The 144,179-nt window shown below is 44.0% G+C and overlaps 1 protein-coding gene across 1 annotated transcript; it reads left to right on the plus strand.

Moving 5' to 3' along the window:
- Nucleotides 1-61,173: 61,173 nt before the first annotated feature.
- Nucleotides 61,174-90,293, plus strand: MSN (moesin; the record flags this gene model as incomplete). The annotated part of the gene is made up of 15 exons (XM_079728013.1): nucleotides 61,174-61,369; nucleotides 61,501-61,651; nucleotides 61,874-62,057; nucleotides 67,248-67,331; nucleotides 76,376-76,471; nucleotides 77,617-77,891; nucleotides 79,239-79,322; nucleotides 80,002-80,148; nucleotides 81,459-81,555; nucleotides 83,304-83,467; nucleotides 85,925-86,055; nucleotides 86,316-86,476; nucleotides 87,715-87,807; nucleotides 89,079-89,303; nucleotides 90,129-90,293. The coding sequence occupies 15 exons, from the start codon at nucleotides 61,174-61,176 to the stop codon at nucleotides 90,291-90,293; spliced, it is 2,253 nt and encodes a 750-aa protein (XP_079584139.1).
- Between the last annotated feature and the right edge of the window lie 53,886 nt (nucleotides 90,294-144,179).

Here is a 144,179-nt window from a genome sequence, read left to right on the forward strand (position 1 = left end):
TTGATTGTTGAAAGGCTGGAGTAGTCTGTATGTTTAGTGAGTACTCCAAACTATTTTTGAAAAGATTGTATTCCTTGTCATGAATGGTCTCTGAAGTCTCTATTCCTTTAGCTCACGTTTGGCTAGTGTTTTGATAGAGATTTCCCTGAATGCCAGGAGCTAAAAACAAAATCAAATAACAACAATAAAAGAAAAGCACCCTCCCTCAGAAAAACCTGAAACACCTCTCCCAGTCTTTACAGACTGGTTCTGTGCTGGGGCAATCTAACACTTAGTCAGGTTTGCACTGAGCTGGGGTGAAAGTTAGTGTGGTCTGAATTCTAAGTTAGGCAAAGTAGAGACAAGTTCCTTGCATTAGTCCTTCAAGTAGACCTCATGAAACTTAGAACAAACATATACAGTACTTTGCAAATAAGGTCTTCTCTGCTCCCTCTGGAACCAGGAACCAGGGTCCCACACTGGAAGCATGGGCTTTTACCACATTAAGACTGCTACCATACTGAGGAAGGGGTGGAGCAAGGGCATGCAAATGCACCACAAATCTCTCCTACCATTTCCGGTTGCCTTTTTCTTGATTTAGTGTTCACTTGATTGCTAGAAACATTTGACTGCTTTTCAGAGTTCTAACAAAGTTGGTTCTAACAGTTTCTGCTTATTTGTTGATGTCTCTGTGGAGAAATGAGAGCTTGGAATTTCCTACTTTGCTATTTTGCTACATGATCTATAATTTTTTAAACAATAGCTTTATTGAGATATAATTCATATATCATAAACTTTACCTTTTAAAGTGTACAATTCAGTGGGCTTTAGTAATCACAGAGTTTTGCAAACATCACCATTATCTTAATTTTGAATATTCTCATCACCATAAAAAGTGACTTTATCATCAGTCACTTCCCATTTTACCCCTCCTCCAGCTCTAGGCAAGCACTAGTCCAATTTCTGTCTCTAGGGATTTGTCTTTTCTTAATATTTCATATAAATAGAACGATGCATTATGTGGTCTCTTGTTACTGACTTCTTTCACTTAGTATAATTTTTACATAGTTCATCCATGTCATGACATGTATCAGTACTCTATTCCTTTTTTAAAAATTAACTCTTAATTTTGAGATAGTAGTAGGTTCACATGCAGTTGTAGGAACTAAGACAGGGAGATCCTCTGCAGTTTTTTTTTTTTTTTTCAGTTACCAACAACTATAGTACAATATCACAACCAGGATGTTGACATTGAAACAGTCAAAATACAGAACATTTCCATTACTACAAGGATCCCTCATGTTTTCCTATTATAGCCACATTCACCACTCTCCTACCTCCACCCTCTTCTTTATCCCTGGCAGTCTCTTATCTGTTTTCCATATATATATTTTTTGTCATTTCAGGAATGTTAAGTGACTATAATTTTACAATATGTAGCTTTGGGAATTGACTTTTTTCACTCAGCATAATCCTTTGGGGTCCATACATATTGTATGTTTTAATTGTTTATTCCCTTTTTACTGCTGAGTGTTATTCCATGTTATGGATGTACCATGTTATGAATGTTTGTTCAAACATTCACCCACTGAAGGACATTTAGGTAGTTTCCGATTTGGGGCTATTATGAATAAAGCTGTTATGAACTTTCATGTGCAGGTTTTTGTGTGAACAGAAATTCTCACCTATCTGGAATAAATGCCCAAGAGTGCAATTGCTGGGTCATATGGTAGTTACATTTTTAGTTTTATAAGAAACTGCCAGAAATTGGGTCATCTGTAGAGACGTGGATGGACCTAGAGACTGTCATACAGAGTGAAGTAAGTCAGAAAGAGAAAAACAAATATCATGTATTAATGCATATATGTGGAATCTAGAAAAATGGTACAGATGAACTGGTTTGCAAGGCAGAAATAGAGACACAGATGTAGAGAATAAATATATGGACACCAACGGGGGAAAGTAGTGGTGGGTGGGATGAATTGGGAGATTGGGATTGACATATATATACTAATATGTAGGAAATAGATAACTAATAAGAACCTGCTGTATAAAAAATAAATAAAATAAAATTCAAAAATAAAAAAAAAAGAAAAAGAAACTGCCAGGACTCCCCTGGTGGTGCAGTGGTTAAGAATCTGCCTGCCAATGCAGGGGACATGGGTTCGATCCCTGGTCCAGGAAGATCCCACATGCCGTGGAGCAACTAAGCCTGTGTGCCACAACTACTGACCCTGAGCTCTAGAGCCCACAAGCCACAACTACTGAGCCCATGTGCCACAACTACTGAAGCCCACATGCCTGGAGCCCATGCTCCACAACAAAGAGAAGCCACCACAATGAGAAACCCGTGCACCACAATGAAGAACAGCCCCTATTCACCACAACTACAGAAAGCCCGCATGCAGCAATGAAGACCCAATGCAGCCAAAAATAAATAAATACACTAATTAATTAATTAAAAAACGAAAAGAAACTGCCAAACTGTATTTCAGAGCTACACCATTTTGCATTCCCAGCAGCAAGTGTATGAGTGAATCAGTTTCTTCATATCATTATCAGCATTTGGTGTTGTCACTGTATTTTTTTATTTTAGACATTTTGATGGGTTTATAGTGATATCTCATTGTATGACCTGAGCTATTTTATAGTGTCCACCTCAATGGGGTTCATGTGTGTTAAGTGTCTGGCATAGCTAGGTAAATGCTAGCTATAATTATTATTACAAAAATGTCAATGATATAGTCCCCACCTTCAATATAGTCATTATATTATGGAAGAAAATGACATGGACACAAATAATGTCAACCCAGATTGCTAAATGGAGGAAGCACGAACCAGAAATTAAGAGATCCCAGACTGGGGATGGAAGATGGTTGGGCAAGATTTCCTAGGAAAGGTGATTTTTAGCTAAGCTTTGAAGAACAAGTTAGTTTAGCTAAGCAAAGGGAGGAGTGACATGGATGCATTTCAGGCAGAGAGTACATATAGGGGATGGTGGCCAGAAGTTTAAAATGGCTGTGTGACAGGGAGATTGGGGTGGAGAAAAGCCTCCCCAACCAAAAGGTTGGGGAGGAGACAGTGAGGGATCGAGCAGGGACTTACTACAAAATGGAGTTTAGAATTAACCTCATAGGTACTGGGGAGCCATGGAATCTCCAGGAGTGACATTTGGCCAGGTTGGAGACTTTTATGGTGCCCCTTATCTCCTGAGGCTTCTTTCTCAGACTCCTGATGTCAAGGAGCTGGCTACTTTCTGGGTCTCCGATGGGCTGGCCATGCTCCTTTTTCAATGGTTTGTTATAAAAAGCTCTCTACATATTAGACATATTTATAATTCCTCCCTAACCCATCACCAAACAAAGCCCAAACATGGCCATAGACATGTAATTAATCACATCTCAGTTCTTATTAAGACAATAAACTCCGATTTCCATTTTTTAACCCCCTGCTCCTGTTTCCCCTGTTTTCCCCCAGGCCTCTTTCAGGCTTTCTTGCTTTCTCTTCCTGTTCCTGCCCTAGTGAAATTCAGAGAGCCTGGGTTGCCTCATTTTTACCAGGAAGTGTGTTTGCTTTAATGGTCTGACATTCCTTAAAGCTATTTGTAATAATAGGAACTCTTCTCACACTTGTAGTTTCTAATAGCTTATTCTCTTGTTAACCTCATGAGAACTCTGGCAAGATAGGTATTCTGTTTTATTAAAAAGGAGGCTGAATTTCAGAAGGATGAAGTCACATGCCCAAGTTTACAGTGTTTCTGAGGCAGAGTTGGGCCTTAAACCTATGTGGTCCAATGCCTTAATAGATTAGACACCGCTTCTTCACCTTCTTGGCCAAATCTCTTTGCTTTCTCCCCACTGGTCCTTACAGCCCCCAAAGGACAGGTTTTGGCTTGAAAGTTTCTACTTCTTATCCAAGGACTCTGACAAAATGACTGAGAAGGGGCAGTCAGAGAGGTATCCAAACAGGTCCAGAAGGGAAGCACATCCTTTCATCACTGTACACTAACACCCAGAGCCATGGTGGCACATCAGGTGAAAACCTTTAAAGGTCCCAGATGATGAACAGATTGTGGTGGCCCTGCCAATATGTAATTCAAAATAAAAAAAAAATAAGCCATTGAAATCAGTGTAAAGAAGTTCATTAATATTCTGATATCTCATGATAACTAATTTGAAGTGTTTTTAAATATCAAATAGGAAAATGTTCTCACTTTAGAGGTCATTTTTTTGTGCACTGGCTTTGAGGGTGACTATTTATTGGCCCATCTGCAGTACATGGTGGGTGTGAGTGCCTGATGAGGGCTGCTTGTGCTGACGGCCATGCTTGCCTTGGTCTCTCTGTCTGTCATGGTCTCTGGGGGGCCCTCTCAGCTCCCACCCCTGAGGAACTGGGTTTTGTAGGGACTGCCTCAAGGGCTCAGTTCAGGCCTCTAGCTACAAGTTGTTGGCTTGATGAAGGAGTTTAGGACAGGACAAGGAACTGAGGCTCCCTCTTTTCTCTGGCTCCCACTCTCCCTTTTTCTCTGCCTGTCTCTGACTATATATATCTTTTTCCCTCTTTCTCTTTGCTTTTTTCTTGCCCTCTCTATTCAGTTATATCTCTGAGTCTTTCTCTTTCTTTGCCCTAGTCTCTCAGACTCAGTTTCTCCTTTATTTTATCCTTTCTATTTCTCTCCTTGTCATTCTGTCTTTCCTTCCCTATTTTCCTCATATTCCAGTGTTTCTTCCTTTGCTTCTTGACCTCTGTGGATGTGTGTCTTGGTCTCATCATCTCCCTATCTTTGTCTTATTTTCTTTCCCATCACAGAGCCCACAGGGACTTTTAAAGAGGTTAAGTTGCTATACCCTGGGCTTTTTCTCCAGAGGAGTTGGGATGGAGACTTAAGGCTAAATTTGAACTTTTCAGGCTTGGGTGGGGCCCTCCAAGGAGAAAACTAAAGCAGGAGGGAAAACTGGCTTACTCAGTAATAGGATGGAGGCTGGGGTGGGAACTTGGCAAAAACTGTGAGTTCCAGTGTTCAGTCAGTGTCCTGGCCCTGTGCTCTCTAACTGAGGCCTTGAGGCTATTTTTGGAAGCTTTCAAAATATCCCAGAAGACTCCTACCCCCTCCATTCAGCCTGGGTTGTCAGAGGATTCATTGATGATAGAAGAACTAAGGCCTGCCTTCTGTCCTTCCTGAGCTCTCACCGGGCCTGAGAAAACAATAGTAACACTGCCCCAGAGTGGAGTGTCATGGAGAGAGAGGGGAGTAGTCGCAACACATGAGACACTCAGGGAGCACAATGGAGGTGAATAAAGCACCTCAAACCCCAAGATGCCAAAGTATCCTATCTGGAAGGTATCCTAGAAGTCAGCTGGTCTTGCTCCCTCAATATATATATATGGGGAAGACTGGAGAGGGCACTATTGATATTTCTCAAAAAGGAAGGGAGAAAAAATCTCTTAGATCCATTTCCATCACCTGTGCCCTAGTTTACTATATCTGTCATGGATTGTTGCAATAGCTTGTTTTTGTGGCTTCTAGACTCTCTCTCTGGGCAATCTAGCCTCCATACTGGCCAGAGAAACCTATCGTAATTTGGGGTTGGGGTGGGATTGCAGGAGTGTGTCACACCTGCTTAAAGCCTTCACTAGCTCCCCAGTACCTATTGGATAAAATCCAAAATCCATTAGTTTGACATGTAAGCCTAAGCCTGTTTGTTAGTCCCCACTTACCTTTCTAAATTATTCTCTTACTTGCCATGTTTCCCTTTGGAATGTTCAAACTCCCTGCCACTCTCCATATTCTCACAACCTGACATTCTCTCTTTCCCCTCTCCCAACATCTGTCCCCCCCTCAAAAAAAAAAAACATTAACACATGCCTACAGGTAGAAATTAAAACAGCTTATTGAGCATCTACTATCTGTCAGGTACTGTGCTGGGTGCTGGGAGTGTACAGTGAATGAGACCAGAGGGGGAGGACACAGAGGGCAAACAGGCGATAAACATAAAGAACACATGGTAGTCTTCTCATTTTATGGATGCGGAAACTGGGTCTCAGAGAGAGAATATGATTTGGCCACAACATACAGCTAGTGCTGAGATCCCAAATGCAGATTTGTCTAACTTTAAACTTGGTATTATTTCCACTATTTCCACTACATACCTCCCTGAACCTGCTGCCTTCAAATCATCTCCTTCACCTACCTGTCTTAGTTCTCAAAATTACTCCATTAGAATGGTATTTTTGTGGGGTAGCACTTGCTTCCAAGAATTCCCTATCAACATGTTAGGACAGTATACCTGGGAGCCTGAGAACACATAGGTGGCTATTAGCATTTCTCAGTTTACTAGGTTTAATCTCTAGCAGGAAGCAAAGGAAAGCAGGTGCCAGATGCTGAGTTCTGATGGAAGGCAGAAGAACGGTATAGTAGTCAGAATGAGGGCTTAAATGTATTGGAAGTAAATATGGATTAATATTTTTATAAACTTGGCAGGACAAGACAGAAATAACAAAACAAGTATTGATAAGGTTGACAACAGAAAAAAAAATTGCATTGTGAAAAATTAAAGTCAAAAGACAAAGGAAAAACTGATGACATATTTGAAAGATATTTGACATATAAGGGGGTGATATCCTTAATTATAAGGAAATTTTCTAAATCAATGATAAAAAGAGAACACCTCAGGAAAAATTGAACAAAGGATATGAGTCAATTCACAAAATAAGAAATATATGACTAACTTAACATGAAAAGATGCTCAACCTCACTAGTAATTATATAAATGAAGATAAAGATGAAGGAATTTTCTTTTTGCCTAGCATATTGGCAAAGATTAAAATGATTGATACCCAGTGTTGGTGGGCATGTGGGGATAAAAGTACTTGCATGCACTGCTCATGGAAATGAAAGTTAGAACAACCTCTCTGAAGATTATTTGGCAACATGTATCAAAATTTAAAATTTGCTTACCTTTTGACTCACTGAGAAATAAATGTGGACCAGTGTGTAGAGATATATGCATAAGTTTATTCATTACAATGTTGTTTGATAATACAAAATTAAAAATAACCCAAGTGTCCTTAGATAGCAGAATGCTTAAATAAACTATGGTACATCCATGCAATGAAACACTATGCAGCCACTTAAAATAGTGAAATAGATTTATATTAGTTGACATAAAAGGATGCCCATGAAATACTTTTGAGTGAAAAAAAGCAAATTATAAATCATCATGTAGAGAGTGTAAATTATAGTTGGGGTGTGTGTGTGCGTGTGTGTGTACACACACACGCACACACACACATATTAGCTTTAAAAGTAGTTTATTTCCTTCTTCAGAAACACATGAGCCTTCTGACCATTGTGCAAGGCAACACAAATATATATATATATCCTGGACTATATTAAGAGAAATATCATTTCTAGAAGAAGTTCAGCTACACCTTGGGCAGAGTCCTCCAGGCTCCAGCTTTGGGCATGGTTTGTTAACAGGCACACAGACAAATGACAAATGACAAATTGAGGTCTATCCAGAGGGAAGTAAGTAGGTTATAAGGGACCCAACTCAGGGAAATAAGTGAAGGTGCTGGAGCCAGAGAGGATAAAAATTCCAGGGAAACTGATTCTGGCTTAAATAAAAGAAACTTTTTAAATGCTCTAATTCTCTTGTGATTGAGTAGGCTGTCCAGCTAGGTATGGGAAGTGAGCTTCTCACCACTGGAGGTAAGTAAGAAGAGGGTCAGGGAGTCAGTTAGATGGTTTCCAAGTCAGTTCCCCTCTAGTTTTTGAGTCTCACACTTGACAAATGTGGACCTGCATTGCCTGCCTGAGACGGATGGGTAAGGCAAGGGCAGGAGCCCCTGGGAATAAAGACTGGTGGGACCTGCGTTGAGTTAGAGCAAAGACCACAGTCAGCCTGGCTTCCCACCCCCAGTCCCTTGGAGAGATCTCCCCTTACCTCTCCTGGTCTCTCTTCCCCATTAGCCCTTTCCTTCTCCTACAGCATCTGACCTGTGGAGACTACAGGGCTTCCAGCAAGGAGATTGGAACTCCTACAGCCCTTCCCTCCTTCTGGGTCAGAGAGTTTAAATTGGTTCCATTGTTAGGCTGAATAGGTAGGCGGTTACCTAGGTGGTGTGATTCCAAGGGCACTAGGCGGATCCCCTTGTTTTAAGAGACCTCCCCAATGTCTGATTTTTCACCATAGTGCTTTGTCCTTTGAATCTTGAATGCTTTCCAAAGTTCCTTTGCAAAAATGCCAATAATTCCGGGAAGGGGATCACCTTAAGCTGCCAGGAAAAGGGGAGGGGTAGGGAAGGGCTTCTGCATTCTGCAGAAAGCCTCTTCTGAGAGTATCTAGAGAAGTTTTGTATGCTGGGAAGCTAAGTAAGGCAGAAGAGGGGAGGAGGCCTTTGGGGAGGAATTTTTCTATCCAGGGGCCCAATCTACAGTGCAGTTAAAGCTTAGAACAGCTAGACTCAGTAGCTTCTAGGCCTGGCTGCAAGTTAGAATCACCCAGAGAGTTTTTAAAAATACTGATGCCCAGATTTCACTCAAGCCAGAAGATTCTGATTTAATTGGTCTAGGGTGGGGTTCAAACATAGTTATTTTTGCAAGTCTTCCCAAGTGATTCTAATGTGCAGCCAGGGCTGTGAACCAAGTTAAGAGAAGCCCAGTCAGATATAATCTAGTTTGGGGGAGAACAGACAGGGCTAGATCAGCCTTCTGGTTCTCAGTAGTGCAGAATCATGTGGAAGGGACAGTACTACCCCTCTGCCCGCCAGCTACAGCCCCTTGCCTCAAGGGTGATTAAAGGCAGGAGGGCTAGTTACTTGTGTAGATGACCAAACTTTCTGGTTTTCCTGGGACTTTTCTGATTTTAAAACTTTTCTGATTTCCCACATCCCCAGCAAATCAGAAAGGGTGGCCACCACAGTGTGACTGCAAGTATTTAAACCTTCAGTCATTTATTTGAGCACAGATTGGGACAACCACTTCTTTTTCTCCCTCAGTTTTCTGTTCTGTGAATCAGGAATAGTCTTTGAATGTTTATGCTGACTCTCTCACTGGCTACTATAAAATGGAATAACATTAGTGAAAGGGCTCAGTGATCTGTAAAGCACTGCATACAGTACTGGATGGAATGTTATAAATAATAAGCACTACCTGCCAGGCCGTAAAGGTCATAGGATTCTTGCCAGTCAAATCTGTAATGTCCATTGTGGTGATTGGCTGGCTCTCATTTATCCTTTTCTTCTCTCCCATGGTTTTCTTAACCTCTTCTTTCAACATTTAAAAAATTCTAGGATATCAGAGGTGGAAAGGACCACTGACACCTTTCAGTCCTATCCCACCATTAAACAGATGGAGAGACAGAGGCCTAGGGGGTAAAGTAACTGTTGATCAAGATCATACAGCTTATTAATGCCAGAGCTGGAATTCAAACTCAGCACATCTTGATGCCCAGCCCCTTCATTCCAGAGTTACATAACATTTTCCAACCACCTCCCTGGCTCTCATAAGCCCATATGTCCTTTATGAGGGCACTGTATTTAATTTTTCCCATAAACATTGTCTGAGTACAAAGAGAAAAGGAAGCTCAAGGGACTATAGGAGTTCAAGGCAGGGGAACCAAATTCAGCTTGGGGAAGTGGCTATGGTCAGGAAGGGCCTCTCAGATGAGATGAGCTGAGAATTGAAGAAAAGTAATAGTTCTTCAGGTAAACAGGGGTGTGTGTGTGGGGGGGGGATGCCAGCAGGGAAGGGGCATTTTAGGCAGTGGGAAAAGCAGACCCAATGGCCCAGAAGATTCAGAAAACATGGTTCTTCAGTCCAGTCCAATGGTGGGTGTGACTAGAAAGCAAGGTGATTGGTAGCTGGACAGATGAGGCTGGTCATATAAATTCCTACTAAGAAGTTTGAACTTTAGCCTGTAGATGTCAGAACACCATTGAAGGGTTTTACGCTTGTGTCAGATATTTAACTCTCTTTAACCACTTTTAACTCCAGGGCAAATAGAGAGGGATTAACAAAAACAATGTGAGAGTTAGTGTTATCCTCAATCTCAGAACAAGACACTCACTTTCCTGGCCCAAGTTGCTGAGTAATGGAATGACACCTAGCCCTGACTCATCCCTGGGATACTGGACTGGGAGGAGGCCCAGCTCCTGTGTGGAGGTTCAGCCTCACCCTCCCCTGTGTGGGCTGAGTCTAGGCTGAGCCAGATAGACTCTGGGCCCAAGCTGGCTGGCCTTCAGGCTGTCTCTCAAAGAGTGTGCTTCCTAGGTTGCTCCAGGACAAGGGGCCCAGGGGCCCTGGGCCTCTCTACCCCTGGCAGTTCTGTTCCCTGGAAATGCATCCCCCAAGATCTCTGCTCTGGTTCTTGTTCCAATCTGCACTGGGGGAGTGTTCCCCATCTGTATTCTGGGCTTCATGTAATGATCCCTTCAATTCCGTTCCCTATAGCACAAGGTTCTCTTTCTTTCTCCCCCATGGAGTTTTCCTGAAGCATGTTCATTCACTGACAGTCTAATGAGGAAGGCAGACAAAAGTAATTATAGGACAGTGGGAGAGCTGGGTGTCCAAAGCATAGTGGTAACACAGAGAAGGAAGGCAGTACCTGTGGTGGGGGTGGGCAGCTTCCCAGGGAAAATGACATATGGCTTGAGATGTAAAGGTTGATAGGGGTTGGTCAGGGGGAGAAAGATTATAAAACTGAGGGAACAATAGGCTCGAAGGAACAGAGCTTTGAACTGACCTAGGGATGATTAGGTGCGGCTCCAGCATAGAGGAAATGCATGGTGGGGTTATAGGGAGGACAGAGAATGCGGGAGGAAACATTGAGATAAGGCTGCTCAGCTTCCTCCTGGGCCTCTCCACTTGATGGTTCATGGATACCTCAAATTCACCGTGTCCAAAAACTTCATCTTCTTGCCCCACAAATTGGTCCTCTTCTAGAGCTTCTAATCACTGAGTCCTAGTAATTCTACCTCTTTAATTTCTCTGTAATGTATCCTCTTCTCTCTGTTCCTAAAACTACCATCCTAGTCCAGTACTGAAAAATGAATATGACTTTTCCCATTCTACAAAGAAAATTATGTGACTGATCATGTCTCCCTTTTCATATGGAGTACAGGATGCTCAGAGCCAAATTCACAGCTCAACTGTGTCAGCCTTAGTGGCTTCCATATCTGTCCTCTATTCTTACTAATTTATCCTCCTCTCTCACGATCAACAAGGTTCCTCAATTTTGTCTTCTGTTTCTAATGTCTGTCATCCTGATTTAAAAATTGTATTTATTTATTTTATAATTCTATTGCATTTCTGTGGTGAGTTACCTCAGATCATTTATGGAACAAATTGAGAACTGGATGAGTTGACAGATGGTTGGCCCACAGGAGATAAAATATTTCAGATCCTCATTATTTTCACCTGAACTATTACAATAGCTTCCAAACTGAGTTCTATATCTCACACCCCTATCTCATCCCCTCCAATCTGTCTTCCTCTGGCCTGTAACATTATTCTTTCTAAAAACAAATCCTGATCAAGTCATCCCCCTGCTTTAAAACCATCAGCAGTTCCTCATTGCCCTGAGGATAACATTAAAGACCCTTAGCGTGTGTTGCAAGCCCCTTTGGAAACTTACCACCTTTCATTTATTTGTACTTATTGAGTACCAATTATACTATGTGCTAAATACTGTTCTAGGCACTGGCATTCAATAGTGATCAAAAATATGTACTGTTCTTGCCCTCATGGAACTTACAGTCTATTTGTGGAGACAGACATTAATCAACTCAAGACTCAAATGAATGTATACTTACAAACTGTGGTCAGTTCTCTGGACGAAGGGTGGCTAGCTCTCTGAGGACATATGGCAGGGGGCCTAAGTTTTAGAAAGTTCCACAAGAAGTGGTATTTGGTCTAAAAGAAGGAATAGGTTGGTGTTAACTAGGTAAATTGTGAGTGTGGGGAAGTATGTGACCCCTGCAGAACAAATAGTATGCAAAGGTCTTTGTAGAGGATAGACTGGAGGAAGCATGATACATTTTAGAAACAGAAAGAGAACTCCACTGTAACTGGGATGCAAATAGCAAGAGAGAGAGTTGGTTGAGAGGCTGTAGAGGCAGGCAGGAGCCAGACCATAAAGGGCTTTTAAAGGCCATGACAAAGATTCTGTTCTTCATCATAAGAGCTGAGGGAAGAAGCCACTGAAGGTTTTTAAACTAGAGAGTGACAGGATCCTATTTGCATATTGAAAAGTTTCCTCTGACTGCTTTGTGGAGAATAGATTGGAGCAGAGCCAGAAAGGATGTGGGGAGATCAGTTAGGAACCTGCTACAGTTGTCCATTTGACTCAGCTGGAACCAGGGTAGTAACAGTAGAGATGGGGAGAAGTGGACAGATTTGAGAGCTATTTATGAGGCCCATTGATAGGACTTGGCAATGGACTGAAATGGTAGGGGTGAAGAAGAAAGAGATGTTAAGAATGACTCTTAGGTTTCTGAAGGAAGACAGGTTTGAGAGGGAAGATAAGAGGAATCCAACTTTTGGAAGTGTTGAGTTAGAGGAATCTGTAATGTGGAGCCTCTTGACACATGACCTAGTGCTCCAGCCTTATCAATCTGCTTGCAGGTTTCTAAATTTCTGTGATCTCTCTTGCTTTCTTCACTTTATAGATCTTGTTCCTTCTGTCTGATGCACTACTTTCATTACTCCCCCACCCCATCCCCACTTTCCAGGAGGAAGGAGTAGCTAGAAGAATGTCTCTAAGGTGTGAATGTACAGGGTGTGTATGTGTGTGTGAATATAGAATAACCAAGTGAGTGCAGTAGTTAAAAGTGTGTGTCCTGCGTCAGAGCATCTGGGCTTATATCCTCTCATCTTCAGGTGCCAATGACCTTGGGCAACTTACTTAAACCTCTCTCAGCTTCAGCTTCCTCATGTATAACACAAAGATAATAATATTAATGATTTGAGGTGGTTGTGAGGACTAAATGAGATAATAATGCATATCTAGTACTTAGCAAGGTATCTGATACATAATAAACACTCAATTTAGATTGTATTTACTGTTGTTGGGCATTTGTGTGTGTGTGTGTGTGTGTGCGTGTGTGTGTGTGTAGTGGGGGTTGGGGTGGGCATGGGCAAAGAAGACACCAGCCTGATAGAGAAATCCAGCTGCATTTAAAGGGGGAGAGATGAGTCTGGAAATGAAAGGTATAGGGCCTGGCTGTGGACAGAGAGAAAGTGCCAAAAATCACACTGTTCATAAGTCACCAAAGGAGCACTCACACCTAGGCCAGGATGCCAAATCCTATGACCTTTCTACTTAACTTAACTCTTTTCTTTCACTAGAGGGAAAATGAAGAAAAAGTGCTTGCTAAAAGGCAGGGTGTATCACTTCAGCAGGGAGATGGTGGAATGTTCAGGATGTAGTCTAAGGGAAGAAATGAGGTAGGTCCAGCATATGGGATATTGTGTACAAAGGAATGGTGGAGGTAGGCAGTAGTTAAAAAAATAAAATTATTACCGGGTCTAGTGTCTGGTGAGCTGGACTCTAGTTTCAGCTCTTATACTCTGGCTGTGTGGTTTTGGGCAGGGCTCATACCTTCTCTGAGCCTTTTCATAGTAGGGCTGGGAATCTCTACCTTGTCAAAACAAGGAATAAATGAGATAATAAGATTAACATGTGGGAAAACAGACTATAACCACCACCATCCACAAATAACATATGAGCATCATTGCTAACATTGCACATAGCAGATAGCAGGAGCTCCAGAAAAGGTTCTTGGATGAAAATCAGCATCTGTGTATAAGAAAGTGTGAAAAAGAACATCTGTACATTCCTGTGTGGATAGACAGGTGGCTGATATAAAGTTCACAGGCTTCCTTTTCTGAGAAATAAAAGATGTAAGTGTTTCCAGGCTTCTAGCTTCTTTCTCCTACCAAACACTGGCTGGGAAGTTATTGGCCTCTCTTTGGGCTCAGCCCCTTGAAGAGAAGGACACCCCACACTGAGGGGCATTATGGAGGGAGGGTTTGTAGGGCATAAGGCATGCCCAGGCTCCATTCATTATCAAAACCAACCAATATTAATTGAGATCCTACTCTGTGCCAGACACTATACTGCATGCTGGGGCTACGATGGTAAGCAGAACCTAGTTCCTGCCCTCATCAAAATTATGGTCTAACGGGGAGTTTAATAGTTTTCTATGGCTACTATAACAAATTAGTACAAACTTAAAGACTTAAAGCAACACTAGCTTATTCTCTTACAGTCTGGAGGTCAGAAATCTAAAATGGGTCAGCAGGGTCACATTCTTTTCTGAGACTCTGGAGGAGAATCCGTTTTCTTGTCTTTTCCAGTTTCTTGAGACTGTCTGCATTCCTTGACTTGTGATCCCTTCCTCCATCTTCAAAGTCAGCAATGGCAGGTTGAATCCTCATCACATCACTCTGACATCTTTTCGTGCCTTCCTCTTCTGCTCTTCCACTTATAAGGACCCTTGTGATGACATTGGGCTCACCTGGATAATCCAGGATAATCTCCCCATCTCAATGTCAGCTGATTAGCAGCCTTAATTCTATCTGCAACCTTAATTCATCTTTGTCATAAAATATAACATATTCACAGGTTCTGGTGATTAGGATGTGGACATCTTTGGGGGGGCATTATTCTGTTATTCTGCCTGCTGCAGAGAGGTAGACATTAAATAAGTAAATACATAGTTAAAGTACATTATTGCAAACTATAGTAAGTGCTGAGGAAACAAATCTCTGAGAATAAAGGGTTTTGGTGGGGAGGTGGGGACAGAAGGCATTCTACTTTAGAAAGGATGGACAAAGAAAGGAATTATATTTAAGCTGAGACCTAAAGGAAAGGTAGGAGCCAGCTATGCAGATAGCTAGAGGAAGAGTGTTCCAGGAAGAGTGTATCAGGCAGAAGGAAAGGCATCTGCAAAGACCCCAAAGTTGAAAAAGTATGACACTGAATGGTAAGTGGAAGTAGCCCAAGTCCAACCTTTCCTAAAGAATGGGAGAGCTCAAGTAGGAGCAGAATACCTCACAGAAGTAAATCAAATAAATGCGATCAGGTGAAGGGGTTTCATTACCTCCACCTCCATTCTCCATGTAGTCTATGAGGTCAGAGCCATAAGGATGAGAAGCAGCCCCCCTAGACCAGCAGGCAACCCCATGAGCCCTGCAGTGTACTATGCTGATTCAACTCCCTAGAAGGTGGGGACAATCAGAATGTGGAGCACCAAAGGGCTGGTGTACTTGCAGCTCAAGGACACATCCAGCCAGTGGGTAGATCCAGACAGAGGCTTTTGCCCAGGAAGCCAGGATGATCTCATCTCAATGGCAAGCATCATCAATCAGGCGGCCTGGAGTTGGACAAGCTTCTGGGAGATGAGGAGAGAATGCAAGCCACAATCCTTGACGTCAGGAGCTTTGGCTGGAGATCTGGAATTCATGTCACAGGAGGAATAAGACCTACTCAGTTTCCAGATCAGCTGCTAGACAAGAGAGCCCACATTTTTCCTGGGTGTCAGATACTCCGCTGAGCCATGGTAGGTAATTTGTCCAGGTTTGTTCTCGGCAGGGAGACTCACCAGCATGCTTCTGTACCTTTATTCCCCTCCCCAAGAACCACTCAGCTTCTATTTCCAGGAGATATCCCCAAAGCAACAGTACTAACTTGCTTGATCCTTATTGCTCTTGAGTTCGGAGATCCAGCAGAAAGAGCACTGGCCTGGGACTCAGGAGAACTAAGTTTTTCCCTGAGCAAGTTCATTTGCTTCTCTTTGTCTTTATGTCCTCACATATAAAATGGGGGCATGTACCCTAGATGACGTTAAAGGTGTGATATTTCAGGATTCTGATTTCTGTTTTCATCCTTTCACAAGGATGTGAGAAAGGTGGGATTAGGAAGTGATGAAGGACCGGGCCAGTTCTAAGATTCAGCGTTTCTATGAGTTAAACACAGGGCTCTCTCTTTTCTCCCAAACATTCTGACACTCAGAATAATTGACCAGAGGTCTTGGGACATCTGGCAGTACATTTGAGGCTTTGTTGATCTGAGGAAAGTAGAGTCAGACTTCTCAAGCCCCCAATTCCAAAGCCTTGGAGAAGGGGAGGCTGAAAGCATTGAGGAGTGGTATTTGTGTGAGGGGAAGTGGAGAACAGCTCCTCTTTTTCCCCTGAGGCATTACATCCACCAGCAGCACATCATCTAGAGCCACTGGGGAGGTTCAGGAGCACATGATGTGTCTGGTTCTGAAAGGCATGTCCAACCCAGGGGAAGGCCCTGCATTTTCCCCATTGAGAAACATCCACATATGAGCTCTCATCTGCATGTATACACATGGCTGGGTTGAACATACCCAGTGCATTGGGGGGGCGGTGGGAAGAAGGGGAAGGGCTCTCAAAATATAGTTAGGGATGTTTGAGACCTACATTTCTCAGGTAAAAGAATGTTAGAATGTTTTCTGGTCTGAGACTAGGGATTAAGGAAAGTAAAAGTATTTCAGGAGGATGAACCTACATGTCACTGACTTGGAAATACACACACATACATGCAAATGCATAAACAGGCAAGTATGGGAGCATATAGACAATACACATATGACCAGAGGCACATCTGGACCCAGGAAAACCCTGGAACATGCATTTCTACCCCAAATAAACACAGCTATGATCATCCTTTGTCCACTGCAAGTACCTCATGGTTTGCAAAATACTCCTCATGTTCAACCTTATATATCTTCTTGACAACAATACTGGAAGGTATCAATTATTATTACCTCAATTTTTACAGATGAGGAAACTGAGGCTTGGGGTTAATCAATTGATTTGCTTAAATTTATCGAACTAGTAAATGGCAAAACTGAGGCTAAGATCTGGTCTTCTGGCTTCAAATTCAGTGCTCTTTTATACTATCTCAGGCTGCATTCTAAGTGGCACTTTCTTTCTCTCTCCCATACACATACAAAAATTCATGCTGCTATCTTGCTGCATATATGCCTATCTCTATATGCTACAAATATGCATTCACATTTTCTGAATGAATAAAATGGATGGATGAATAATAACGTCAAATGGCTTAATACATATATAGATGCATAAAGCCACCAGCAGAAGGTGCTGAGCAGCACTTTTATGGAGGCCTCAGTAATGAGGGGAAGAGTCTGTTCAAACCCACGAGTTATCCTTCCTTCTGTTCCTTTTCCACTCACCTATGGGCTCCTTTTACAGAGCATGGGAGCTTTCCATGACGGGCCAATGATTTCAATTGGCCCTGCTGAGATGAAACCTTTGATCCCCATACCTCAACACTTAGGATGTGGGGAGTAGTGGAAAGAACACACTATTTCTATGTTTCTTCTCTGTCTCTCCCACCGGGCAATGAGCTCTGTGAGAGTGGGGATTTCTTCCATCTTTTCATGTCTATATCCCTGGGGCTTAGTACAGTGCCTTGCGTATAGTAAGCACACACACACACACACCCACACACACACATTTTCTGAATGAATTTAAAAAATGGATGGATGAATAATAAAGTCAAATGGCTTAATTTCAAGTCCTTACTTGTACTGTGATCATGGCCAAGTGCCCTAACTTTTTTGAATTTCAGTTACCTTACCTGTCAAATAAGGATTGATACCTACTTTGTCTACCTAAGTCTACCTAAGTTTTTCTTAGGAGTAAATGAAATAATGATTTGAAAATAGCCCTGTTTTCACTTGAAGGTTTTTAACATGCTGGTTTCATAGACTCTCAGAGTATAGTAATCTCCTCTTCAACCACCTACAGTGTGTAGTCATCCAACCTTTGCTCACACACTTCCAATTATCACTTCAGTATTCACTGAGTGGCCATTTCCAGTTTTAGACAGATATGACCATAAGGACCTTCTTCCTTGCATCCATCATAGCTTTCTCTGAGCTCTGCCCTTTGGGGTTATATGGAGCCCGTCTGTTCCTTCTTTCTTAAGGTGGACATTTAGCAGTCCAAAGACATAGACAACATCCCCTTGAATCTTCCCAAGGTCAAGCAACCTCAGATCCTCCAACTATTCATGTGTCCTGGGCCCAGCTCCCTCCCCAGCTAGCTCACATGGACATATACCCCAGTGTGTGTGTCTCCCCCTTAAAGAGGGGTGCACAGCAGGATACAGTCATCAGATGGGCTCAGACCAGGCAAGCAAAAGGCAGGACTGTCCCCTTCCCCCTAAAAATTAGCCTTCTGAGTTTGAATTAACTCTCCTGGCAGCCACAGCTCACTGCTAACGTTCACATAGTTTATTAACAAGTAAAACCTCAGAGGTCTTTTTAGCCATACTGCTGCTAAGTCACAGCTTTCCCATCTTTTCCTCACAAGGTTGATTATTTGGACCCAAGCACAACCTTTACATCTGTTATCCTTTTAAGCTTTAACCATCATTTGGGTTTGTCATAAACTTTTTGGATCCTGACTCTGTTGCCCAACCTATCCACATTCCCTCCCAGATTTTTTTCTTCCTTCTCTTCTTCCTCCTCCTACTCACCTTTCTTTCTTTCTTTCTTTCTTTCTTTCTTTCTTTCTTTCTTTCAGGCTCACTGAAAAAATCAAATAGTATAGAAATGTATATATTAAGAAGGAAAAATTCTCACTTTACTCTCCTCTAAAATCCCAGTCCCCGTTCCAGAGGTAACAACTAGTATCAATTTCATGTGCATCTTTCCCCTTTTCTGGGGACTTACAAACATATTTATAAAAACATAGATATTTTAATTCATAAATGGTATCATACTATTCACACTGTTCTGTGATTTCAGAGTAGATTTTAAAAGAAGTCTTTTCATAGTAGTTCATACTTTTAAAAGGCTGAATAACATCCTGTTGTATGGCTATACCATGTATATAATCAGTCCCATAGTGATGAACATTTAGGTTGTTTCTTTTTATTATTATAGTATTGTAGTAAATGTCCATGTAGATGCCTCTTTGTGAACAATAGAGTGTTTCCCTAAGATAGACTGGTAGTAGAGCTGGCACATGCACACCCCCCCCCCACCAACCCACCCACCCAAATAGAGCTGTGAATGGGGGGAGGAGTAATGAGATAGGAATAGAAGGCTCTATTCATTGGTCTTGTCTCCTAACAGGAGAATTTGAGGCAGTGTAAGGGGGAACTTGGGCCTTCAGAGAATCTGGACATAATACCAGTTGATAGGCCTCTAGGGTCGGACATGAGAATAGTAGATCCCTCTCTTTAGTTGAGCAATCTATCTTGAGCTCTAAAGATATGCCTGGAAGTGTGCTGTGCTCCTTCTGCATGGAACACAAAGTGTGATCCCTTCTGGGGGACAACTACAGCCCAGCCTGGAATGGAGGAAAAGAAAAAAAAAAGCAGCAGCTGACAAGAGAAAGCAGAATGTGGGCGGGAGGCCAGATGAGCACTGCAGACCTGGGCACTACAGGAGCTGAGGGGAGGCAGAGAGCACAAGGAGGGCAGGAGAGATCAAGGGAAGGCTTTGTGCAGAGACAAGAGCGAGCACACCGGGCTGTTTGCATGCGGTGAGAGTAGCCTGGCTCGAGCGGAAAGGCTGTGCTGAGGAGCTGTGGGAGCAAGAGAAGCCTGCAAAGGTTAAGTGTGTGTGTGTTGGGTGGAGGGGGTCATCTGACATGTTTGAGCACAGGTGAAGGCTGCATTTCTGAAGATCACCATGGTGACCATGTGGAGGATGGCCTGGGTGGGGCAGCCTGGAGTCAGGGAGACCAGGGAGAGCCGTTGAGGGCTGACCTAGGGCACTGGCAGCAGAGATGGGAGGGAGAGAAGCTGTGAAGGACAGACAGACAGAGAGCAGGGCCTGGTGATCCGATGGTAGGGGGGAAGGCAGAGGAGAGAAAGATGATGACATCGTGCATACAAAGGACGGTGCTAACAGCAAAACCACCAACAAACACAGAGCGGTTGGGAAGGAGAGCTCCTAGGGAGGAAGAGGGTGAGTACCCCTCGCAGAGCCTCGCATAGAACCGGGCACCCAGCAGGCACCTGGTCACTGCTGGAGGCATGGGTAGGATGGACAGATGGATAGTTTCCTTCTAAGTGTATCGAGTTTGAATTGTGGGTTGTTCACAGAAGGAAGGGCCGTGTGCTCAGCGGGCTGTTTTCTCTCTGGGCCCCATAGGCAGACAGGACACATAGTTGTGGTTGCTGGTCACTGGCTGCTGGGGGTAGGGCTGGGAGCTAGTGACTCCACTGGGAGACCCTCTCTGCAGGGCTAATTTCACATTCCAAGATGGCACTGGATCAAACTGAATTGATAATGGCTGGCTGGGGGAAGCTCTCAAAAAGCTTCCAGCCTTACTACTAAGAGGAAAAGCCAGAGAGAAACTCTCTTCCCTCTCACTGTGGTCCATTTGTATGATTAATAATAAATATTCCCAGGCACTTTATATTGGCAAGATGCCATATTACCACTGTTTATTATTACACACCCACTCTCTCAAGCTGTCTAGTCTGACCACTGAGGTGCAGGGGTGGTATGAATCTTAAAATCCATCTCCTTCCTCGGGTTTGCCTGGTCACAGCTGGGGACTGAGAAGGTTACAGGTCAGGCTGGTGGAAAGAAGGTGGACCTTGGACTCACAGGACCGGGGCCCAAATCCCAGTCCCACCATCAACAAATTGTGTGACTTCTAGATAACTCCTTAGACCCTAAATTTCCTCATTTCTACCCTTAAAAGTTCTTGTTAGGTATTGAAATGTCCTCGCCACTGCTCAGCACATGATAAGTGCCTCATTAATGTTATCTTCTCTTCTTTAAACCAAAGCCTAGCTTTTGTTTCCAAGAAGTAGGTAGAAGATTGAGGATGGTTAAAAGCAAGTCTTCTCTCTGCTGCAGTTTCTACTTTCAGCCATATTATACCAAGAGGACCTCTTCCCTTTGGGGAGACAAGAGTATATTCTTCTGTTTATTTTCTTGTTTGTGTAAAGAACACAGCTAGCCTAGTGCTTGGGCTGCTGATCCAGGGGAATTAAGAGAGAGAGAGAGAAGGACTCTGAGTGCATAGCCTTAAGCTTATGTTTGTCCTCACCTCTCTGTTACATTTCTCTTCTATGAATGAAGGAGAAGAGCAACTTAGAGGCTTAGTTAATTCCTTACCCAAGCATCAGCCAAGAGCAATTGTGTGGAGTGAAGCAGAAGAGATCTAATTTAGATGTAAAGAAGGATTTTCTAACAATGATGAAAATGAAAAGCAGCCCTCAGAAAGTTCTGAGTGAAGGGGAACTTTTAACTGTTACCATCCAATGGATTGGGGAGGAATGCTTCTTTAGTCAAAGTAGTCTTGGGATTCAGGACTGCGCCCTACCCAGTTCCTCTCTGATAATTGCCTCTCCTGCACTATTGTGTCCTCTGAAAGAGGAATACCATTTAGAATGCAGAAGCTTCTTTACTGCAGTGAGCTTATATCTTGAGTGGGAAGTGATTACAAGTCCAATCTCATTTCTCTTTTGAGCTTGGCATAAGCTTTCACATAAATCAGCCTTACTCAGTTCCTGCTTGCCATTTCCTTGACTCTGACATCCAGATGTGGGGCAGCTCTGGAACAGTCCCAGCCTCCGAGGAATCCTGAGCCTTTCCACTTGACCCCATGTATGGCCATAAAGCACAGGTCAGATTTCTCCTTTTGTATCTCCTACCCCCTGATTCAGATCCCTCCCTCCACCCCAGCTTCTTTGGACTCCAGCTTCAGAATGTCCTTGTACTGCCCCTCACCTAGCTCTACTGCTTGAAAAATAGTTGCCTGTTCCTCCTTGAACTTTGAATTCAGCTCTTCTAAAAACCCAAGTATCTGGGCTTCACTGGTGGCGCAGTGGTTGAGAATCTGCCTGCTAATGCAGGGGAATGGGTTTGAGCCCTGGTCTGGGAGGATCCCACATGCCGCGGAGCAACTAGGCCCGTGAGCCACAACTACTGAGCCTGCGTGTCTGGAGCCTGTGCTCCGCAACAAGAGAGGCCACGATAGTGAGAGGCCCGCGCACCGCGATGAAGAGTGGCCCCTGCTTGCCACAACTAGAGAAAGCCCTCGCACAGAAATGAAGACCCAACACAGCAAAAATAAATAAATAAAATTAATAAAAGGCAGAATAGGTGATAGTGTGCCCCGAGTACACTATTAAAAAAAAAACAAAAACAAAAACAAAAAAAAGCAAGTATCTTCATACCTCTTACTTCCCTCACCCGGCCAACATATGTGGGGATGTTTAGCCCTTACTCCCATGTCTTCTCTCTACAAACACTGGCATAAGCCTCATCATATCTAAAGCTAAGTATCGGGATTACTCTGGCCCCAAGAAGATTGAGCTAACTCAATTCACATGGGATCATGGTAGGGTGTGGGGTGGGTGGGGGAGATTAGTTCTGGCCATATAGGCATGAAGTGTTTTACAAAGAGGTGAAAACAAAGGTGTGTTTCCCTGGCCATCTTGAAGAACAAGAGAGCACCTCAGCTGCCTCTGCTCTGCTTTGGAGACATGGAGATATCAAATATGGGTCCCTCCTAGCCAGGAGGTTTCAAGTCTAAGCTTCAAGCAATGTCCAGCTGCTTGACTATAATCACCATAACAAACTTCTGTCTGGTGAAGTGGCGGCAGCACTACTCCTCTGATTCTAGCCTTCAAAAATTCTTGCTTGTATTACAGAAACAGCTTAACTGAGCTCTTTGTCTTCTTTATTACCCCTGAATCCATTCTCCACACTAGTTGCCTGATCTTGAGTAATTTCTTTCCTCTTTTGGATCCTCAGTTCCCTTGACCTGAATGGGGGCTAGACTAAACAGCCTCCTCCCATTTCCCCACCCTTCTCCCCAGGGGGCTAACCACCTCCTCTCTCAGCCTCTCTTTCCATCAACCTCCTTGCTTCCCTACCCTTTGACTTCCCTTCCCTCACTTGAACTCCTGTGTCTCTTTTCCCTTTTAATACTGTGTTCAGATGCTTGACACTCCCTAATCAGGTCTCTTATGTGTGTGTGTTTGGAGCAGGGGGTGTGTTGGCATGGGATGTGGGGAATGACACACAGGGGGTTTCCACTTTCCAGGATGGACAATGAAATTTGGAGTTTCCAATCAATTTCTCCTCCCGCTTTAGGCACTTAGCCTAGTTCCAGGCCCCTGTGAGCTCTAGAATATGAATGAGGGAATCAGTGAGTTCCTTGAACTCCTGGGAGAAAAGGGCCATGACAATGTCAAGGAATGTGATTGATGCCATTGCTACCCATGCTGCTGAGGCTTTCTGGGGAGTGCTGCTCTTCCTTGGGTCAACTGCTCAGCTCCAGAAAATGGTTTGGGCAGGGGACTTTGTTTTCCCTAGCACATATCAATGGATTTTGACAGCAGTGAGAGAAGCTGAGGCACATTGATGCATGGACCCTGTTGAGCTGGGAAAGCAGAGTACAGAATAGGACTGCTGATTCCTGAGAGCAAATGCAAGGCCAGTCTTTATGCAACCCTGCTAGACTCATCTATTGTCCTAGGAAGTCTACTTCCTTTGTTATCCTTTTATAATGTCAGAGTGGGAAAGGACCTTGGAAGCCCAGCAGTTCAGCCCTTTCTTGTTACAGAAAGGGAGACTCAAGCCCAGAGAGGGGAAGGGACTTACCCAAGGCTACACAGTGATCAGAGAGTGAGTTAATGGCAAAGCTATGACTAAAATCCAGGTGTCCCGACCATCCCTCTCAAATATCCTTTTCACTGCCCCAAGCTGGCTCATTATCCCTGAGGTATGTGTTACCCTACCTCACAAAGAATACTCAGACCATGCCTCCGCACAATTACCAGTGGATAGTAGAAAAAAGAACTATGGACCGTCACTTTCAAACTAAAGCTCAGACTTAACTAGATGATCGTTACAGTCTAGAACACCTCTATCCTGGGATTCTGTGAACTTAACAAGAAGCAGAAAGGGTTCTGGCAGACATATCTCAAAGGAGTGGACTGGGGATGCATCTAACCTGGGGGAATTATCAGACAGTGAATCAGGTATCAGTGAATGTGTTGTGGGGGCTATAGAATCAGGATTTGAAGAAGTTGGAGACTGGGATTTGTAGGAAGGAAAGTGAATAGAGACAGATATGGGAAAAAGGAGCCCAATTCTGATAAAAATGAGGGTTGAGCAAGGATGGGGATGAAAAATGATGGGAAAAGCGATATAGAATCCTACAGAAGAGAATCAATGAAGTGTTGGAGAAGCTGAGGCAGTTTAGCCAAGAGAAAAGAAGTTTCAGGGGGATATGGGATCTTCAGACTTCTGAGGAGTTAGGGACAGCAGGGGATTTGTGTTGTCTCAGGGAGCAGAGCTGAGATCCATAGGCGGAGCCACAGAGGAGTTCAAATACACACGGGAAGAACTTTCTGAGAGTCAGAGCCGTCTTGAGTAGGAACGGAGAGTTTTGACAGGTAGTGAGCTCCCCATTAGTGGAAAGTTGCAGTCAGGGCTGTAAGCCTCTTTCCAGGGTGCGGCCTAGGGCCCAGCCCTACTTGGGGGTGGGGCCGAATGGCCCGGATGCTGAGGGCCAGAGGCCGTGAAGGGGGTGGGAGAGGGGCAGGCAGGCCCAGATGAGGGGTGGGAGCCCCCACTGGGGCGCCCAGGCCCAGCCTGGCCGCCCCCGAGTAGCTGGTGTGGCCAGGCAGGGCAGGGCTGGGCTGGGCGGGGCGAGGCCGGCGGCCGGCTAGAAGGCGGGCGCGAGGGCGGGGAGCGGTGCGGAAGCCGGGCCACATAAAGGAGCGGGCGGTGCGACGGGGGCGGCTCTTTCCTGGGTGGGGTTTGTGAAGTCGTGGCCCGTTAGCAGGAAGCGGAGCAGTCGCCCCGACGCTGGCGAGAGACCCAGTCCGAACCCCCAGTCCCCGGAGTCCGAGCCTTGTGTACTGCGTTCTCAGCGCCGTCCGACAGCTCCCAGCCAAACTTCACCAACTCCGCCGCCTTTTCCGCCACCATGCCCAAGACGGTGAGTGCCGGGGATGGGCGCTTCCGACCCCGGGGGCTCTTGCGGACCCTCATAGCCCCTCGCCGATGGCCGGGGGCTTGGGCAGCCGCGCGTCCGCTCGCGATGCCGCGCCTTCCGCCGAGGCCAGGCGTGGGGAGGGGCGGCAGTGGAGTCCGGGTCTGGCGCGCCCTCGCGGGTAAAGGGGTCCAGGGATAGAAGTGTGGGCCGGGCGGGCCGGTTTCTTTCGCAGATTCTAGTTCCGTGTGTTTGGATTGCCACAGTAGGGAAGGCTTCCTTGGGGGCCCAAGGTCTCCTTTTACCCCTGACGGGCCCTGGGCGCAGGGGAGAGGACTCTGGTTCGGAGGAGGACACTTACCCCAGTCCAGGAATTGGCGCTTTTATGGGGCGAGGATGCCACTGACCAGGAGGGGCCATGGGAACCAAGAAGCAAGGAGGAGGGTGGGAGCTGCTCAGGGCGGATCCCGTACCCCCACTCACCTTTCCCACAGCCTCCCCCGGCGGCTTCAGCTGTTTCCCACTAGGAGGGGAGGAGAGAGTTGTGGACAGACTCATCGAGGCCGCTTGCTCTTAACCGGGAGCGCTAACACTTCACTAGGCACCAGTCTGAAGGGAGGCAAGAAGACTTTGCGGGCGGGGCGGGCTGGACGCGCGCGGTGGGGGGGCGGGTCGGGGAGAAGAAGACTGGTGTCTTCCTCCTCTCCACTCGCCAAATCCCTGCCTTTCCCATTACTTACTGGCTCTCTATTTCCTCCTATCCACTCCGTACTATTCTGTGAGGTGTGGACTCTCCTGTGGGGCCACACCTTTCTAGGGTGGTGGTAGCTTCTAAGGATTTGGTCTCCACCCTACTGGCTGTTTTGAGAAGAGAAGAAGCCTCCTGGGAGTGGGGCCTAGGGGGGGCCGGATGCCCAGGAGGGAGGGGGGAGGGGTGTGCCTGAATAATGAGCCCTGCTTGCTTTTGTGCAAGTCATGCCAAATGGCTGCTGAGGCTCTTCCCTTGCTCAGGAAAGCTGGGTGACCACCCTGGCTTGAGTCCCTTAGGCCAGGCAACTTGTTGCACTGGCTTAGGCTATGCAGTTATCCCAGATTCCTCTCCCTAGGACTGCCTGAGCCTTGTAGAGCTGAGATGGTGACTAGTAGCCTTGAGAAGGACTGAGGGTCCCTGAAAGAGAGGAGTGGGGGGCCCAGTTCTTTTGGTGTGTGCTGAGCTTTAGTTGCCACGTTGCTGTGTTCCAGCCTTACTGCAAAGTCATTGTTGCCTTTCCAGAACCTGTCCTTCAAAAACACCAAGTTTTCAACAAGTGTGTACTTCTACCATCTCTTTCTTTTCAGTTGCTAATGGTTTTATGACATGGGGCTTTTCCACACACACCCCCCCACCCCACATACACACAAAGTGAGACAGAATGGTTTTGAAAAGGGGGAGGACAGTCTCTGCTATCACAGAGGATTATAAACATCCTTCCAGGAGCCCCTCTGGTTTTATCTCTCTGTGGTTTACTCTTTGACTCCTCTTCAGATGTGGCTTTGCCTAAATAGGTGGGTGGATCTCTGGGAATAGACTGTGCCCCACAACCGCTTTTCTTTAGTGACATGTCTCATGTTCAATCCTGAGATATCTCTCATTTATGTGCAACTTAGTGGGCCTGGACATTATTTCAAAGTTATCTAAACCATCCTATCTCAGTCAAAGGTGACAAAGAAGACAGCATGGTGATCTTTTTCCTGCTGTGGAGAGATTGGAGTATGAGCTGTTTGAGGTCAGGCCTAGGGTACTGAAAGTACCTGAATACTGAAAGTAGTTTTATGCAGATTGACTGAAACTTGAATCATGTTGGAAGGAGAGGACTGAATTTTGATAGACTGGCAGATTTGGAGAATTTCCTATGCTGTTTGGCTCGAGGAATTGTGGTGCTCCAAGGACAATGGTGCTTCAAGGACAAAGGACGACCCTGCCTGAAAACGTTTCAGCGTTACACCCCCTACCCGACTCTTAATCGCCCTCCCCACCATGTTGCGATGGTTACGAAATTCCTGAGCCCACCTGGGCGACGCCCACCTGGGCAATGGGACCTGTCCCAAGTAAGGAATGGTCAACTTTTAGGAGAAAAAACTATATCATGCCTGTTAAGACCATAGAATCTTAACCTGAAAGGGATCTCAGACACTATCTAGTATCTCTCTCTCTCTCTCAACTAATGAGGATATTTAAGCCTAACAGGAAAGAACTTACCACCTAAGGGCACATGGTGACAGAAGCAAGATCGGGGTCCGTGCTTTTTTCTTTTTTTTTTTCTTTTTGCGGTATGCGGACCTCTCACTGTTGTGGCCTCTCCCGTTGTGGAGCACAGGCTCCGGACGCGCAGGCTCAGCGGCCATGGCTCACGGGCCCAGCCTCTCCGCGGCATGTGGGATCTTCCCGGACCGGGGCACGAACCCGTGTCCCCTGCATCGGCAGGCGGACTCTCAACCACTGCGCCACCAGGGAAGCCCGGGGTCCGTGCTTTTTGATGCTCATCCCATTGACCCTCTATTCTCGCTCTGTGAAGGATTTTTGAAGTTGAGCCCCCTCTCTTGCTCAAAGCAAATTGCCCCCTATTCTCAGGACTTTCTGGTCCTCAGATAAAAGGAAGTGGATGATTTGGGCAAAGTAACCAAGGTTGGCATTTGTGTGGTCTCCTGGTGAGAGTTCGAGGTATCACAAAGTGCCTCATGTTACTTTTCTCATTCCTTATCCCAATGCTGAGGCATCCAGGGGCACACTAGTTCACTGCATACCAGCTAGTAACTTTAATGAAGAGAAAAAATTCCTTATTCTCTATTCCTTCTTCACTAGTGTGCTTTAGGCTATTTCTGGAGTATGACAGATAGGGAAGGTAGTGGAAACATCAAATCCATTCATTCATGTGAACGATGTCTACAGACTGTCTAGGGTTAGTTTCACTTTTACAGCCAATTTTCTCCCTTAGTCACCCAGCTACCTTTAAATCTGTTAAAACATGCCCCTCTACACTCCCGTCCCCCCAACCAATTCTTGGGTTCTGTGCTTCGTCTTGCCAGTTTCCTGAGTCTGCTTTAGTAGCCAGAATGAAGAAGTTTATTAACTACCGTCTATACTTTGTGGTGATGATAAGACAGTTGTAAAAAAAAAAAGGGTTTTTTTTTCCCTCCCTACCCTCTTTAACTTTTTTAGATCACAAAGTCTTTGGGATTCTTGGATTCCCTAAAAAGTGATTGTTTTGAATTTTCAAGGTGTTCTTGAATTTTTGGTTTACTAGAGTCGAAAAGGCTCTTCACAATTGTCAAGTCCAATTGTTCTCATTGTATAGATGGCGAAACTGAGACCCACAGATAGGAGGGACTGACCTAGAATGATGCAGCAAGTCAGTAGTGAAGCTAGGATTTGAATCTGGGACTTAGTTAGAGGATCAGTCTTGGTAAAACCTCTTCAGTTTGCTGAGTTTTTAGCTCTAGCTCAACAGGTCAGGGGAAAGGTAATCAAATGGTCATTGATGGGACCATCCATGTGAGCAGATGTAAGGAGTCCAGCTCCTTGAAGTATTTGAAGGCTTCTGGGTCTGCATTCAGCTAAACTTTAACAGGGGCTGTGTGGACTGTTTATTCTCTCTGCCATTCCTAGCATTACTTGAGGCACTCGAGTGGCACTAAAGTGGTACTTGCTGAATAGGAGGCAGAATATCAGTCTCTTAACCCTTCCCTGCCTGTAGACTTCAGGGGTGGACAAAGGATCAGGAATGGAGGTTATGTGAGAGAGACTGACTCTTTGGATCCTGCATTTGTCCACTTCGTCGGTTCTCCAGTTCACTTGGCCCTCTGTGAAAGTTTAGATGATAGAGCAGGAACCATCTTGGGGATTTCCTTTAGGCTTCTTCTTGAATAGCTCTCTGGTCCGAGAGGGGCTAGTGTGGCAAGAGAGCCTTTATGGGACCCTCAAAGGTACCAACTAATCTATATTCTCTCATGGTAGGCTTGGAGAAGGGAAGGTTGCTGTATGAGTGGGTGACAGAGATGGTATTGATCACAAGTCTGCTAACTCTTCATTATTATCTAGCTGCCTGTAATAATAGCTTGTTTTAAGGGTGTTCTTTTTTATTTTAAACTTTTTAAAAAATTTTATTTAGTTTTGGCTGCGTTGGGTCTTCGTTGCTGCATGCAGGCTTTCTCTAGTTGTGGCGAGCAGGGGCTATTCTTCGTTGCCGTGTGCAGGCTTCTCATTGTGGGGTCTTCTCTTGTTGCAGAACACGGGCTCTAGGCTCACGGGCTTTAGTAGTTGTGGTGCGTGGGCCCAGTAGTTGTGGCTCACGGGCTCTAGAGCGCAGGCTCAGTAGTTGTGGCCCATGGACTTAGTTGCTCCGCGGCATGTGGGATCTTCCCGGACCAGGGATGGAACCCGTGTCCCCAGCATTGGCAGGTGGACTACCAAGCACTGTGCCACCAGGCAAGCCCTTGAGGGTGTTCTTCTTTTCTCTTTTTTCCTTCTCTCAGGAGATTGCTTTACTGAATGGTGGAGCTGGAAGGGACATTTAGAGGTCATCTGGTATATTTCCCTGACTCCAATTCCAATTCTGTCTAGAGGGATGAGATGAGTTGACAGCTACATTTATTCTGAAATATTTTCTAACAGTGTTACTTGGCAACAGGATATCTAGGTCCCTTTGTATCTTCCTGGGAATCCCCGTCACTGGAATTTCAAAACTCAAGGTCCCCAGAAGGGAGAATATCTGGCTACCAACACTACTAGGATTGGGTCTTTCATGGCTAGAGTTGCTGAAAATTGGCATTATTACAGGTTGGGAACAGTCTGTTTCTGATCTTTCAAAGATAGAACTGAGTTTATCATGTATATCTTCCCTAACTCATGATATTTTCTCCCTGCTACCTCACTCTACTCTTCTTCCCCCAAAGAAAAAACAGTACAAAGGTGATCTCTTTTGGGGCAGTCTGTTGGTCAAGTGAAGGAGGTGGTCTTGTTATGATTGACTGGTCTTGCTGTTCATCCCTCCTCCTATTTAATGCTTGATAGAGCTGAAAAACTTTTCAATTCCAGGTTCTGATTTGTGGTGCAGGAGCAGTCACTTGGAGGGTTAGCTCAGGACTCCATTGATTTGGTAGGTGGGTGTTGGGAAATGGCAGGTAACACTGACCTGATAATTTTTCTTCTTCTCTTTCCATGTAAGAAGAACATCTTCCCTGTCCTCAGTAAAGTGATCCAAATGAAGTGGGCCTTTAGGCAAGGTCTTTCTTCAGGCCCTCAGTCTCTCCAGCTTGTCATGAGAGAACTGTACTAGTAATAGATATATTCTAGGGACCCTTCCAGTACTGATGTTCTTGAAAGCCTTGATGGTACAGCCTCAAGCCTCCCATTGGTACATCTGTTCCTTCAGACATCCTTTCCTTAACATTTGAGTGCCTTCTTTGTACCAGGCAGTGTGCTAGGCTATGCTGAGAATACAAAGTTTAACAGCACTTGCTAAAATATATCTTCTTGTCCCCCTACACCTCTGGAGTGCTGTTTCTTCCTGGGTACTGGGTTCAGAATAGAGAGTTTCTAGCTTGGGAATTGGTTTGTCTCATTAGTAGCTCTGACACGAACCCTGGCATGAGTGTTCTTGGCTGTTTCCTCTTGAGGCTACGGACTATGGCCTATGTCTATGGGCTATGTCTGAGGAACAAGAAAGAAACCAACTGAGACTATATTGTGAAGGCTGTGGGTTGACTGAAGAGCCTCAGACAAACACTCAGAAAACCTTATGGGTTTCCCTCCATTTCTTCTCCTTGCCTGTCACTGAGAGGCCAAGAAGCTACTGAGTTATGTTTCAAGTTTACTTTTAACCTGTTGAGTGTGGTAGTTACATATACTGGTAGACAGTGAGGAGCTGGTGGGCATAAACCGACCTCCTAAGGTATCTATCACCAATGAGCTGAAGGCTGGCTGTTGTGGGGTGCAGCATTTCAAATGCATCTGTATTTACGATGACCAAGAGCTTCCTTAGCCTTAAGCTTCCCTTTTAGCTGATTGTTCTAAGTGGTCTGGGTTTCTCACAGGAGTGTTTTGAATCACAGAGCAAAGGAGCTGGCCTTAAACTTTGTAGTTTAAGTTTAGTTTATATTTTAGATGGGGTTACCAAAGCCCAAGAAACAGAAGTGATTTGAATGAACTGGTAATAAGGCTATGACTAAAATCCAACTTGCCTGGTCCCAGATTAGGGGAGGAATTTTGAATGTCTGCCTTTTAAATGGCACTTGATGCAGTGTGCTCAGTGTTTTCTCCCTTTGTGCTGTGGGTGACTTGACCATAGTGTTAAAATGGTCCTGGGAAGAGCAGTGGTTCTGAGTATGTAGAGCTCATCTCAAAGGTTACTTTGTATGGAGATAATTGAGATGGTTCAGGCTCTGACCTTGCTTTTGGGATTCTTTGTAGCACTTCCCAGGAAGGTAAGTGTTTTGCTTTGGCTGTAAAGTGTGGTGAAAAGTAGATATGTGCACTGAAGGGAGGTAAGGAGAGGAGACTAGCTATGTTTTCCTGCTTGAGGCTAGACTTCACAGTTTTAAGAATCTTTATTTAAAAAATATATATATATATATTTATTTATTTATTTATTGGCTGCGTCGGCTCTTAGTTGCGGCATGCGGGATCTTTTGTTGCGGCATGCGGGATCTTTTGTTGCAGCGCATGAGCTCCTCGTTGCAGAGTGTGGGCTTCTCTCTAGTTTTGGCACACGGACTCCAGAGCGCTCGGGCTCAGTAGTTGCGGTGTGGGGGCTTAGTTGCCCTGCAACATGTGGCATCTTAATTCCCCGACCAGGGATCAAACACACGTTCCCTGCATTGGAAGGCGGATTCGTAACCACTGGACCACCAGGGAAGCCCCAGTAAGAGTCTTTATTGAGAAGAGTTATTTCTTTTCCATATTCATACCTGGAAAGGTTAGCCAGCTTGTTCAGGATCACATGAAGTTGGTAACAGTTTTTTTTTATGATAGCTATGATTATCCTTACCAATTAATTAATTAATTAATTAATTTATGGCTGTGTTGGGTCTTTATTGCTGCATGCGGGCTTTCTCTAGTTGCGGCGAGCGGGGACTACTCTTCATTGCGGTGCACGGGCTTCTCATTGCCGTGGCTTCTCTTGTTGTGGAGCACGGGCTCTAGGCACGTGGGCTTCGTTAGTTGTGGCACACGTGCTCAGTAGTTGTGGCTCGTGGGCTCTAGAGCGCAGGCTCAGTAGTTGTGGTGCACGGGCTTAGTTGCTCCATGGCATGTGGGATCTTCCAGGACCAGGGCTCGAAGCCGTGTGCCCTGCATTGGCAGGTGGATTCTTAACCACTGCACCACAAGGGAAGTCCCTTGGTAACAGTTTTGAAAGGAGAACTTGGCTTTGCTGATTCCCAAGTTAGTGGTCTCTCACTGGACTTGCCTGACTTGGAAGGATGACTCTTTCACCCATGGGACACAGATGTCCAGAGAATTGGCTCTGTGGTGATTACACTAACAATATGGCCACAGTGGAGTTCCCCTAAATAGCTTCTGCTGTAGGAAGTTTCAGTCAGTGGGTGACTCACTTCTTCTGGGGCCTCAAAATGACTTTTTTCTCTTCCTGCCTGCCCCTCACCCAAGTTCCCCACTTTCTCTTTGCCATTTAAAATTTTGAGCTCTGACCTCTTTGTGTTCTGACTCAGTGCTCCAGCTTGTCTTGTTCCTTGAGTTAGGTGAATATTATGGTACTTTCTTCCACTTTGGCGACAGTATTTTCTGCTTTGAAACCGTTTGAATACAGACTGGAGTGTCCTGGCCTCAACCCTCACTACTCACCTTTAGGTTTTGTAGGCCAAGGCTGATGAAGGTAGCTAGCCAAAGAAAGGACTTTTTAGGCCTTTATAGAAAGGGAACATAGAGTACTGGTGAAAAGCACAAACTCTAGAGCCAGACTGCTTGGATTCAAATACTAGCTCTGTGATCAGCTAGTTTTGTAGCCTTGGGCAAGTTACTTAACTTATGTGCTTCATTTTCCTCAACTGTAAAGTGAAGATAATGGTAGTAGTATCTCATAGGGTTGTTGTAAGGATTAAACAGGGCAGTTCCTATAAAGTGCTTAGAACTGTGCCTAGCATCTATCTAATCAGTGCTATGCAAAAGTTAGTTATTATTATTTATGGAACTACTATATGCCCAACCCTGTGCTAGGTAGGATGGTAAGAATGAAGGCAGGCAGCTGCATTCTCACTGTTATTTGAGTGGTTACTAGGTACTATTTACTATAAGGGATACAAATAAATGAATGGAGGATACAATTGCTGCCTTCATAGATCTCCTATTTAACTGGAGATTTAGGGCTAACTCACTTAAAAACGGTTTGACAAAAGTGTGTACATATTTCCTATAGATTTTGAGAAGAAGGGAGTTTATTGGGACATGAACAGGGCCTTAGAGGATGTGTACACTTGGGGGCAGTGGCTTTTATGGGTGGGACAGTGATGTAGTTTTGGTATGTGGGTGTAAACCAAGTGGCCCTAGGCCAGTGTTCTCTTGAAAATGAGTTTGTCTGAAATGAAGGAAGGCTTGATGTGCTGATTGTTTGAAGGGATTGTGGATTGTACAAGCCACAGAGTACATGTCAGCATAGACCAAGTTGCTTTTTATAGGGTCAGTTGGAGCCAACAGTCCTGTCTCAACTGGCAAACCCCTTCTGAAGGGATCTGTTGGGGGAGACTCTACCTTGGGTTTTCCAGAATCTGGTGAATTAACTAAAACAAATTTTGTTGTCTTTGTTGCCCAAGTGGGTATGTGAGCAGCTCCTTCCTTCATGTTTCCATGTGAGCTAAACCAAGGAATAGGGCTTAGTGATTACTCTCTTTAGGTCAGCAGCCTAAAACCAGCTTTTAGTTCTCTCTCAGTGGCTTTGCTATGAGTTAGGTATTTGAGAAAGGATGGACATGAGGGGAGGATTTCTTCGTGTGTGATTGTGATAGGTTGAAGAGTGTGGCATTTTCTGGCCAGGACCCAGCTGGAGCATCTGGGCCTTAAACTTGAAGAAAGAACTTTTGGGTAACTTTCAAAGCACAGCTCTTTGGCTGTGCCTGATGACAGAACCAGATTTGGTGCTCCTTTCAGTGGGCTCGTTGTGGCATAAGGTAAGTGTTGAGTTAGCTCCTAGGCCACTGGTATGGTGACCTACCACTGTGTTTGCTTAGTAGTAATGCTTTGCCAGGTAGCTCCTGTGATAGGTGACTTCAAAGGTTGAAGTTTCTTCCTGCCCCTGGTGACCCTTCTGTGTGGGAATTTGGTAGATATTTTGTGTGGCCAGGGTATCAATCCGGGTCTAATGAGAGAAAAGTTGAGATGTGGGCATTTGGTCATACGTAACAAAGTATAATCCTGAGAAATCCTTTCCTGGATATTTATTTGGCAGATAAGAGGGGGAATAAGGCATACCTATCGGGCTTGGTCAGCATTTCCTTCCCTATCTTTAGTCCTGGCCTCCCTTAAATACCTGGGAAAGGTCAAGGCTCGTTTTTCTCCACTGAAGTATATTTGGTTCCTGATCTTACTGTCTTGGTCTAATCTGCCCCTCACCCCTCCCACACCCCTGTCCTTTTTCAGAAATCTCAGCCTGAAGGTTAGATGAAGTATACCAAGAGTATATCTGTATACCTGTTGTATACCTGTTGTAATCTTTAACTGGGGTTGACTAATCTGTGGTATGCAGTTGGAGGGTGGGGGTCAAGGTAATAGCCAATTTGGTTGTCTTTAGTTAAGGTGTACAAATCTTTGCTATCTTCAGGGGTTTTAAGTGAGCGAAACCTCTCTCCAGTTATCCTTGCAGATATTCCTGGGAGATTGACTAACCCATAGAAGTTCCCTTGTTGAGAGCAAAAGTCACTTAACATTTTATGTTTGAATTTTTCTTTTCTCTAACTTGAAAATATCAACAATATCAGAAATATATAACTGGAGTAGAGCCCTTTTCCTCAGGTTCCTTACTCTTCTTGGCACCTGGGCCTTGGCCGATCTAGCATATGCTTGGTGAGGACATCTGCCACTTTGCTTCAGGGTTATACTATACCTCTCTGCTGGTACTTGGAGAGGTGCTCCAGCAGGACCTGAAGAGGGCCTGGGGAAAATTTAGCCTTAGTTGCCTTTCTTTCTACCATAGCCTGGGCATTTTCCTAAGGTTGGGAATTTGCCGCCTGGCCTTAGGCCAGTTGCCAGAGGAAACCAGTGACTAAAGGCTTCCTCCCTGCGACGTCAGCTTCTGGAACCTTTCCTGATGATTCCTTACCAGTCAAGTATGCCTTATTTGGCTACATTTTCCCCCCTCAAATGCCTTTGCCACCTCAACTAGTGCCTTGTTCTTCTTTGGTACAGGGAACACCTTCCTCATGTTTATATAGTGCCATCTGCAAACTTTTATTTTCTCCTTTTTTAGGGCTTGTTTGGAGCAGGAGGTGAGGCTCTTTGTTGGGGCCAGGGTGGGGGCCAGTGAGAAAGGAGAGAGGAAGATGAGAGAGCTTTGGAATGACTGTGATTTCTCCACCCTGCTTTCTTATCTCTCATTGCCCTCCTTGCCCTGCCTGGTCACCTCCCTCTAGCTTCTTACTTAGATCTCTGATAGCCTAAGAGTAGTTTTGCTCGGCCTGGAAAGGCTCAGAGAGTGGGGGTGGGGTGGGGCGCGGTTGGGCTCTCAGCATCTGAAACTACTCCTTTGGAGTAAGTAAAGCCTTCCAGTTGCTGAGTTCTTTACGTGTGCCTTTCGTATGCCTAGGCTTCTCACTTGACTTTCCTGAGCGGGCTGCGTCCAGCATTCTTCTGCCTCTTATCTCCAGTCCTGAGCTGTCTAGCCCTAGCTTCGAAGAGCTCAGCTTTTGATACAGCTCAGCTTGGAACACTTGTCTGGAATTTTTTTTTAAAATGCTTTTGAGTAGAAATGGTACAACAAAAAGAATAACAGACCGAATCAGGATATTTGGTTTTTAGTCTCTGCCTGTGTGACCTTGGGCAGGTCACTTTTATGGGCCTTAGTTTTCATATCTGTAAAATGAGAACATTGGCTTTTTCTGACATTCTGATTATTTGTGCCTAGTCTTTTTTTTTTTTTTTGCGGTATGCAGGCCTCTCACTGTTGTGGCCTCTCCCGTTGCGGAGCACAGGCTCCGGTTGTGCAGGCCCAGCGGCCATGGCTCACGGGCCCAGTCACTCCGCGGTATTTGGGGTCCTCCCGGACCGGGGCACAAACCCGCGTCCCCCGCATCGGCAGGTGGACTCCCAACCACTGCGCCACCAGGGAAGCCCTGTGCCTAGTCTTTAAGAAGATAGTAAGAGGTTCTTGGAAAGAGTGTAACAGAACAGAGAACAGTGACTATTTGGAGAAGTTGCTCTTTCCTCTTTAGAATGGTATTGGGAGTGTCATTTCCCCCCCAGCTATCAATGTGTAAGTAGCCCTCTCTATTTCAGTGAGTTCTCCTTAGGCGTATTAGATCCACCTACCACGGAGCTTGCCATGAGTATCCTGGCTTGGAGAGACAACTGTTAACTGAGTGCCTTGGGGGTGGGGCCTTGGAGTTCAGCCTGCAGAGTACAGTTGCTGGCTATTTTGGGTCATTGGTGACTCCAGGAAGAATAGAAGACCCTTGAATTGGTCATTGTTCCAGTAGGAAAGGAGAAGACCAAGAAACAAACCAAAACTGAAATGCAAATGAGATTTGACTTCCTCTACTCCCTTCCCCCACAACATCCCTCTCCTTAGGGTTATGAAATTGCTTTTGGCTGAGTCTTAAATTGCTAAGCTCCCCTTCCCCTTCTTCTGTTGGAGTCACCGGTGCCTTTGTTGCCCCTGGATCGGGAGAGCTAGGTGATGTGGTCTTGGGTGGAGTGGAGGGGAGAAATTTCTAGTGAGGGAGATTGACATAGGCCTAGTGTTCAGCCTTCAACTTATCCTGCATTTTGTGAATATGGCTTCCTGTGGTGATAGACCTGTAGATGAAAGGGGAGGGATTTCTGAATTTCCCATGAGGGAGTGATAGGCTGATGAGGCATAAGCTAGTTCCTGGAGATGGTGTGCCCTTGGCTGGATCTGTTTTCACCCTTCTTCCTCCTCCTCACTGACATTTTGTACAGTGCTTGCTTGTAAATCAAGAATCCCAGGCTGTATATCAGCCACCTAGCAGTTGGCCATGAACATGATCTTCACCTGCCCTGAGCCTCCTGGAGTGAGGGCAAGATAGAAGTCTTCTTGGCGTCTGTCTTCTTTCCTTTGGGAATAAGTTTCTAGGGCAGTTTAATCAGAGAAGACTTAGTTGGGTAAAGCTGGACAGTGCTTTTGGGTGGAAGATTCTTCTCCAGCATTGAGCTGGAACGGCCTCTGGAGCATGCAGGAGCTTGCTGCTTGGAGTAGCCACCTTGCTGTTAGCCTTTCCTTCCTAGGGGCCTCACATGTGTTGTTAAGGATTCCAGTCACAGTTGGTAGATTAGAAATGCTGTTGGTGAGGGAGAGTAGGGAAACCGGTAGAGGAGAGAGAAGGGGAGAAGGAAAGAGGAGTCAAATAGAAGAAGAGGGGTTATTTTTATACTTCTCCTTTTTATAAAACCCAACATGGCATATGACAGAGTTTAGCAAATAGAGGGAGACACGTTCCATAAGTCCACCATTTTAACATAGCAGTTATTGTTTATGTGTATTTCTCATCACATCTCATATATATACCTTAGTTTTCCATGGTATAATCATATTGTACATAAAAAAAATCTTACTTCTTTATCCCTATTTAACATATCACTAAAAACTTAGGTAAATGCTATTTAGTTTTTAAAAATGAACATTTTAATGCCTTTACAAAATTGCATCCAATGACTATGTCATAATTTACTAACCATTCCCCTTTTGCCGGTCATTTAGATTACTCCCAGCATTTGCCAGTATTTATAACACTGAGGTGAATGTGAACAAGAGAAAATCTAAACCTCTTAGCATGCTATATATGGAGAGCCCTTTGATACCTGGCTCCATCCTAGCTCTCTCTCCAGACTCAGGTCCCACTTGGCCCCACATGTACGCTATGCTGTAGCTTTGTGGGATTAAGTTCCCCCAAGTAAGTCATACCTCTTATATCTTTCACCTTTAGCATATGTTTTTTCTTTCAACTTGAAATGTCAAGTGTCTCTTCCTCACCTCGCCCCACTCCATGACACCTCCACTGGATACTTTCTTTAATACTCCCAGGTAGTATTAGTTGTACTATCTTCCGTGTGCCCACTGTACCTTGTAAGAATTTCTGTTATGATACTTACCATGTGGTATTGAAGCCACCTGGGCTCCCATGCTTTCTCCTTTAGTAAACTTGTGGATTTGAAAGTTTCTAACTCCTCCTGCCTCAAGAAGGGACTGTTGTTCAGGTGGAGATGGTTAGGGATGGGCAGGCCTTTGAAGAATGCATAGTCAGTGACAGACATGGAGAAGGGGAAGCAGCAGTAATGTATGCAAGGGATCCAACAGTTTTGGATGAGCACCTGGTAGGACATACTAGGTACTGATAATAGAGAAAATACACGTTGGAGAAGGGAAGATGCATTAGCACCTATAGGGTGGAGAGCCCTGAGAGAGAGTCTTGCTGGCCTTGACACACCAGAGTAGACTTCTCAAACCATTCCAGATCTCGATTTCCCATCTGTAAAATGGAAAGAGTAATAGCACCCTACTTCTTAGGGTTATGATGAAGATTCGGGCACTAATGCACCTGGAAGTGCTCTGTGAGGTGTGGGGCACAGGGGAGGGAGGGTAGGTCCATGACACCCCGTAAGTTTTGTTCCAGTTGGCCTTTTAAAGTTCTGTTCTATGTGTGTTGCTCATCAAGCTTCTGAGCCCATAACGTCAGATGCTAGAGTTTCCCCGAGCAAGCATTCCCATAGGTGCCCCACAACCTGATGCTTTTAATGGGAGATATGCAGGGAAGTCCCTATCTCCCCACTTACCTGGGCAACATGGCTCCAACTGGCCCCAGCACAGCCCTACTAAAAAATGGCCACAAGTGGCCGGGGAGGGAGGTACCACCTTCTCTTCAGCTCTTTAGCAACAAATGAGTGGTACTAGAGTAGAGGGTTTCCTAACATCTCTTCAGCTGGAGGTGGAAGTATTTATAGAAGCTTCAGTGAAACTGGGTACCTTTCAGGCCTTCTGGCCTCAAACCAGCCATGTACTGTTAGAAGGACAGGACTCTGTGTCTGTCACCGACTATATGCTCTTCAAAGGCCTGCCCATCCCACCTGTCTTGGGCAAATAGCTCATGGGGAACATTCAAGGTTTTGGATAGAGATTCTCCTCCATCTAGTGTGACTTTTATTTTCTCCACATACTACCCATGGCTTCTTGCTGCTGTCCTGGCCATTTGAAAACCCCAAATCCACCCCAGAATTTTATGTTTTATAAAGGAAGCAAATTACCTGAATCTATGGAAGATCTGTTTGTCAACTATAAAACACAACAAGGGGAAGAGACTTGCTCAAGGTCATGTAGAGAGTCAGGGGCAGAAGCAAGTCTCTAAGCCAAGACTCTCAGGAGTGTGTTGTTTTCATTCTATCAGCTTAGCCCACTGAGAATGTAAGCTTCTTGAGAACAGGGACAGTTTCCCATTTTATCCCCAGTACCTAGCACAGTGCTTGGCATGGAGGAGGTGCTTGACAAATATTTGTTGAATAAATACATTAATAGCTACTATTGTCAAGTTGGAATTGTCTTGCACAGACTCCTTTGGTTAGGTCTACTAGAAAGCCAAACAACAATTTCAGGGACCCACTGGAAATTACCTAATGTGGACCCAGCTGGGCCCTGGCAGAGTGGAGCTAAGTAGTGCCAAGAAATGGGGAGGAGTTTTCCCTCTTGTGCACCTTGAAGAACCTGTTTACCTGTGTGTGAGTGACCAGCTTGTTCATAGCTAATTTCCATTCCCTTTTCCCATGTCTTCACACAATGCAGTAGTGTTCACACCAAGGGAGAATATTCAAATCAAAGTTTTTAGTGGATTTTAACAGGTAGCCGTGCAAGCATTTCTATCTGCGTTTGTGAAGCAACCCAGAGTTTGGCCCTAGAGTACATATTTGAAGCATTACCCAGCTTTTAAATTTTTTTACTTTTTTGTATGTGTGCTGCTCATTGTGGCATGGCCAGCATTGCAGGACTGCATTGTGTAATCTAATCCTGAGAGGTTTGTACTCCCAAAGTTTAAGGATTGAGTTGGCTCCTCTGCTTAGAGATGGGTAGGGCCAGACACAGATCAGGAAGGACAGCAGGGAAATGCTGTAGATCATCATGTTGGGGGAGCCAGCAGCCATGTTCTGCTGTTGCTGCTGTTGTCACCACCACTGCCACCACCATCACCCAGGCTGCCTTAGGTCCCAGACTGCATATCTTTGCAGATTTCAGCCTGTTTTAGTCAAGGTAGGCTAATTTGGGGAGCAATAGGAGGTATTCTTCCTCCCACACATTCCCTTGAGAGAGGGGTATGGCCAGCATTTGAGAGGTGTAGGTTTAGGCTTACTAGATAGGGTTGGGTGGCCTAAAATAGCAAGAGCCTCTGAAGGTTATCTAGTCTTTAAAGGACTTTTTCCATCTGTTCTTATAGTGCTGAGCTAGACACCGTACGAACAATAGAAACCGACATAGTCTGTGCTTTTTGGTAGGGCAGACTTAAATAAAACCAGACTTTATTTATTTTACAATTTTTGATTTGTGTTTTTTCATTGTGCAACTAATACGTATTTGCTGTGAGAAATAAAACAACACTGAAAAATACAAAATCCCCTGTTTTCTGCCCTGACTCTATTCTCCAGAGAGAACCAACATTTATGTGACCTAGTTAGTTATATGAACTTAGACTCCTTTTTAAATGCATTTATACACATATAACTTTAAATACACACATAATACAAATCCATACTGTTCTGCGACTTGTTTTTTTAAACTTACTATGTGGTGGCCATCTTTTCATATCAAATCAGATTTTAACATCTGTATGGGCTCATTAATAATCAAATTATCAAGTGGGTGGAACACTTAAAAGCACTTAAAAGCGTTTCACAAATGAAAAGGGCTCATATTCTTCATTGAATGGAAAAGAAAGAGAACATTGTAAGGGCTGCCTGCCTGAGAGAGAAGGCTTTCTGGAGGAGGGAGTTGTGGACCCTTCTGTTGGGATGAAGGATAGGGTGATGAAAGCTGTTCCCCTTTTCAAGCTCAGTAGGCCCCACTTTTAGAGATTGCTGTGATTTCACCCATGCCTAAGTGATCTGAGTGGAGTGATTGGTGGTAGGGTAAACCACTTTTCTGTGCTTAACGTGACCCTCTCCCTCTTCTGTGGTTTTGCCAGTTTGGGGTAGTTTGATTCCAAACAGTACCTGACTGAGAACCCTGTTCCTCAGAAGACCTCTGGCTGCTATAGCTATCTGAGGTTGAGGAAAGAAGCTGTGTGTGTATGTGTGTTTTGTTGGTGTGCACATGCCTTTCCAGTCTTCCCCAGAGAAGAGCAGTGAAGCTGGATTAGAATCCCCTCACCCTGTACTTACCAGGGATCTTGTCCAAGTGGCAGAAAAGTGGAATTTTGCAGAGTGCTCAGCAGTAGCTGAGACATCCAGTTGAAGAGCTGAGATAGATAGTGATTTTTGAAATGCAAATAAATACAGTTGACCCTTGAACAATAGGGAGGTCATAGGCTCCCCCCCACCACCGTGTTCTGCCAGTCGAAATTGCATATAATTTTACAGTTGGCCTTCCATATCCCTGGTTCTACATCCGCATATTCAACCAACCAACCACAGATTCAGCCAACTGCAGATTGTGTGGTACTGTGGTACGTTTTTATTGAAAAATACTCGCTTATGAGTGGACCAGCACAGTTGAAAGCCATGTTGTTCAAGGGTCAGCTGTACACAGTCTATTAAAAAAAATCTAGCCCAGTGGCCACTCCTACTCCTAGAAGCTTTCTAGCTTGAGGGTACTGATCGAAGCCAGGCCAGGCAAGGAGAAGCAGGATTACCAGAAATGCAGGCTCTCTTCTGCTCACTCATGGCATGCCCCACCCTTCTCTTGTCTTCTTAGTTCCCAGACTTTCACAGTGGGTGGAGCAGAGCTTATGCTGGCCCAGCCTTTAATCCTAGAGCCTCTGCCACCAGAGGTTGACCTTGATTAGGCCAGGCCTACTACAGGCCACTGCAGGCATTATTCCTTCCCCTTTAGACAAACAGGAAGCTGCCTGCAAATTGGGTGATTGGAGCTTTCTGAATCCTTGTGGGGCAGGGAGAGCAAGGCTCTGAGGTCAGACTCTAAAAAGGGAAAGGGAATGACATTTTAAAGAATTTCTTGCGCTACTTGAGAAGGCTTGGATCCAAAGTATCTTCAGGAATTTACTGTAGGTCAGGCTTGTAGGAAGATATGGGTTTCAACACTTATTAGCTGTGTGACCTTTTGGAAGTCCCTTAACCTCCCATTCTTCATCGGTAAAGTGGGGATGATAATCCTCAGTGTTGGTGGGAAACTTGGATAAGAATACATTAAAAAGCCCTCGAATGTTAGTTCTATAGAAAATCAAGCATATAGGATTCAGGTGCTCAGAGAAGCGTAAGTCATATTTTCACACCCTCTGTTGACAAAAAGCAGTAAAATGTGTTCAGTGGATGAAAGACTTTCACCTCACCATTAAGAATGGTTATGATCCTTAAAAGGGTAAGCCTCAGTTATCAGGAAAAGTTCACTTCTGTGGAACAGGTCATTTATAGACCATTTGGGACGAATGATGCATCGAAATATAATCGGCTCTCAGCTATCCATAACAAAACGTTCTTCTCCTAGCTATGTGTGGACTGCCTGTCCTAAGCCATATGAGCCCAGGGAATGCAAACTCCCTTGGCTCTTCTGATAGTCCAAACAAGACATAGTTAGTTACATAAATGTTTCCAAAAAAAACTCGAAGTAAAGTGGTTAGATTGCTACTGCTGAGTTATCCACAGGGTATTATTCTTACGTTGATGTGGATGACTGACCTTAACCAAAAGAATAATGGTGAACTTTGGCTTCTGGAGCAAGGAGAGTGATGGGCTTCTACTTCGCAGATCATTTATGCCCTCTGTGACCATCCCTCCAGCCTATGAACTCAGGTAGGTGTGACAAATTTATAAGACTGGGATTGGGAGAGAGGCAACCATTCAAAGGATGGAGCTAGGAAAGACCATGTGTGAGATTGCCCTATATGGACTGTTATTCCAGGGAGGATTGGAACAGTTCTCAACCCCGCCCCCCCGCTGGGATCTAGCCTTTGTCAGAAAGAGGCAAGACTGAAGAAATCTTGAAAGAACTACTAGAGACCTCTCTGGGCAAGTTCCGCTGGAACCTCTAGCTGTTGAGCAGCCCAGAAAAGGGAAGTTTTTGGTTAGGAATCTGGGAGGGAATTACAAGTTTAGGGGGTAGCTGCCTGTTGTCCAAGTAGTTCCCTGTTTAAAATGGCCCTGTCAGATGTGAATTGAAGGAATCCCTTTATAGGTTGGCTGGCACTGCCCTGCAATTATTTTCCAGTGTTCCTAGCTGTACTCACCCCATGTCTGGACCAAAAAGAAAGTCCCCAACACAAATGCTGATAATCTTTACATTTGCGATATGCATTGTAGTTGTCAAAATCCTTTTTACCACTATTATTATTATGTCATTTGATATTCGTTAACTCTCTCCAGTTGGCAGGTTAGGAATTATTAACCCCGCTTTTTCATATGGGGAAACTGAGGCTCAGAGAGGTTAAGTGACTGCAGAAATCACTCAGCTGATGAATAAGGAACACAAGAGTTCAGTGGCAAACATTAGGCTTTAGTTTTAGACTTTGCATGGGGTAGGGGGGTGTAGAAAGGGGAGATGAGTGTTGTTTCATAAAGGCCTGGACTTAAGCTCTAGTCATGATTAGGCCAGAGTTTTGAGACTAGAAAAGAAGTTTCAGCTTTAAACATCAGGTCCTTCCCCTGTTCTAATAGTTGCTCAACCTCCCTTTAGTCTCTCCTAAAATATCATGAGTGAAGAATAAAGTTTAGAGAGAATTGTAGTAGTTGGGATCTGTGTGTGGATGTCCACCTGTCATGTTTGTGTTCTGCCTGCTTGGGGCCTGGCCTGACACTTGTTTTGTAGCTGGCTTCGTATGTTACCCTTCTTGCTAATGTCAGACCACTGCCTTCAAGGCTGGTTGAGCTTTCCACCTGGTTGGGCCAATAACTTACTTGGCTTTACCTTGCTCTTGGACACATAGATGCTGCTTGTTAAGAAGTGAGAATTGTTTGGGGATTGCGTCGGCCTAGCTAATGTAGTCTTGTTTGGACCTTGGCGGGAGCGTTAGTGGAAGAGGTACTGGGGAATTGTGGAAAGAGCACTCTTCTGGAGTTGAAGAGCTGGAGGTTAGTCTGAGCTCTGCTGCCAGCTTCCCAGGGCAATCTTGACCAGGCCCTTGCCCCTTTTGGGACCACAGTCTGTTCTATGAGGAGTTGGTTTGGCTAATCTCTGAGCACCATTCCTGCTCCTCAAGTCTGTGATTTATTCAGAGATGTTACATTCCCTCAACAATGGAGGCTGGTCTGCCCCACCTTGGGTAGGGGGATTGTGGCACACATCTCAGAAATGTTCTCATTCTGTGGGATACTGGGCCAAATGGCAACTCTACCAGCTCTGAGAGGTTGGGAGTGATCAGCTACACCTGGCCTTAGAGGTGAACCCTTCATAGAAAGGCCTTGGGAATGTTATGGAGCATAATTCGGTAGACGGTTGGGCAGGCAAGGGTGGCAAGAGTCAGACCTGGCCTGATCTAGGTAAGGAAGGAAGAGGTGCTCTGGAAAGGTAGTACTTGGGCAGCCCCCCAGAAACAGGCAATAAGATGACATCATGAGGTGTAGACAGTTTAGTGTAGTCTCTGGCCAGATGGTTCCTGGTCACAAGTAGTTGGTAAGCCCTCAGGAATGTGACACTGTCACTAAGCAATGTGTCACTAGAGCAGTCAAAGGCTGTGGAAGCCGGAGGAACAGCTCTCCCTTGTCACCATTCCCGTTGTGTAGAGTGTGAGGTCCTTAAAGTTGGGCCATGGAGACCAGATGTGGCAATGGAGAAACCCAGTTTCTAATGGCAGATAGGCCTGGTCTTTTAGAAGAAGGAAAAATCATAATGCTTGCTTAATGTCAAAGCATGTGAGGTTGAATTTACTAGTGCTGATGCATTTGAATTCTTTTCTTGTGGATTTGAAGCAAGGTTGGGAGAAGGGGGAAATTTGAACTCATGACCCTAGTGGCCCTAAGAGCTAGAATGAAGGTGGAGTTTAACTGTTAGGGCTGCCCTTATAGTAGGGTGTTGAGTTCTGCATGGGAACAGCCTTCTGATCCATTGGGGAAGTCCAGCTTGCCTATACAGTTAGTTGGTCTTGGCCAGCTTGTGGAAGCATGTTGTAGACTCTGATTCATGTTTTGGCTTAGGGCTTTGGGCATCAGTATTTTTTAAGAGCTCCCGTAGGATATTCTAATTTGGGGCCAGGGTTGATAACTACATCCCTAACTGAAGCCTCTCCATGTTACATCTGAGAAAACTGAGCCTAAGAAATGGAGCCCATGTCCATGCCAACACAGCATGAATATAGCTAAGCTGAGCTGAGACTTTGTCTAGGGCTGTTTCCACTCCATTCATAGCTGGAAGTAAAGGTGGCCCAGACAGCTCAATTGGGCATCCTCTAAACTTGGTTATTGGGCCTGGATGAGATGGGAGTTATGCACCACTCCCCACCTCAAGTACTAGAGGAAGGGGTGAGGTTCACAGAAACTAACTGGACCCCAGGGAGGTAAGCAGCTCTTTTTAGAGCTCGAGTTCACTGGCTAGGCATGTGCATACCAGTGGTGGTGGGAGAGAAAGGATAGGACAGGATGGAAAGTGAGTAATTCTGTGGACACCAAGACATTCAGTTAGTGGGAACATTACAGGGAGTTGGTGAGTAAGAGCCCAAGGACCTGGTGACTTCATTCCTCAGTTCCATATAGAAGTGCTGGGCTGGGACCCTGCCTTGTTTCCAAGGCAAGGTGCTTTGGAACTGAAGACTGCTGATTCTCCACTTCCTGCTTCAGCTGATTGGCCTTTACATCTGACCAGGTCCCAGCCCTTGCTGCTCCTATACTTTCAGAGTACACCAAGCTCTCTCATAAGCCCTGGCACCATATCACAGTGTGGTCTTTTATTATTTCTCACTGTTTTGTGTGTGGCACCCCAATTAGAGAATAAATTCCTTTTATGATTGGAAAGAAGGCTTTGCTCCCAGTCTTCCCAGGAGCACAAGAAGGTGCTTAGTTTGGAGAACCAGGCAGTGCTAAGAGGGTATCTTGGTTTCTTTTCTCCTACCAGCCTCCAAAGGAAATTTTTATTTGAAGAGAAAGGTGACTGGGAGCTTCAGGGTGGATATAGCACACACTACATTCTTTGGGATCCAATAATTACATCTTTTCACTACTAGATGGGGAACCCTTTGAAGTAGGGGCTTGTCATAATCTCTGTATTCTCAGTGCCCAGCACCCTGCCCCACACTTTGCAGGTGCTCAATAGCTGCTGAATTGATTTGAAGGCATCTCTTCTCCTGTTCCCTCCCTTGAGTCAGGCTAGGTTCCCTAGAAGCCTTCTGTCTCCTGGGGGAAGAATCTGGAAGCTAGGGAGGAGGAAAGGGCTGCATCTGAGCATTAGCTGTTGGTGTATCCCTTGTATCCAGAAGCCCACAGTTCTTAGCAGTAGTTGACTTTTAGAATACACATACTTTCACACATATGTTTTTGTTTTTATTTTTTTTTCTACAGGAGGGGCAAGTATGAGGAGCCAGGGCATGAAGTGGGAGGTTAGAAGGTGGGCACTCCTGAATGGTTGTTTCTTTTCACCACTTCCTTGTGAGATAAGTGCTAACTGGACCCTGAAGATCCTAGACCTCGTCCAGAGGAGAAAGGCTTGTGTGCAGTGTTGGCCACTAATGGAGGTCTTTAGCCTTGGAGCTTTGTGGTTGGCATTAGTTTCATTCTTAGCTGTCCCTCCCGATGAGTTTGGCCGTTCCAACTTGATTTTCTTTTGTTTTCCAAATGTTTTCTAAGGGGATAGGGAGGGAAACAAGCCACATATGTCCCTTTGTTTCTTTAGCCCTTAATAGGCCAGCTAGGAAGGTCCCCTTCTTCTTTCTTCTTCATGCATGCCTCTTGCTCTTCAAGGCCAGGGGTTGGAGCCAGAGGCCTAGGGGCCCGGCAATCCTTGATTCAGCCTTTGGTCTGGGGCCTGCTATTGAGGGGGGTCAGCTTGGCCCAGGGCCTTTCTGGTATCTGAATGAGCCTTTGGGGAATAGATGGTTAGTGGTCTAAGCTTATTACCCTTTTTTCCCCCCACTGCCTTTACTTAGGAAGGGAATAGACTACTGTGTATGATGGTCTGGTCCAGTTTTCTTTGGTTAACTTTCAGATAAGACTCTTGCTGCCCATCTTCTGTGGAAAGTAGAATGTGAAGAGTGCTATTGGTCCAGGTTTGAGACCTTGCAGATAGTGAATGGAGTTACTAGCCTAGTCTAGCAATTAGCAAACTTGCCCGTGAGGCCTGATTTTGTATGTAATGTAAGAATAGGTTTCATATTTTAAAAGCATTGGTAAAAAGAAAAAAAAGAAGAATATGCAACAGAGACCATATGTGGCCCATAGAAACAGTTTGCCAACCCCTGGTAATCTATGCTTTACACTACCAAGTTATTATATACCAATTTCTATTTTTTTTAAGATTCCAAAATCCTTTATTTATTTATTTATTTATTTATTTATTTATTTATTTATTTGGCTGTGTTGGGTCTTAGTTTATGCATGCGGGATCTTTCATTGTAGCATGCGGGCTCTTCGTTGCGGCACGCGGGCTTCTCTAGTTGTGGCACATGGGCTCTTGAGCGCGCAGGCTTAGTTGCCCTGCGGCATGTGGGATCTTAGTTCCCTGACCAGGGATCAAACCCACGTCCCCTACATTGGAAGGTGGATTCTTAACCACTGGACCACCAGGAAAGTCCCTATTATATACCAATTTCTTATAAACTCATGGTTCCTCTTTCCTGAGCCAGGCACATGGTAGGCCTTTGACTCCTGATTTATGATTGGGATGTGTGTAGCTAGTCCCTTCTGTGTTGGTTACTAACTAACCAAACCACTTTGTCTCCTTCTGGTGTATACTTGGTGTCATAGTCACTGGGGGTTAGAATTAGAATTGTATCCTTGGAGGGGAAAGAACCCGATAGATGATGCTCTCCTCCAGCTCACTGTTCCTGTGTAAGACTTAGCTTTTCATCTCAGATGGCCCCAAATCTGATAAGTAAGCAGCTCCTGTTGATGGTAATTAGGGAGATTTGAAAACAAAATCACAGAAGTCCAAAGCTGTGTTCAACAGGGGATTCTGGAGCAGGGGCTGACTCTTCCTGCTCCTCCCCGCACACTTCATCCCTGGCTTTGATGAGCCTCCTAAAATCAATCCTGGCTTTTTGAGAAGGTGCCTCCTTTGTGCTCTTTCCAGACTATGCTTGAACAGAAGGAATCCTGGGTACTTTTGGAGTAAGATACTGAGGCCGTTTGTTGTAGGGGTGATATTAGAGCCTAGCTTTTACCCAGACAGGGAGGCATTCCCAGCTCTATCTGGAGCCCTTACATCCAGTGTTCTGGAGGTTTGCATTTTGTTAACTGTTGTGTGTTTATGTGGGTATATGCCTATTTGGTCACCCATGCCCATTCTTGCCGAGTTCCTGGGAATCCTGTAATGGAGAGAGTATGGTGCCAAGGCTGAGTCATTCTCCTGGAAAAGCCAGGATTATAAGAGGTGTTGTACCAGATCTGCTTTGGAATGCTTTCTCTTTTCTCCTCTGCTGTCCCCACCCTTCCCCAAACACACCTAGGATTGTAGACACCCACCCAACTCTAGGCTACTAGGCCTGGGAGACTCAACCACTGAGCTTCCTGAGGGGTGACCAGGGCTGCTCCTCCTCTCCCCTTCCTTTCTGTCCCCAAAGCCCTATACCTCTACGCCCAACAGTATAGAAGACTTGTGGAATGTGTAGAGGTGTTCCTACCCTTAGGGACTGAAGCATGTTTGTGAATAGTCTGTGAGCTAGCTTAAATGGTTTTAAGGCGACAATTAATGGTGAGCATTGCAAGTAGAGTTGCCTCAGGTTTTTCTCCTGACTTCTTTGGGCCAGTGTCTGGTCGGCATTGTTCAAGGTGACTTGAGAGAAAGGAAGATGGTAGCCATAAGATAAATTAAGTGGGCCAATTATGTAAAATTATTTTCTTTTTTTAAAAAAATATTTATTTTTGGCTGCGTTGGGTCTTCGTTGCTGCACGTGGGCTTTCTCTAGTTGTGGCGAGCGGGGGTTACTCTTTGTTGTAGTGCGTGGGCTTCTCATTGCAGTGACTTCTCTTGTTGCGGAGCACAGGCTCTAGGCGCGTGGGCTTCAGTAGTTGTGGCACACGAGCTCAGTAGTTGTGGCATGCAGGCTCAGTAGTTGTGGCTCGTGGGCTCTAGAGTGCAGGCTCAGTAGTTGTGGCGCACAGGCTTAGTTGCTCCGCGGCATGTGGGATCTTCCTGGACCAGGGCTTGAGCCTGTGTCCCCTGTGTTGGCAGGCGGATTCTTAACCACTGTGACACCAGGGAAGCCCCTGTAGAATTATTTTCAACCATTATTTATAGCTGCATGACCTTGGGTAAGGTATTTAACCTTCTGAATCTTAGTTTTCCATCTTTAAAATAGAGATTAAAAATGACACCCACTTCCTTGGAATTTATGAGAGAGAAAAGAGCGCATGAACATGAAAGTATACCTAGAAGGGTGCCTGGCATATTGAAGATGCTTGATAAAAGCCCCTTTTCTCTTAATTTCTTTCATTGTATTTTGCCGTCTTTAAGTATTTGAGATCAAAGAATTTTAGGACCCTAGTTAGGCTTTTCCTCTAATTTGTAAATGGGCTCCCTGCACTGCACTACCTTCCACTGCAGCCCGTTGAGGGGAAACAGTCCAAGAATTTGTGTGGGTGAATCTGTTGCTCTGTGAAGGAGAACCCCAGCTCGGGAGAGCCTTGAAAGTCCCAAGATGAGGGAGTTGGGTATTATGAGACCCAGGTTAGACAGGATGGTTTTGGGATGGGAAGAAGAGAGAGTGTGCAGAGGAGACAATGGTTAGAGGAACCCTTACTCAAGAAAGCAAAACAGTTTGTGAAATCATTGGGTCCCCACCCCTTTGCAGAAGCTAGACAGCCATAGCTGAGGCCCACCCCAAGCCCTTGCTGTGCTGGTAGCTTTCACTTCCTGTGTGTGTGTGTGTGTGTGTGTGTGTGTGTGTGTGTGTGTGTGTGGTAGGATAGGGTGCAGGGGGATCTTAATCTGGTCATCCTTCCAGGTCTATCTGTGGGTAGACAGGTTTTCCATATGGACTGAAAGTGGGTTGTAGTAGGATCTCTCAAGATCTGGAGAGTGGTTCCCCCAAGGTTTGTGGAAGCTAGGGTAGGGAGTGCTCATTAAGCTAAGCTGGTACCTCAGTGAGGCTGTGTGGAATAGAACCAGCTTCCTACCTATATCTTGTATACTAGGCCACCTTGTCTGGCTTTGTCTTCAGGGATTTCTGTCTCTGCCTGTGGCTTGCCTCTCCCCCACATCTGATGAGCTGGTGTTTAATACTGTGGTGGTGGAAAGCTCTCTAATGTATTTTCTTCTGATAGTTTCTGGCAAGAGGGTCAGAGAGCTGGGAAAGCAGGACTTGATACTTAACTTTGTACTTTTGGGAGGGATTTCACATATTGTATATTTTCCTGTGGCATTTGAAGGGCCTACACTCTGTGTCCTTGTACAGGCTATTTGTCTACCTGGAATACCATGAGCTTCCCTTTCCCTTTAACATCTTTTTCCTGTGAAAATCTTATTTGTCATTCAGGACAGGTCTGCTCTTTCTCTAGAAACCTGGCCTCGTGCCTTCTCCATTATGGCCTGGGTGCCCCTTTATGTTTCCACAATTCCCTCTGATTATCTCTATCACTGCTCTTGCTGTACAGCACGGTAATTCCCCATGAACTTGCAACCCCTCCCCAACAAAAACACTCTCACACGCTTGCTCACTCACTTTCACAATGCACATTTGCAAGCATTAGAATCATCTCAAGGCCTGGTCCATAGTGGTGTGTGAAGCAAGCATGTGTATATATGTGACTGTGTCAGGGGTAGAGGTCCTTTCTGAAACACCTGAGGTAGGTAAGAGGTGGCCCTGTTTGCTTTTCTAGGTCTTATTAGAATTGTAGGTACAATTTTAGGACTCACTTTGGATTGTGGAACAATATCTATTGCCTGGGCCATAAGAGAGGCTGCCGGGTAATTTCTATAGAGATTCTGGTGGGCCTCTTTCCTGCTGCTATGGAAAGAAACTAAACCAGAGTTAGGGTGTGGGTGCTTCTTACCCTACCCGAAGAACTCTGATGTGTGTATGTGTTGGGAGTGAGTGGTTTCATGCATGCTCAACCTTACCATTAGGGGATACAAAGATTGTAAGTTTCTGGTGGTAGGGGTGCTAAAAACCCTGGTATTGTTGGTTGGGTAGGTTAAACAGTTTTTACCGGTCTCAGTAAATTAGTATCTGAGCTTGTGGTTTGGAGGGCAAGATGTGGCTTTATCAACTCAGAAAATACAGAGCCAGCATTTAAAGAAGTTATGTTAATCTACATAGGGACCAAAATTAATAAGCTGGATGTCATGTCCCTGTTCTCTTACTGACTGCCCCCTCACCCTGCCCTAGGACTTTTCCAAAACAATCATAGATCCACAGAGCTCAAGGGCATTATTTGGGCTCTCTATACCTCTGCTTCCAGGAAGGTTACCATGACAAAAATGAAGACTGTGGCTACAAACAGAGATACCTAGGGCAGGTGTGATGCCAGACGCCACTCTTCAGCCTTCAGCACATCCACTGGAGGCAGGTGCTAAGAGTTGGTATTTTCTTAAGGCCTATATGACAAACCCTGTTCCTTGATGGGGGCAAGAGTTAGATTGGGCTGCAAGATTAGGTGTCGGAGAGCAGTAGGCTGGTTGGGACTGGGGACGACTTGTTTAGGGGCAGTCAGTCAAGGTCTCCCATATAAATCTAGCCTGGGATTATGCTGCACTGAAGGTCTGCACTTAGTGAGGCAGTGCTGTGGAATGGCATCTGCCTTCTGATTTCTCACCCTGGATGAATGAGGAGGCCCTCCCTGAATATTCAGATGGAATGTTCAACCGCATTCTTTGCTACTTATAGTCTGGGAAGGGAAGACAAGGGGGGATCCAGGGCGTCAGCTGGTCAGAGAGGAGTGAAGGGAAATTGAACAATGAGTGGGCTCAGACTGTGGTACCCCCTCATCATCCCTTCCTCTGATCTTGTTGGGGGAGCTGTTCCTATTGGTCTGAAGTCATTTTCTTTTATCCAGTGGCCAAAGCCACTCTAGGCCCATTAAGACCCTGTGCAAATCATGTTGCTTTAGCAGAAATGCTGATACTGGCATCTAAAACCCATGTGTAGTGAGACTTCAGTGATGTTTGGGAGCCTTTAAAAAAAATATGTTTACTGTATTTTTGCATCTCATGGTTCATTAATCAAGGAAGAGCATTGGCATGTTTTCTTTCAGTTTCCAAATATAGAAGTTGCCAATTTGTGTTTTCTCAGAAAATTCGTTTTTCCAGAAGTACTTTGGACCATCACCATCTTTCTCTAGGCATGGGTCCTCCAGTGTGGAAGGTGCTCCCGTGGTTAGCTGGTCACCCTTCCTGTCCCTGTCTGTGAAACTGGGAGATTACTGCAGATTTTTCAGCTTGATCAACCAGGTTACTCCAGCTCCCTCCCCAGTCAACGAAAGCCTCCTCTAGGGAGGGGAAGTGTGGTAATGACATTATCTTTCCCCAGGCAGCCACGTGTTCTCTGAGAACAGGATGTGGGGAGGGCTGGGGCCCAGTCACAAGGTATGGGGGAGGGCGCGGGAAAGTGGGCTGGTAGCGTGGCCATGCGGGTTGGTGCCTGCCTCCTTGGCTTTGAGAGGCGTGAAGAGCCCCTCTATATCTCGAGTGTTAACTCGTGTACACCCACCCACCCATGGCATGTCTGTGTTCTTACTCTAAGAAAGAACTGTAAACACCTGTGAAAGAGACCCAACTCTTCAGGTTGGAGAAACTCAGTGGCAAGGAGTGGGTGGGCCCAGGCTGCCCGCTGTATCAGCCCATGCCTTGTGACTCCTGCAGCCATAGGCCATTTTGGCAAGGTTTTGTCCGGGGAGCTGTACCCCAGTAGAGAATGGGGTTGTTTTGTTGCTTTACCCCCAGGCCCCAGTCACTCCCCTCTGAACAGATGGCTGCCTAGAACACTAAGGTGATTTGCATGTTCAGTTTCCTTTCAGGCCCCATACTCTTCTTTTCCCCGCCCCCACTACTTCTTCTGGGGACCTTTGGAGATGTGCTGCCTGGGGTGGGGAAAAGAGGATGTAGCTAGCTTCCTGTGCAAGGGAGGGTGGGGCGCCCGCCTTCCTGCCTGTCTGCCCACCCGCCCAGCTGCCAGCGCTTGAGGAACTGACTGTAGAGTTAAGTTCAGAGTCATCAGAGTCAGAGGGGCTTTCTGGGCGTAGGGATGAGGCTTTGCTCTTGTTGGTCTCTCATCACAGTTCTCCACCACGGGGATTGCTGGGCTCCCTTTTCCTAGAATCACAAGGCAAAAAAGGGCTTTTAGAGACTAACTGGTCCAATCACCTCATACCATAGATGGGTAAACTGAGCCCCAGGGAGTCTTTAAGTCCTCTAAGGAATCAGCAGAGTTAAGATGAGTAGAATTTTACAAGGTTAGAACTGGGGCTCCCTCCCTTCCCCCAAGCTGCTAGTCCAGTGGTTTGCAAACTGTATTTGGCCAAGCTGTCTGGGGAGCTGTAGCCATCCTCCTACCAGAACAATTCTACTTTTATGTACTTTATATCCTGAAATTTCATGAGATTTTCTGTTTGGGAGAATGAAGAGGCAGGAAGCTGCTAATAAAAGTAATAAAACTGAAAACCACTGATCAAGACCTACCCAGTACAGTTAGGGACACTCCAACCTAGAGGGGGAAGGGACTATCTCAAGGTTACTGGTCCACTGTTTTTGGCTGGTTGCTTCCAACTAATGGTGTGGCTCCCTCCACTACAAGAAAGACTGTTCCCATCCTGTGCTACCTTGATCTTCTCCCATCCCAAGGAGAACCCCTCTCGTAGCACCCTGAGACAGAGCTAGAGGCCAGAGGCCACTAGATTTCTTGGATGAAATAAATGATAGCAAGTAAGCCTTTGGAAGGACTCTCTTGCAACCTTAAATAAGAGAAACTTGGAAGGGCAAAGAACAGTGTGCTTGCTAGTAGTTGAGGAGACCTGGGTTCTAGTCCTGTCTCCTTCACACTTGAGCAAATTGGCCGTTTACCTCACTGAGCTTCCATTTTTCCTGTCTATAAAATGGTGCTCATCTCTGCTCTGCCTTTCATACAGAGTTGAGTTCAGTGAGAGAATGCATGTGGACAGTGTCTTTTAAAGTGTAAAGCACTGTGCACATGGGGTTAGGATTTTTATTGTATAAGGGTGAGCCAGAGGTCCTGGATTGGATAATGAGGTTGCAGGAGAAAGGAACTAAAATGTATCAAACATCTAATATATGCTAGGTGCCAAGCCAGGTCCTTTCCTATGAGTAAAGGAGATAATGCTGTCCTCACAACAATCTGTGAGGTAGGCATTGTTACTCCCATTTTACTTTCAGGAAAACTGATGCTTCAAGAGATCTAGGGACTTGCAGCGCCCCCAGGGCTTCCTTCCAGGACCCACACTCTCCGTCATGTATTTGTAAAGAGACCTTAAGAAAGTGCTGTGGTTTCCTTTGGGGATTTCCAACCCATTCCCTGCTCCACTCCAGCCTCTCTCCTCTGGTGGGGATGAAACTGTCTCTTGTTGCCTTCATGTCTCAGTCCTGGGCTCTTTACCTCTTGGTAGTACACCAGGTGCACTTAGGTGCCCTTTGGCTGTTAGTTGATGGAGGAGCCCTTGGGTCAGCTCCCTTTTTTTTTTTTTTTTGCGGTACACGGGCCTCTCACTGTTGTGGCCTCTCCTGTTGCGGAGCACAGGCTCCGGACACGCAGGCCCAGTATCCATGGCTCACGGGCCCAGCCGCTCCGTGGCATGTGGGATCTTCCCAGACCGGGGCACGAATCCGTGTCCCCTGCATCGGCAGGCAGACTCTCAACCACTGCGCCACCAGGGAAGCCCGGTCAGCTCCCTTTTTGTTGACAAGGGCTTCCTACTGCCCTGGGGTGCTGGTAGGAAGAGCCTGGGATTTGTTGCTAGTTGGACAGACCTGGCTCTTGGCCAAGATCATGCAACTAAAAGATGGCAGTTGCTTCCCTTCATTGAGATCAGTTTCCTCGTTTGTAAAATGGGCCTAAAGGTGGCTTACTTCACGTGTGTTTCATGTGCTGGTGAATGTTTCACAAACTCTCTGGTGAAGCCATGATTTGAACTGTTTACTAATCCCTGTGGTGGAAATACTCTCACCATTGCCAATTTCAAACTACCAATATAAGGTCTTTGAAGGAGGAGTTGTACAGAGTGGCCCATGATCAGCTCTAGTACGAGCTGGTTCCAGTGCACTGTTATTCATCACACCTATCTTAGAGTCCCAGGCTCACTCCCACCCTCAGTCTATTCACATCTATATGCAAATGCAAGACCCTCTCACCATGTCTTTTCTGTTCCCCAAGTTCCCAGGGCATCCAGGAAAGAGAGAGTATCATTTAAGGTCTGCTCCTTGCCTGAAAGTTCTCCCAAGAGAAAGTGCTTAAGGGGCAGAGAACTTGACAAGATTTTGATTGGGGCCCTAATTAGAGTTTTTTTTTTTTTTTTGTGGTACGCGGGCCTCTCACTGTTTTGGCCTCTCCCGTTGCGGAGCACAGGCTCCGGACGCACAGGCTCAGTGGCCATGGCTCACGGGCCTAGCCGCTCCGTGGCATGTGGGATCTTCCCGGACCGGGGCACGAACCCGTATCCCCTGCATTGGCAGGTGGACTCTCAACCACTGCGCCGCCAGGGAAGCCCCTAATTAGAGTTTTTGATCAATGTGTTTTGGCTGCTGAGGTATTTACACCAGTTGTTTCCTCCCACTGGCTAATTCTTAACTAGATGGGAAGATAATGGAAGGCTCTGGACAGTGACCTGAGGGTATGAGGGTATGGTCATTCCAGAAAGCACTTAGCTGTCTTCCTTTTTTTTTTTTTTTTTTTTTTTGGCTGCGCTGGGTCTTCGAAGTGGGCTTTTCTGTAGTTGCAGCCTGCAGGTTTAGTTGCCCGGGGGCATGTGGGATGTTAGTTCCCCGACCAGGAATGGAATCCCACATCCCCTGCATTGGAAGGCGGATTCTTAACCACTGGACCACCAGGGAAGTCCTGCACTTAGCTTTCTGATTGGAATTCCAAAGCTTTCTCCTCCCTCTTCTGCCTGCAGAGCATCCTCTGCTGGGTTCTAACCTAAAGGTTCCTGCTATGAGGATCTCTGGGCCAGGAAGCATTTTGGAGGACCCAAGCTCTGGTCTGACCTCTCATTTTATCTCAACAGCATCTGTGTCAGGTGATGTTTCTTTAAATTTCCCGGAGGGTAAGAATCACTTGGGACAAAGCTACTACTTCCCAAGCTCCTCCTCTGGAGAGTCTGTTTCAGTAAGCTTGGAGTGGAGTCCAGGAATCTGGGTTTTTAAACTAGTGCCCCAAATGATTCCCAACAGTTAAGTTTGGGAAACACCACATTACCACTGCACAACCGTCTGCCAGGTGGATGTCATTATGCCCATTTTACAGATAGGATGATTGAGAGATCATGGCTTGTTATTGGCAGAGCTGGATGCTGCCCTCAGGTTTTTAGAGTACAAAGCTATGTTCCTTCTACAAGAGAGAAATTGCTTTAGTACATAATAGTGTCTGTGGTGGTGGGAAGTGATGATACTAGGTAGGGAGGGGCAAGGATAATTCCTGCCCTACTTTACAAATAAAGAGACCAGGTTGCAGAGGGCTTTGGGGGCAGTAGCAGGACTGACTGCATTCCTGATCTTTTGTGGAGGTGAGCTGCATTCAACTCTGGAGAGCCACTCACTAGGCTCACCGGCCTAGATGTCCCTGTAGTTACTGCTCTCTACTTGGCTTTGTTTCCCTTCCATCAAGCATCCCTCTGGCCGTATTAATACCAGCACATGAGAGGCTGTATTCCATGCCAGAGGTTCCCAAACCTGGCTGGCCTTGGAATCACCTGAAGCTCTTAACTTCTAATGCCCAGGCCCTGCTTCTTACATAATAATAAATCATGATCTCTGTGGGTGAAGCCAGGGAATCTGTATTTTTAAAAGTTTGTGATTTTTCTGGATAACAGCTGAAGGACTTTGGACGTCTTAGTGTGTTGTGTTGAAGGGTTGGGAACTTGTATATATTGATGGGACATGTTTGGAGAAAATGGCAAGGCAGAGCCTAGAACGAGGAAAGAAGATGAGGCAGCCTTTAAAAGGACAAGGTAGCATAGGCACTCTGTTGTATTCTGACTCCCCTCAGGGCTCTGCTTCTTGGGGGAAATCCCCATCCCTCCCAAGAGAGAAAACATTTAAAATAATTGAAGGATGTGTGTGTGTCTACCTGATGTGCATGGCTTCAAACTGTCTAGCCAAGTAGAAATCTAATCACATTTTTAGAGTTTGCCCCCACAGTCAAAGAGTCCTTTATGCTCAAAGGGCTCTCTGGAGGTCTCCTTGGGCAATCCACAGCCCTTAGGTGCAGTCGAACAGGTTTTTGTTTTAAATGATTTCAGAGAGGTAGTAGAATATTTGTAATAATATGGCTAAAAAAGGAGGGGTTAGTAATCATCACATTCTACTTATGATATACCAAGTACTTTCATGTCTGTTATTTTAACTTAAATCTCCCAGTAACCCTGTTGTGAGGTTGATGTTATTAGACCCATTTTATAGATTAGAAAACTGAGTTTCAGAAAGAGGAAGGTCAGAGAGACTCCAAAGCCTCTTTCTGCTATACCATGATTTGTTCCTCAAAGAACTGAGCCCATTATTTCTGGGACGAGGGCTGCAATTTTGTGAGTTCCTCAGATACCAGGTTTGGCTGTTGGCTTACCAGCAACGTTGGCAGGAAGCTGACCTTAGCTTAGCTCTGGGGTTGAAAACAGAGCTGCTTTTTTTTTTTTTTTTCAATTTTTATTGGAGTATAGTTGAGTTACAATGTTATGTTAGTTTCAGGTGTACAGCAAAGTGAATCAGTCATACATATACATATATCCACTCTTTTTTAGATTCTTTTCCCATATAGGTCACTATAGAGTATTGAGTAGAGTTCCCTGTGCTATACAGTAGGGCCTTATTCGTTATCTATTTTATATATAGTAGTGTATATATGCCAATCCCAATCTCCCAATTTATCCCTTCCTCCCTTTCCCCGCTGGTAACCATAAGTTTAGAAAACGGCTTTTTGATTTACTCTGGAAGCCTCCCCTTGCTCCTGCATAGTTGACTGATCCTGGCTTCAGCAATTTTAATACTGAGGAGCACAGTACAGGGCAGTAATCCCATGAGTAATGGATGGAACTCAAGCTGAGGCTTAGATCGGCTCCAGTGCCTTTCAGAGCTGGGATGCTGGAGGTCGCTGTGATGTGTTCTTGAGCACAGAAAGTAGAGCCCTCTTCTGGTGCTCTGGGCAGAACTGGTGTCTCCAGGCAGCTGCAAACGGTCTGTGTTTCCAGTCTATAAATACTTCCTGTGAAACTTGTAGGCAGGAAGCTGGGTCAAGCAGGAAACTGAATCTAGAGACTGAAGCCTAGTTGGGTGGGGCCCCAGAGAGGGGCTTAACCCATTTGAGAGACTTATTTTATTAATGATGGGCCCTCTTTCCTTTTATTTCGGCAGCTTCAAAGTTTTATGAGAATTGAAGAATCTGTTGTTCTTGGCTATCTAGATATAAATCTGTTCCTCAAATTCCCTGCCTCTTTCCCTGCTGTGTCGTCTCCACCCTCTCTGTACCTCCCCACCCTGTCCCAACCTCCAGCTTGGGTCTTGGCTGTGACTGCTGCCAGGGACCTTCCCAATCAGTTGCTATCCAAGTTTTTGCAAAAAAAACTGTCCTAGAAACAAGGGATCTTTGAGTTTCCTTCCATGCTGTTATAAAAGGTTTAGTCTCCCTAGAATGGGTGATGGTGAATGTATCAGAGCCTGAAAGTTAGGCTTGCCCTCTGTCATAAACTAGACTTCCATTCGGTGTCAGCTTGGAGTTTTTCATGGAAGCAAGCTGGTCCTGCCTCCTCCACATAGTCTTTCCAGCTCAACAGGCTGACGTGTCTACTGTTTTCCAAGTGCTAGGATGTTTCTATTGCTTATTATGGCCAGTGGTTCAAGAGCCAGATTTTTTTTTTGTTAGAGTATAATTGCTTTACAATGGTGTGTTAGTTTCTGCTTTATAACAAAGTGAATCAGTTATACATACACATATGTTCCCATATCTCTTCCCTCTTGCATCTCCCTCCCTCCCACCCTCCCTATCCCACCCCTCTAGGCGGTCACAAAGCACCGAGCTGATCTCCCTGTGCTATGCGGCTGCTTCCCACTAGCTATCTACCTTACATTTGGTAGTGTAAATATGTCCATGCATCTCTCTCTCTTTGTCACAGCTTACCCTTCCCCCTCCCCATATCCTCAAGTCCATTCTCTAGTAGGTCTGTGTCTTTATTCCTGTCTTACCCCTAGGTTCTTCATGACATTTTTTTTCTTAAATTCCATATATATGTGTTAGCATATGGTATTTGTCTTTCTCATCAAGAGCCAGATTTTTAATCCTTGCTCTCACACTGTCCAGCAGCTGTGTGACCCTGGGCCAGTGCTTCCCCTTCCTTGGACCTCAGTTTCCCGAGCTGTATATTGCAGAGTTTGAATCAAGTGATCTCTAAGGTTCCTTTCAGGTCTGATAGTTGGGGATTCTGGATTATTTATTCTTTTGGAAAATAGGGATGAGAAGTTCAGAAGGGTTTATTCTGGAGGTGCCAGATGAGATTCTAGGATGAGTGGATTGAAATCTTGAGGAATTTGAAGAGGAGGAATGGCTATGCTAAGGAGCTTGTGGGGCAGCCCCCTGTGCCTTGGAAGGAGAGATGTGCTGGGGTGGGGGGTAGGCGAGTGGGTGGTGTTTGCTCCTGGGATATGGTTTGGCTGAGCTGATTTTGAAAATAAGACCTGGAGTTAGGTATAAATGGTGAGAAGCTAGTTTCCTTCCTGACCTTCATGTGTTGAGAAGAAGAGGGGGACTCGACCTCAGTCTGAGTTTGAGCAAAAGGCTGTGCAATTAAGGCTGGATTAATGGGGAAGCTGTAGCTTACTAAGGTAACCTCACTGTTTCTGACCTTTGACCTTTTCAGCTTTGTTCTCTGTCCTGAGCTCTCCTCCTATAGTGACAATGTAGTTATATTCTCATTGCTATGAGGGGTTAGTTTTGTTTGGGGTTACTCCTCTAAGTATATGATAACTGGAGGAGTAACACCCAGTGTCCAGTATGCCCTTGTCTCCCAGTTGAAATGCTTCTCAGGGAGCTTTTGGAAGGCAGGACTGGGCCAAAGCAAGTGAAAGGGGACCCTCGTCTCCCGTGCCTTTTGCAGCAGTTGGAGTGATTAAAGAATTACTGCTGACCCATTAAAGGTATGGGTGTGCATGGGGTTGGGTGTGGTCTCCTTTCTAGAACCTACTGGAAAAAAGCACAGGCATAGGAAGGGTTAACCCTAGGCAGGTCTTGCCAGCTGTATTAAGGGTCTGGAAATGGGCAGGAAGAGGTCAAAACAGATAACTGTACCAGGTACCACTTCCAAGTCCACAGGGAAGAGACTGAGTTGCCGGGAAGTGAGTGAGTCAGTGCAGGAGGAGGAGGGGAGGGGGGAGGGGGAGAATGCCTCCTAGGCTAGAGATTCAAAGCAACCCTTGTTTTACCCCTTATGGAAAACAGCTGCTTGAGGCAGTGCTGTCATCCCAAGAGGCAAGACAGACCAGGCCCTGCCCTGCCCTGCCCTGCCCTGGCCCCAGTTCTGGAAGCAGGAAGTGGTGGGCGCTAGAGCCTAAATAATGGGGGTAGGCAGTTTGAGTGACACTGTGGTGACTGCTGTCTGTCCAGGGAAGATACTGAAGTTCTGGGGTTACCCTGGTAGGGCTTGTCCTGCCTCTGGCCACCCTCCTACACTTACCTTTGCCTTCTCCATAGCAGCAGGGACACTGAAAGCCCAGAGGAGTTGGGCCTTTGAAGAGGATGGCGAGGTGGCAGGTGAGGGGTGATGTCATTGAGCTCAGCCCCAACTGGGCTGACTCATAAGCTCTGCCCTGGCAAGGGGGCCTTCCCAAGCAGTGCTTCCCAGATGTGCCCAGGCTTCCTATGCTAAAGTGTTTGGGCCTTAGCCAAAATAGTTGCCAAGGCGGTGTCTGAAGTCAGCAGTGAAATCAGTGTTACTGGAGAGGTAGGTGGAGACAAGGATGGTGCTCTGGGAATGTCCAGAAAACTTGTCTTCACCACTCGCTGGCTGAGTAAATGTGGTTTCAGTGATGTTAAGTGAGACTGTGAGTGAAGGGGCTTGGCACATAGTTGCTATACGGTAAGTGTTCATTTCCATCCTTCTGTTACCTGCCTCTGTGCTCGTCAGTTTCCTTATCCATGGCGTGGGGCTGGTAATGCCATTTGCCTTCTGTGTACAGGTCAGTGCTTCAGGCAAGCCACTTGTGATTATTCGACTCTCTCTGCTTTGTCCTCTATCTCCCCCAAATTCCCTTCCAGGAAAGAGCCATCTTATAGTTCAGTGACATGGGTGAGTAAGAGGAAACTTTGCCCTGATCTCCTCACTGTGGCCCAGGTACTGTTCATCTGGGTGCTCCTGGCCCTAGGGAAAGAGAGGGTCCCTTATTTGAAGCTAGCCAGGTTCAGAGAGCAAAGTACCCCAGCTGTTGCAGCCAAGGCAGAGGTAGCATGTGGCCTGGTTATTTTGTTTCTTAGGCCAGCCAACTGGGGACACAGGAGAGATCCCAGTTTGTTGAGGGCTTTGGATGACTGTCCACTGACATGGGCTTGTTAGTGTCCAATGAAAGGCTTGGTGTGGGAAGTGTCTGTGTTCAATTGTTCAATAAATAACAGTGGATTTATTGTTCTTGGGCTAGGGGTGGGAGGGCTAGGGTGTATGAGAGGGTGTCACCCCCCCACCACCACACCCAGACTTTTTTTGTTCCTTAAACTCTAAATGTTCTCCAGAGACACCGTTTTCAAGGACAGGCTTAGACAGGGCGTTAGTTCTCTGTTGGGGACCACATCTTGAAATGCTACTCCACCCAGGCCAGCTCCTCCACTCCTGCTGAGCTGAGGGGCTGCCTGGGAACTTTCTGCTGACTTTGGAGGCTTTATTTTCAAGTTCTTGCCTCTCAAACTAGACTGCCCTCTTCTCCTCATTGAGATTGAAGAGGCCAGACCCAAAAGGAAGGCAGTGGGTGCCCACTAGGATGAGCATCCAGTGGGCCCCGTGTGGCAGCGTGGCAGTGGATCTGGGCCTGAAGCTCCTTGTACACATTTGGGTCTCAGATTCCTCTTAAGGAAAACAAGGGATATTCTTTGATCAACACTCCTGCCCTATACCTATCACCTTCAGCCCCAGTCATGCTATTACCCTTACTACCCGCTACCCCTGACACACAGAAGAAAAGGAGAACGCAGACCCATGACCCTGTCTTCATGACTCACATTTTCTTCTGAGTTAAGTGATGGCAAGAAGAGAAGTCTCTTTGTGTTTGCTTTTCTTTCTAATTTTTTTAAACCTAAGAATATTTGACTCCACAGTGAAGTTCAGGAAACCACAGGCTGCTTTCCCTCGAGAAGCAGCCACAGTGGAATGACAGAAACTCGCAGCGGAGATTCTAGAGAAGTAGGTTCCAGTTTGGTTTCAGCTGGACAGCTTCAGATTTGAAGAGAGCCCTTGTTCTGGGGCGATGCTCTATTAGGAGGGAGGAAGCTGTACAGTACTAGCCTCTCTGACATGCTTATTCCTAACCCAGGCTGAGTTCTTTTCTACCAGTTGATTTATTTAAGAAACATTTATTTACCAAATCTTTAAGTTAAATATTTGGACTTGTGGGCCAGCGCCTGAAGATGATAGATTGGTATGACCTGTGATTGACATGATCTGTAAGAGACACTGAATTTCCTTTGAAAATTCTTCCCAATAGTGTGAATTCAAGGGAACTCCTGGGACTTCCTTGGTGGTCCAGTGGTAAAGAATCCGCCTTCCAATGCAGGGCACACGGGTTCGATCCCTGCTCAAGGAACTAAGATCCCACATGCCGCGGGGTAACTGAGCCCATGTGCCACAACTACTGAGCTCCCTCACCTCAACTAGAGAGACTGTGTGCCGCAAACTACAGAGCTCATGCACTCTGGAACCCACACGCCACAACTACAGAGCCCACATGCCGTGGAGCCCTGCGCGCCACAACTAGGGATAGAAAATCCACATGCCACAACTGGAGAAAAGCCCGTGCACCACAATGAAAGACCCCGCATGCCCCAACGAAGATCCCGTGTGCCGCAACTAGGACCCAACACAGCCAAAAATAAATAAATAAATAAATAAATAAATAAATAAATAATCTTATAAATAAAGGGAACTCCTAGCTGTGGAATGTTCCCTAGAGCCCCACCCCTTTCCTTGGTGTCCTCCTTGGGTGCTTTCTTCTAAAACGCCCTGTTCTGATTCTGCCCCACCCTGCTTAGAACCTTCAGGGTGGCTGGCCACTCTCAACAGGATTAAGGCCCAGCTTTCTAGCATATTCTTCAAGGCCTTCTACCTACCTTCCTGGTCTCTCTGCCCACTCTTCACCTTGCAGACCTCATTTACCCTGGAGGAGACCTGCATGCTTTTTTTTTTTTTTTAATTACAAATGTGTTTTTTTTAAATTCAAACAGAAAGTCACAAAAATTATAATCATCCTCATCAGTTCACTCAGTCCCATGTAATTAATTTTTTTTATCTTGATCCTTTGTTAGCACTTTTATGAATTAATCAGTTTTCCATTAGAGTTCTGAAAATGCTTATTCATTCAGTTCAGCAGTATAGACCTGCAGGCTTTTACCTCTGTCTCCTTTTAGGCCGTTGCACATATTTCTTTCTCTACCTAGGGCATTTGTGTGCTCTTCCCCCCAATTCCCACACTCTCCCCTTTTCAAAATCCAGGTTATCCTTAGAGACCAGTGCAAATACCACTTTGAACTGTGGTTCCATATTTCCACAAAAGGTTTCTTCTGTTCTGGTATGGCACTTCTCAGGGTTTCCCTTGTATATTATAATTTTCCTGTTATTCAGTAAGTACCTTGGGGTCAGGGACAGGTCCTATAGCTCTACTGCAACCATAGTTCTTTAAACATACTATTCCATTAATATTGGGTAAACTGAAATAAATTTATAGGAAGCTCCTTAACCTGGAGTCCTTGAGCCTCCTTGAAGTCCATGGGTATAATTTGAAGTGGGAAGGATCTATGAAGTTGGATGGAGGAAAATTACATATTTGTTTTCACTAACCTCTCACTGAAATTTAGCCCCTCTTTCAATTATGAATGTAGGCCAAAAAAAAAGTACCTATGACTTTGTCACCAGTGGAAATCTAAGATACTTTTGTATCACAATTTACTTATTATAGATTTCTCAAAATATCATTTCCCGAAGACAAAGTTGAAATTACAGTAGTAATAATTAATAAGACCCAGTGTTAGGTAAATATATAATATAATATAATAAAGAAGTACATATTAAACTTTGGTAACTATTTCAATATAATTGGTCTCTTTGTATCTACTTTATTTCATGCATTTACAAATATTCTGAGAAGGAGGTCCATAGACTGCACTAAACTGCTTGGAAAGGTCCATGGCACAAAAATGTCAAGATGTAAGATGTTCCTACCTCTGATTCTGTATACTGTGTTATATCTACCTCTTATATCCCCTTGCTTAGTACTGTTCATTTAGCCAATATCTTGTGAGTACCCACTGAGTCTTGGATACTGGAGAGGTAACTCTAATTAAGACAGAAACCTTGAGGTGAGAATGAAATTTCTCAGTGCACTAAAAGGGCCACTGTCCCTTTTCTCCTCTTTCCTATCCCTATCAAGTCATTGGTGTTTTGAGGGCTCCCCTGACTCAGCTCAAGGGTGATTTAAGGCTAGATGTTGAGGCCAAATTCCAGCCCTTTGGGCCTCATTCTCCCTACCTTATGAGGGCCTATTCTATGGAGGTCACTGTATTGGCAGGAAGCCTAGGTAACACTGAGTCAAAGTGGCTAACCCTGCCCGTTGTCTCCCACTGGGGTACTTGCCTTACTTGTTCCTGCCTTCATGGCCTTTCCTGTCCCATTGTCAATCCTGAAATAGATTTCCTCCTTGGCTCCCTGGTGAGATTTATTTACAAAATTGTTCCCCAGGCCTGGTCCTCATCAGAATTGTTTAGCTGGCAAAATTGCTGTCTGGCCCTCTCTTCCCTGCTAGCTGACCCCTGTGCTCAGGAAGGGCCCATAGGTGTCAAAGACTGATAAGGCCTAATGTCTTACCCACTCCGTGGGGATTTGCATCTTTGACAATTCTATTTTTAGTTCCCTCCCAATAGGATAAGTAATATGTGAGCATCTTAGAAAATGTAAATCAGTTTTTTTTTAATTTAAAGAATGGAGAATGCACTCATAAGATCACTACCCAGAAACCAGGACTGACTAACACTTGGGTATGGTTCCAATAACCTCTGTATGCATACTTTTTACAAAGTTGAGCTCATGAAATCTTGTTGCTTAGTCTTCCTTACTTAATATTACTGAAGTATTTGCCTTGGGCATGAAATAGTCTTTATGAATATTTTATATGACCATGTAACAAGCCATCTTGTAGCTATACCATATAGGTTACTTAAGCAAAATGTCCAACAACAAAAGAAAACACTTAATCTTTGATTTCTTTTAATGGAGACATTTTACACTTCGGTGTAAGAAGAGTTTGGCGTATTGGCTTAAATTGTGAGGCTTGGACTTAGATCTGAATTCAAACCCTGTCTTCCCCACTTACTAGTGATGTGACTTTAGGCAAATATCTAAGTCTTCATCCCCACTGTGGAGATAATACTCTAGTTCACAGGGTGATTGTTGATATTAAATGGGGTAGTGCATATAAAGTGCCTAGTGAGTAATAAGTCTGGATACATGAAAGCTGCTGCTTATTATTGCTATTAATACTATTACCACCACCACCAAGCTTTCAGCCAAAGGAACATATCTCTATTGATGAAATTTCAGCTATCATTGACTTTGGCTAGGGGATCTCTTCTTAAAGGTAGAGGGTACTTTTTCTAGTGCCTGTGAAATACTGTGTGTTTCCATCTGGGCCTGTCCCTGTTCCTTTTCTCTCTGCTGACTTGGCTTTGGGAAGTCAAGCACCTCTGTGCTGCCCACACCTATCTCTGTTGAGGCCCCTTTCCTCTCTTGAGCCTGGGGAGACCAGTGAGACATAAATACAGGAAGTGTTAACAATGTAAGTCAGTATATAGAACCATAGACGTCAGCACTGAAATGGTTGTTGGAGATTGCCTAGTGTAATTGACAACCTCCACCCCCTGCACTCCTGCCCTTGCACATATGAGGGTAACTAAGGCCCAGGAAGGGGATAAGACTTATCCAAGGTTGTAGAGTGAACAAGTTATGATGCTAGGCTTAGAATGCAGTGTTCTTTATCCTGCCCTTAACTTGCCTCTGCAAAGATCAGTGCTGTAGATAATCCAGGCTATAGATCAGAGGTGGGGAGAGAACACTGTGGGCTTGGAGCTGGCTGGTGTAGGTGGAAGAAGTACAGTCAACACTTGTTTCCTCTTGATAGTAGGTTGATTTGCATTCATTTGTTTGCCCCTTGGTAAGCATTGCCCTGTAGCTATGGGGTTTTTTGTCTTCAGTAAACTGGTTGGGAGCAGGGGCTAGGTTATTGTTTGTTTCAATAGTCTCCCTTCCTTCACACCAGTATCTAAATGTCTTAGGTTCTTGCATCTTAGTTCCCTCTCCTGTGGTTGAACAGAGACTTGTCCCAGGCTCTGCTGAGCATAGAGCCAGACAACTAACTTGCCTCCTTTGATCTCACCCTAGATCAATGTGCGTGTGACCACCATGGACGCAGAGCTGGAATTTGCCATTCAGCCCAACACCACTGGCAAGCAGCTGTTTGACCAGGTAAGGGAGGGACTTGTTGCTCCTTAGCCCCCCACTTCTCCCAATAGCTTCCACCATAATACCCACTTTTGGGGAATCTCTTCTAATCACTCCTCCAGGATAGGTCAAAACAAAGGCTGGCCTCAGCCTTAATAAGGAAGGAGGCAAAGTTTAACTTTGGCAGCCTACGCCTTGATGGCCCCGATTAATCCTATCCTTGGTGCTGAACATGGGAGAAAAGAGAAGCAAGTGGGATATGACTGTGTTAGATACTTTTAAAATGTCAGCATGCAGAGCCTTTCTCTCAACTCTGAAAGATGTAAGTGATCTCTATTTTGATGATGACTCTCAGAAATTAAATAACTTAATTGCACTCAGCTGGTATCTAGCTGGTATTTGAACCCCATGTTCTTGTCACTACAACATGGCCTCTGTCACATTGTTTTTTCTTCCTAGTAGAAGGAAACCAACACATTCTCCCTGAAGTAGTGTGCTCTATGTACATTTCCCTCAAGGAATATTGGGACTTAGGATACCACTGGGGGTGGTGAATGCAATAGGAGGATACCTCAGCTCCTGTAATCATGCCATGGAGATAATTCTGAAGTGGTCATTCCCATCTCCAATCCAAGGGTTGTTCCTTTGCTGTGAATCACCATTGTCAAAAGGGATGTGCTATATAATAGGCAGGTGGGGGCCACACAATCTGTTAGCATTCAAAGACCCTCCAGGGGCCAAAGGAGTGTGCCATCTGTGACCAGACTTCTAGGAGTAAAAATGGGATTCCCATTTCCAGAGACTGGAATCCCTCCAGGTGGGCCATTATCCTATTTCCACACCCGCCTCTGGTGAGGTGGGAATCTAACATTGTCCTGGATGTTGGGACCGCATGTCCCCTTAATGGATTTTCCAGGCCCTCTTGCTTCCCTTTCTCCTTTGCTCTCTGAGTACCTCTGCTGTCTGAGAGCTTACTCAGAGTTGGGAAGGGAAAGAAAGAAGGAGATTATATTCAAATGAGATCATTCTGTTACTATGAATACTCCTGACTGGTGAGGGGAGAGGATGGAGATGGGGATGGTGCAAGGCTGTTTTCCATTCAGATCTCTACGTAAAAGGAAGGAAAATATGCCTAGAAATGTGAGGACAGTTTGGGCATGTCTCCTGAGTCCCTGATGTCATGTGATAGAGTGGAAAAATTGTTGTCTATGGCTATTACAGATGAAAGTTAACATTTGTCCAGGGCTTACAGTGTGTCAGGTACTGTGACAGACATTTTGTGTACCATATCATTTGACTATCACAAGGCCCAATGAATGCAGGAATTAGTACTGGCCCCATTTTACAGATGGGGAAATAAAATCTTCATATTCATAGCTAGGCCTTGGAAAAATTATTGAACCTTTCTGGGTTGGTAGTCTCATTCCTCTCCTGGCCCTGCCCCCCAAAAGTGGGTCTAATACCTACCTCACAGGCTTTTTGTGAGGTTATGAAAGAGTATGTCATTTGTATCTCACTTGCTACTCAGAAAACTTGTTACAGTGGTTTATAATTATACAAAAGGATAAATTAGAAATAGGAGAGAAAGGCAATAAGAAAATACAAATAGAGAAGTGAGTGTTATGTGAAGCATCTGGCATGTAGTAGAGATGTAATGAATGATAGCTTCCAAATGCTGCAACACTTCTTGTCTCATTAATCAGCTAGAGTTGGGAGATGGGCTTGAAGATCTTCAGCATAGCTAACTTTGGGTCTAGCTAGAACTTGCTTCTTCTCTGGAGTTTGTTTTGTGTCGAATGGTGAAAGGTAGTAATTGATATTTAATTTAAAAAAGACAAATTAGTCAGAGGAACATTTAAACACACATTTACTACAATTAATGTGCTGACATTCACATAGTTCACAAGTGATTACAATGCTCGTCTGGAATGACTGAATGCATTTTGATTACATTAAGGTTTTGCATTCTCCCTTTGCATGCAGGTTTTATATTGGAAAGCTTTTCAAGGGACAGCCTGGTGAAGTCGAAAGGGCACTGGATAGAAAGTTGGAAATTTTGGGCCTTAGGCCTGGCTCTACCACTAACTCTCCTGATACCTTACACAAAACTTTCCCCTCTTTGGGCCTCAGTTTCCCCATCTGTACACTGTCTAACTGATATCTCAAATCTGGTTATCTCTCAGAAATTTATCTGTGGCATTTATTTCTGTATTCCATATCTTTTCTTTCCCATTTCTAACCCCACTATTTGTGTTTCAGATGACCCCTTTCCGTAAAAAGGAGGGAAATGCTTCACTTGAGTATGATCTGTAATTGGCATATGTCAGGGGGTGGGGAGGGGAAGGATACCTGGAGGGGGGACAACTCTTCCTAGATAGGCTTCTGCTGTCTCTGGGACAAAAGGGAGAAGGTGTCCATACCATAGGTAGGCTGTTGGGCCCTTTGCTTCAGACAGCAGTATCATGCTGGGCAGCAGCTGTAGAGAGGAGAGTATCAGCCAATGTGGATTTTATAGTCCAGCTGGGTACCAGAGACTCCCTTGGCCTCTACCCAGACGCCTTCCCAGAGCCCTGGTTCTATATCCCACCTCTCTCAAACAAATGACACCGTTCCCTGCCTTCAACACTGGGGGCTTTGTCCATTTGCATTGGAGGGCGTTGCTGTGGAGGGTGAGGAAGGCATAATTTAGAGCCTAGAGCAGAAAAATACTTGAACAAAGGGGTTTATTAACTTTGAAAATCCACAGGGCCAGATAGTTCTTCGTTAGTGTTGGTTTGGTTTGCGTACTGTGGGTGTGGTTCTGAGGGAAGCCCAGTTGGTAGGGAGCCCTGGCCAGATTGGTGTGCTAGTTCTGAAAGCTACTGCTTCCCCAAAAAAGCCCTTGAGAGACTTGAATCTTTCATACTGGTTGGGGAGAGGAAAGGGAGGAAACCAGGAAATTCATGATTTCCCACCAGGAAGTTCAGTGTTGTTTTGAGAAGTATGATTTAGTGAGCACCTACTATGGACTAACCTTGTTTTAATCCTTGTAGTGACCCTGCCTGTGAGAGGTGAAAAAACACACTCTAGATTATGTAGTTAGTAAATTGTGATACAGAGTTTCAAATATAGCTCTGACTGTAAAATGATACTTTTCCCTACTGTGCTACTCTGTTTGGGGTGAATGAGCCTGTTTGGCTTGGAGAAGACTCAAGAGAAGATGTATTCTCTGTCTTGAGATCACTGAGGGACTGTTGTAGGAAGGAGGGAGCAATCCTGTTCTGTGAGGTCAGAAGGAGCAGAGCTGGGATCCCATAGGTGAAAACTACAGGAAAAAACCATTTCAACTCTGACACAGAATTGAGCATCTGGCACTCTCGGGGCCACGGCCGGTCTGGATGGAAATCCTCAGAGGTTCATGTTCACAGGCCACTGGGGGATTTGATCTCTTCCATTCTTCCCTCTCTCTAAGTTGATGAGGCATAAGGAAGGAAGTCCATTCTGTCTGACCTTTGAGATCCATCATTCAGGGAGATCAGGGGCCTAGGAGGAAGGAGCTGGACTCCTTGGGAGGAATTGACAGAAGCTCTGGGGCCATCCTGGAATCCAGCAGTTGTCTGGCTGATGACCAGAGAGGAAGCTGACTGGAGAGGAAGCACCCTCCTTGGCACCAGCGATAAATAACAGGCAACAATGGGAAGCCATAGCTTGAGGAGTTACAAGGCCTGGTGGGAAAGGGAAGTGGGGCCCATAGTTCTTCCCGTTTGCCTTTGTTCCTTCTTGTGAGTGTGTTCACAGCTAGGGAGGAGAGAGAACACATTTTGTTACAGCGATTTTGTCACTTAGCCCCATTTCTAAAGCATGAGGGTCTTCCGAGGGCTCTTGATTACCTAGGTGCCACTAGGGGGCAGTGCTGCCATAATAAGTTCCACTTTAAGAACCCTCTGCCTGGCTCCTCCTCAGCCGTGGTCTCTAGCTCTAGCTCTATTCTAGCTCTACCTGCCCCCTCCACTTAAGGTTTTGAGCTCTAGAAGACGGGTGAAATCTCAGAGCATCCATCCATTCATTCATCTGTTCATTGACTGATTCAGTATTGACTGAAGGTCTACTGTGTCTCTAGGAGAATCTCTAGACCTATCAAACACCATCTCTGTCCTTAAGGAACTTGGAGTTACTCACCTATGGAAACAGAGAAAAGTACATGCAACTCTCCTCTCACATTGAATGAAACAAACACCCTTGAGGCTCAGGTTGTGTATAGAGGTGGTATATAGAGCATGGGATTTGGTGGCAGCCGTGGGTTCAAATTCTGTCCTGCTATTCAGCCGTGTGACCTTGGATGGCTTGTTTAGCTTCTTAGGACTTTACTTTCCTCAGTAAAATAGTAATCACACTAATCTCAGAGATTTTGTAGTCTTATTTAATCCTCGAGTAAGTAAAGTGCCTGGTGCATAGCAGGCATTCTAATGTTGCTTATTCTTATTAAGGGCTAAATAAGTGGGTGGAATTTCCCCTGGGAGTTCAGATAAGGGAGCCATGGAATCAGGATGCTTTTCTGGCTCAGTGAAGGCCTTAGGATTTGTCGACTCTGCATTGAAGGCAGCAATCCCTTCTTCTCTTTTTTTTTTTTTTTACCATTTTTGTTTTATAAAATAACTAATATCTATTATTATAATAATAGTATCCCCATCTTATAGATGGTGAACTGAGGCTTAGAGAGGGGAAAATACCTGTTTAAGGTCAGATAGCTAGGAAGTAGTATAGTGGCTTGAACCAAAGCTTATAGCATTTGCAATTTTCCCAGTGCCTTTTGTCAGCTGTGTCCTCTGTAACCTCCTCTTTATTTGCCTGTTTCCATTCTAAGAACAAAGTTTGGTCCCTAAACTTAGAACCCTAGCTGAATGGGTTCTCTGTTACTGAGCAGGTGGCCACTTGGGCACAGGCAGTGTGGGGTAGCAGAAGCAGTGATGGTGGCAGCCCTCCTGGAATTTTCCAGTTGTGCACTGATTTGCTTTCAGGTGGGTGGCTGATGCAGCTGCTGCCAAGCCTGTAATGGGATCTCAGTGGGCCTCAGGTGTTTGGGCATTGGTGCAGTTTTGCACATAATTTCTCATGCAGTTTTCCTCTTGAGGCTCAAGCCTTGCTTCCCAATCCTGCTCTGGGCTTCTGAAGTGACTGCTTATGTCACTAGTTTATTTACTCAGATAGATGCATAAGGGATATGAGGAGGGGGGCTTTGGTTTCCAGAATTGACCTAATCTCCCCTCCCCTCCCCAGACCTCAGACGTAAGTAGCCTTCACATGCAAAAGAGAGGCAAAAGGGAGTTTTTGCTTACATCCAGATGCTCCTGGTAATTAGTGAGGATTTTCTCAGAGGCAAATCTCTTTCCCTCACTGGACCCCAGTTTTCTAGTCTATGCTGCTTGGATCCTGCAATGCTCCAGTCTGTTTGGGGGGTTTCTATTGTGTGGCTGAATAGAATCCACAGCCAGTGTCTTACAAACTGAAGTCCTAGACCCTCTAGGTGAATGTGGCAGGTTCCAGGAGGTACACAGAGCCGTGGGTGGATGTGATTTAGTATCTTGGCGCATCAGTTTTACTTGTAGATAATATCTATTTCATTATTAAAACATGGATATTTAAGGAGTAGAAAGTAAAATTTGCACAAATGATTAAGGTTAAACCTTCAGGCTTCAAAAAAAATTGCAGCTTGCAGCCATCTTCTTGTATCTCACACTGCCACCCCCACCCCACCCCACTCCCGTCCCCTGGGTATATGCATTCATTATCTTCTGCTGCTTAAGGATTTCTTCCATGGCAGCTTTGAGAAATACTAGCTCAGGCCAGATGAGCTGGCTCTCTGGAATCAAAGGGAGCAAAGAAAGACATTTTTTCTCAGGGATGCAGCCATTTCTCAGAGTGGAATGGTAAGGACCCGTCACTGGAGCCACAGATGTTGTTCCTGGAACCGGGACCTAGACACTCTTTCCCACTAGAAAACAAGGTTTCTGTTTCCTCTGGAGTAAGGTCTCAGCTGGAGGCAAAGCTGGAAGCAAGCTAAGCTTGGCCTCATTTCCATATTTCAGGACTTTGAAATGGGGCCAAGAGTTGCCTGATCAAATGATTCCCAGCGCCCTGTGGACCTTAATTGGAGTTTTCCTTATAGCCTGGGGTCCAGGGGTCATCTGTTTTATCCTTTGTTCTTTTTCAGTCTTGATTCTGACTTCAGACCATATTTCCTTCCCCCCACACCCTCACTTCCTCACTTTAGGACTTCAGTGGAGGCTAAGAGACATTGCTCATCTCTCCAAGCCCTACAGCCTAAGGAAGTGGAAAATTTATATGCATCTGATTTCTCTGTATTCATAAGGCAAGAGGCAGTGCTCAGAGAGATTAAAATGCCTTGCTGATCCTGAAATCTTTCTTTAGATATCGCTTTAGCTATTACTTTATCCTCAGAGATACTCTAGATCCTGGAACTGTTTTGGCTCCCATGATCCTCTTCTCATCACACCCCTAGCCATCCCACTAGTGAAACAGACAACATGGTGCAAGAAGAGGCTAAGGAACTTAGTCCTGGGACCTGTGGGACTGGCTGTGTAGTCCGTGCCTTCCTCACTCCCTTTTAGTTCTGGGGTCTCTGAGCTTCTACAGCTGTGCCGTTGGTACAGACAAAAACCAGTTGCTGCCCTACTAGTTTTGTTCCCAGTCTGCCCTGCCGTGACCTAGCATCCTGGCCCTAATGGCCCATTTTCAACATCTTCAGTGGGTCCCTTTCATTCTTGGGGCTGAATTGTTTCTTGGAACTTATTTCTTTCCACCAATTGTACCTTGGCACATTATTATTTTGCAGCCTGGTGAAAAACCATTAGAATTGTTAATTAAGCCCTATCTTAGATATAGGATAAGAGGTGCTTTAAAAAAATCTTTCCTGTCCACATCCTCTTCCTCTATCCTCTGCAAAAAAGCCAAAATCACATTTCAACATGACTACTTTGTTGTCATCTAAAACCTGGTAATTCCTGCTGCCTATTGACTTACAGTCAAGGACTCACCTTGCCATTGAATCCTGGAAGTCTTTTGATCTTTCCTCATACCCTGCACCTTCCTTCATTTATTTTTTCTAAGCATGTTCCTAGTTACCCAAGTTGGCAAGAGGTAGGTGGGAAATTGGGTTGTATTTCTTGGTAATTTACAAATAACCTAGTTAGTAGAACGGTAGAACTTGAAAGCAGAAAGAAGTCATTTAAGCCACACCGTTCGTAGTAGATGGGGAAGCGGGATAGATGAGGAAGCTGAGGCCCAGAGAGGGAAATATGCTACCTTAAGATCACACAGCAAGTTGGAGACAGAATTGAGACTTCCACTGAGGTTTTCTGATACCTGATTCAAGCTAGAAAGGGAAGGGTGATCACCATGCATACCCTGGTGAGCAATGAAGGTTAATGACCTTGGGATATGGCTTCTCTCCAAAGCTGTTGTTGACTGAGTCTAGTGGGAAAGCCAGGAACTATATCTAGATGCAGAGGTAGTCAAAGTTCATTGTCTGGCTGGGATATCTGGGCCAAAAGAGAGACAAGGGAGTTAGTCACTTGGGAACCCCAGAGCTTCTAAGATCCTTTGAGCCCTTGGCATTATGATATAGCATGCAAGAGAAAAGGGTATAGGTTTTGGAGTCATACAATTAGGATTCTAGTCTAGGCTCTACAGTTTTAGACAGGTTGCCTCTCTAAGCCTTATTTTCCTCATTTATAAAATGGAGATAATAGCTATCTCATGGTTGTTCAGTGTTTGGTACCTGGCACATAACAGGTACTTTAATAAACATGATCCACTTTTTCCTTGGGACCTCTGAAGCTCTAGATTGTAAGCTCTGGGAGTGACTATGGGGCCTGGCCTTGGATGTGTAGTGCAGACTTTGGATACAGTGCAGTGTGTGTGTGTGTGTGTGTGTGTGTGTGTGAGCGTGCGTGTATGCGTTTTGAGGGGAGATACTGATTTATTCACAGGGAAGACATAAGCAACACTGGGTCCTTGTTACCTGTTTCTAAGTCCAGGTAAATTTCTTCACCTCAACCACCCCCCCCCCAGCACACCCCCCCACAATAGAAGAAAATATAAAGAAGACTCTGATGCCAGCATGACCTCATTAGGATGTGGCTCAGCTTTATTGCCTCTATCCCCAGTGGTGGGCATGCTGGGTTTGAGCCACCAGCCAGAACTATTTACATGCTAATGTCGGGGACTGGAAAACAGACCCCATCTGTCTTCTCCTGGCTGGCCTCCCTTTCCTGCCCACTGCTCAGCCAAGATGCCCAGAACACCACGGGGCCCCTCAGCTACTACACTGAGGTACTCACCCTGTTTCCACCCTCATTCCCACTCTCAACCTGTGTGAGTGGTAAAGGGGAATCATGACTGAACTCTAATCAGGATTGGAAAGAAACATCTCAGCCCCTAGGCACAGCACAGCTTTGGGGTGTATAGATACCACAGTCCCTGCTCTGTCTCCTCAAACATTCTTTATTTGGACATTGTAAATAGGACTCAGTCTGAAGGGTGTGGGCGTTATTCCTAGTTGCTAAACATAAAAAAGTAATCCAGGAGAACAAGATTCAGGATTTAAACCAACAGTTTTTACCTTCAGCTTTTAATCTATCCTGGGTGTGTGAAGCTGCATGGCATAATTGAGGGGGCGTGGGGGGTGGCAGAAAGTACTGGATTTGAATGGGTTTGGAGTCAAACAGACCTGACTCTGCTACTTACTAACTGAACCTTCACTTCTGAACCTTACTTTTATTATCTATAAAATGGGCCCAATTGTAATTATATCATAGTGCTATTGTGAAAATTCAAGGAGATAATGGATATCAAGTTATTGGTGTGTGGTCGTGCTCATAAGTAATCGATCCAGTCCCTACCTCAGCGAAAGTACTTTGTTCAGAGAGATGTTGACATCGTTTCTTAGCTCCTGCCCAAGTATATTTTCTTGCCAGACCCTGGGACCATGTGAGCTCCACATTTCTGTCCTCTGTGCCTAGCGCAAGGTAGGCACTCAACTAGTGGTTGTTTTGTGTTTTGTCTTTCAGGTGGTGAAAACTATCGGCCTGAGGGAAGTTTGGTTTTTTGGTCTGCAGTACCAGGACACTAAGGGTTTCTCTACTTGGCTAAAACTCAATAAGAAGGTAATTGCTTATCCCATTGTCAGGTTTGGAATTCACTCCTCTACCAGATCTTTCTCAGGGGTGTAAAATATGTTCGCTGGCAAATGCAGGGCATCTAGGGCTCAGTTTTTCATGAGTGAAAAATTCTGATCGACCAGTAGATCAGAATAAGGGCAGACCTCTTGCTGTCTCCACTTGGACTCCTAACAGTGAGAATGGCCAGTCTCCAAGGAGGATGGGACCCACTTATGGACCACAGCCATTAGTAGTTCTTCAGGAGGGGATTGGTATCCTTTTTTCCTTTCCAAACTGAAGGGCTTTAGGAAATTTGTTAAACAGAGAGTCATAGACTATTAAACTGGAAAGAATCTTGAAAGTCTCATAATCTTATCTTGTCCCTTTTCTTGCCTGTCAACTGATGCCTGAGCCCCATACAGATGTGTCCTTCTTTCTTGATTTTCTATCTCAGTTGAACTCCAAGTGGGATGGTTTAAGTATATGTCCATTCAAACTCTCCACCTCCAAGCAGCATCTCTGCAGGAACATGGCAGTTCTCCATCTCATTATCCTCAGACTGGCTGACTTTGTCCTTGGAGGTCTCCATACTGTCCTATGGCTTATTTTCCTGACAGTGTCTAGGGGATGGGTGCCCCACCTTCTGCTGGCAGAGTCTTCTTTTCACAAAGAGTGGAGACTTCTGTTGGAAAAATGTGGAGCTGCTAATAGCCAATTTCAGGCTTTAAAAGACAGTCTGATTTGTGCTTTTGCCTATAGCCAACTCCCAGACCTCAGTCATACATCCTAGTCTTTATTTTGCTGATTTATGGAGTTGGGGGAGCCTTAAAAGAGGAGTTTCTTAAGCCTACTTTCAGAACGTGGGGGCAGCTGGATATATTGTCAGATGATGATGGCTTAAGGGCTTATGACCATCAGTGGGTGTTAGGTTATTTCAGGAAGAAATTCCCAACAGGAAGCAATTATGGATATGGGATTGGGTCCCCAATGAAAGTGATGTGTCTCTTTTCTGAATTACCAGGAGAATTGCCACCCAACTCTTTGGGATTATCCAAATTGATGACTTTTCAGTGTCTTCTTCCCACCCTACAGCCACTCCCCCACCCCTAAAGTCTATTTTATGAGACACCATAACCCCATGCTGCTCCCAGGTGACTGCCCAGGATGTGCGGAAGGAAAGCCCCCTGCTTTTCAAGTTCCGGGCTAAATTCTACCCTGAGGATGTATCCGAGGAATTGATCCAGGACATCACACAGCGACTATTCTTCCTGCAAGTGAAGGAGGGCATTCTCAATGATGATATTTACTGCCCACCTGAGACTGCTGTGTTGCTGGCCTCCTATGCTGTCCAGTCCAAGTATGGCGACTTCAATAAGGAAGTCCACAAGTCTGGCTACTTGGCCGGGGACAAGTTGCTGCCACAGAGGTGAGGTGATGTACTGGCCATCTGCCCTGGTCAGAGTGGGCTGCAGCCCAAAGCTGGCTGATCCCTATTATACAGAGGTTGCCAGATCTGTCCTTCTCCACTGGGGTCTGTCTGAAGACCGTGTTATGCTGCTCAGACAGACACATTTGCATATGGCACCATACCCTGTTGTTATTTCTCTGGTTCTCAAAATAAAAAGCTTTTTTTCCTCCTCTGTTTGCCTAATTACAGGACTTCATTACCCTGGAAACAGGTGCTTATATAGAGAACCAGAGATGGATTAATTCTCCTTGCCCCGGTTCCATTTTCTCAATCCTTTTCACTGATTTAGACCTCTTATATCAGAGGTTCATAGGAGTGAGAAATACTTAAGCCAGGGATGTGGGGAGCTCAAACAGTCTTTTAATATTGATAACCAGTGTACAGAGATTTCTGCTTTTGTAAACTTCAAAATTGAACATTCTCAAACACTCATTATTCTTGTTTTAGCATCACAACAACACACAAAATGAATAAGGCAGCACAATCCTTATTAGCTCAGGAAATAGATGTTCAGAGGTGCTCACTCTGACCTGCTCAATCTCCCACAGCTCATTTAAGGTCACCTAGAACCCTAGTCTCTTGATTTTTTTAACCCCACTGCATCCATTCGCTATTTTCATAGGCTTTTGGATTGGAAGGAAAAGTTCTGCTTCATTCTGGTAGCCTCAGTCCCAGTGGAGCTGTGGCAAATGTACAACTCACCTGAAGGTATTAGGGATAGTGGCTGTGGCCTGGGACTCTACCTAAGTCACTGCCATAATGTCTGAGATAGCATATTTAAAGCAAGCCTTGTTTATGATCTAGTAGATCTGGGAGGTTGAGCCCATTATCAATAGTTTCTCCCGGAGCCATTTGGGCTCAGTTCTTTGTTCTGTAGCCACAGGCTATAATCTTATCCCCGAGCAATAATCTCACAAATGCAAACTGTTGGTACCACAAAGATCTAGGAGAGCGCGTGCATGCCTCCACGAGGCCCGCTCCTACTCTTAGCCCCACAAGCCAGCACAGACTGTTGATATGTTATTGCTCTGCTTAGAGACCACAGCACATTATTGGATTTTCTGGTTAAAGGTACAAAGGAAGGTGTTCCTATTGTCTTTCTTGGTCACCCATTCTGTATCTCTCATACCCCTCAGGCAGTTCCCTATGTCTAACTAATACCTCCTGCTGTAATTTCAGTCTGCTTCTGGTGTAATGACCCCACATTCTTTTTGCATCAACCACTTAGGGAGCTAAGTAGACTTCCCTTTACCCCTGCTTTTGGACTTGGTGCTTTAAACTACTCACCGTGCACTGTCTTTCCAGAGTCCTGGAACAGCACAAACTTAACAAGGACCAGTGGGAGGAACGGATCCAGGTGTGGCATGAGGAGCACCGGGGCATGCTCAGGTAAGCCGGCCCTAGCAACTGTGGGCTCTACTGCCCCTGCAGGGAGAATGAGAGTTGGTTCTGGAGAGAGAAGAGGCAGAGGGCTAGGAACACTGGAGGACGTTGGAGAGAGAGAAACAGGAAATTAGAAATGGAAGGCAAATCAGGGCCATTATAAAGCTGTACTTTTTGTGAATGATGGCAACGGATAGCCCAGAGAGTTTTGACCATAAAGAAACGGAGGGGATCTCAGGATCCCTAGGGAGCTTCTGCGCCACCAGGGTCTCCTCCCCAGGAATGAAATGAAGAAGGAACTCCATAAACATGGCATACCATTTGGGAGTTGTCTAGTTGAAGAACAAATCTTACCATTTTGCCATCACCACCTCATCTGGGCTCTGCTAATAATGTGCCTGCGTACGAGGCTTCTGTGATAGCTAACATGCCAGAGGCCAGCAAGGGTCAGCCCGCCTTTATTCCCCTTGGGAACCTCAGACCTGAGGCTCCTGTGAGCATGTTTTGGCAAAAGTCATGTTGTGCTCTGTTCACCATCATCTGTTCACCTTCCAACCTCTTTCCCACCCCTTATAGCAAGATTCTTGTCAGAAGTGCAGTACAAGTAGGCTTTCTGTCTTCCTGGGTCTGATTCACAGGGTCCCCTATATTCTCTGCCCCCGCCCCACCCTGCTCTCTTGTTTAGGGAGGATGCTGTCCTGGAGTATCTGAAGATTGCCCAGGATCTGGAGATGTATGGTGTGAACTACTTCAGCATCAAGAACAAGAAAGGCTCAGAGCTGTGGCTGGGAGTGGATGCCCTGGGTCTCAATATCTATGAGCAGAATGACAGGTATAGTTCAGAGCTTACTTAGTTTTTTGGGCCACTTTGACACCTAGGATTTGACAGAGTAGGATTATACTTCCTGGGTCCCACCTATATCATTCTTCTTCTACCTAGTTTAGACCAGTCCGGATGATTGTACAACCTCCCTCAGGCCTCTAAATCTTGCATTGACTAGACTTGCACTGTCCACTATGGTAGCTTTTGGCCACATATATCTGTTGAGCACTTGAAATGTGGCTGCTCTGAATTGAGATGTGCTATAAGTATAAACTCCATACTGGACTTTGAAGTCTTAGTGTGAATAACAGAATACAAAATGTCTCACTGATATTTTTAAAAATATTGATTTACATGTTCAAATGGTAGTATTTTACATATACTGGGTTAAATGAACTGCTGTTATAGTTAATTCCACCTATTTCTTTTTACTTAATTTCATGTGGCTGCTAGTAAATTTAAAATTACATGTGTTGTTCTCATTATATTTCTGTTGGACAACACTGGTCTAAAACCTACCTTGTCACGATTTGTAATTAATCTCCTTTGCATATTATGATTAAGTGCCTTTTGGCCTATAATCCCTCTTGCTACAGCCTTATCTCACTAGCTTATTTTTTTCCTTGGATTGCTCTTTTCTTATATATATATATATATATAAAATTTATTTATTTATTTCCATGTCGGGTCCTAGTTGTGGCACATGGGCTCTTTGTTGCGGTGCACGGGCTTCTCTCTAGTTGTGGCATGTGGGCTCCAGAGCACGTGGGCTCAGTAGTTGCAACATGTGGGCTCAGTTGCCCCGCAGCATGTGGGATCTTAGTTCCCCGACCAGGGATCGAACCCGTGTCCTCTGCATTGGAAGGTGGATTCTCAACTGGACCACCAGGGAAGTCCCTTCTTGGCTTGCTCTTGATGAGGATGGAGATCAGTATATTATTGTTTTGTGTAACTTCTGAGTCTTGGAACTCATTATTTACCTTCTCCCCAACTTTTACAACCTTGGGTAGAAGAGTTCCAGTTAAGTAGGGCTGGGGATTCTTGTGAGAGATTGTTACAAGGTCCATGCCTCAACAAAAAATAAAATAAAACAAACCTCAGATATTGGGACAAGGGATATGTTGATTGCGGTATCAGGAGGTCCTTTGTGCACCCTCAATGCTGGCAACTGACCTGGCGGCATGTGATGACACTGACTGAGCTGGCAATGAATCTACCTCCTTAAGGGAGAAGTTGGTGGTGGGGAGGGCAAGGCACCAACCCTCTAAGTCCTTCTTGTCTTGCCTTTATGCTAATGTTCTTGGCATCCATTTTTACAGACTGACTCCTAAGATAGGCTTCCCCTGGAGTGAAATCAGGAACATCTCTTTTAATGACAAGAAATTTGTCATCAAGCCCATTGACAAAAAAGCCCCGGTAAGTGACTCCTCCCACTGGCCAACACAGGTACTTGCCAAGGCCTGGATAATGCTAAAAGCAGATGTGTCATTCTATATTTCTCTCCCTTTTTTGGCTTTTTTTGTGTATGTGGGTGGGAATAGGAGGCACAAAAGGCGATTGGCAATGAAAGGGGATGCTGATGCCAAGAAATGGTCAGGAGGCATCCTATAACTGGTGCCACACTGCTACCTGTGTCTCAGGAGAAGCATGGATTATGGAGAGCCACAGGCAGTCTAATTACTGCCTCTTAGCCACTGTCTTTTACTTCCCTGAGGCTCTGGGGTAGAAACAGAGAGTACATCTTATCTTTTAAAGCCTCTAGGCCCTAGAAAGTGGAAACTGTTAATGTACTCGATTTATATTTAATTGCGGAGAAAGGACAGAGACAGGAGAAGTCCAGATCCAAAGATGATTCTCCAGGTGTTCTTTTTGTTATAACTTTGCTGCTGTCCTCTCAAGACTTCTCTCCAGAGCAATCCAAAATCAAGGAAGTGCTTTCAGTCCAGTCATTCCTCTAACATGCTTGCCACACCTGTCACCTACTCAGTTGCCTGTGGCTGACGAGACTGGAAAGCTGGTGCTTGGGAATAGGATAGAAAACTGAGATGAGAGTCTCCTCTTTTGATGTACCTCACGTCCAACAAGGGCCAATGGCCATGCTGAACCAGACCTTTCTCATGAGGCCTCAACCATTCCTCTCCAGCTCCAAGGTCTCTGAACTTGCCCTGCTAGGAACTTTATATATGTTGTCTCTTTAAACCCTCAACAACATTGTCAGGTAGGTAGTAGCATACCTATTTTATAAGTGATGAAATTGAGTTTCAGAGGGATGGAGTGATTTGCCCAAGATCACACAGCTAAAAATGATAGAGCTGGGATTTACACCTAGGTTGTTTGACCTCTGGTTCTTGTGCTTCTTCTACTGCACCCCAAGCTATGTGAGACGGTAGTAGTTTGGGTTCAGTGGCAGAGGAGCTGGTGGTTAGCCCATCAGCTGGTGACCTTGGTCCAGTGGTATTTGTAGTAACAAACTCAAACTCACTGGATTTTCTTGTGTGTGTGTGTTTTTTTTGTTTTCTTTGTTTTTTGTTTTTTTGTTTTGTTTTGTTTTTTTAATACTGCTGCTGTGCTCAACTTTCATCAGAAAAAGGTAAGTAACAAAGCCAGCTGAGATCAAGGGCATATTTAAAAAGCAACAACCAGGATAATCGATGTTCAGGAGATTTATATATTCATGTATGCGTTTACAAACTGCCTCATTCCAAACAGGATTTAAGGGACTGGGTCTAGGATATGCTTTTAGGAGATTATAGAACCAGTCCAGCCCACCCATACTACACTCACCACGGTATTATGCAGGGATTATTGGGCCTCTAAGAGAGGCCCCTGAGACCCAGCAGGATATCTAATTAGCAGATAAAGTCAGTTTCTATCTTTCAACTGCATTGAGGGTATTTTAGGATGCTTTTCATAAGCAAAGGTTGAAAGAAATTGTGGCTCGGTGGGAAGAGCACTGGTTTCGGAGTCAAGAAGCCTGGGTTCTAGTCCTGGGTCTGCCACTAACCTGCCATCTGACCCTGGGCAAGTCACTTCACCACTCTGATAATTGGTCTTCCCATCTGTAACATGATCTTTCCAGTGCTTTTGGACTTAGCTTTTCAGAAGGCAGAAGCCCACCTTCATCTGTCCCTCTAAACTCTTTCTGACTGCTGGTTTTCCACCAGGACTTCGTCTTCTATGCTCCTCGGCTGCGGATTAACAAGCGGATCTTGGCTCTGTGTATGGGGAACCATGAGCTATACATGCGCCGCCGCAAGCCCGACACAATCGAGGTGCAGCAGATGAAGGCACAGGCCCGGGAGGAGAAGCACCAGAAACAGATGGAGCGGTAGGTGACGTGGAACTGAAGTAGGGGCCAGGGCTGTGGCAAGGAAGCTTCTCAGAGGTGCCAAGCCTGCTAAAGGCAAGGCATGAAGCCATCCTGGTACTGGGGGAGAGAGAGCTGTACAGGGATACACCCCTTCCATTAAGTCTCAGGCATCCCCATCCCCAGGAGGCAGGCATTTAGAACCCTAGGATTTCAGAGGCTCATAGGAGGGAGGGGCATTTCATAGTTCCCCATTATCTATGACCCTCATGCCATTGCTCTTCTAGGTGGACTCCGGGTTGCTCTGGGCTATCTGACCAGTATAGCAGCAGTAGCAGAAGGCTTCATGCACATTTAAACCTGGACTCTAGGGTTTTTGGAGTGGAATTGGGCAGAGCCACCAGAATTTTCCCTACCAAGCCCTTTTGCACTGCGGCCCCTTGCTACTCAAAGTGCATCGAAGCTCAGCAGCATCAGCATCAACTTTGGAACTTTAGAAAGGCAGTATTCTGAGACCTACCCTGAAGCTGCTGATTCAAAATCTGCAACTTAAGATCCTAGTTGAACATTTCTTCAAAGAAGATATGCAAATGGCCAGCAGGCACATGAAAACACCCTTAGTCATTAGGGAAATGCAAGTCAAAACAACAGTGAGGTACCACCTCACACTCACTAATATGGATATAATAAATGAAAACAGAAAATAACAGTTGTTGGCAAGGGTGTGGAGAAATTGGAACTCATGCTCATTGCTAGTGGGAATGTAAAATGGTTCAGCTGCTGTAGAAAACAATTTGATGGTTCCTCAAAAAGTTAAGTGTAGAATTACTATACAATTCCACAATTCCACTCCTAGGTATATACTGAAAAAAACTGAAAACAGGTGTTCAAACAGGTACATGCACATACCTGTTCATAGCGGTGCAATTCACAATAACCAAAAATTGGAAACAGCCCAAATGTCCATCAGTGAATGAATGGATAAACAAATTGTACAGCCATCCAATGAAATATTATTCAGCCATTAAAAATTTTAGAACAAAGTATTGATGCATACTACAATGTAGATGAATCTCTAAAGGATTATGCTAAGTGAAAGAAACCAGACACAAAAGGTCACATATTGTATTATTCCACTTATATGAAATATCCAGAATAGATAAACAGAAGGCAGATTGGTGGTTGTCAGGGGCTGGAGAGAGGGGAGATGTGGAGAAACTGCTTAATACCAGGTATGAGGTTTTCCTTTGGAGTGATGAAATGTTTTGGAACTAATAGAGGTAGTGGTCATACAACATTGTGAATGTATTAAATGTCACTGAATTATTCGCTTTACAATGGTTAATTTTATATTATGTGAATTTCACCTCAGTAAGTTATTTGAAAAATAAGATCCCTGGTGATTCCTGTGCATGTTAATGTTTGAGAGCACTGTTTTAGTAGATACTCTGTCATAAAGGGTTTGGAACCTCAGGAGGCTTCTAATCTAGTAGGCTGGAAAATGACTCCGTGTATGAGAGGTTAGACACCAAAGTTCACATTTATTCTGAAAAAATGATATTAGGGGCAGTTTACAGAACTGGATCTGGCAGGAACCTGCCCTCAAGGACCTCACAGTATAGTAGAAGAAAGGGAAAAAACAGTATATATATAACGGTTCAAGGTACAAATAACTCATTCATTCACTCAATATATATTTATTGAGCAGTGAAAAAAAAAGACAAAATTCTCTGCTCTGCTCCCATGAAGCTGTCATTCTAGTGGGAAGAGACAGACAGATCAAATAAGCATATTATATGGTATGTGACATGATAAGAAGTACTATGGAGAAAAATAACAGGGAGGAGGGATGTGGAGAAGGATAGGCCAAGTATATTCTGCGGGGTCAGAAAGAGAAAAGACATCTAGCCAAGGGAGAAAAGAAGGCCTCCTGGAAGAGGTGCTGGGGCAAGAAAAAGCAAATACTTATTTTAGATTTACAACAAATTATGGGGAAAAGGAGCCTAGAGCTGAGCTTCAGAGGGCGGGCAGAGAACTGATGCCCTAGCCATAGGGATCACCAGACTTGAACCACAGTATATCAGCACAGATCCAAAACTTTTCTCCCTGTAACTTTATAAGGTAGATAGGGCAGGACTTATTTGGCCATTTTACAGATAAGGTTACTGAGAGCAAGAGCAAAGAAATGATGTAGCTAAGGTCACCCACTGATTACCCACTGGGTAGTGGACAAGCTGAGAGTCCAGGTTGGATCTCCTGATTCTGGGACAAACTGACAGGGCCCTGAGCATACCAGCCCACGTAGGGCTGTGATGTAAGGACAAGAATGTAGAGAGAAGGGAGAGTGGTCTTGCCTCACAAGCCCTGAGTGTGTTGGATGGGTGGGGACTGAGGGGCCAGGGCCAGGGAGCCTTGGGAATTCCAAGGCTTCCATGTGGCCTTGCTATCCTGTTCCATCCCTTCTTTCTCCTTTCCTAGTGCTCTGCTGGAAAATGAGAAGAAGAAACGTGAGATGGCAGAAAAGGAGAAGGAGAAGATTGAACGGGAAAAGGAGGAACTGATGGAGAGGCTGAAGCAGATCGAGGAACAGACTAAGAAGGCTCAACAAGGTGAGGCTTGGAGTCACCTTGGAGACTGGGTTTTCCCACAGTCTGACTCTATGAGCTGGAAACGCTTCTGTCTGAGCTGCAGACTCAGGCCATATGTTCCAGATATGGCTAAAGAATAGAGGAGTGATGGAGCAAGAGGAAGAGTGCCTAGAACTTTCTGCCAGCTGTGTCATGGGGTGAAGCATTTCCAAGGAGGAAGTTAGGTGTCCCTTCTTGATCTCTGCACTTTTCACCACCTTTCCCCTACCTTCTCTTCCCAGAACTGGAAGAACAGACCCGCAGGGCTCTGGAACTTGAACAGGAGCGGAAGCGTGCCCAGAGCGAGGCTGAAAAACTGGCCAAAGAGCGTCAAGAAGCTGAAGAGGCCAAGGAGGCCCTGTTGCAGGCCTCCCGGGACCAGAAGAAGACCCAGGAACAACTGGTAAAGCTACAAAAAGGGCTGGGATTATGGGACCTGAGTTTTCTCTTCTGTCTGCCTACCTGTTCACAGCTACCTCGCTTGCAGGACTGGTTCTTTCCAGCAGGGTAACTGTCAGCAGGCTTCCAGCAGATAGCTCCTTCAGAAGCAAGCTGAGAAGTCATTTTGCAAATACTCTTCCCTAACCCTTACTTTTATTCTCTTTCTTAGCAGTTGGGGATTTGAGCTGATGACCTGACAAAGGAGAGAGGGAGGAAGGAAGTAAAGGGATTCACACTTGATTGACTAGCTACGTGTGTTACAAGCTATACTAGCAACTTTTCCCTTGTCCTTACTTCCTTATTTCCTCTTCCTAATAACCCTATGAGATTACTCCTTGTGGGATAATATGCCCAGATAAGGAAATTAGGGCCCAGAGAGGTTGAAGAGACTCATCAGAGGTCACACTGTTGTGAATGAGTAAGAATGAGAAGTCATTTCTGCCTCTCTTTTAAAGGTTTGCTCCCTAAAATCACGTGTAAAACTGTGTGTCTATACATTTTTTTAGGGGAGAAGTGTGAGCATCTATACTTTCATCACAATTTCCAAGGGTTCTGTGACTCAGAAATTAAGAACCTGTGTCCCAAATTCCTTGACGTATGCTCTTCCCCTGTACTGTTTGGAGTGGGAGTGCAGGAACCTAAAACCTAATTCTCAAGGGGAAACGTCCTCTGGGAAATTTGCCCAAAGTGTGAGGGCATGCATAAGCTTTATTCCCTTCTTCAGATCACTTTGTGACACTTGAGTGTCATTCCTATACTTGTCCTGGGAAGAGTCTTAGTGGAGCCCTGAGCATTGTAGGATAACAGGAAAGGGTCTGCCACTTCAGGCAGTGACACAGTGATCTCCAGAACTTTACTGAGGCCCTAACTGTGCAATTGGCAATACCAAGAGGGAGAGAGGGAGAGAGAGAGATGAGGAAGAGCCAGAGAGGGCAGGTTGTTTGTCCTCAGGTCTATAGTCTAGGCAGGGAGCTCTGACTTATAAGGAAATAGTTTGGAGTTAATAGGGTGCTGTAGTAGATCTGAGAAATGAGTGTTCCTCTGGGCTTCCTGGAGGAAGTGTGGTAAAAAGAGCCTCCAGAGCAGCAAGCAAGTGGAGCAGCAAGTTCCCTGTTAGTTCTCAGGGGATCTGGGGTTGAAGACACCTGGGGCCTGAGGACCAGAAGGCCCACCTCTCATAAGCTTCCAATTGATCCACAGGCCTTGGAAATGGCAGAGCTGACAGCTCGGATCTCCCAGCTGGAGATGGCCCGACAGAAAAAGGAGAGTGAGGCTGTGGAATGGCAGCAGAAGGTAAGATACAGTCAGTCCCTAGGACAAAGCAGTGTGGGATGGGGTATCATATGCAAAGACTCCAGTTCCTTAGATTCTTTTATTTATTTATTTATTTTTAAAGATAATACCTGGAAGTACTTTTTATTTTATTTTTTATTTAAAAAATTATTTTATTTTTTTAACATCTTCATTGGCATATAATTGCTTTACAATGGTGTGTTACTTTCTGCTCTACAACAAAAGTGAATCAGCTATACACATACATATATCCCCATAACTCCTCCCTATTGCGTCTCCCTCCCACCCTCCCTATCCCACCCCTCTAGGTGGTCACAAAGCACCGAGCTGTTCTCCCTGTGCTATGCGGCTGCTTCCCACTAGCTATCTGTTTTACATTTGGTCATGTATATATGTCCACACCACTCTCTCACTTCTTCTCAGCTTACCCTTCCCCCTCCCCGTGTCCTCAAGTCCATTCTCTACGTCTGTGTCTTTATTCCTATTCTGCCCCTAGGTTCTTCAGAACCATTATTTTTATTCCATATATATGTGTTAGCATACAGTATTTGTTTTTCTCTTTCTGACTTCACTCTGTATGACAGACTCTAGGTCCATCCACCTCACTGCAAATAACTCAATTTCATTTCTTTTTATGGCTGAGTAATATTCCATTGTATATATGTGCCGCACCTTCTTTATCCATTCATTGGTCAGTGGACACTTAGGTTGTCTCCATGTCCTGGCTATTGTAAATAGTGCTGCAGTGAACATTGTGGTACATGACTCTTTTTGAATTATGGTTTTCTCAGGGTATATACCCAGTAGTGGGATTGCTGGGTCGTATGGTAGTTCTATTTAGTTTTTTAAGGAACTTCCATACTGTTCTCCATATTGGCTGTATCAGTTTACATTCCCACCAACAGTGCAAGAGGGTTCCCTTTTCTCCACACCCTCTTCAACATCTATTGTTTGCAGATGTTTTGATGATGGCCATTCTGACCGATGTGAGGATTTGGGTTTCTTCATGCTTCCATCCTTCCTTGACAGTGGGTATCATGGGAGAAGGAGCTCAAGGCTTTCTCAAATACTTCCCAGAATTCTCCAGTACCCCCAGGGAATTTGGTACAATTACTCCTATTATACAGCTGAAGGAACTCAGGATCAGTCAGACAAAGTGACTTGGCCTACCTGGTGCCTGCTTTCTGCTGGGCCATTCTAGGCACACATAGGAATGCTGCAAGTTAGCCTCGTCTGACTGCCAGTCCTTCTCTTCCTCTGTTACTGGACAGGCTCAGATGGTACAAGAAGACTTGGAGAAGACCCGTGCAGAGCTGAAGACTGCCATGAGCACTCCTCATGTGGCAGAGCCTGCCGAGAATGAGCAGGATGAGCAGGATGAGAACGGTGCAGAGGCCAGCGCCGAACTGCGGGCTGATGCCATGGCCAAGGATCGCAGCGAGGAGGAACGTACCACTGAGGCAGAGAAGAATGAACGTGTGCAGAAGCACCTGAAGGTATCGAGGCGGACCCAAAGGGTCATGGAGACCATGTGTATTGGCTTAGTAGCCCATGGCCTTCCCTAGATCATCGGGGCACGGGAGCAGTAGAGGAGCCTGTCTCAGTGCTGTGTGGGAGCTTGAGCATTTCTCAATGAGAGTTTTAAGGGAGGGCACCTCTCACTTATTTTTCTTTTATTTTTTATTATTTTTTTATAAATTTATTTATCTTTGGCTGTGTTGGGTCTTCATTGCTACGCGTGGGCTTTCTCTAGCTGTGGCACGCGGGCTTAGTTGTTCCACGGCATGTGGGATCTTCCCGGACCAGGGCTCAAACCCGTGTCCCCTGCATTGTCAGGTGGATTCTTAACCACTGCGCCACCAGGGAAGTCCCACCTCTCACTTATTAATCAGAGCCTGGACCGCCTCTTCCTTTTTTTTTTTTTTTTTTGTTTTTTTGCTCCGTCCTCCACCCATATTCCATTTACCTCATATTCAGAAAATACTTAGTTTCACAATTCCTACTTGAATCTCTTTGGTGTATTGTTCTACTCTCAGGATTCTGTCATCAGTTGATCTGCTAAGTTGGTGTTCTGTTTTTTTTTTTATTATTATTCTTGCCCCACTGCAGTTCTAACAGGGCTGGAAATGGCTCTGAAAAAATGTGTGTGTCTGTGTTTTTGTGTATAAAGAGGGGGGCAGGGGAGGGGGAGTGAGAGAGAAAGGTGGTGGAGAGGGTGGGAGGAAGGTAAGAAGGAAATAAATCAGGAAATACATCTGGTTAACGAGGGGTGGTAAAATGAGAGGAAGCCATTAACCCCTTATCCCCTTGCACCCTCACAGGCCCTCACTTCAGAGCTGGCCAATGCCCGTGATGAGTCCAAGAAGACTGCTAATGACATGATCCATGCTGAGAACATGCGACTGGGTCGAGACAAATACAAGACCCTGCGCCAGATCCGGCAGGGCAATACTAAGCAGCGCATTGATGAGTTTGAGTCCATGTAATGGGCACCCAGCCTCTAGGGACCCCTCCTCCCTTCTTCCTTGCCCCCACACTCCTACACTCTTGCCTAACTCACACTGTGCTGGAGCCACTAACTAGAGCAGCCCAGGAGTCATGCCAAACATTCAGTACAGCCATGGGACCAAACCTAGCCCCTCAGCCCTCACTCACTTCCCTAGGCAGAGAGATGGCCCACTATGGTGATGATGGGACCCTCTTTTTCTTCTATCCCAGGTGATCTAGCTTTCTAGAAGAGATCACTTTCTCAGCTCAGAGGCACTTCCCACTTGATTTGGGAAATACCCCCATATTTACTGTTGCTCTGCAGGAGTCAAGTGTAGTACATTGAAAACTGGCCCCCACCACTGCCTTACTCTTCATGGTCCTGTGATTTGCAGAATTGGAACATCACAGGGTTTAGAGAAGGAGGCGGAGCCCTGGCTATATGCTCTAGGATGTCAACTGCCCTAGGATTAGGCCTCCCAGTGTCCATTCCTTCTAGAGTTATTTAGGCTTTGTAATGATTGGAGGCTAAAAAGATGTTCACTCATTCTTCTCTCTACCTCCCAGATTGGGCCTGTTACAAACTCGGTCCCAGTAAACCTTGTCCCTGAGTTCAGGGACTTAGTTTCTCTTCAGGGTGATATGGGGGAGACAGTGCCTGCAAGAGGCTTCACCAACATCCTGGAAGGCCGTTGGCCATTCTGTTCAGACAACATTAGGTAGAGGATCTGCCCCTATGCCTTATGGGAGCCTAGACTTGTTTCAAGTGAGCTTTATGGGCAGAGATATCCCTTACTTATCATTCTGTGTTCCTCTTCCCCTCTTGGGATCTGCCCCTCCCCACTCCAATCCCCAACCCCCCTCCAGGTAGAACAGTAGGGATGGTTACCCCCAAACCCAGCCAGCCCCATCCAGGACTCTTGCTAAAGGGAGGAAATATTCACACATGGCTTCAGTATTTTACCTGCCAGGGGTCCCAGACCACTTCTCTCTTCAGAGTTACCTGGACCACAGCTCCTGCTTCAGGGCCATTAAGGCCTTGGTTTGGTGAGCCCTGGATCTTGATGTCAGTTGGCTCAACTGGTGAGTGGGTGGAAGAAGCTGAGTATGGTGAGAGAAGCTTGTGGCCCAGATCCTACAGTTTACACCTCTCCAAGGTGGTGATTGGGTCCTGCCTCTGTTTAATAAACCTCTAACCCAGGTCTTGCCACCAGCTGTGCTATCCCTTGGAGCTGTAAACCAGAGAGCTGTTAGGGGCTCTGGCCTGGTCCTTTTCACACTCCCACCTCTTTCTTTCCACCCAGAAGCAGCCTCCTCCTCCTCTGTCTCATGTGTGCTCCTTTTCTTTCCACCAGTATTATATATTTTAGTGGCATCTAACTCAATATTGATTTCTGCGTTTCTTGCTAATGCACCCTTAGAAGATATTAGTGTTGGGACAGGATCATTTTGGCCTCATTCCCTTACCACCCCTACACCTAGGAAGCATATACTATATTGTAAAAGAATATTTTGCCAGGAAAATTAATGTAGGAAGCTTTCAGTATTAGTGATATCACCTGTCACTATAGGTCATACAGTCCTTTTTTAAGGTTCTTGGTATTTGGTTTTATTGTTCCTATTTTTGCCTTTTCCTCAAAGTTCATTCCCCAAGGGGCCCTACTGTCCTTCCATGCAGTGCCCCTAGCCCAGAGCCCATGGCTTTGATCCCTCCCTCCCCTTGCCTCCTGCTTGACCTTGCGGAGTCTTATGTGCATTGCTGTGAATTATATTGACACTCTCTTGGTGATACGCCCTATATTGGCTAAATTCAAACCTGGAATTGTGGAGCAATCTAGCTGCCTTAAAGGTAGTACCCCCCGCCCCAGGGAAGCTGGGGAAAAAGGTTAGATTTTATATTCAGTTTTTGTGTGTGTGTATTTTTGGGGTTTTTAAAATTTGTTTTTGGAGGGGTTTATGCTTAACCAATGTTCTATTTCAGTGCCAATAAAATCTAGGAAGACTTCACTGTGACTTGATCTTTCTTTATGGCATGAGTGGTGGCTGTAAGATACTTCACTGTAATTTGCACTCTGTGAACCACTTTCCTATCCCTGGTCTCATTTCATTCTCACTTCAGTCCTATGGAGAGTGGATATGACTATCCTCATTTTATAGAGGAGGGAATGGACTTGAAAAAGTAGAATAACTGCCCAAGGGCCCAGGACTGTATGACTTAATAGCCTGTGCCCTTTCCATAGCCCTAGGCCAATTTTTTCTGGTGTAGATGGGCCCTGCATTGACCATATGATGCTCCTGGGCTTGTTTGGCATTGGAGCTTTGGGGCTGCTTGTGGGGGGCGGTTTATATCTCTGGACTCCCCCTGGGGTGGTCAGGCCCTATCCTGTCTCTTTTCAGGAAGGCCTCCAGGCTTGCTCACCTACTATCCTCACTTATTGCAGTGCCAGTGAAGGTCAGAGAAATTACCTTGAGCACTGTTGCAAAAGGTAGTAGAGAGTGGAGTATGAAGTAAGAATGGAGAGCAGTATATGTATGTACAAAAGATGTTGTACTTTATGGTTTATAAAACATGGCAATTTTGTAGCCTAGATATGGTTTTCCCAGTTTTACAGACGAGGAAACTTGAGACCCAGATCAGCCTTCCAGGCCATCTTGGACCTGGCATACTCTTATTTACCAGCTCCCTTCTTGATGAGCCAATACTTGCAAGGAAAAGTAAGTATGTATTCTGTGAGCTTTAAATCCTTACGACAACCCTTTGAGGCAGTGGCTCTCAAACTTGTCTGCATATTAGAATCTTAAAGATTCCAAAGCCTAGACCACATCCTCAGATCAAATTATAATCTCTAGTAGTGGGACACAGGTATCAATGTATTTAATGGTTCCAAAGTGTAGGTTTCCAGCAGTTAAGGAAGTGGGCGGAAGCCATCTGAGAAGTAGATCTAGATATATAAGAGAGCAACATGAGAGATCCTTGCAGTGATACTCTATCTTGACTGTGTCAATATTAATATATTGGTTGTGATGTTATACCATAGCTTACAAGGTATTACCATTGGTGGAAAGTGAATAAAGTGTACATGAGATCTCTTTGTATTATTTATCTTATAACTGCATGTGAATCTACAGTGATCTCAAAAGAAGAAGATTTAATTTTTAAAAGGCGTGGTGGTACTCCTGGGTATATATCCAAGAGTAATGAGTGCTTCTGTCCACCAAAAGACGTAGCAGTACTATTTGCAAAAGCTCCAAATCTGAAAACAACACAAATATTCATCAACTAGAGAATGGACAAAACTATAGTATATTCATACAATGGTATATTGCTCAGCAGTAGAAATTAAAGAAAAATCAACTACTGACACAACAATATGAATGAATCTCACAGGTAATATCTTGTATAGAAAAAGTAGACACAAAAGAGAACATATAATTCCACTTATGTCAAGTTCTAGAGCAGGCATGGTTGTCTGGAGCTGGGGTGGTAGGGATTGACTGGAAAGTGGCACAAGGAAACCTGAGGTCATGGAAATACAATTGGTTTGGGTGGTGGTTACAGGGTACAAACATGTAAAAATTCATCAAGATGTATGTAAATTACAAATCCATAAAAAAGAAAAGATAAAGGGGGGGCTCCCTTGCTGCAAAAGTTTGAAAATATCTAGAATAATGGTTCTCAAATTTTACTGTCTATTGGAATCACTTTGTGGGCTGCCTAAAACAGATTACTAGACTCCACCTCAGAGTCTCTGATTCAGTGGGTCTAAAGTGGAACCTGAGAATTTGCATTGATGCTGCTGTTCCAGAGGCCACACTTTGAGAGCCACTGGAGTCCAGACTAGACAAATACTTTCCTGAGAGAGAAGAGACTTGTCTAAGGTCACACAAGCAGTCAGACAGATAGGGGCCTAGAACTTGCTTCCTGACCCTTCGGTGGGCCTTCAAGGCCTAGGTCAGGCCTTCTCTGTCATCCAGGAGTAGTGCTCCATTGTTTGCTTTACTATATCCCTTAATTATAATATCTGATCAGGAAGGGAACAGAGAGATTTCTGGATCTAATCCTTTCTCCCCATTCTGTAGAGTGGGAAACTGAAGCTCAAGGATCAAAGGTACTTGTCCACTGTCACAATGGCAGGACTTAGCCTTGAACTATCTCCTGTATCTGCCCCAGGCCTGTACACAGTCTACCATGGGACACCCTTACTGTCTTACCTGCTTTGTTTCCAATCCTCTTCCTAAAGATATCTCCCCATCCCACATTTACATATCTGCATAGGTGGTGTTTCTTGAAGCCTTTAGTCAAGATCTTAAGGAAATAGGCCACACTACTTCTAGATCATTTTCTAGAGCTGAAATGGAGGGCTCCAAGCCTGTTGCTCTTTGAGAACATCCATTACCTTGCTTAGATTAGGGAGCATTCATGACTCTTCAGAATTTGACTTGTCTTTTCTTCCACTATTCATCATCGTCTATCTCCCCCCCAGCACTTTACATTCTAGACATAGTAGAACCTTCCCAGCCCCTCAACATCTCAGATTTGCTCATGGCTTTGTAATAATAATTGTAATTATAATTAATGTTTACTAAGTGCTTACTGTATGTCGGACACTCTTCAATGTGCTTTATAGTTCTTCATGTTATTTTCACATCTCTGAGTCAAGGCCAATTATTACAGATGAGGAAACTAACGCACAGAGAAAATAAATAAATTGTCAAAGGTCACACAGCATGGAGTGACAGAGACAAGATTTAAATACTTCTTGGAGCCTCACATTCAGAATGTCTAATAAGCAAATATATTCTCTATATTGTCACCCTACTCTGCTTATCCTCATCTGTTCCCCTCTCACTTGGTGGCACCACTATCTACTCATTTTTCCAAAATAAGAACCTGGATATTTTCCTTGACAATTCCCTCTCGTCTTACCATGTCCCCGTTCCCAGTCCTCCTGCCTTTAATACTGCTCCCTAAATAACTTTTTAATGCCACATCTCCTTACTCCTCTTCTGGTGCTGGGACGATTGTCATGGCTTCCTCACTAGATCTCCTGTCTACCTTTCTACCCTCTGCTGCCAGCCACCTGCTAGAAACCCCTATACCTTTCTCATCTTCTTTGCTCAGATTCTCCTACCAGGCTGGTCCTGGTCCTTATTTTTGTTCCTTTAATATTCTAAGCTCATTCCAGTATCAAGGCCTTTAACTGTCCCACTATCTGCAATGCTCTTCCAATGCCTGGCTCCTAATTGTTCAGGTCCCAATTCATGGAGTCCTTCCTTTCCTACCCTATCTAAATTAGTCCCCTACTCCCAACACATACACACCTACAATAAATAAAACATATGACTTCTTATATGACATACTGTTCTAAGCACTTTATATATATTAAATCATACTCATTATGCTTCCATGAGGTAAATACTTTTATTACCTCATTATAGATGAGGAAGGAAACTAAGGCACAGAGAAATTAAACAGCTATAGAAGGTGTGGCCAAGATGGTGGAGTAGAAAGACCCTGAGCTCACCTCCTCCAATGGACACACCAAAACCAAAACTATTTACAGAGCAACTATCTGTGAGAATGATCTGAAGACTAGCAGAAAAGATTTTCCACAACTGAAGATTTTTAAAAGGAACAAAAACAAGATGAGTGGGAGGGGCAGGGACATGGTATAGTCAAGACCCACACCTCCAGGTGTGCAACCCACAAATGGGAAGATAATGACAATTGCATAGGTTCTCCCCAAGGAGCAAGGGATCTGAACTCCACGTCAGACTTCCCAGCCCAGGAGTCTTGCCCCAGGAAAGCAAACCTTCAGAACATCTGGCTTTGAGGCCAGCAGGGCTTGTATATCGGAGAGCCAGAGGAAACAGAGACTCTGCTATTAACAATTTTACATGCTCCACGTCCCAGTGCAGAGGCAGTAATTTGAAAGGAGCCTGGGTCAGACAGACTGATGATCTTAGAGAGCCTCCCAGAGAGAGGGACAGCAATTGAGAATCTCCCTGGGGATGGAGATGCTGGAGGTAGCCATTTTGGGGAACTCATTTTACTGTGAGGACACTCATGCTGGCAAGCACTATTTTGGAGTCCTCCCTCTAACCTACAAGTGCCGGAGGCTTACTCACCACCAGTGGGCCAGCACCAACCCTGAGTCCCCTGGGCCCTGCAACCAGCTGCACCAGGACCAGCCCTGCCTGCCAGTGAGCCAGTGGGCCAGTGACCATCACATGAGGTAGGGCCTGGCAGTCAACTTGGCTGGTGGCCATCTTCACCTACCAGCACAACCACAGTAGTAGGCCTTGCCACAGAGAAGGGCCCATGCAACCAACATGGAAGTTACCACTAGAGCATATAGCTCTGGTGACCAGAGGAGAGTATGCTTCTGGGCCTCATAGGATGTCTCCTACATAAGGCCACTTCTCCAAGATCAGAAAATGTAACAGACCTACATAATACATAGAAATAGAGAAAATTAGGCAAAATGAAGAGACAGAGTACTATCTTCCAAATGAAATAACAAGACCTAACCTCAGAAAAAGAAAATAAATGGAGATAAGTAACCTACCCAAAAAGGAGTTCAAGGTAACAATCATAAATGCTTAATGAACTTGGGAAAAGAAGGAATGAACAGACAGAGAATTTTAACAAATAGAAAATATAGAGAAAGAACCAAACATAGCTGAAGAATAAAATAATTGAAATAAAAAATACACTAGATTAGAGGATACAGAAGAATGAATCAGCAAACTGGAAGGCAAAGTAGTTGAAATTACCGAAGCTGAACAGAAAAAAGAAAAATGGATTTAAAAAAGTCAGGATAGTTTAACACACCTCAGGGGCAAAATCAAGCATACTAATTTTGCATTATAGGGGTCGCAGAAGGAGGAGAGAGAGAGAGAGAGAGAGAGAGAGAGAGAGAGAGAGAGAGAGAGAGAGGAATGTACAGGGAACATATTGGAGACATCATAGCTGAAAACTTACCTAACTTGGGAAAGGAAACAGGCACCCAGGTCTAGAAAGCACAGAGTCTGAAACAGGATCAACCCAAAGAGGACAACACCAAGGCACATTGTAATTAAAATGGCAAAGAGGGAGGTCAAGATGGTGGAGGAGTAGGAGGATATGGAGTTCATCTCTCCCCACAAATGCAGCAAGAATAAATCTACAAATGGAACTGTTCTCACAGAACACCTGCTGACCACTAGCAGAGGACCTCAGACACCTAAAAGGACAAGAAATATCCCCACATAACCAGGTAGGCCAAAAGAAAGAATAAGGGAAAAGGAAGAGGAAAGGAAGTGGGACAGGACCTGCACCCCTGGTTGGGGGAGAGCTAAAGAATGGGAGAAGCTTCCGCAACTGGGGAAGACCCCTCACTGGTGAGGAGATCAGATGGGACAGAAGGGGAGCTTTGGGGGCTTGGAGGAGAGCACAGCAACAGGTATGTGGCAGGCAGGACAGAGTGAGACCTACACAGATGGTCTGTGCCACAGCTCTGCACACCCAGGCTGAGATGGGTGTCTGCCAGTGCACAAGGGGGATGGGTGCTGGAACGTGGGGTTTGGAGAGCAGACGTGGGGAGGGGACTGCTGTTGGCTGTGAAGAGACAACCTGAGGGGATGAGAGTAAGGAAATCTGTAAACAGGAGTGCTCATGGAGGAAGCCCAGACCACCATAGAAGCAAAGCACCATTGTTGTGTGAGGTGCAAAGGGTGGGGCCACCATTGCAGCTTCTGCCCTCAGGTGCTGACCCCTTCCTCCATGGGCACTAGGGAGGGGTCCCGCCGGAGTAGGCTTACACGACCGCAGCCAATGCCTCCTCTGCCCCTCCCCACCTGGGCAACATGCTAGCCCCGATTTCTGCCTCTGCTCCCTCCTTCCTGGGCAGCCTGCTTGCCCCATCGCCTTCGCAGCTCCCGCCCACCTGACAAGCTGTGTGCTCTGGCAGACTTTGGAGCAGATGCCAGTGGGTGGCCCACATGCAGAGGTGAGACTGAAACCACAGCTGAGTCCCAGAGGTGGTGTGACTAAGGAAGGATAGCTGAAATCTCTCCTCCCACCAGTGTGAATGGTAGAGTTATAACTCTGCTAAAGGCTTCCTAAATTCAGCGCCTGCACAACATCCAAACAGACAAGTGCTTCTGCAGCTGAGATGGGTCTAGCTTTAGCAGATGTGGGATTTGTGGACATGTACACATGGGGGTTGGGCCAGGCCAGAATTTGAGCTACTTCTATAACTCCCATAGCAGGTCCAGGTACATGATTACTGAAGTCCTGGGACCTGACCACAGTGATTCTGCACTGGTGGCCTGGTGAAAGAGTGCCTGAGAGACACCAGAGCCAAGTGCCAGCATACCCATGGTGAAAGGACTGAGACCAGTCCCAACAACAGTGTACTTTGTGAGCCAGCACAATGGGTGAAAGGAGACACAACAGAGCACATGCACAGTTGAACAGCTCCAGAGGAAGAATTCTCAGTGCCTTCTCTCCCAGAGGGAGTGCTCCAATCCCACCTACCTGGCAACACAGATCAGAAACACAGTAAAGAAACAGAACTGGGGGCCACTACTCCAAAAACTAAGGAGCAGACACTGTCCCTGATAGGGCAGTGACAACCACACAGCAAAAGGGAGGCCCCACTCAATATCCAGGGTAGGCTGTGGACACCAAGACACCAGTCAAACACCCTATCAAGGGAATAATGACCAGCACACACTGAGGAAAGAGGTGGCAGTCATCCATACTAAAAAGAGCTCTTGACCAAAAAAAAAAAAAAAAAAAAAAAAAAACCCCATGCAGATGCAGGCTACACAGGGACATTTCCTCTTGGAGAGCACGCACAAGGCCTCATGTACAGTGGAACCCAGCAAAAAGCAGTACTTCCATAGGAGCACAGGTCTAGACCTAGCTAGGGGTCTTGGAGCATCTCCTGGAGAGGCGGGGTTAGCTGTAGCTCACTGTGGTGGCAAGGGGATAGGTAGTGGAGGCCCCAGGGAATATTAATCACTGTGAGCTCTCCCAGAGGTACCTATCTCTACACCAAGAGCTGGCCCCACCCAACAGACAGCAGGCTCCAGTGCTGGAACATCTCAGGCCAAACAACCAGCAAGACAGGAACACAGCCCCACCCATCAGCAGACAGGCTGCCTAAAGTTGTACTAAGCTCACAGACACCCCAAAACACAACCTTTGACATTGCCCTGCCAACCACAGGGACAAGACCCAGCTCCACTCACAGGAGGGGAGGCACCAGACCATCCCACCAGGAAGCCTGCACAAGCCCCTAGACAAATCTCACCCACCAGGGGGCAGACAACAGAAGAAAGAGGAACTACGATTCTGCAGCCTGTGGAAAGGAGACCACAAACACAGTAAGCTAGACAAAATGAGAAGACAGAGAAATATGTTGCAGATGAAGGAGCAAGATAAAAACCTACAAGAACAACTAAATGAAGAGGAGATAGGCAAACTACCTGAAAAATAATTCAGAGTAATGATAGTAAAGATGATCCAAGATCTCAGAAAAAGAATGGAGGCACAGATTGAGAAGATAATACAAGAAATGTTTAACAAAGACCTAGAAGGACAAACAAACAGAGATGAACAATAAAATAACTAAAATGAAAAATAAACTAGAAGGAATCAATAGCAGAATAACTGAAGCAGAAGAACGGATAAGTGAGCTTGAAGATGGAATGGTGGAAATCACTGCCACAGAAGAGAATAAAAAAAAAAAAGAATGACAAGGAATGAGAACAGTCTCAGAGACCTCTGGGACAACATTTAACACACCAACACTAGAATTATAGAAATCCCAGAAGAAGAGAAAGAGAAAGTGTCTGAGAAAATATTTGAAGAGATTGTAGTCTAAAACTTCCCTAATATGGAAATAGTCACCCAGATCCAGGAAAAACAGAGAGTCCCATACAGGATAAACCCAAGGAGGAACATGCTGAGACACATATTAATCAAACGAACAAAAATTAAATACAAAGAAAAAATATTAAAAGCAATAAGGGAAAAGCAACAAACACAATATAAGGGAATCTCCATAAGGCTATCAGCTGATTTTTCAGCTGAAACTCTGAAGACCAGAAGGGAGTGGCATGATATGTTTAAAGTGATGAAAGAGAAAAATGTACAAACAAGAATACTCTACCCAGCAAGGCTCTCATTCAGATTCGATGGAGAAGTCAAAAGCTTTACAGACAAAAAAAAGCTAAGAGAATTCTGCACATCCAATCCAGCTTTACAACAAATGCTAAAGGAACCTCTCTAGCAAAGGGGAAAAAAGCGGTCACAACTGTAAATGAGAAAATCACAAGTGGGAAAGCTCACTGGTAAAAGCAAACATACAGTGAAAGCAGGAAATCATCCATACACAAATATGATATCAAAATGAGCAACCATGAGAAGAGGAGAGTACAAATGCAGAAAATGGGAATTGCATTTGAAATTGAGACCAGCAACTTAAAACAACCTTGTATATGTATAGACTGCTATATCAAAACTTCATGGGAAATGCAATCCCAAAACTACAATAGATACACACACAAAAAAGGAAAAGCAACCCAAATACAAAAAGATGGTCATTAAGCCACAAGAGAAGAGAACAAAAGAGGAAGGGGAGAAAAAAAACCTACAGGGCTTCCCTGGTGGTGCAGTGGTTGAGAGTCTGCCTGCCAATGCAGGAGACGCGGGGTCGTGCCCCGGTACGGGAAGATCCCACATGCCGCGGAGCGGCTGAGCCCGTGAGCCATGGCTGCTGAGCCTGTGCGTCCGGAGCCTGTGCTCCGCAACGGGAGAGGCCACAACAGTGAGAGGCCCGCATACCACAAACAAACAAACAAACAAACAAAAAAACCTACAAAAATAAAGCCAAAACAATTAGAAAATGGAAATACGAACATACATATTGATAATTACCTTAAATGTAAATGGATTAAATGCTCCAAACAAAAGACACAGACTAGTTGAATGGATACAAAAACAAGACCCATATATATGCTGTCTACAAGAGACCCGCATCAGACCTAGGGACACATACAGACTGAAAGTGAGTGGATGGAAAAAGATATTCCATGCAAATAGAAGTCAAAAGAAAGCTGGAGTAGCAATACTCGTATTAGACAAAATAAACTTTAAAATAAAGACTGTTACAAGAGACAAGGAAGGACACTACATAATGATCAAGGGGTCAATCCAAGAAGAAGATATAACAATTGTAAATATATATGTACACAACGTGGGAGCACCTCAATATATAAGGCAAATGCTAACAGCCATAAAAGGGGAAATCAAAAGTAACACAATAATAGTGGGGGAATTTAACACCCCACTGACACAAATGGACAGATCATCCAGACTGAAAATTAAAGAGGAAACACAAGCCTTAAATGTCATATTAGACCAGATAGACTTAATTGATATTTATAGCACATTCCATTGAAAGCACAGAATACACTTTCATCTCAAGTGCACTCAGAACATTCTTCAGGATAGATCACATATTGGGTAACAAATCAAGTCTCGGTAAATTAAAAAAAATTGAAATCATATCAAGCATCTTTTCTGACCACAATATTATGAGATTAGAAATCAATTACAGGGAAAAACATTGTAAAGAACACAAACACATGGAGGCTAAATAATATGTTACTGAACAACTAATGGGTCACTGAAGAAATCAAAGAGGAAATAAAAACAATACCCAGAGACAAGTGACAACAAAAACACAATGAATGAAAATGTATGGGAAAGAGTAAAAGCAGTTCTAAGAGGGAAGTTTATAGCAGTACAGTCTTACCTCAGGAAATAAGAAAAATCTCAAATAAACAAGTTAACCTTACACGTAGAGCAACTGGAGAAAGAAGAACAAACCTAAAGTTAGTAGAAGAAAAACATCATCAAGATCAGAGAAGAAATAAACAAAACAGAGATGAAGAAAACAGTAGCAAAGATCAATGACTAAAAGGTGGTTCTTTGTGATGATAAACAAAATTGATAAGCCTTAGCTAGACTCATGAAGAAAAAAAGGGAGAGGACTCAAATGAATAAAATTAGAAATGAAAAAGGAGAAGTGACAACTGTCACCACAGAAATACAGAGGATCATGAGAGACTACTACAAGCAACTGTATGACAATAAAATGGACAACATAGAAGAAAGGACAAATTCTTAGAAAGGTCCTACCTTCCAAGACTGAACTAGGAAGAAATTGAATATATGAACACACCAATCACATATACTGAAATTGAAACTGTGATTAAAAATCTTCCAACAAACAAAAGTCCAGGACCAGATGGCTTCACAGTTGAATTCTACCAAGCATTTAGAGTAAGGTTAACCCGTATCCTTCTGAAAGTCTTCTAAAAAATTTCAGAGTAAAGAACACTCCCAAGCTCATTATACAAGGCCACCATCACCCTGATACCAAAACCAGACAAAGATATCACAAAAAAAAGAAAATTACACGCCAATATCACTGATGAACATTGATGCAAAAATCCTAGCAAACCAAATCCAACAACATATTAAAAGGATTATACACCATGATCAGCTGGGAAATATCTGAGGGATGCAAGGATTCTTTAATATGTGCAAATCAATCAATGTATACTATACTTAAGAAACTTGGCTGTTCTTTTCCTATTCATGATTTCTGTACTTATTTCCTTTCTATTCTTTAGGATTTGTTACTATCACTTTTGATGGATGCTAGTCTCAGCCGAGGACTCTTTGGAAAAAGGTCTGTGCCACGTATGAGGGACCATCCAACTTTGGAGGAATCAATCCCACCCCAAATATGTTGGTTCAGAATATTCAAGGGAGATGTCTGGCAATTTGTAATTGAAAGAACTCCCACTCCAAGCGATTGCAAATATTAGATAAGTTTTGGAAATGATGCCTAAAAGAAGATATTTTGAGAGGGAAAGCGTACACAAGTTGTCTGCCCCATGATCTATGTCCCTAATTGTGCAGTTCCCCAGTCAGCACCTAGCCCAGAGCCCCGTATCCACTTCCTGGTCTGACTGATGCCCTGCTCTCAGCCTGTATGTCTGGAAGGAAAGAAATCTCTGTCTTCCTGGCCAATGACCTTTTTTATTACCTATCTCATTCAATACCAAGCATCCCAAAGGAGCATGACCATGAGGAACACATTCATAACACCTGAGACATAGAAAATGTCAGTGGTCTACAAGATCTTTGATATCATGTGGCCCAACACCTTTGCTTCCACTTTCCCCAACCCAACCCAACTCAACCCCCATTATACAGATGAGGAAGATGAAGCTGAGAGGAGAAGTGACTTGACCAAAGTCACATCCTAAATTACTTGCTTCTACTCAACATTGCTAATTATTAGAGAAACGAAAATCAAAACTACAATGAGGTATCACCTCACACCAGTCAGAATGGCCATCATTAAAAAGTCTACAAATAATAAATGCTGGAGAGGGTGTGGAGAAAAGGGAGCCCTCCTACACTGTTGGTGGGAATGTAAATTGATACAGCCACTATGGAAAACAGTATGGAAGTTCCTTAAGAAACTGAAAAGTTGCCTTGATTCAGCAATCCCACTCCTGGGCATATATCCAGAGAAAACTGTAATTCAAAAAGATACATGTACCCCAATGCTCATAGCAGCACAATTTACAAAAGCCAAGACATGGAAGCAACCTAAATGTCTATCAACAGATGAATGGATAAAGAAGATGCGATATATATATATATATATATATATATATATAATATACACACACACACACACACACACACACACACACACACACACACACACACTGGAATACTACTCAGCCATAAGCAAAAAATGAAATAATGCCATTTGCTGCAACATGGAAGGACCTAGAGATCATCATGCTGGTGAAGTAAGTCAGACAGAGAAAGACAAATACCACATGATATCACTTATATGTGGAATCTAAAATATGATACAAATAAACGTATTTGCAAAATAGAAACAGACTCACAGACACCGAAAACAAATTTATGGTTACCAAGGCGGAAAGAGTGTGGGGGAGGGATAAATTGGGAGTTTGAGATTAGCAGACAAAAACTACTATATATAAAATAGATAAACAACAAGGTCCTACTGTATAGCACAGGGAACTATATTAAATATCTTGTAATAAACTATAATGGAAATGAATATGAAAAAGAATATTATATATACACATATGTATACAGATATATATGTATACATATATATGTAACTAAATCACTTTAGTTACACCAGAAACTAACACAGCATTGTAAATCAACTATACTTCAAAAAAAATACTTGCATCTAGTGGTCAGAGCGTCCACTTTTTATGCCAGTTTCTAATTGACCATTGCCTGTTTGGGATGGAAAAATCAGGCAGTTCTGGGTATCAATTCCAGCACTTGTACCTACTAACTGTGTACTCTTGGAGAGGTTATTTAATCTCTCAGAGCCTCCATTTCCTCCTCTGTAAGATGGAGGACCAATAATAATCCTAACCACACGAACTACTCAGTATATAGTAGGTGCTCAGAAAGCATTATTATTACTCTTTTTGGTCCCCTTTCCCTTCCCTAAAACACACAAGATGGTGAATGTCCATTAAAGACCATTAATGGTGATGGCCACTAAAGGCCCACACCTTCATAGTCCCTCTCACACTCAAATTCCCAACTTTCCTCCCTTTGCCCTTTGAAATTTGAGAATTTCAGCCTTACTGAAGCCCAAGCAAGCTGTTCGGAGCTAGAGGGCTGAGAGTGATGTTCGCCTATCCCCTGGGTAGATTCAGTAAAACTTCAAATCTGATACTACCACTACAGTTTAATTCATCTTCCCAAGACAGGGACCTAGATAATGGTATGAAGGGATGTGGAAGGAGTGTTGGGACAGGGCAGGAAGGAGCGGCTAAGGAAGAGAACAGGTGATTGGCAATTACAGTTCCCCACACGGGACTACAGTAGTTGATGTATGTCAGGGAATAATTTTTGCAAAGAAAGGAAGGGAGAGAGGGAAGGAGAAAGGAAGGAAGATGGAAGGAAGGAAAGAAAGAAGGAAGATGGAAGATAGGAAGGAAGGAAAGGGGGAAACTGAATGCAAAGAGAAGCTGGGTATGATGCTCACAGTGTTAGGCTGTCCAGCAATCAAAGAGAGCTGGGATCTTCAGTGAGGAAGGGATCATCAGAAATTAGACCTTTCTCCTGTTGGGAGAAAAGATTATACTAGTGCCAAGCCAGGCAGAGCAGATGGCTTCTGATTATCAAGGATGTCACTGTCTCTTTCTTCTTCCCTCTCCCTAACACACTGCAATAATAGAAAACCCTGAGTTACCAGGAAGTTCTTCCTTAAGTACGGTTTAAATTCTTCTTGTGGAAGGAGCAGTTAGTTTCTGTCCCCATTAAGACCTTATGTTTGGAGCATGTATTATAGTTGAAAAGTGTCTTCACCTCTGTTATATCCATGATAGTCTCCACAACCCAATAAAGTTAGTACCATTATTCTATATGGTAGCTGAGGAAACTGAAGCCCAAAGAGATTAGGGTCCCACTTTATCATGGGTGGCATCAGGGTCAAGTCTGGTGTTTTTCGTTTGTTTTGTTTTGTGTTTTGTTTTGATATTTTTGTTTTGCTCTCCTCCCCTCTCTAGGCAGGTATGGGTCATTTGCTCCTGAGGAAAGGTGGTAGATGCTCCAAAAAGAGGCTATTGATTTTTTTCTTGTGGGATGATATTTTGTCACTCCTAAGGCTTGGAAAAATTTCTCTTTCTCCTGGGTTGAGGGGCATGCCTTCCTTAAAGTAACATTCCATCCTCAGATATGCCTTGAGTCTCAAAACTTACCTTGGACTCATTAAATACCACTTGTTATAATATTGATGATAGTAGTAATGCACTAGTAAATGCACTAGGCACTTACTTAGATTAACTCATGTCACCCTCTCCTCAGCCCTGTGAAGTCGTATCATTATTATTTCCATTTTACAGCTAAGGACATCGAGTCACAGAAAGGTCAAGTAGCTGGAGTGGAGTGTAGGGCAGTAGGACTGGCCTTCATCTTAGGTTCTTATAGAAAGGGCTAAGAAAGGGCATGATGTGGGAGAAAGGAAGCAAACCTTGGCTGAATGTTGATATGATTAGTTCCTTGTTCTCAGCAAGCCACTGAGGCTTAGGGCATTGTGCTCATTGATAGTAGGGAGAACCCTACATTGGGCTACATCTATAGTTCTTTCTCTGACCACACTCCTCCCTATCACCCACCATCCCTATAACAGTGAATCTGAGATTATAATAGGGTTTTAAGGCTACTGAGTTCTGCTCTTGGTTTGGGGATACCAGACTAGGAATGCTCCCTGTAGACTTAGAGTTCTCTGGCCACCTTCAGTCCTTGCACCCTTGAATATTTCCAGGAAACCTATTCTTAAATGAGATACTGCCCCTCATCAGCACTTCCCATTCTGAAGTAAGGAAACTGTGACAGAATTAAGACTAGGACCAAGGCCTTTCTTTCAGAGGCTCCTTAAGAACAGAGAGACATACTTTGTTATTAGCCTGTTTCTCTGAAACTTGGGAATCTCTAGAGAATGCAGAGCTGCCCATCTAAAACTCTATCTTTTTGCAAAGATTTTATCAGGCAGTCCAACACCATGCCTGGCACAGGTGTTCACCTAAGTCTGCTGAATAGTACCAAGCTGAATTTGGAACAGGGCACCAAGGGCAATGGGGCATTTGCCCATGGTAGGTGAAGGTAGACCTTGGACCCTCTTTCCCATGGCCTGATCCCTTGGGAGTTGTGGAAATGAAGATGTATTAGTTGGTTGGTTTAGAAAGTAACATTAGAGGGAAGAATGAATCATTGAAGATGTGGCCCAAAGTCACTGAACAAACAGGTGGTATCATTGAAGGTGTGAGCAGCTGAGGAAGTGTTAATAGGAATGTTTAGGTGTCTGCAGGCAGGCATAGGGACCAACACGCAGGTTCCTCAGTAGGGCCTATGGAGAATAAAGCACGCCAACAGGCCTTATGTAATCTGAGGAAGTAGGGGGTACTTTTGAAGATTTCACATGATGAAAACAAGAAGACTTTTATTTTAAAGCTTAGAATAAACAGAGCAGGATTTTTTCTCTGTTTTTTTTGCTGCTATATCCCCAGCACCTAGAACTTGGCTCACAGTAGGTGCTCAGTAAACATTTTTAAAATCAGTTAATGAATTTACAAATACGGCAACTGAAACAGATTTATCCAAAGTCACACAGTGGCAGAATTGGCGGGTTGGTGGTTAGGAGACCCCAGGCCTCCACTATACTAACCTATAGGTCCTTTCAAGTCCACCTGGATAACCTGACACAATTCATCTTCCCTCAAGAAAAAATAAAATATACTTTTTTTGTTTCTCTGGTATAAAAATGATGCATGCTTATTTTGAAAAATACAAAAAAGAAGGAAATTACTTAGTATACCAGTTCTCAAACACAATCACGGTAAATACATTGCTGGATTCTCTTTCTAGTGATTTCTTTTCTACATATAGGTCTTTGTTTCACACGTCAATCTTATATTTCCCTATTCCAAAAATCCCATGCTCCAATCAAAGTGCAACACTTGTTTCTTCACTGTGTCTTCTATTTTCCCATTTCTACCCTTTCACCTGTGGGATTCCTTCAATCTGGTACATTTCTGTATGTCTTTATTCTACCTATCTTTCAAGATCCTTATTAAATGCTAAATTTTCCATGTCACAACTTGATTTTTTCTTGCTTATGGTATTGATTAAATACATTTTTTTCATACTCTGTAATGAGCCTTCCTCACTTCGCCCTACCCCACCAAGTGTGAGCAATTTAAAGGTTAATCCCGTATCTGACTCCACTCTTTCTCCCCCAACAGCATAGCCTATCACTATATCTTCCATAGAGTATGTGCTCTGTAAAGACTGAATTGATTCAACCATGGTTTAATAAATTTATTGGACACAGATTATGTGTCAGGCACTGTGTTAAGCATTTTACAGGCACTAACCCATTGCGAAAACACAATATTCCTACGGGTAAGTGCTATTATTAGTTCTGTTTTAGAGATGTGAAAACAGAATGACAGAGGCTAAGTAATTTTTCCAAGGACATATCACAGTACAATATGATTCAAACCCAGGCTATTTGACATCAGGATGCATACGCTTAACTGTTATGCTCTGTTGCCTCTGAAAATCAGAGACAGAAAATGATGGGATGGAAGCAAGGAAGTAACTCAGGCACCGAAGGATACATGAAGTGGCAGGGTAAACACAAAACACCTTCATGCAACATCATTTTTACCTACAGATTTGGCGGGGGGGGGAGTAAACAATTTAAATAGTGTTGCTTTTATCTTAAAACAAACAGGACTATATCAAAGAAAACAAAACTTGCATAAATATTTGATACACAACATAACATTTCAAAGAAAATTTGGCTTGTAGTTAGCTGTTTGCGGTTGCATCTCTAGCATACCCCAGAAGGACAGAATATTCCCCCCAACTTCCTGGAGTATATGAGAAACACTGGCTCAGAGGGCCATGCCAAGAGTGATGGTGGATGTCAGTGGTGAAGAGCATGGGTGAAGTAATAGTTGGAATGCTAGTGGGCTGGAATGGTAGCAATTATGTTGACACTTCGGGTAGCAGCGATGACAGTCCTGACAATGGTGATGATGCCAGTGGTGACACATGAGATGAGAGCAGTGAAGATGAACAGTGCTGATCATAGTAGCTATGGTGATTACTTAATCACGGCCCAGCTTCTTGCCAAACTCTGGGTCACCTCCAGAATCAAGTTGAATTAGAAGTGGTTATTTGCTTTCTCACCACCCCCCCATCCAAATTTCAGGACCCCATTTAGAAAGCCTTAGCCATTTTGCAAACTCCTGCTATTTCCCATGAATGCATGTTCAGGACTCCATGAAGTTCCCTCTATCTGAGCTACCTGCCCCCTCCTCCCACCTCATTTATACATGCAGCTTCTTTATCTTTCAGGACTCAGCTCTAGAATGTCCTCACACAGCCTCTCTTAGTCAGGTGGACTCAAGTACTCCTGAAACTGTGCTCCCATAGCACCCTCTATTTGAGCATTTGTCACACACTGGATTTGAGAGTCATTTTCCACTTAAGATGTTGCCTTCCATCAGCCTTGGGATGTGGAAGAGGATGAGGGTAAATCAATAAGAGATTAGCTTTCTCACTGTAAGATTGCAGTTTGGCCCAAAGTCACTGAACAGCCAGGTGTTTATTTTGAAGACTCAGGAACTTATGGGATGGCTTAGAGTTCTTTGAGAGGTAGGTTGATAGATTTGGATGACTTTTAATGGACTATTTCAACTCAAGAGATTGTAGCAGTCATGCCTACCCTGGGATGTTCATTCATTCATTTTTTTTCAAATTTATTTTTTATTGAAGTATAGTTGATTAACAAGTTGTATATTCTTTTTTTCTGCTTTATAACAAATTTAATCAGTTATACATATACATATGTTCCCATATCCCCTCCCTTTTGTGTCTCCCTCCCACCCTCCCTATCCCACCCCTCCAGGCGGTCACAAAGCACCGAGCTGATCTCCCTGTGCTATGCGGCTGCTTCCCACTAGCTATCTACCTTAAGTTTGGTAGTGTATATATGTCCATGCCACTCTTTCGCTTTGTCACAGCTTACCCTTCCCCCTCCCCATATCCTCAAGTCCATTCTCTAGTAGGTCTGTGTCTTTATTCCTGTCTTACCCCTATGTTCTTCATGACATTTTTTTTTCTTAAATTCCACATATATGTTCAACACATATTTATTGAACCTTCCGTAAAATATAAGGCTGTGCTGACTGGCTCCTGAAGGCACAAAAGGAGATAGTCTACTCCTCCCTAACACCTGCCTATATGTCAGTCAACAGACACTTATTGAATGCTCACATGATGTCAAGGCATTAGCTTTTTTCTATGTGGCACCAAGGGATAGAATTTAAAGCTGCAGGAAACAGCTTAATACAAGGAAATACTCTCTAACCATTAGAACTGGTTATAATTAGAAGAAGCTGCCTCAGGGAGAAAACAGTCACCCACCATTTGAGGTATTGCAACAGGAGCTGGGGCCTTGAAGTAAATATCTAAGATCCATTTGAACTCTGTTCTTCTGTCCCTAGAAAGAGCTCTAAGTCCCTCCTGTCTGTATCCTCATTGCCACTCTCAAATACAAGTTGGTCACTGGAGAATCATCTGCCTTTAGGTTCTTCTTTTATTTCTTGTTCTCTTATTCCTTTATTTCCTATTTCAAACTTCTCCTCTCCTCTCCATTTCCTTCCCATGCCCCAGTCTTAAGTGAGGGGTGAGAATGAGTGGCAAAAACCACTTCCTTTATGTGACTGCAAAACAGTGTCCTGACTCTCTCTACCATTTGGTATGGAGCTTTATAATTTGCAAAGCACCATCACATGTATGGATCTGTTCAAGAGACATTTATTGAGCTCTTTACTGTGTTGGGCACATGATCTCATGACAACCTCACAACAACCCTGTGAGGTAGTTTGAAGGGGCCCAGGACCCAGCTGTGAACTCTGGACTCTGGTCATTTGGCTTGTGAGCAGCATCTCAGAGAGGATTGGACTTGCATCTCATGGATCCTTTCAGTCTCATTGGCTGGCTCTCAGATCTATCCCTAAGGAGGAGACAGTGCTTCTCCTAAAGGGAATGGAGAAAAGTTTAGACAGGCTTAGAGGCAAACTGGTTCACAACCAGCCCCAGCTGTTCTATGTCCCTAGAAAGAACGCTGGATCTCTCCAACCTGTACCCTTACTTCACCACCCTCAAATGCCTCATGGCCCCTGGGGAGTCACCTGGATCTAGATCTTTCTTGCTGGAGGTAGGATGGCTTTTGCCAAAACAGACAGCAGCCAAGCAGCCTGTGTGGCCAGCTTCCAGCTTTGTGGCCTGGACAAAGAGGGTGATTTTGGAGTCTCTTGTCCATGGGCACAGAGTCAGAGGCCAGAATGATTCCGGGCTAGCAATGTTGCAGGCCCTCAAACCACTTGTACCACAAGAGAAGTCTCCTCCAGAAATGTAAGGGGGTCAGCCCTTACACTGTGGTTGAAAAAAAGGAACTGCACACTATCTGTTAGGGCCCTGCCCTAGCTACCCTTACCTCTTACCCTACTGTCTTAGTCCCCATATATCCCATGCAGAAATCACCTGAAAAGAAAAGAAAACCAAAAATGAAAATTCAAAATATGCAGAACAGGTCAGGTGGCTGAATTTCAGGTGGTGATCAAACTAAGAGGAGAAAGTTAGGCATCTTCTACTGCTATCCATACTTCCATCCCTCTATTCCATCTCTCCTCTTGCTATTCTTAGTGGCAAAAGAAATGGTACTTGGGCTAAATTTATATTTGAATTATGCCCTTGTCCATAGCCCTGCCTCTCATTTGTATTGATTTATTTTTATTTCTTAGACTTGAGAATAAATATTTGATGGATATTTAGCCTGGTGTCTTTTTGTTTGTTTGTTTGGTAATTTTTGGTATCCACATTATTTGGCCTGTGTTTTTTGGTTCACAAAGACCGTGATTTGTCTTGTTGGATCCTTGTGAGACCTTGTAAGACAATCAAGGTGGGACAGATCAGCCCCATTTTGCAGATGAATAAAGTAAGGGAGAGAGGAGAAGCAATCTGCCTAAGGGCATAGCCATGCTCTTTTCTCCCATAGCAAGGTCATTTCCACTGAAGTGTCTAGGACTCATAAGATTAAGATAGCAACAGTATCCAGGAGGATAATTTTTTAGGTCACAGTACCTTACTTGGCAACCCTGAAATTGAAAAGAGGCAGTGACCACTTCACTCCCATGGAGGGTTTACTATTGGCCCTTTTGTACATCCAGTGAAGTGACTTTAAAAAATCTATGAGGGACTTCCCTGGTGGTCCAGTGGTTAAGACTCCACACTTCCAATGCAGGGGGCGTGGGTTTGATCCCTGGTCGGGGAACTAAGATCTCACATGATGCTGCAACGCTTCCAAAAAAAAAGAAAAAAATCTGTGAGCAGGTGAATGGGTAGGGTTGGAAGAAGGTGGAGGGAATAGAAGTTCTGGAGGGATAGTCCTGAAGAAGGGTCCTCACCACCATAAGGAAGCAAGCAGAAAGGAATAACACCACTCCATTGAGCTTGGGCAGAGGTCCAAGCGCAAATGGGCTGATGCCAGTACTTCCTGCTCTAAACTTGGTGGAGATAGGACTTTCTGGGCTCAACATGATTTTACTAAGTAGTCTACTTACCTATCATTCACCCTGATCACTTTGAGAAGTGCTTCACTGAAGCCAAGGAGTTGGCCCCCATCCAGGGAAGAAGCTGGACAGGGGACGCGGAGGAAGTAGAGAGTATAGCCTTTGCCCTTTTCTATTTAGTAAGCCCCTACTCTCTGTCAGGCATTGTGTTGGGTACTTTGCCTCTTCAACTTCCAAAACTGTTAGAAAAGGAAGGCTAAGATCATAAGCCCAAGTTTACAGATGAGGAAAACAGACCTGGAGAGTTGAAGAGACCTGCCCAAGGTCATATAGTGAGTTGTTCTAAGAACCAAAGCAAGAACTAAGCTTCCTAGGCTTCTAGTCGGCCCCAGGCATTTTCAATGATATAGTCTCTAAAATTAGAATTTGTTTCTACTCTAAGAGCCAAGTAAAGAGCAATAGTGTCCCTACAAGGATAATCCTCTCCAGTGATGTGTGTGTGTGTCTGCCAAGACTGATGTACACACAGGCCTCTTCTGTAGTATTTAGGGAAATTAGAATATATGGATTTTGTTCCATATAATTTTAGTGCTTGGAAGTTTGTTTTCATTCATGCCAAAGTTAACCAGCAATATTAACTGTATTAATTTTAGCTGAAATATGAACACACAAACCTGTAAAACTGACCTGTGCAACCGACCATACTCACAAATATAATCATGAACACACACAACACCACTCACTCACATAATTTACATAGAAGTCACACTATAGTAAGAAAAGTAAGTATTCACCCTCTTATTTCTGTTCGCAGGGTAGATGATTGCCAAGATGATGTGTAAAATGGACCAGAATTCTGGGCCTAGAGGAGTCTTTGAAAAACCAATATCTATAAATAGATCCCCTCCACACATACCACCTCTCTTCCCTTAAAAAAAACCCCAGAAATTTCAAAGCTTCATTGCTCATTTCTTTGTCTAGCTACTAAGCCGTATCTGGTGAAGAAGTCTATGTGGGCAGCCCATGGTATCATAATACCAGAGGCAAAGGAATTAGTTTTCAGGGATAAAAAAATGCAGTCCAGAGCCCAAGGTATGTAATAATATGGGGGCTTCTTGAAAACTCCACTTTCCATAACAAAACTTCAGATAACCAAGGTTGGTCTAGGGCCACTGAGTGGTAGGTAAGGAATGAAACAGTATGAGTGTTTACCTTGGCCTTTTATCTTTTCACTCCTGTCTGAGATACCTGTCTTAGGGCTGGCTTCAGGAGGAGAGTTTAGCAAGGTAGTGAGGTAGGGGGTGCAGAGTTAACTGCCTGTGATGGAGAAGGGTCATGCATGAGCTGAGTGGGCTTTATAAATCTAAGTCAAAATGAAGACATTGTCCACGTTCCTTCTCCTTGGGTCCCCTCCTAGCCTGTTCCACTCCAATCTCTCCCAGTCTATTATTGATACCAGATACCAGATACTTCAGAAGGTATCTGGTAGGACATTCATTTGGTTAAGGGTAAATCTGCCCTGAGGTCCTCTTTTCAGAGGTAATCCACCTGTGAAGGGAAATACAATAGATGGCTAGCATTTCATTGTAAATGAATAGGTCCAGTCCTGAAGAAGCCTCAGAGTTGTGTGTGAGAGTGGGTGGGAGGGGTGGTGCTGAGAGGGAAATGGTAATGCAGGTTTTATATCCTATTCTGCCACTAACAGTTTTACTGAGAAAATCTTTTCTTTCTGGGTCTCAGTTTACCACCTGTAAAGTGGAGAGGACAGTCTGGTTCCCTTCCAGTTTTGACATACATGAAAGTGTTGTATTTGGACTCACTTTAGCTAAATGTAGGGTGGGTAGGGGGATTAGGTAAGGGGAGATTTAAGACTAAATATTAATTATTCTTTCCAGTCAGGAAGGCTGGGTATGCTCTATCCTAGGAGTGTTTTCCTTGGGAGGGAAAGGTGGGCAGAAGAATGGTTTATTTTTTCCCCTCCCATGGATCTTTGGGTAGAGCAGGCACCCTTCATTTCAGCTGAAGGGATGGGAAGGAGAAAGATACCTGGGACACAGGGTGTTTGTGTTTGACCCTGGTTAGAGCTGAGGAGACATAGAGGATATGTTCATGGGACATATGTGCATACTTGGCTTTTAGTGGCTAAAGAGTATGCCCAGGGACCAGTCAAGCTTGGTATATTCATAATTTGACACAGGGTACTTATGATAAGCTAAATAGTAGTGCTAGTTTTAAAATATTACCCACATAATTCCTAGACTTTTAGGTCCCCAATAAAATCCATCAACAAACCTTGGTCTTTCTGGGTCTTTCTCCTTGGGTTTGTGGCAGCAGCAGCAATGCAGTACCACACAGAGGTTCTTAATCTTTGGCAGCTACCAACAAATGCAGAGGTTCTGGGTAGGGCAGAGAGAGAACAAGGAGAAAAGGAATTTAACCAGCATTCTCTGGAAACAATTCAGACTGAGACGACTGATTTAATAAATTAGGATTCCTGTGGGATGGGAGCAATTGAGAGGGCATTGCACTCTGTGGGAGCAGTATAATCCTTCAGATATCTTTTCTTGGTATGTTGATTGAAGATATTTGGGATTCTCCTGGTGCCCCACCTAAAGGCACTTGGGTATGAGCTCAGGATTGGAGATAACAGGGTGCCCAAGCCCCCTTAGAGTCTAATAATCTTTATTCTGCATGGTGATCAGCAGGCATAAGCAATCAGTCTCTTGTCTCACTCACTGACAGGGTAGAAGCATCAGTGATTGTCAGACCACCAAGCCCAATACGGAAGTAGAATCTTACTGCACCTGCACCAAAAATTGGATTCCCAGGGTTCCCTGGTAGCCCAGCCAGGACCACTAGAATAATTTGGCAGTGAGACTACCTGGAGAGCTCTTGAGACTCTACTAGGGGGAATAGGCTGCCCTGAGGGCCAGCCGTTACCTCAACTCCCTTAACTGCCTACCCTGAGGTTGATGAGTAAATGTGCCATCCAGAAATTGGTTTATAGAATCACAGAATCACATAGAGAATTTCAGATGAAGAAACTGAGGCTCAGCTGGGAAAATTGAATTACTCCAGCACTCCCAATTTCAATACAGAACTAGGTAATACAGTGTTTTTGACTGTCTTATTACATGATGTCACTTCTCCTTGGTAGGTTTATATTTTAGCTTTATTCTGACAACAGTGATTGTAATGATAATAATAATGATATATTAATGAAATAACTAAAACAGAAATAAAATGAGCATTAAATGAGAAGGGGGGGAAACCTCAGGCAAATAGGTAAGCAGTTGAAATCTGAAAAAGCCAAGAAGGCCCCTCTGTTCAAATATCACTTAAAATATAATGGTCAATAAGCCCTTTAAGATTAAGGCCAGGGTGGGTGCCAGAGGTAAGGAAAGAAAGGAGGTAGGGGTAGGGAATGTTTTAATTAAGACCCTGAAGCTGGGGGTTGTGGCCTAGCCCAATCCCCTCCTTGAGGACCTCCTTAACCTATCACAGTTTTAAACTACAGTCATCTCAGCCCAGCTGGCTGGGGGAACAAAAAAGTAAAAGATAGTGGCCAGGCTGGGATTTCAGCCCTCTCCTGGGATAAAACTCTTTCCCCAAAGCCCCTTCAACATTGATCACACTGTTCTCCTGGGGTCTTCATCCTTAAATTCTGGGTGTTTACCTGGCTTGCTGAATTGCTCTTCTCTCCCAGGGATTCACCTTTTTTCTGGGTATCGATCTCTTTTCTTGAAAGTTTTTCTTCCCCAACTCCCTGAAATCCCTGATAGTCTAAAATTTTATGAGGTACTCCTTCTTGTCCTGAGTCTCTTTTATTTGTATTACCATCCCCCACCTTTTTAACAATACATTTAACCAATCTCTAATGCTGTGGCCATTTTCTGAAGTTCTATAACTATCTTAGAATCATGGTCTTCAAGCCTCTGGGGTTCAGCCTCTCCCCCTGGAGTTCCATTCCCAAATCACTGGGGTTTCAACTTGGATTGCCAATTCTCTCTCTCTTAGAGCTCTCTCCTTGCAGCCCTGGGACTCCCCCACCTTAGGCAGTTTTATTTCTTGCCTAGAAGCCCCTCCTTACATCTTTGTGACTTTATCCCTTTTCTGAAGTCTCTTCTTCAACTTACTTGCCCCAAATTACTGGAGTTACCCCTCTTTTGCATGCCACCAATTTTGCAGGGCACATTTTTTCTGGGGTCCTCTATTGCTCTTGGTGTCTCCTCACTCTATATCTAGGGCCATCCATTTGGGAGTCCAAATTCTCTCTGGGGCTCTCCTTCCTATATCGGCAAGTCAGCTTTCCTTTCTCCTTCCCTCCCTACTTTATTTCCTTTCCTCCTTCCTTCCTTCTCTCTCTCTCCCTCTATCTATCTCTCTCTCTCCCTCTATCTATCTATCTAGATATATCTAGATAGATATTCAGGTACCACATAATTCAACCATTTAAAGTGTACACTTCAATACTTTTTATTATAGTCACGGAATTGTGTAACCATCACCATAATAATTAGTTGGAGAACATTCTCGTCATCCCCCAAATAAACCCCATATTTGTTAGCAGTCATCTTTCTTTTTAATAGAGTCCTAACTTTCTCCTTTGGTTTACTCTCTATGTCTCTGGGCCTTGCCTTTTTTGAGGGGGTGTCTTATGTCTCTCCTGGGGACTCATCCTTACATCTCTGAAGCTGTACTCCCTTTAGGGGCCTTTTATTTCTCAGGGTCTCCCCACATCTTAGGGCTATACCACTTTTCTGGTGTGCCCTTTCTGCATCTCTGCAATTCTACCCCTTTTCTTCATTCTTTCTTCTGGTATCCCTACCCCAAATCCCTGGACCTATTTCCCTTTTCTGATGTCCCTCCAATATACAGGACAGTCTTTTGAAAGTTCTATCACATTTCTAAAATACCCTCCCTTTAGATATAGAGTCCTACCCCTCTTTGGGTCTAAATTTTATTTAGGCCCCCCTTCTATCTTTCCCTGGGGCTTCACCTTTTTTTCTGGAATTTTACCTTTCCTGGGGAACCCCTATGCTTGCATTTCTTATCTTTTTTCTGTTTTCTTATCCCTAAATCCCTGGCACTACAGGGCAGTTTTTTTTTAAATTTATTTTTATTTTTGGCTGCCTTGGGTTCCCACCGCCTTGCCCGGGCCTTCTCTAGCTGTGGTGAGTGGGGGCCACTCTTCGCTGTGGTGCACGGGCTTCTCACTGCGGCAGCCTCTCCTGTTGTAGAGCACCGACTCTAGGAGCGTGGGCTTCAGTAGTTGTGGCATGTGGGCTCAGTAGTTGTGGCACTCAGGCTCAGCAGTTGTGGCCCACAGGCTCAACGGCCGTAGCGCACGGGCCTAGTTGCTCCGCAGCACGTGGGACCCTCTCCAACAGGGGCTCGAACCCATGTCCCCTGCATTGGCAAGGCGGACTCCCAACCACTGTGCCACCAGGCAAGCCCGGCAGGGCAGTTTTTATCTCTCTCAGGAAACCTTCTCTCCCTCCTCCTGATTCCACCCCTTTTCTGGAGTACTGTTTTTTAGAGATTCTTCCTTGTACCACTGGGACCCCACTCATTTTCTGCAGTCCCATCTCTATCCTGTTATTTCCTTTGGGCATCCTTGGGACTCCACCACTTTTCTGCAATCTTCTTCTCCTGGGTTTCTAGCTCTCATGGGATTCACTGTCCCCTATGTCTCTGGGGCACCACCTTTTCTTCTTCAGTATCCTTTCTAAATCCGAGGCTTCAATCTTTTTTATTTTGGGGGTTTAATTTTTCTCCTGGGGCTACCCTGTTCAAATCCCTGGGACTCTACCTCTTTCTCAGATTCTACTTCCCTGCTGGCATCTCCTCCTACTTTCCAGGGCTCTTCCTCTCCTTGGGATTCTTTAGTCACCAGAGTTTCTCCTTTCATTAGCAGGTTCCTCGTTTCTTCTGGACTTTTCCTGCCCACCCCTACTTGTCTCTTGAGTCTCTGTCCCTGAGGTAGCTAATTCAGCATGATTTGTGCCTGCGAGGTCAAGAATATCACCCCATAGGAAATGTGCCAGGTTTCTATCATTCAAAGGTTGTAGGGTCAAGAGCAAAGAAAAGTAAAAGTGAGTGACCTGGGCTTCCCTGGTGGCGCAGTGGTTGAGAGTCCTCCTGCCGATGCAAGGGACGCGGGTTTGTGCCCTGGTCCGGGAGTATCCCACATGCCACGGGGTGGCTGGGCCCGTGGGCCATGGCCGCTGAGCCTGCGCGTCTGGAGCCTGTGCTCCACAGCGGGAGAGGCCACAGCACTGAGAGGCCCACATACCAAAAAAAAAAAAAAAAAAAAAGTGAGTGACCCCTGTGTGTCAAGAGCTGTGCACATACATTACCTCCAGTAATCTTCACAGCAGCCCTCTGAGTGGACTTTGGTAGCCTCATTTAACAGATGAATAAACTGTGGCTTAGTGGAGAAAAGCTTCTGGGGCTGGATGGAGCAAAGTGGAACCCCCACCCCCTCTGAATGCTGAGTGGGAGTAGGGAATCATCATGCCCGGTCGGGGGAGGGGGCTTGCCTCTGGCTATGCTACATTTCTCTGACTGGGAAGAACACAGCCCTGCAGAGCCCCTGGCACTCTAGGATTTGACTCTCCAGCTCGCACTCCAGGCAGGTCAGGGAAGAAGGAAGTGATTTCGCACCTCGGAAGTGAGGTCATATATATACTTTCAAGTTTGGGGTGGGAGATCAGGGTGTTGACGGGGCTTTGAAGCTACGGGAGGTGGAGTCGGTGTTGGAGGACTCTCCCTCAGCCCTGATTCTTCTCACCGCTATTCCCACGTGCATCTTCTCGTGCGGAGCCTGGCCACGTTGTAGAGCACAACTGCCTCCTGTTCCATCCCCTCTGCCCCAACTACATACCTTGCTCTGATCTTCTTTACGGGGCCCAGGCACTGAAGTTGGCCAGATCTGGCTAGTGGAGAGCGATCGGCGGGGCTTGTCCAGCATTTCGCCCAAAGGATAGGGGAGACATGATTTGCGAGGTCGCAGTGGTAGCCTGTCAGAAACCCTCAGCGCTGTCATGGGCCAGCAGCAGTAGCCGGGATGGTGGCGGGGTTGCCGCAGGAGTAAAGCTCTCTTCAGCAATCGGCTGTCTTCTCCCCGTCCCCGCCCTGGGGCCCCAGACCCGTGGCGGCGCCCAGCGGGCTAGCGAGTGAGGCTGCCCTAAGTGCCTGGAGACCGAGAGAGAAGAAGGTGAACTGGGTTGCAGCGAGGACTGACCCTGAAGGCGCGGAACAGCCTCTGACCAGAAACTCCTGGTTCCCACCGGAAGGTTTCAGAACCTCCCTTTAGCCTGCCAGCCGCCGATCACCCCCCCTTTGCTTGTTAAATACGTACGTGAGTCATCTGGCGGGGGCTGGGGGCGGTTTAGACTGGACTAGGACGGATTGGATGGAATTGAGCTGGAAAGAGCCTCTGACCTTAAGACCGCCCTGGGGAGGGGCTACTGGAGAGCTGTGAATGGGAGGGGAGGGAATCTGGTGCAGATCTGACAGCGCAGTGTTTGGGGCGGGGGCTGCAGAAGACTCCATAAGAATAGGGCTTCACCCTCCCTCCCACCGAAAGAGGGAAGAGATAATGGGAACATATGTATATGTATAACTGATTCACTTTGTTATAAAGCAGAAACTAACACACCATTGTAAAGCAATTATACTCCAATAAAGATGTAAAAAAGAAAAAGAATAGGGCTTCAGAGTAAGGGGCTGGGGGTATAGCGGACCATGTCTCCCCTATGCTTCGGGAGGCCAGGAAAGAGAGGGCAGGATTGGGGCCACTGTAGAGAGAGGCGGGGCTGGGGTGCCCCAGGGAAGACAGGGGTTGGGGATCCTGAGCAGAGAGGAAAGTACAAGGCAAGAAAAGACCTCTAGCTGAGTGATTCTGAAGGGAGTGGGGGATGAAAGGAGGGAGCACTGAGAGATGAAGGCATAGGAGAATGTTTGTGAGAATGTCTGGCTAATCTGTAGTGACAGGAATTATACCCCAAGGACATAGGAAAGGGCAAGAAGAAACGATTTGGGTTTAGAGCTCAATCCTGCTCTCATTGGATCTTTCCAGTCTTCAAGACCTTGTGGTGAGTGCTTCCCTCCCTCGTTATGAGGGAGCTAAAGGAAGTAGCACACCACACACACACACACACACACACACACACACACACACACACACAGTATGAGCCAGCAAGGCTGAGAGGCTTCAGCCAAGAGACAGTATTTGGGGATGAGAGAGTAAAAGCAAAGAATTTGGGGGTGCTCTGGATATGTACAGTGCCAAATGTTGATGTGGCCTGGAAAAGAATGTGTAGAGACTAGATGTTTCCTTGGGAAAAGCACAAGCAATTTCAGGGAAGCACAGGGTGGAGATGAGGAGGTTCTGGAGATGCTGATTGGGAGGTAGGCAGAACTAGCTGATGGTAGAGCTTAGTGGGACGAGGACCGGAGCCAACCCTGACTGTAGCCCTAGGGAATAGTGCAAGGTACATGAGCTAGGCTGACTGCTCAAGTGGGGCCAGAAGGAGCTGGCTCCTGAATGATAGTCTTGCTCTGACAGATCCCTGGACACAGTTATTGGGCTATCATACTGTTGCCAAGAAACAAGCCCTCATTTGGACAGCTCCCCTGCCCAGTCTGAATCCTGTCTGAGATAGCTGTACAGTCCTCTCCCCACCCCCACTTCCTACAAAAGGGGCATGGGTTTCTTCCTGGTTTGGCTGAGCCCTATCCCATGCCTTACTTGTTTTCTTCTGTGTTTTAACCATTCAGACTGCTCAACAGTCCTGGTGTAACCACCTTATATCATCATGCATGTCCTTCCTCTGCTTACAGAGCTTTTCTCCTGCTTTTCCACCAGGTTGACTATTTAGCCTTTAAGATCATACTCAAGTGTCACCCCCTCTGTGAAGCTGTCCTTTCAAATATTTTCCCCCAACAAGCACAAAAGTTTCTATAGCATTTTCATTCACGCTTCCAATGTAATACTTGCAAAAATATTTTTGCATTGATTTTTCACCTGTATTCCTTAACCAGATGGTGAGGTTCTTAAGGGCAATGTTTTTATTATCTGTATCTCCACAACTAGTTCAGTGTAGAGGCCATTATAAGGCCTCAGTAAATAGATGGGTGTTTGGTGCAGTATATATCACAGGAGTAAGAAAGAGGAGGCAGGAATAATACATATTACAATAATCTGTATCAGTGATAATGAGAGCTTTAATTTGGGCAGTGCAGAAGAAAAGGCCCACACTGATGTCAGCTCTGCTGCAGTGGGATAATTGATAGGGCTCTGTGATTGATTTGATGTGGGAGGTCAGAGAGGGGAAGAAGTCTGGGATACTCCAGGACTTAACTCATAGGGATGGGAGAATGGAGAGACTGTCTATAGAACCTAGAAAATCAAGGAGGTTGAATCAAGGGCAGGTTTTTTTTTTTTTTTTTACATCTTTATTGGAGTATAATTGCTTTACAATGGTGTGTTAGTTTCTGCTTTATAAGAAAGTGAATAAGTTATACATATACATATGTTCCTATATCTCTTCCCTCTTGCGTCTCCCTCCCTCCCACCCTCCCTATCCCACCCCTCTAGGTGGTCACAAACAACCGAGCTGATCTCACTGTGCTATGCGGCTGCTTCACACTAGCTATCTATTTTACGTTTGGTAGTGTATATATGTCCATGCCACTCTCTAGCTTTGTCACAGCTTACCCTTCCCCCTCCCCATATCCTCAAGTCCATTCTCTAGTAGGTCTGTGTCTTTATTCCTGTCTTACCCCTAGGTTCTTCATGACATTTTTTTTCTTAAATTCCATATGTATGTGTTAGCCTATGGTATTTGTCTTTTTCTTTCTGACTTACTCCACTCTGTATGACAGACTCTAGGTCCATCCACCTCATTACAAATAGCTCAATTTTAAACATGCTAAATTTGGGCTTCCCTGGTGGCACAGTGGTTGAGAGTCCGCCTGCCGATGCAGGGGACATGGGTTAGTGCCCTGGTCCGGGAAGATTCCACATGCCGCAGAGCGGCTGGGCCCGTGAGCCATGGCTGCTGAGCCTGTGCATCCGGAGCCTGTGCTCCGCAACAGGAGAGGCCACAACAGTGAGAGGCCCGCGTACCACACACACACACAAAAAAGATAAACATGCTAAATTTGAGATGTGGGTATAAGTGTGTATTTAGAAGATAGGATGGAGCTGGACATGCTAGGGAGCATCCTCGCTTAGATTACGCAGAACCAAAATTCTGCAGGAGATCCTGCCAATTCCTCTTTTGCCCAGATGTACCCATTGCAGAAATGAAAGCGAATGGAATTTTGAGGGGCTGTGGAGCAGGATTTATGGCAAGCACATGGATTCATTTGGAGCTACCAATGAATACCCACATTTGAGAGACGTTCCATATTGAGGGAGGAGTAGACAGGAATATGGGATATATATATAGGCTGGGATTCTTCTAGAAACTAGCTAGCGTCACAGATGCAGGAGAGCAATCTGGACCGCACCTTTCTTTAGAGCACACATTTGTTTATCTTTTCCTACATCAAAACTCATGTGTCCACTGTCCTAGGGATCCTGCTGTTTCCAGCTAATCCAATGGAAATATCTCCCACTTCTCCTTTCCTTTCCATTCCCACCAGCAGCTTCCTAGTATGAGTTTTATTCCAACTAACCTATTGCAATAGCCTTCCATCTGATGCCCTCCACCCTCAATCTTTTCTTCAATTCATTCTGCGTATACCACCAACCATCTTCTCTATTCAACTAATAAACATAAATTGCTTGGCTCAGAGATTGGTAAAGAATAAGTGCTCCATAAATTGCAGCCATTCTTCTTCTTCTACAGGTTCTGAAAGAGAATAGTATGGGAGAAAGAGCACTGAAATAGAAATTATGTCATCTCTGACACTGGCAATGTGTGACAAATGACCCAATTTTGTTCCTTTTTATGGCTGAGTAATATTCCTTTGTGTATATGTACCACATCTTCTTTATCCATTCGTCTGTCGATGGGCATTTAGGTTGCTTCAATGACCTGGCTATTGTAAATAGTGCTGCAATGAACATTGAGGTGCATGTGTCTTTTTGAATTATAGTTTTCTCTGGTTATATTCCCAACAGTGGGATTGCTGGGTCATATGGTAGTTCTATTTTTAGGTTTTTAAGGAACCTCCATAATGTTCTCCATAGTTGATGTATCAATTTACTTTCCCACCAACAATGCAACAGGGTTCCCTTTTCTCCACACCCTCTCCAGCATTTGTTGTTTGTAGATTTTCTGATGATGCCCATTCTGACTGGTGTGAGGAGATACCTCATTGTCGTTTTGATTTGCATTTCTCTAATAACTAGTGATGTTGAGCAGATTTTCATGTGCTTCTTGGCCATCTGTATGCCTTCTTTGGAGAAATGTCTATTTAGGTCTTCTGACCATTTTTGGATTGGGTTCTTTGTTTCTTTAATATTGAGCTGCGTGAGCTGTTTATATATTTTGGAGATTAATCCTTTGCCCGTTGATTCGTTTGAAAATATTTTCTCCCATTTTGAGGGCTGTCTTTTCGTCTTATTTATGGTTTCCTTTGCTGTGCAAAAGCATTTAAGTTTCATTGGGTCCCATTTGTTTATTTTTGTTTTTATTTCCATTACTCTAGGAGGTGGATCAAAAAAGATCTTGATGTGATTTATGTCAAAGAGTGTTCTTCCTATGTTTTCCTCTAAGAGTTTTATAGTGTCTGGTTTTACATTTAGATCTCTAATCTATTTTGAGTTTATTTTTGCGTATCATGTTAGGGAGTGTTCTAATTTCATTCTTTTACATGTAGATGTCCAGTTATCCCAGCACCACTTCTTGAAGAGACTGTCTTTTCTCCATTGTAAATCCTTGCACCTTTGTCATAGATTAGTTGACCATAGGTGCATGGGTTTATCTCTGGGCTTTCTATCTTGTTCCATTGATCTATGTTTCTGTTTTTGGGCCAGTACTATATTGTCTTGATTACTGTAGCTTTGTAGTATAGTCTGAAGTCAGGGAGTCTGATTTCTCCAGCTCCGTTTTGTTCCCTCAAGACTGTTTGGCTATTTGGGGTCTTTTGTGTCTCCATAAAATTTTAAGATTTTTTGTTCTAGTTCCATAAAAAATGCCATTGGTAATTTGATAGGGATTGCACTGAATCTCTGGATTGCTTTGGATAGTATATTGATGTTCACATTATTGATTCTTCCAATACAAGAACATGGTATATCTCTCCATCTATTTTAATATCTTTGTTTTTATTTTTTTAACATATTTATTGGAGTATAATTGCTTTACAAATGTGTGCTAGTTTCTGCTTTATAACAAAGTGAATCAGTTATACATATACATATGTTCCCATAACTCTTCCCTCTTGTGTATCCCTCCCTCCCATCCTCCCTATCCCACCCTTCTAGGTGGTAACAAACCACCTAGCTGATCTCCCGGTGCTATGCGGCTGCTTCCCACTAGCTATCTATTTTACGTTTGGCAGTGTATATATGTCCATTCAACTGTCTCACTTTGTCACAGCTTACCCTTCCCCCTCCCCATATTCTCAAGTCCATGCCCTAGTAGGTCTGTGTCTTTATTCCCGTCTTACCCCTAGATGCCTCATGACCTTTTTTTTCCCTTAGATTCCATATATATGTGTTAACATATGGTATTTGTTTTTCTATTTCTGACATACTTCACTCTGTATGAAAGGCTCCAGGTCCATCCACCTCACTACAAATAACTCAATTTAATTTCTTTTTATGGCTGATTAATATTCCATTGTATATATGTGCCACATCTTCTTTATCCATTCATCTGTTGATGGACACTTAGGTTGCTTCCATGTCCTGGCTATTGTAAATAGAGCTGCAAAGAATAGTTTGGTACATCACATTTTTTGAATTATGGTTTTCTCAGGGTATATGCCCAGTAGTGGGATTGCTGTGTCGTATGGTAGTTCTATTTTTAGTTTTTTAAGGAACCTCCATACTGTTCTACATAGTGGCTGTATCAATTTACATTCCCAACAAAAGCGCAAGAGTGTTCCCTTTTCTCCACACCCTCTCCAGCATTTATCGTTTCTAGATTTTTTGATGATGGCCATTCTGACTGGCGTGAGATGATATCTCATTGTAGTTTTGATTTGCATTTCTCTAATGATTAATGATGTTGAGCATTCTTTCATGTGTTTGTTGGCAGTCTGTATATCTTCTTTGGAGAAATGTCTATTTAGGTCTTTTGCCCATTTTTGGATTGGGTTGTTTGCTTTTTTGCTATTGAGCTGCATGAGCTGCTAATAAATTTTGGAGATTAATCCTTTGTCAGTTGCTTCATTTGCAAATATTTTCTCCCATTCTCAGGGTTGTTTTTTGGTCTTATTTATGGTTTCCTTTGCTGTGTAAAAGCTTTGAAGTTTCATTAGGTCTCATTTGTTTATTTTTATTTTTATTGTCATTTCTCTAGGAGGTGGGTCCAAAAGGATCTTGCTGTGATTTATGTCATAGAGTGTTCTGCCTATGTTTTCCTCTAAGAGTTTGATAGTTTCTGGCCTTACATTTAGGTCTTTAATCCATTTTGAGCTTATTTTTGTGTATGGTGTTACGGAGTGATCTAATCTCATACTTTTCCATGTCCCTGTCCAGTTTTCCCAGCACCACTTACTGAAGAGGCTGTCCTTTCTCCACTGTACATTCCTGCCTCCTTTATCAAAGATAAGGTGACCATGTGTGCTTGGGATTATCTCTTGACTTTCTACCCTGTTCCACTGATCTCTATTTCTGTTTTTGTGTGAGTACCGTACTGTCTGATTACTGTAGCTTTGTAGTATAGTCTGAAGTCAGGGAACCTGATTCCTACAGCTCCATTTTTCGTTCTCAAGATTGATTTGGCACTTTGGGGTCTTCTGTGTTTCCATACAAATTGTGAAATTTTTTGTTCTAGTTTTGTGAAAAATGCCAGTGGTAGTTTGATAAGGATTGCATTGAATCTGTAGATTGCCTTCGGTATTAGAGTCATTTTCACAATATTTATTCTTCCAATCCAAGAACATGGTATATCTCTTCATCTATTTGTATCCCTTTTAATTTCTTTCATCAGTGTCTTATAATTTTCTGCGTATAAGTCTTTTGTCTCCTTAGCTAGGGTTATACCTAGATGTTTTTTCCTTTTCATTGCAATGGTAAATGAGAGTGTTTTCTTCATTTCACTTTCAGATTTTTCGTCATCAGTGTATAGGAATGCCAGAGATTTCTGTGCATTAATTTTATATCCTGCAACTTTACCAAATTCATTGATTAGCTCTAATAGTTTTCTGGTAGCATCTTTAGGATTCTCTATGTATAGTATCATGTCATCTGCAAACAGTGACAGCTTTTCTTCTTCTTTTCTGATTTGGATACCTTTTATTTCTTTTTCTTCTCTGATTGCTGTGGCTAAAATTTCCAAAACTATGTTGAATAATATTGGTGAGGGTGGACAACCTTGTCTTGTTCCTGATCTTTGTGAAAATGGTTTCACTTTTTCACCATTGAAGACGATTTTGGCTGTGGGTATGTCATATATGAGCTTTATTATGTTGAGGAATGTTCCCTAAATGCCTACTTTCTGGAGGGTTATTTTTTTTTTTATCATAAATGGATGTTGAATTTTGTCAAAAGCTTTCTCTGGATCTATTGAGAGAGTCATATGGTTTTTCTCCTTCAATTTTTTAATATGGTGTATCACATTGATTGATTTGCGTATATTGAAGAATCCTTGCATTCCTGGAATAAACCCTACTTGATCATGGTGTATGATCCTTTTAATTTGTTGTTGGATTCTGTTTGCTACTATTTTGTTGAGGATTTTTGCATCTATGTTCATCAGTGATATTGGCCTGTAATTTTGTTTCTTTGTGACTTCATTTTCTGGTTTTGGTATCAGGGAGATGGTGGCCTCGTAGAATGAATTTGGGAGTGTTCCTCCCTCTGCTATATTTTGGAGGAGTATGAGAATGATAGGTGTTACTGCTTCTTTAAATGTTTGATAGAATTTGCCTGTGAAGCCATTTGGTTCTGGACTTTGGTTTGTTGGAAGATTTTTAATCACAGTTTCAATTTCAGTACTTGTGATTGGTCTGTTCATATTTTCTATTTCTTCCTGGATCAGTCTCGTCACATTGTGCATCTCTAAGAGTTTGTCCATTTCTTCCAGGTTGTCCATTTTATTAGCATAGAGCTGCTTTTAGTAATCTCTCATGATCCTTTGTATTTCTGCAGTGTCAGTTGTTACTTCTCCTTTTTCATTTCTAGTTCTATTGATTTCAGTCTTCTCCCTTTTTTCTTGATGAGTCTGGCTAATAGTTTATCAATTTTGTTTATGTTCTCAGAGAACCAGCTTTTAGTTTTATTGATCTTTGCTATCGTTTCCTTAATTTGTTTTTCATTTATTTCTGATCAGATCTTTAAGATTTCTTTCCTTCTGCTAACTTTGGGGTTTTTTTGTTCTTCTTTCTCTAATTTCTTTAGGTGCAAGGTTAAGTTGTTTATTTGAGATGTTCCCTGTTTCTTAAGGTAGGATTGTGTTGCTATAAACTTCCCTCTTAGAACTGCTTTTGCAGGATCCCATAGGTTTTGGGTTGTCGTGTCTCCATTGTCAATAGTTTGTAGGTATTTTTTAATTTTCTCTTTGATTTCTTCAGTGATCACTTGGTTATTAAGTAGTGTATTGTTTAGCCCCCATGTGTTTGTATTTTTTTTTATTTATAATTTTTTTTGTGGTACGTGGGCCTCTCACTGTTGTGGCATCTTCCGTTGTGGAGCACAGGCTCCGGACACGCAAGCTCAGCAGCCATGGCTCACGGTCTTAGTCACTCCACGGCATGTGGGATCCTCCCGGCCCAAGGCATGAACCTGTGTCCCATGCATCGGCAGGCAGACTCTCAACCACTGCACCACCAGGGAAACCCCATGTGTTTGTATTTTTCACAGGTGTTTTACTGTAATTGATATCTAGTCTCATAGCATGTGGTCAGAAAAGATACTTGATACGATTTCAATTTTCTTAAATATACCAAGGCTTGATTTGTGACCCAAGATATGATCTATCCTGCAGAATGTTCCATGAGCACTGGAGAAAAACGTGCATTCTGTTTTTTTGGATGGAAAGTCCTATAAATATCAATTATGTCCATCATGTTTAATGTCTAATTTTAAGCTTGTGTTTCCTTATTCATTTTCATTTTGGATGATCTGTCCATTGGTGAAAGTGTGGTGTTAACGTCCACAGTATGATTGTGTTACTGTTGATTTCTCCTTTTATGGCTGTTAGTATTTGCCTTATGTACTGAGGTGCTCCTATGTTGGGTGCATAAATATTTACAATTGTTATATCTTCTTTTTGCATCATCCCTTGATCATTACATAGTGTCCTTCTTTGTCTCTTGTAATAGTCTTTGTTTTAAAGTCTGTTTTGACTGATATGAGAATTGCTACTCCAGCTTTCTTTTGATTTCCATTTGCGTGGAATATCTTTTTCCATCCCCTCACTTTCAGTCTGTATGTGTCCCTAGGTCTGAAGTGGGTCTCTTGTGGATGGCATGTATATGGGTCTTGTTTTTGTATCCATTCAGCCAGTCTGTGTCTTTTGGTGGGAACATTTAATCCATTTTCATTTAAGGTAATTATAGATATGTATGTTCCTATTCCCATTTTCTTAATTGCTTTGGGCTTGTTATTGTAGGTCTGTTCCCTCTCTTGTGTTTCTTGCCTAGAGAAGTTCCTTTAGAAGTTGTTGTAAAGCTGGTTTTGTGGTGCTGAACTCTCTCTGCTTTTGCTTGTGTGTAAAGGTTTAATTTCTCCATCAAATCTGAATGAGATCCTTGCTGGGTAGAGTAATATTGGTTGTAGGTTTTTCTCCTTCATCACTTTATATATGTCCTGCCACTCGCTTCTGGCTTGCAGAGTTTCTGCTGAAAGATCAGCTGTTAACCTTATGGGGACTCCATTGTCTGTTATTTGCTGTTTTTCCCTTGCTGCTTTTAATATGTTTTCTTTGTATTTAAGTTTTGAGAGTTTGATTAATATGTGTCTTGGCATGTTTCTCTTTGGATTTGTCCTGTAAGGGACTCTCTGTGCTGCCTGGACTTGATTAACAATTTCCTTTCCCAAATTAGGGAAGTTTTCAACTATAATCTATTCAAATCTTTTCTCAGTCCCTTTCTTTTTCTCTTCTTCTTCTGGGAACCCGATAATTTGAATGTTGGTGTGTTTAATGTTGTCCCAGAGGTCTCTGAGACTGTCCTCAGTTCTTTTCATTCTTTTTCCCTTATTCTGCTCTGCAGTAGTTATTTCCACTATTTTATCGTCCAGGTCACTTATCCGTTCTTCTGCCTCAGTTATTCTGTTATTGATCCCTTCTAGAGTAGTTTTAATTTCATTTGTTGTGTTGTACATCATTGCTTGTTTCCTCTTTAGTTCTTCTAGGCCCTTGTTAACTGTTTCTTGCATTCTGTCTGTTCTATTTCCAAGATTTTGGATCACCTTTACTTTCATTATTCTGAATTCTTTTTCAGGTAGACTGCCTATTTCCTCTTAATTTGTTAGGTCTGGTGGGTTTTTACCTTGCTCCTTCATCTGCTGTGTGTTTTTCTATCTTCTCACTTTGCTTTTCTTCCTGTGTTTGGTGTCTCCATTTTGCAGGCTGCAGGTTTGTGGTTCCCATTTTTTTTGGTGTCTGTCCCCCGTGGCTAAGGTTGGTTCAGTGGGTTGTGTGGGCTTCCTGATGGAGGAGACTAGTACCTGTGTTCTGGTGGATGAGGCTGGATCTTGTCTTTCCGGTTGGCAGGTCCACGTCTGGTGGTGTGTTTTTTGGTGTCTGTGGCCTTATTATGATTTTAGGCAGCCTCTCTCCTAATGGGTGGGATTGTGTTCCTATATTGCTACTTGTTTGGCATAGGGTGTCCAGCACTGTAGCTTGCTGGTCATTGAGTGAAGCTGGGTCTTGGTGTTGAGATAGAGATCTCTGGGAGATTATCGCCATTTGATATTACGTGGAGCTGGGAGATCTCTTTTGGACCAGTGTCCTGAAGTTGGCTCTCCCACCTCAGAGGCACAGCACTAACTCCTGGCTGGAGCACCAAGAGCCTTTCATCCACACGGCTCAGAATAAAAGGGAGAAAAAATAGAAAGAAAGAAAGAAAGAAAGAGGATAAAATAAAGTAAGATAAAAAATAAAGTTATTAAAGAAAAAAATTTAAGTAAAAAAAAACACAGAAAAACCAAACAATAACAACAGCAACAACAAAAAAAGAACAAAAGAAAGGAAACTGACGGACAGCACCCTAGGATAAATGTGGAAGCAAAGCTATACAGACAAAATCTCACACGGAAACATACACAGTCACAAAAAGAGGAAAAGTGGAAAAAAATAATATATCTTGCTGAGGAAGTCCAGTTCCTCAGTTTGGGATGATTCTTTGTCTATTAAGGTATTCCACAGATGCAGGGTACATCAGGTTGACTGTGGAGATTTAATCCACTGCTCCTGAGGCTGCTGGGAGTGATTTCCCTTTCTCTTCTTTGTTTGCACAGCTCCAGGGGTTCAGCTTTGGATTTGGCCCCGCCTCTGTGTGTAGGTCGCCAGAGGGCATCTGTTCTTTGCTCAGACAGGCCCCGGTTTAAAGGAGCAGCTGATTCCGGGGCTCTGGCTCACTCAGGCCAGGGGCAGGGAGGGGTACGGGTGTGGGGCGAGCCTGCGGCAGCAGAGGCCAGCGTGACGTTGTTGCAGTAGCCTGAGGCACGCCTTGCATTCTCCCTGGGATGTTGTCCCTGGCTCACGGGACCTTGGCAGTGGTGGGCTGCACAGGCTACCAGGAGGGGAGGTGTGGATAGTGACCTGTGCTCGCACACAGGCTTCTTGGTGGCGGCATCAGCAGCCTTAGCGTCTTACGCCCGTATCTATGGTCTGCGCTTTTAGCTGCGACTCGCGTCCGTCTCTGGAGCTCCTTTAAGCAGCGCTCTTAATCCCCTCTCCTCGTAGACCAGGAAACAAAGAGGGAAGAAAAAGTCTCTTGCCTCTTTGGCAGGTCCAGACTTTTTCCTGGACTCCCTCCCGGCTAGCCGTGGTGCACTAACCCCTTCAGGCTGTGTTCACGCCGCCAGTCCTCTCCCTGCGCTCTGACCAAAGCCCGAGCCTCAGCTCCCAGCCCCGCCTGTCCCGGCGGGTGAGCAGACAAGCCTCTCGGGCTGGTGAGTGCTGGTCATCACCGATACTCTGTGCGGGAATCTCTCCGCTTTGCCCTGCGCACCCCTGTTGCTGTGCTCTCCTCAGTGGCTCCAATGCTTCCCCCCTCCACCACCCGAAGTCTCCGACCGCTAAGGGGCTTCCTAGTGTGTGGAAACCTTTCCTCCTTCACAGCTCCCTCCCACTGGTGCAGGTCCCGTCCCTATTCTTTTGTCTCTGTTTATTCGTTTTTCTTTTACCCTACCCAGGTACGTGGGGGAGTTTCTTGCCTTTTGGGAAGTCTGAGGTCTTCTGCCAGCATTCACTGGGTGTTCTATAGGAGCAGTTCCACGTGTAGATGAATTTCTGATATATCTGTGGGGAGGAAGGTGATCTCCGCGTCTTACTCTTCCGCCATCTTCCTCAACTCTTCCGATCATATGGCTTTTCTTCTTCAGTTTGTTAATGTGGTGTATCACATTGATTGGTTTGCATATATTGAAGAATTCTTGTATCTCTGGGATAAATCCCACGTGTTCATGGTGTATGATCCTTTTCATGTGTTGTTGGATTCTGTTTGCTAGTATTTTGTTGAGGATTTTTGCATCTATATTCATCAGTGATGTTGTTTTGTAATTTTCTTTTTTTTTTGTAGTATCTTTCTCTGGCTTTGGTAGCAGGGTGATTGTGGTCTCATAGAATGAGCTTGGGAGTGTTCCTTTCTCTGCAATTTTTTTGGAAGAGTTTGAGAAGGATGGGTGTTAGCTCTTCTCTAAATTTTTGATAGAATTCACCTATGAAGCCATCTGGTCCTGGACTTTTGTTTGTTGGAAGATTTTTAATCGCAGTTTCAATTTCATTTCTTGTGATTTGTCTGTTCATATTTTCTATTTCTTCCTGGTTTAGTCTTGAGAGGTTATACCTTTCTAAGTATTTGTCAATTTCTTCCAGTTTGTCCATTTTATTGGCATAGAGTTGATTGTAGTAGTCTCTCAGGATGCTTTGTATTTCTGTGGTGTCTGTTGTAACTTATCCTTTTTCATGTGTAATTTTATTGATTTCAGTCCTCTTCCTCTTTTTCTTGATGAGTCTGGCTAATGGTTTATCAATTTTATTTATCTTCTCAAAGAACCAGCTTTTAATTTTATTGATCTTAGCTATTGTTTTCCTTCTTTCTATTTCATTTATTTCTGCTCTGATCATTATAATTTCTTTCCTTCTGCTAACTTTGGGTTGTGTCTATTCTTCTTTCTCTAGTTCCTTTAGGTGTAAGGTTACATTGTTTATTTGAGATTTTTCTTTCTTCTTCAGGTAGGCTTCTATATAGCTGTAAACTTCCCTCTTAGAACTGCTTTTGCTGCATCCCATAGGTTTTGGGTTGTTGTGTTTTCATTGCCATCTATCTTTACATATTTTTTGATTTCCTCTTTGATTTCTTTGGTGATCTCTTGGTTATTTAGTAACGTATTGTTTAGCCTCCATGCGTTTATGTTTTTTATGTTTTTTTCCCCGTAATTCATTTCTAATCTTATAACATTGTGGTCAGAAAAGATGCTTGATATGATTTCAATTTTTAAATTTACTGAGGCTTGATTTGTGACCCAAGATATGATCTATCCTGGAGAATGTTCCATGCGCTCTTGAGAAGAAAGTGTAAACTGTGGTTTTGGACAGAATATCCTGTAAATATCAATTAAATCTATCTTGTCTATTGTGTCATTTAAAGCTTCTGTTTCCTTATTTATTTTTATTTTGGATGATCTCTCCATTGGTGTAGGTGAGGTGCTAAAGTCCCCCACTATTGTGTTACTGTCGATTTCCTCTTTTAGAGCTGTTAGCAGTTGCCTTATATATTGAGGTGCTCCTATGTTGGGTCCATATATATTTATAATTGTTATATCTTCTTCTTGTATTGATCCCTTGATCATTATGGAGAGTCCTTCTTTGTCTCTTGTAACATTCTTTTTTTAAGTCTATTTTATCTGATATGAGTATTGCTACTCCAGCTTTCTTTTGATTTCCATTTGCATGGAATACCTTTTTCCATCCCCACACGTTCAGTCTGTATGTGTCCCTAGGTCTGAAGTGGGTCCCTTGTAGACAGCACATATATGGCTCTTGTTTTTGTATCCATTCAACAAGCCTGTGTCTTTTGGTTGGAACATTTAATCCATTCACGTTTAAGGTAATTATCAATATGTATGCTCCTATGATCATTTTTTAAATTGCTTTGGGTTTGTTATTGTAGGTCCTTTTCTTCTCTTGTGTTTCCCACTTGGAGAATTTCCTTTAGTATTTGTTGTAGAGCTGGTTTGGTGGTGCTGAATTCTCTTAGCTTTTGCTTGTCTGTAAAGCTTTTGATTTCTCCATCGAATCTGAATGAGATCCTTGCTGTGTAGAGTAATCTTGGTTGTCGGTTTTTCCCCTTCATCACTTTAAGTATATCATGCCCCTCCCTTCCAGCTTGTAGAGTTTCTGCTGAGAAATCAGCTGTTAACCTTATGGGAGTTCCCTTGTACATTATTTGTCATTTTTCCCTTGCTGCTTTCAATAATTTTTCTTTGTCTTTAATATTTGCCAATTTGATTACTATGTGTCTCAGCCTGTGTCTCCTTGGGTTTATCCTGTATGGGACTCTCTGCACTTCCTGGACTTGGGTGGCTATTTCCTTTCCCATGTTAGGGAAGTTTTCAACTATAATCTCTTGAAATATTTTCTCGAGTCCTTTCTCTCTCTCTTCACCTTCTGGGATCCCTATAATGCAAATATTGTTGCATTTAATGTTGTCCCAGAGGTCTCTTAGGCTGTCTTCATTTTTTTTTTCATTCTTTTTTCTTTATTCTGCTCTGCAGCAGTGAATTCCACCATTCTGTCTTCCAGGTCACTTATCCGTTCTTCTGCCTCAGTTATTCTGCTATTGATTCCTTCTAGTGTAGTTTTCATTTCAATTATTGTATTGTTCATCTCTGTTTGTTTGTTCTTTAATGCTCCTAGATCTTTGTTAAACATTCCTTGTATCTTCTCAACCTTTGCCTCCATTCTTTTTCAGAAGTCCTGGATCATCTTCACTATCATTATTCTGAATTCTTTTTTCTGGAAGGTTGTCTATCTCTGCTTCATTTAGTTGCTTTTCTGGGGTTTTATCTTGTTCCTTCATCTGGTACATAGCCCTCTGCTTCTCATCTTGCCTATGTTTCTATGAATGTGGTTTCTGTCCCACAGGCTGCAGGATTGTACTTCCTCTTACTTCTACTGTCTGCCCTCTGGCGGATGAGGCTATCTAAGAGGCTCGTTCAGGTTTCCTGATGGGAGGGACTGGTGGTGGGTAGAGTTGGCTGTTGCTCTGATTGGCAGAGCTCTGTAAAACTTTAATCTGCTTGCCTGCTGATAGGTGGTGTTGGGTCCCCTCCCTGTTGGTTGTTCGGCCTGAGGTCACTGAGCACTGGAGCCTACCCAGGCTCTTTGGTGGGGCTAATGGCGGACTCTGGGAGAGCTCATGCCAAGGAGTACTTCCCAGAACTTCTGCTGCCACAGTCCTTGTCATCACAGTGAGACAGAGCCACCCCCCACCTCTGAAGGAGACCCCCAACACTAGGAGATAGGTCTGGTTCAGTCTCTATGGGGTCCCTGCTCCTTTCCCTGGGTCCCGATGCCCACACTAATTTTTGTGTGCCCACCAAGAGTGGAGTCTCCATTTCCCCCAGTCCTGTCAAAGTCCTGCAATCAAATCCAGCTAACCTTCAAAGTCTGATTCTCTAGGAATTCCTACTCCCATTGCCAGACCCTCAGGTTTGGAAGCCTGACATGGGGCTCAGAACCTTCACTGCAGTGGGTGGACTACTGTGGTATAAATGTTCTCTAGTTTGTGGGTTTCCCACCCAACAGTTATGGGATTTGATTTTATCGTGATTGTGCCCCTTCTACCATCTCACTGTGGCTTCTCCTTTGTCTTTGGATGTGGGGTATCTTTTCTGTTGAGTTCCAGTGTCTTCCTGTCAATGATTGTTCAGCAGTTCATTGTGATTCCAGTGTTCTTGCAACAGGGAGTGAAAGTATGTCCTTCTACTCCGCCATCTTGAACCAATCATCCCTAGGTTCTTCATGACAGTTTTTTTTTTTTAGATTCCATATATATGTGCTAGCATACGGTATTTGTTTTTCTCTTTCTGACTTACTTCACTCTGTATGACAGACTCTAGGTCCATCCAACTCACTACAAATAACTCAATTTCGTTTCTTTTTATGGCTGAGTAATATTCCATGGTATATATGTGCCACTTCTTCTTTATCTATTCATTTGTCGATGGACACTTAGGTTGCTTCCATGTCCTGGGTATTGTAAATAGAGCTGCAATGAACTTTGTGGTACATGTCTTTTTTTTTTTTTTTTTGCAGTATGCGGGCCTCTCACTGTTATGGCCTCTCCCATTGTGGAGCACAGGCTCCGGACGTGCAGCTTCAGCAGCCATGGCTCACGGGCCCAGCCGCTCTGCATCATGTGGGATCTTCCTGGACCAGGGCACGAACCCGTGTCCCCTGCATCAGCAGGTGGACTCTCAACCACTGCACCACCAGGGAAGCCCACATGTCTATTTTTGAATTATGGTTTTCTCAGGGTATATGCCCAGTAGTGGGATTGTTGGCTCATATGGTAGTTCTATTTTTAGTTTTTTAAGGAACCTCCATACTGTTCTACATAGTGGCTGTATCAATTTACATTCCCACCAACAGTGCAAGAGGGTTCCATTTTCTCCACATGCTCTTCAGCATTTATTTGTAGATTTTTTGATAATGGCCATTGTGACTGGTGTGAACTGATACCTCATTGTAGTTTTGATTTTCATTTCTCTAATGATTAGTGATGTTGAGCATCCTTTCATGTGTTTGTTGGCAATCTGTATATCTTCTTTAGAGAAATGTCTATTTAGGTCTTCTGCCCATTTTTGGATTTTTTTTTTATATCGAGTTGCATGAGCTGCTTGTAAATTTTGGTGATTGATCCCTTGTCAGTTGCTTCATTTGAAAATCTTTTCTCCCATTCTGAGTGTTGTCTGTTTGTCTTGTTTATGGTTTCCTTTGCTGTGCAAAAGCTTTTAAATTTCATTAGGTCCCTTTTGTTTATTTTTGGGTTTTTTTTCCATTTCTCTAGGAGGTGGGTCAAAAAGGATCTTGCTGTGATTTATGTCATGAAAGCTTTATTAATGTGGGTCAATTTTGCAAATATTTTTGCATAGAAGCAAAGGGGTAATTTACATGATTCCAGTCACTTTTCTATTTTGAAATGTCTACTTTTTAGTGGTTTGATTAATTTATTCAATATTTTCTGAGCACTTACTATGCACTAGGCTGTGTGCTGAGTGCTGGGGATAAGATAGTAAAGAAGGTCAAAAAATGTCAAAGTGTTCTGTCCTCAAAAAGCTCACAGTTCAGTGAGAGATGTAATCACAAGCAAATGCGTAATTTGTGATGAGTGCTGTGATGAAGAGCAAGATGTTAAAGAAACAAGATATTGAATACATCCAAATTTTATTGACTTTAATTTTTTAAAGTGCATCTAAAATTTGATGAAATATGGTAGAACTTTCCTCATAGATTTGTTGTTGTGAGGATTAAATGAGTTAATATATGCAAAGCTTAGAGAACAGAGCTAGAAACATAGCAAATACTCATTGAACATTAGTTACTATTACCCTCATTCTCTAGCGTTGTTTGGAGGAGTTAATGCAATAAGGTTTCTGAGTGTACCTGGTATAAAATTTAGTACCAAGTAGGAAGCCTGTGCATATGGAAGGCATTAAGTTTGTGTAGTTCATGACTCTTTGTCAGTGAAGGCTTTATGGCTTATGTCAGATGAGTTGGCCAGGACCAGAGGAAAAATTTGATGAGGGCCCTGTTTTGCCATGAGTTTATTTCATTGTGAGGAAAAACAATTTAGCTCTTGCCACCTTACTGGGCCCTTCCCACTCCTTCCTTTTGCTTTTTGTTGTGGGTAAGTTCATGACACTGAGATACCACTGGCCAAAGGCCCAGGAGCTGGACTTTGTTTCATGGAGTCTGAGGCAGGTTGGGGGGCTCCAGGGAACTTCTTGGTTTCCTTTCTCTTCCAAGAAGAAGTAGGCAAGGGCCAGAGAAGTCAAGGACATTTTAATGACCCAGAAATTGGGATGACTGAGGGAGTGGACTAGAGCTTACTTAGACTGAACTGATGTCTCACCAGTCTCACAGTGTGGTTTTCTTTAAATGGAAATATTAATTCAGCAGGTCTCTAAGCTACTTTGCTGATTTTGGTACTTTTTTCAGCCCCTAAACGTGAGAGGATCTCCCTATCTGAAGCATCTTCTGAGAAACAGAGCTCCCAATTTTGCTGGCCCATTCAGTGTTCCTGAGGTTTACCCCTGTTCTGCTATTCTTAGTCCCCAAGAATGGAGGGGTCTAAGTAGCACCTATAAGGAACAGTATAGATAAGACTGGACATGGTATTAGAGTCTTAGGTTCCAATTCCAGATCTGACACTTGCTAGTGTGTGTCCTTGGGTAAGCCATTTCAGTTTGTGGAACATACGTTTCAATCATCTGTCTTACCTGAGGGCAAGAGATCAGGACCTCATGAAGCCCATAAGAAGATTAAATATGACAACAAAGATTCCAGCAGGAGCAGCTACTCTTAAGTCATTTAAGGAATAATGGTCCTCTTCTTTGTAAATCATCCTCTTCAAGGAAGAGTGACACACAGGGGATGACAAGGGTTAAAGAGGGGTCAAAGTTGGAGGTCAGGGCTTCCCTGGTGGTGCAGTGGTTGAGGGTCCGCCTGCCGATGCAGGGGACACGGGTTCATGCCCCAGTCTGGGAAGATCCCACATGCCGCGGAGCGGCTGAGCCCGTAAGCCATGGCCACTGAGCCTGCGTGTCCGGATCCTGTGCTGCACAATGGGAAAGGTCACAACAGTGAGAGGACCACGTACCACACACACACACAAAAAGTTGGAGGTCAATAAGGTGACAAATATGTATCTTTAACCCCCCTCATAGCAGAATGAGGTAGTGCATGAAAAGGTGTACAATAAACACAGGGGCTGACATAATAGGTTTTTACGAAGTGCTAGTTTCCTTCCTTCCACCCTTCCTTTTTCAGGGGAAAAATAACTATTTTGGAACCTCTTTGTTCCTGGTATCTTCCCTTGGGAAGCTCAGATAAGGCCATTAAGCTGCTTTATTAGTGTATAGCAGATTAGCTCAGTTAATTAGCACACCTCATTATTGAAGCCAACAGGCCCAATTCAACTCCTCTGTGGGTCATTTACCTTTGCTCTTCTCATTCACCATGGACCATACAAATAACAGCATGTCAACTTGTTTGAAGGGTAGGGATGCATATCAGAGATGAAAATGTCCACACTGTCGATGTGAGGGAGGGGCTGGTTTGGTGTTCTCCTTTCTTATTGCTATTAGAACACCAAAGCTAACCTCAGGGTGGAGGAGTACTAATGAGACAGTATTGACTCAGAAAACATCAGAGTTCAAAAGGACTTCAGGGATCACCCAGTTCAATTCTCTCTCCTCTCATTTGTCAGATGGAAAGACTCAGGCCCAAAGAGAGTCTGGATCAAGAGTCTTACAAATTGTCAAAGTCAAGGTTGAGACGACTGACTCCTGTAGTTAACTGTTCTTCCCACAAGCCAATGGTGCCTCTCTGAAAGGGCAGCAATCATGTGGTAAGACTCTCTAATTAGCCTGGAGGAGCCTCAAATTGTCCAAAGTCATGGTGTCTTTCTGAAAAAAAATTGGCTATTTATTCCTTTTTTTTCTCTGAAACTGGAAAAAGTAGGGTTATTGTGGCCTGAGCCCCATGTCCTGTCCTCCTAGGGACTAGCTGTCAGCTTAGTGCAAGGCCCTCTTCCTTCAACTATAAAGTTGATACTGCATGAGACCTTTATCAATAGAGGGTGTTTCCTTGGCAACCAATGAGGGGATTGTTTGCTTTGGGTAACTCTTCTATCTCCTTGGATCCTTTTGGGACCCTGGTAGCTCCTGAGGAATAAAAATTTCCAAAATGTAACAGAAAAAAAAATTTGTTTTATCCTATTAAAAAACTACATTAAATACAATGAAAGATAGTGGAGTTTTCTGGGCAACTTCCCAGGTTTGGACCTCCCATTGTCACTTGGGGAATACCTCTTGTTTGCCCTTTCTTTCTCTATTACTCTTTATGTGGAGAAGAGGGAGGTGGCAATAATCAGGAGGAATAAACTCCACACTGTGACAACAGAGACAAACATTTCAGTATGAAAAAGTCTAAAGGGTACAGGGTTATCCTACGTATTATTGTTCTTTTTTCCAATTTTATTGAGAAATAATTGACATATCATGTACTATTCTTATTCTTGCAACTTTTCATACATTTGAAATTATTTCCAAATAAAAAGTAATTTATATGTTAAAAATCTAGGATCTTATTTATGAGCTGTCTTGGGCCCTGTCAGATAGAGGTAACTGTGCAGATAGATGGCAGAGAGAACCCAGACCAGGACAAGGCATCCAGGGACAGATTAATGGGAGATAGGATCTTCTTTTCTAGGATTAGGTGGAACAGATTATAACCTGGGCATTTTTTGATTCATCTAGTCTGAAAAATTTGTACCAGCATGAGTGGATCTGGCTAATAATTGGAGTTTCTTCTGCTAACCCCAGACCAGTGTTCTTTTCACTTCATTATGTTTAGTGTCTAATTTACTTCTGCTTTATGCTCATGCACTGTTATATCACTGAATAACAATAGTATACAGCTATTAATGTTCATGAAGGGCTATGTTCAAAGGTCCTAGTACACACATTATCTCACTTAACATTCACAACAATGCTTGCTTTATATATTTGGGTGCTCCTATGTTGGCTGCATAAATATTTAGAATTGTTATATCTTGTTGGATTGATTCCTTTATCATTATGTAATGCCCTTCTTTGTCTCCTGTTACAGTCTTTGCTTTACAGTCTATTCTGCTGATATATTAGTACCTGAGCTTTATTTTCATTTCCGTTTGCATGGAATACCTTTATCCACTCCAGCACTTTCAGTCTGTGTGTGTGTTTAGGTCTGAAGTAAACCTCTTATAGTCAGCATATACATCGGTGTTTTTTTTTAAATTTATTTAATCACTCTATGTCTTTTGATTGGAGAAAATATTCCATTTACATTTTAAGTAATTATTCATAGGTATATATTTATTGCCATTTTATTAATTGTTTGGGGGCTTTTTGGTAGTTCTTTTTTGTTCCTTTCTTCTTCCTTTGCTTTCTTCCCTTGTGATTTGGTGAACATCTTTAGTGTTATGTTGGGATTCCTTCCTTTTTTGTGTGTATCTATTATAGATACATGTTTGTTGTTGCCATGAGGTTTATGTATAACTATAATGACTATATATGAATATATATATGATTATTTTAAGTTGATGATTTCTTACTTTCACACACATTCTAACAACCCTGCATTTTTATCCCCCCCTGCATTTAATTTTTGACATAATATGTTACATCTTTTTCTTTTGTGTATCCCTTAACTAGTTATTGTGGATATCGTTGATATTACTACTTTTGCCTTTTAACCTTCCTATTAGCTTTATTCTATTAAAAATATTTATTTTATTTTATTTATTTTTGGCTGTGTTCGGTCTTTGTTGCTGTGCATGGGCTTTCTCTAGTAGTGGCGAGTGGGGGCTACTCTTTGTTGCAGTGCACAGGATTCTCAGTGTGGTGGCTTCTTTTGTTGTGGAGCATGGGCTTTAGGTGTGCAGGCTTCAGTAGTTGTGGCTCACGGGCTCTAGAGCACAGGCTCAGTAGTTGTGACGCATGGACTTAGTTGCTTTGTGGCATGTGAGATCCTCCCGGACCAGGGCTCGAACTCGTGTCTCCTGCATTGGCAGGCGGATTCTCAACCACTGTGCCACCAGGGAAACCCCCATTAGCTTTATAAGGGTTAATCTTCTACTTTTTCTGAATACTTATCTTAACCAGTGAGATATTTCTTCATAATTATCATATATCTAGTTGTAGTCTTTTCTTTTCCACTTAGAGAAATCACTTTAACATTTATGGTAAAGCCAATTTTAGTGCTATTGAACTCATTAACTTTTGATTATCTGTAAAACTCTTTATTTCTCCTTCAAATCTGAATGAGAGCCTTGTTGAGCAGAGTATTCTTGTTTGTAGGGGATTTTTATCTTTCATCATTTTGAATGTATCATACCACTCCCTTCTGGCCTGCAAAGTTTCTGCTGAAATGTCTGCTGCTTTCCATAAGGGAATTCCTAGTATGTAACGAGTTGCTTTTCTCTTGCTGTCTTTATCTTTCATTTTTGCCATTTTATTTACAAAGTGTCTTTGTGTGGATATCTTTGAGTTCACCTTGTTTGGGATTCTTTGCTTCCTGGACCTGGATATTGTTGTTGTTTTTCCCCAGGATAAGGAAGTTTTCAGCTATTATATCTTCAAATATGTTCTCTGCCTTTTCCTTTCTCTCTTCTCTTTCTGATACCCCTATAATGTGAATATTAGTACACTTTATGTTGTCTCAGTTAAACTGTCCTCATTTCTTTTAATTCTTATTTTTTCTTTTTTCTGTTCAGTTTCAGTGATTTTCACCACTCTGCCTTCTAGCACGCTGATCCATTCCTCTGCATCATTTAATCTACTGTTGATTCCTTCTGGTGTATTGTTCATTTCAATTATTGTGTTCAACTTTGTTTGGTTCTTCTGTATATTTTCTAACTCTTTGTTAAAAGCTTCTAACTCCTCACTGTTCATTAAATCTTGTCCTGAGTTCTTTGAATGCTATTTTTTTTTACACAACTTTATTGGAGTAAAATTGCTTTACAATGTTGGGTTAGTTTCTGCTGTTTAACAAAGTGAATCAGCTATATGGATACATATATCCCCATATCTCCTCCCTCTTCAGCCTCCCTCCCACCTTCCCTATCCCACCCCTCTAAGTGGTCACAAAGAACCAAGCTGATCTCCCTGTGATATGTAGATGCTTCCCACTATCTATCTGTTTTACATTTGGTACTATACATATGTCAGTGCTACTCTCTCAATTTGTCCTAGATTCCCCATCCCCACCCCTACCCCATGTCCTCAAGTCTATTCTCTCTGTCTGCATCTTTATTCCTGTCCAGCCACTAGGTTTATGAGAACCCCCTCTTTTTTTTTCTTAGATCCAATATATATGTGTTAGCATACAGTATTTGTTTTACTCTTTCTGACTTACTACATTCTATATGACACTCTAGGTCCATTCACCTCACTACAAATAACTCAATTTCGCTTCTTTTTATGGCTGAGAATTATTCCATTGTATGTATATATATATATATATATATATATATATATATATATATATATATGCGCCACATCTTTATCCATTCATCTATTGATGGGCATTTAGGTTGCTTCCATGTCCTGGGTATTGTAAATAGAGCTACAATGAACATTGTGGTACAGGACTCTTCTTGAATTATGGCTTTCTCACGCTATATGCCCAGTAGTGGGATTGGTGGGTCATATGGTAGTTCTATTTTTAGATTTTTAAGGAACCTCGATACTGTTCTCCATAGTGGCTGTATCAATTTACATTCCCACCAATAGTTCAAGAAGGTTTCCTTTTCTCCACACTCTCTCCAGCATTTATTGTTTGTAGATATTTGATGATGGCCATTCTGACTGGTGTGAGGCGATAACTCATTGTGGTTTTGATTTACCTTTCTCTAATGATTAGTGATGTTGAGCACATTTTCATGTGTTTTTTGGCTATCTGTATATCTTCTTTGGAAAAATGTCTATTTAGGTTTTCTTCCCATTTTAGATTGGGTTGTTTTTCTTTTTTGATATTGAGCTGCATGAGCTGCTTGTATATTTTGGAGATTAATCTTTTGTCAGTTGCTTCATTTGTAAATATTTTCTCCCACTCAAAAAGGGTTGTCTTTTTGTCTTGTTTATGGTTTCCTTTGTTGTGCAAAAGCTTTTAAGTTTCATTAGATCCCATTTGTTTATTTTTGTTTTTATTTCCATTACTCTAGAGAAAAAAGGATCTTGCCTGCGATTTATGTCATACAGGGTTCTGCCTATGTTTTCCTCTAAGAGTTTTATAGTGTCTGGCCTTACATTTAGATCTTTAATCCATTTTGATGGTGTTTTTGTATATGTTGTCAAGAAGTGTTTTAATTTCATTCTTTTACATGTAGCTGTCAAGTTTTCCCAGTACCACTTTTTGAAGAGGCTGCCTTTTCTCCATTGTATATTCTTGCCTTCTTTGTCAAAGATAAGTTGACTGTATGTGTGTAGATTTATCTCTGGGCTTTCTGTCCTGTTTCACTGACCTATATTTCTGTTTTTTGTGCCAGTACCATAGTGTCTTGATTACTGTATCATTGTAGTATTGTCT

Source organism: Hyperoodon ampullatus, assembly GCF_949752795.1.
Source record: "Hyperoodon ampullatus genome assembly, chromosome: X".
Taxonomy (NCBI): Eukaryota; Metazoa; Chordata; class Mammalia; order Artiodactyla; family Ziphiidae; genus Hyperoodon; species Hyperoodon ampullatus.